Consider the following 115,215-nt stretch of genomic DNA (forward strand, 5'->3'; position numbering starts at 1 on the left):
GTATTTGTGTCAATACTAAGACTTGAGCTCAGGCCCTAGGCACTGTCCCTTAGCTGTTTCACTCAGGGCCCGTGCTCTACCATTTGAGCCACCGCACTACTTCTGGCTTTTTGGTGGCAAATTAAAGACAGTATCACAGGCCTTCCAGCCCTGGATGTCTTCAAACCATGATTCTCAGATCTCAGCCTCCTGAATAGCTAGGATTAGAGGCCTGAACTACTGGCACCTGCCTCCTTAACATTCTTCAAGTATCCAACCCTGATAACTCCTGTGGAGCGAGGCCAGCTGGTTCATCTACCCCAAATCCTGGGAAACACAGAAAGAGGTTGGGATTTGAGACTCCTCCCAGGGACTAACGCAGAGCAGTACATAGTTAAAACCAGCCAGACAGTCATTTCAGAACAGACTGGCACTACAAGCATCTCAGGTAATGCTCAGGTAATGGGTAAGAGAGAAGGGTGGGGGCAGGGCAGGAAGACATTCCCTGCCCCTGCTCTCCCAAGGCATAGGAACACACCAGCCAGATGCTCTCTTCCCTTCTTTTATTTCCTCTAAGACTTGCAGGCTGCAGCTTCAGGGAGGGAACTGGCCCTCCAGCCCCTGGAAGGGGCTTGATCCCTTCCCTGTCCTGACCTCATCTGTGACACAGCCAGCATCTCAGCCCTGTCCTTCTGAGGGGAAGGTTGTCACACGCATGCGCAGGCACACACACTCCTTGCAGCTGGAACCTTGGGCTGGCCTGTTCACTGATCCCATAAGCCCTCAGGAAGCACCAGGAAAAGGCAAGCCTGCCTGTTATGGGTCCCTAAGATGAAGTTCTGGAAAATGGACAGCCTCAAACTCTGGCTTGCTCCAACCCAAACCAAAGGTCCATTCCCGGTAGCATAGAGGCTGTCCTCAGGCACAAGAGTTTTCTTTGGGCTGGGGATATGGCCTAGTGGCAAGAGTGCTTGCCTCATATCCATGAGGCCCTGGGTTCAATTCCCCAGCACCACATATATAGAAAAAAAATGGCCAGAAGTGGCGCTGTGGCTCAAGTGGCAGAGTGCTAGCCTTGAGCAAAAAGAAGCCAGGGACAGTGCTCAGACCCTGAGTCCAAAGCCCAGGACTGGCAAAAAAAAAAAAAAAAAAAAAAAAAAAAAAAAAAAAAAGTTTTCTTTCCCCCCACTTTTTTTGGGGTGGGGGGGCAGGTCCTTACAAAAATAGAACTTCTCTCAGTACTTATAAATGCACGGCCCCTGGCTTGGCTTGCACAGGTAGAAAGTCCTCGGGGGCATTCCCTTTGGTTGCTCCAGCCTTTGTGGCTTGTCATCCAGCTTCCTTAAGCCTCCAGAGTCTACGCAGCCACTTTGGGGACACTAAGTGCCTTCTGTGGGCCTGGCCAGTTGGTGCTGAAGTCTCTCTGGAGCTGGGCGCGGTAATAGAAGAGGTAGGAAGGTAGCAGGAATCCCAGAAGGGAAAGTACCAAGAGGCCCATGTTCACCTTTAGGACAAGGGAAGAGAAACAAAAGTCAAATAGACACTGGCTTGCTCGTACTCTCCTGAGGGACTCTCGGAGTCTGAGACTGCAACACAGGGGAGAAGGCAGCCATAGGGGGCTAAGGCTCCAGCTCTGGGCCACAGCGAGTCAGCAGTGGGCACAATCATGTTCTACCAGCAGCCTGGCAAAATGGTGAGGGGGGGCGGTCTAGCAAATGGCAGCGCCTAGTTGGTGCCCGCACCACATGGCACTGTCTGGCTGGACAGAAGGAAGGTGATGGCATTGTGCATGTCCAACCTGGTCAGGCTGCTTCTGAGATGGGACCTGCAGGTCTGGCAGATGCCAGCTTGGTGGGGGGGGGGGGTCCCATTCAGGCATCCTCTTGAGGCATGAACAAACAACCTAGGATGGATGGACGGCCTGAAGGACAGACCACCTGCAATACCCAAGGGCCACGGCCCTCAGGAGCTCACTCGGTTCACATTCTACTCTGCATGAGTCACTGTGTGACTTTGGGTTATGAATCTGCACGCCGAGCGCCTCTCCCTTGAGGCTACTGTGGCATGCAGAGGGCTTGGCACACACGGACTGCTCAGTGAGCAGGAGCCGTTAATTCATCACAGTTCTTATGGGAGTCTTGTGGTGTGGGTGGCCCCATAGAGTAGAAAGATCCGTGTCAGGGAGGCAGACAACAGCTCAATGCAAGGGAAAAGCCTCGGATAACAATGGCGCTGCCTTGTGCAGGAGCAGGGCCCTGCTTAAACAAGAGGAAACTCCTTTGGGCAGTGCTAGAGAGAGAGAGTGCCTAGATGCAGATGGAGTTGGGAGTTCCTGAACCCAAACCTGAGGATCAGGACAGCACCAGTGCACAGTATACCTAACACATAGACCCCGCTGAACACCCACAGAGGCTCATGCCGGTAGTCCCTGCTACTCAGGAGGCCCGGGGGTTTTCTGATGGGTGGCTATCTTTGGAACCCTCTGATTAGGGAATTCTGAAGTGTCTCCTGGCTGGCATGAGAGGACTTAGGGGTTCTGTTACACACAAGCCCCAACCCCCAACTCTCCTCCCACTATACCCACGAAAGTAGCTCCTGCTCCCCCAATACTGGGCGCAACTCTTACCCAGAAGGGCTCCCCGCGCAATGGCCCCACCATAGCCATGAAGAGGGGCTGCTGGAGCAGAGCAAACACGGCACTGATGAGGGACTGCAGGCCTGTCAGCGTCCCAAAGTGGTTGGATGGGAACCTGTGCAAAAGGGCGGCTCAGATCAGAGACCTGTGTGACACTCCAAGGCCCAGGCCCCCCACCTGCCCATTGCCCAGACATCATTCTGCATGGAACAGATAGGTGCTTAGAGTTCAGATTCAGCATATGCTCTTGGGTCCCTGAACTTGAGACCTGAACTTGGGAGCCAGCAAGCTGGGTTTTGACATACACTATGTGATAATAATTAGTAGCTCAACCTCTCTGGGCCTCACTTCCTCTGCTAGTTAGTGGGGACAACTCCTACCCCCATGAGCTGTGTTCACTTTGTTCTATGTTTATGAAGCTCCTACTATGTGTCAGGCATTGTTCTAGGTGCTGGGATAAAGCAATGAGTGAAACACACACCTCATAGACGAGGCCTCTGGCCAGGCACCTATAATCCTAACTCCTCAGGAGGCTCGTGATTCCAAAGCCAGCCTGAACAGGAAAGTCCATGAGATGTTTATCTCCAATTAACCAGCAAAAAGCTAAAAGTGGAGGTATGGCTCAAGTAGTGGAGTTCCAGACTTGAGTGAAAAAAGCTAAGGAAACAGTGCTTAGGCCCTGAGTGCAAGTCCCAGTACAGAGAGAGAGAGAGAGAGAGAGAGAGAGAGAGAGAGAGAGAGCTGGCATTTGGACAGAACAGGTGGCAGTCAGACAATAAGAGAGATAAATATGTAATGCAGAGCTTAGAGTGAACGAGAAAAGCAAAGCAGGAAGTTCAGGTACCAAGAGGATTACAAGAATAGGCAAGCTGGCCATTGAAGGCCTCACCAAGAAGATGAGAGCCAAGGAAAGACCTAGAGAAGGTGAGAAGGCGAAACTGGTAGTCTTGTAGAATCCAGAAGAATATTCTAGAAAAAAAGAGACCAGCAAGTGTGAAGACCCTGAGCAGAGAACACGCTTGGGTTTCCGGTGCAGAAAGTGGCCTCTGTAGCTAAAGCAAGGGAAGGAGGAGAAAAGGAGAGGAAGGAAATGAACAGAAAGGCCCTGGGGCCAGGTCTTTAGGTCCTCTGGAGCAGTAAAATAAAGTCTTTGGCTTTTACTCAGTGAGAGAAGATGGAAAGCCACTAAGTAATGCGAAGAGCCTGGCAACCCAGCCCAGGTCTAAAACAGACTTGAGGGCAGGGCTGGGAATGAAGTGCAGTGGCAAAGAGCTTGCCTGATATGCATGAGGCTGGGGTTCCAATCCCAGCATTCAAAGAAATAATATTGGGATGGGGGCAGAGGCAGACTTGAGAAGACCTTTTGGTGGCCACTGTAATGACCCCATAGAGAGGCAAAGACAGTGTCAAGCCAGGTTGCAGAGACAAAGGCTGGGAGGAGTGAGAGGTAGGCTGGGAGCAGATGAGGTGAGAGCAGAGAAGGATCCAGGCTACTGTGAGCCAGAGAAGGAAGAGAATCAAGAGCAGGTCCCCTCTGCCAGGACAGCGATGATGTTTAAACCAGGCCAGAGGCTGAGTATCCTTGCCCCAAGCCTGCCTAGAGGAGGCCCTGGACAGTCATTAGCATCTTCTCCGGGCCACTGCAATGGCCTTGATTATCTCTCACCCACGCAAGGGAGTCCCTCAACAGTGCCTGGCAGTGAAAAGTGGGAAAGCGAATGGGGGAAGGGTGGTGCTCAACATGGAGGCACACAGCTGCTAGAAAATCCTTCCTGGGTAGGCAGGCACAGGGAGGAAGGCAGGACAGGCAGTAGAGAGAAGGACCAAGTATCACCAAAGCAAATACTGGGGCTCCCTAGGGTCTCCCCCAAGGGCTGTGGGCTGGCCTGTGGGGCAAGGGAGCTGTTAGAAGAGCTCTAAACAGGGCGTGGACCAGCCACTTCCCACATCCCCACCAGCTCTGAGATGTCAGCACTCCAGCGAGGGTGGGTAGGGATGGTGGAGGTAGGAACAAGGCTCAGGAAGGTTGGCTTAGCTTAAGTGGCTCACACAGCAGCGTAGAGGCCCCCACAGGCTGAATGGAAGAAACCTCGCACCATGGTGTGCAGGACAAAGGTCACCAACTGAAACCAAAGAGAAGGAAGAGATTAAAGAGAGGGTCTCAAGGCAGGAGGGAAAAGTAGGCGGGGCAAAAGAGGAACAAGGCCCTTACTGGACCATCTACATATTCCTATTCCCACCTTGACCCCTCCACCCCCAACCAATCAACTCCAGTTACTTCCTGGAAGAACCTGGAAGTGGAAGAGAACCAGGCTTCTTCCAGAAGGCAGGCCTTGGAAGAGTCCTGGGTTGGGGAAGAGCAGGTACCTGGAGGTGTAAGTTGTTGATGAGGCAGGTGATGCCAAAACCCACGAGCAGTAGGTTGGTCAGGGTGAAGGCGTTGATGGCGTTGGTTAACTTTTGGATCTTGCTGTAGCGTGGTCTGGTTGACTTAGTGGCGGTCCCATCCCTGAGGAGAACAAGCTGTCACTGGCCACTGTCTCCACCTCCCTCCTTCCCAGCCTGGCCCCAACTCCTGCCAATGTGCAGGACAACCATTTCTCCAAGATTCACAGTCATCTGTGGGAGGATCCAGGAACCCGCATGGCAAGGGCCCTAGCACTTCTCACAGGCACACACACACACACACACACACACACACACACACACACACACTGGTTTGAGGAGCAAGGATGCAGAGGTGTGGAGAATAGGGAACCGCCTTCATGAAAGAAGATGCCATTCTGGGAAGGGCATGGCCCTTGATGCCCAGCAAGCTCCTCTTTCTGGCATGATCAACAGCTCTGAGGCCAGCCCAGGAGAGAGGGCAATAGGCTGAGGTGAGGGCAGGCTGCCCATCTATCCTAAACAGATGAGCTGGGCTAATGGACCCTGGCCTTGGGGAGCAGAGGGTAAAGGGAAGACGAGGGGAGGGGGGGAGGCTGGGGCACCACAGGCAGAGAAGGAAACTACTGGGCTGTTCCCAGGATGCCTTTACCTTCTCTACCTCTCCCACCCTTTCAGGACAAAGGGGGATGGTTTGGATTACACACACACACACACACACACACACACACACACGTGTCAAAGCAATCAAAAGACCTGGGTTCAAGACCCAAATGAAACCTTCAGCCAATAATACACTTCTGGTGATCCTTGGCCCCTTTCCTCTATACCAAGCTTACTCGAAGAACTGACAGGCGATGATAAAAGTGATATTTCATTACTCCTAGGGTTAGCTTGCTCTCAGATTAGCAAGCTGCCATTTTGCTAGTGGACCTGTGAGACCAAGTGAGGACCTGGATCCCCAGCTCCACAGACTGGACTGGGAGCCCCTATGCAAGCCCAGATAGTACTTCAGAGGAGGTACCCTGGGCTGATTGCTGGAGCACACCTTTATGAGAGACCCCGAGTGAGAACCACCACACGGAAGTCATCCCCAGCTCTTGTTAACTGCATGGTAAATGTCGGTTGGTGAAAGATGGGGTGATGTGCTACACACCAAAAGATATGTAATAAAGCCAGGCGCTGGCGGCTCACACCTGTAGCCTTAGCTACATAGGAGGCTGAGATCTGAAGATCACAGTTTGAAGCCAGTCTGGGCAGCCCAATCCATGAGACTCTTACCTCCAATTAACCACCAGAAAACTAGAAACGGCGCTGTGGCTCAAGTGGTGAAGCACTAGCCTTGTGCAAAAGAGCTCAGGAACAGTGCCCAGGCCCTGAGTTCAAGCCCCAAGACCAACAAACAAAATAAACAAACAAACCAATTCTTCCTCCCTCTTGCCTTAAGAAGGCTTTAGAGTACATCTTTTTGGACATGGATTCTGGAACCTGCCGTGTGATCTTGGGCAAGTCACTTAACTGGGTAACCCTGAGTCTCAGCCTCCTCATCTACCAAGAGAGGCTAATCATGCATCCACATTAGAGAGCTGCTGTGGGAAGCTGGAGGTGTGGCATGAGTGGTCCAACCTTGAGTGAAAAAACCAACCAACAGCGCAAGACCCTGAGTTCAAGCCCCAGTACTGACACACACAAAAGAAGTTTCCTACTTATGATGGCTCAGCCAACACTCAGTGTCAGCTGTGTATCTCGGCAAACCAGCCATTTCCTCATCTGTAATACAAGGGGATACCCCTACCCTCGAGGTTCTCAGGACAATGAAATGAGACGCTATTTGTACAGTACAGAGAACCTGAAATGGCCTGACCACTTGCTAGCACCATCCACCCCTGCGTGGGTCACCTGGCATCTCCAAGGGCGGCGCCCTCGGCCGGGGCATCCACACAGTCCTTGATCCGCCAGTCCATGATGTAGCCAATGAGGGGGCAGGTGAGAAGACACAACAGCTGCATGGCCCCAAAGATGGAGGAGTAGAACCCAACTGGGCAGGAAGGGAAGTGGGGTCAGGATGCTAGCAGACCAGTGGGCACCGCCACCCACTTCCAGCAGAGGACAGAGAGCTCCAAAATCACCTCCCGGTGACCCACGTTCTGAGATGTGATCAGTGTGACTGGAGTGGGCCCAGCCCCAGAAGGATGGACAGTGACGGGGTAGATATGGGCCAGGGCCCTGCTTCCTTCTCCCTACCTGTGTCTGCCACCTTCTGTCTCATCTCATTGGTCTCTGTGGGCAAAGGAGAAACACAATGAGAGGAGGTCAATCAAGTGGCCAGCCTGGAACCCCCACCCCAGGGTCCCAGAAGAGGCTCACCAGGCTCCTTGCCACCTGTGATGAGATACTCCAACATCTTGTTCATGGCGGCCATATAGAAGATCACCCGCAACTGGGTCATACCCATGGTGAGGAGGCTCCACAGGAAAATAGGGGAGCAGAGGCTCGTGCGGAAGGGGACAGATGCTGGGGAGACAGTGGGGGTGAGGTACTCCTGAATCCCAGACCTTCTTTATCCCTTTTTATTTTTATATTTTTTGTCAGTCGTGGGGCTTAAACACAGGGCCTGGTTCTGAGCACTGTCCCTGAACTCATTGCTACTTTGAGCCACAGCACCACTTCCGGTTTTCTGGTGGTTCATTGGAGATCAGAGTCTCATGGGGTGGGCTCCCTGAGCTGGCTTGGAACTGTGATGCTCAGATCTCAGCCTCCTGAGTAGCCAGGATCACAGGAGTGAGTCACCAGTGCCCAGCTCGACCACATTTTAAAGGTGAGGGAACTAGACCTGAGAAAGACAGAAGTGGCAGGTGGGCCTGATTCGGGCTCCCATGGGATTGGGCTTGACTGGGGCCATTTTATTCTATAAAGAGAGCTTCCATGTCTGTGGCATGAACCTCCCCACTGGGTGTGTATAAGCTCTAGTTTAATTTGGGTAGGTACTGTTAGTTCTAGTTTAAGAGATGAGGAAGGTTTTCCAGGCACCAGTGGCTCATGCCAGAATCCTAGCAACTCTGGAGGCTGAGGATTTGAGGATTATGGTTCAAAGCCAGTCCTGAAAAAGCGGTGACACTCTTCTCTCCAATTAACTACCAAGTAGAGCGGTGGCTCAAGTGGTAGAGTGCTAGCTTTGCACCCAAAAGCCCAAGTACAGTGTCCATGCCCCGAGTTCAAGTCCCAGGACCAGCACAAAGAAGAAAGAAGGGAGAGGGGGAAGAAGAAGGGCAGGGAGAGAAGGAAGAGGGTTTACTAGGCACCAGTGGTTCACGCTGTAATCCTAGCTACTAAGGTGACTGAGATTTGAGGACTGTAGGCTGAAGCCAGCACAGGCAGGAAAGTCTGTAAGACTCTTAACAACAATTAACTCCAATTCGCAAAAGAGCCAGAAGTGGAGCTGTGGCTCAAGTGGTAGAGTACTAACCTTGAGCAAAATAGCTAAGGGACCTCACCCAAGCCCTGAGTTCAAACCCTAGTACTGACATAAGGAAAGAGGCCGGGAAGAGGAAGAGGAGGAAGGTGAGAGCAAAGGCATACTTGGGGAGCAGGACTCAAACTCCATCTATCACTCAAAAGTCTATGAGGCTTTCCCTGATGAAGAAGCTGACCAATCCTGAGATCTGCATGCAGCACCTTGAGAAGTGGCCTAGCAGGTGGATGCAGCTCCACCTGCAGCCAGCAGGGGGCAAGGGTCAACCAGGTGTTGGAAGGCCCAGCCTGCAGGTTCCCTGTACTAGCTTGTGCCTGATGCAACAGGTTTGGAGTTTGCCCTGCAGACCAGGGACCCAGCCCCATGCTGGAAGTTCCTCCCTACCCTTTACCCAAGGAGTCCTGTAGGATATTCCTGAATCTGAACTTCCCAGGGTTCTGTGCACCCTGACGTCTCTATCTGCAAATGGCAGCATTGCCCTAATTGCACATGGGATTATTGTGAGGGCTGAGATGGGTAAGAAGGTACCCAACCTGGGCCCCCAAGACTGACACTTTGACCAGATACTCACTCTCAGGAAGGTTTTCCGAGGTGCTATGAACATCCTGGGATGAGATGAATGTGTCGGCCCCTTCTTCCAGGCTTGGGGCCTTCTGGCTCAGACGTTGACCCACAATGGTCACATGGGCATAGAAGCGGTCACCTGTGACCTTATGGTCCAAGGCCAATCCAATGAGCTTGATCTTCTTCCTGCCAGTAGTCAGGTCAGATCATGTGCCAATGAGCCGGGCAGACACCCAACTCCTACCTTTACGCCCGTCATCCTAGCCTATCCCAGGGTGTGGAAAACCTCTTTACAGGACATTGACACAGTCTATAAGCTCCCCAGGATGTGGTCCAGGGAAGAAGACATGCAGGGGCCCAGTAAATGGAAGGACAGACGAATCGGGTTTTTTTCACTTGATCTGTTACCATTAAAAAGCCAGCATTGCTGGGTACCTGTGGCTCACACCTATATAATCCTAGCTACTCAGGCGGCTGAGATCTGAGGATCATGGTTGGGAGCCAGCCTGTGCAGGAAATTCCCCATGAGACTATTATCTGCAAATAACCACTCAAAAACTGGAAGTGGAGCAGTGGCTCAACATGGTAAAATACTAGCCTTGAGCATAAGAGCTCAGGAACAGCACCTAGGTCCTGAGTTCAAACCCCAGGACTGGCACACACACACACACACAAAAGCCAGCATCAAGAATTCAGACTGGCAGTGTTTTATACCTATAAACCTGGCTACTCAGGAAGTAGAAATCAGGAAGGATGTGGCTTGAGGAACCCCATCTGAATAACAACAAAATAAGCTGGCACCCCATCTGTCACCCCAACTACAAAAAACATAAAGTAGGATTGAAATCCAGATCAGCCTGGAAAAGAAAAGCAAGACCCTATCTGACCTGGGGACTGGGAATGTGGCTTAGTGGTAGAGTGCTTGCCTATCATGCATGAAGCCCTGGGTTCGATTCCTCAGCACCACATATACAGAAAAAGCCAAAAGTGGCGCTGTGGCTCAAGTGGTAGAGCACTAGCCTTGAGCAAAAAGAAGCCAGGGACAGTGCTCAGACCCTGAGTTCAAGCCCCAGGACTGGCAAAAAAAAAAAAGACCCTAACTGACAAATAAAGCAGAAAGGCCTGGAGGCATGGCTCAGGTAGTGGAACACCTGTACAGCAAGCACACAGCCCTGAGTAAGTCTAAAAGTGCCCAAACAAACAGCAAACAAAAATAATTCAGATTCTGTGTCACTCAGATTCAGTGGTAAGACTTGCAGAAAATAACTGTTCTCTGTGCTTTTTTTGGGGGGGAAGGGGCTGTCAGTCCAGGGACTTGAACTCAGGGCCTGGACGCTGTCCCTGAGCTGTTGTGCTCAAGGCTGGTGCTCTACCACTTTGAGACACAGCATGATTTCCGGCTTTTTGGTGGCTCTTCAGAACTCAGAGTCTCACGGACTTTCCTGCTGAGGTGCTAGGATTACAGGCATGAGCCATCAACACTCAGCTCTCTATACATTTTTTTCATGAATCGAGTTAACAACTACACATACAGCTATTTGAAAATTATGCTTGGCATATAGTAGCTGCCCAATAAATGTCAACTGTTTGGCCACCACCCTCTGTGCCTGGTCCAGGTTGAAGAGAAAGGATGTCATTGCCCACAAGAAATGTAGTTTTTAACCTAACTTACCTAACTGTAATCCTGTCTGGACATCACTTTTATAATAACAATACAGTTTTGTCTTAAGAATTGGGATTCATTAGGGTGGTGGGAGGACAGTAGAAACCAGGTCTGCGAAACAAAAAACTTCTTGTCAAATGGTATTTCCACAGGTTTGGGTCAGCGACCTTACATTATGTATCTAAACCCAAACAACTACTAAAAATAAAAAGGTCTAAAATAAAATCCTCTCAGTGGATCACAATAGCTCAACAGCTATGTATGTATAATCATATAAGACAAGGATAATCAAACGCTATTGTTAATATTATATTTAAAGTTCTAGGTGAATTTCCTTTGGCATATGCCACGTGGCTACTGTATATGATTTTGGTACACTGGCTATTATATATATATGTCTACCTGATCTAGGGAAGGGAAAGAAAAACGAGGGTGTAAGATATCACAAGAAATATACACACTGCCCTATTATGTAACTGTACCCCTTTTACACACCTTGTCAACAAAATTTAATTAATAAATAAAATTTTAAAAAAAGATATCACGAGAAATGTACTCACTGCCCTACTATGTAACTGTACCCCTTTTGCACAACACCTTGTCAACAAATTTTTATTAATTAAAAAAAATCGGGGTTCAGGTTGCACCGTGAGTTAGTTAGCCTGCTTGATCCCTTTGCATCCCCCTTTGGGGGCCACATGGCAGCTGATATGATTGCCAGGAGCCTCCTACGTAGAGCACCCTGTCCAAAACTAGAAAGGACAACAATCGCCACCGCGTTCCGACCACCTGTTGCGTGCCAGCTTAGTATTCAGAACCACCTGAGAGCAGGTGGGGGAATCGGGTCCACCGAAGAGAGACGAGAAGGCGGAGCACTGTGATGATGCACAAGCACCAGGACCTATGCCAAAACGGATTCCATTTCCCACCCTCACCACATCCCTTGGCCTCACTCTCAGAAACAGAGGGAGATGCTATTTCCCTCCAACACTCTCCCTCCCACCCCCTGCCCCACCCCACGGCCCCAGCACTCACGTGTAATCCACTTCCTCAGGGGCAGGAAAGGCTTCTGTGGGCCAGTTGAGGGCACAGTTGAGAAAGATAAGGCAGGCCAGGCCAGACCAAGTGAACATGATGACCACAAAAGGCACGCCCGCATCATAGATGAGCTGGAGGGGAGGGGGGAGGGAAGGAGGGCAGAGCCCAGGCCTTAGATGCCATCATGGAAAGAAAAGCCCACCACTCCCCTCCCTCTCCCACCAAGCTATGCTTAAAGCAGCAGCGTGGCGTGGTCCTCACAATGCATGCTGGGTGCCCACTCAAAATGTCTGGTAAATCTCAGCTATTATCTTGAACAGGTAGCACACCTGTAAACTATGATTCCACAAACACTTTCGCAGGTGATTATTTTCACATGCTGTACAAAGGAAAGTTACTGCCCCCTTGCTGATAGGATCCTACAGGAAAGACCAAGTTGAGTCTAAGAAGTCTTATCTCACCTTTCTTAGGCACTCCCAGGAAGGGGTGCAGTGAGGTGTACAAAGCTTTTTAACTCCAGGCCAAATAGGTTCTGGGTCTCAGGGTGAGTGTGTGAGCTTCTCTGATGGGAGAAGCTTAAGAAACAATGGCACTTCTCTGGCCCTCTCCAACATGCTCTGCCTGGGCTATCGGAGTGGGCTGATGCCCGCCCTCCTGACGGGACCGTGCTCAGGACTCCAGTCTGCTGTACCTTGCCCCTCTCCTTGACCTTGGGATCTCAGGGTTCTCTCCTTCTTAGGAATAAGGCAGAACTGTACAAACCCATACCACACACACACACACACCCCAAAGAGTGTGGGGCTCAGATCTCAGCCTATGCAGGCACACTCTCAAAATCCTTTGGGGAAGCTGAACAAAAATGCCCTTGAATCTAAAAAATTAACTGCCCACACTAGAGTCTGATGGGTGATATGTCATGACTCAGTCAACAGAGAGTTTGTTTTGTGTGTGCCAGCACTGGGACTTGAACTCAGGGCCAGGGTATTCTGCCTTATCTTTTTCACTCAAGGCTAGCACTCTACCACTTGAGCCACAGCTCTACTTCTGGATTTTTGCTGGCTAATTGGAGAGAAAAGTCTCCTAGACTTTTCTTTTCTTTTTTTTTTTTGCCAGTTCTAGGGCTTGAATTCAGGGCCTGAGCACTGTCCCTGGCTTCTTTTTGCTCAAGGCTAGCACTCTGACACCTGAGCTACAGCGCCACTTCTAGTTATTTTGTATATATGTGGTGCTAAGGAATAGAACTTAGGGCTTCATGTATACAAAGCAAGCACTCTTGCCACTAGGCCTATTCCCAGCCCTCTCCTAGACTTTTCTGCCTGGGCTGGCTTCGAACCATGGTCCTCACATCTTGGCCTCTTTGAGTAGCTAAGATGAAAGGCATGAGCCACCAGCACTAGGCTAAAAGATCTGCTTTGATATCATCTAATAAAGGAAGAAACAGAGGCCTATAGCTTGCTCTGAGCTCAAACTCAGACCTCCTGCCAAGCTCTTTTCTGCCCATGATCTACCCTGGTACAAACTCAATTTCTGACCTTGGACCAAGTCATCCAGCCTCTTTGAAGGGCAATGTGACCCAAAAGGCTGGATGAGGCCAGAGTCAAGGACCTGTAATGCCTGTGAGAGGGTTTGTTGGGAAATGAAGATTTTCAACAAGTGTGTGAGCTAGTGCTCCATCTGAGATAGTTCTGAAACTTCCCTGAGTGCAGAGTGGCAGGAGAAAAGACTAGAACAGGAAGGCCAGAGGAGAATGCCTAGTCTGGCCCAGAAGAGCAGAAAGGCCTGTATCAGGACTGGGGCAAAGGGGGGAAAGAAGATGCAGTCAGACCCATAAAGCATCTTCCCATGATGCTTCAGGGCTTTCTCTTATAAGGGCAAGAGCGAGGTCACTTGACATAAAACCCATCCCTCTCTGAGCTCCACCCACATCTTGTGTCAAGGAAAAGGATAACCCAGGTCACCCCCGTGGCCCTGTAAGAAGCTCACACCTTGATTCCCGGAAATGTGATGGCAGAAGAGGCGTAGGAACCGATCATGAGGGCCATGAAGGTGGAACGCAAGTTCCCAAACATGTTGGGCAGCTGAGGGAGGAAAGCAGAGCCGGTGAGCGTGAGCAGGACATATCTTCAAAGCTCCCCTTCCCCAGAGCCTGAGAAAGCTTGCAGACACACACACACACACACACACACACACACACACACACGCCAACCTGGCATTTCTCAAAGCAGGTTCCAACAAATGGTAGCCCTAGGAGATACAAGAGAAAAGTTCCATGATAAAACCAATGTGGGAAAGGGCATGCTGACCCCCTCTAACACACTTGCAGGTTGCCAGAAGTGCCTTCAAAGAGAAGCCTTGTTTACTCTAATCCTGGGGCTGCCCATGCTTGTTAGTTACGGAGTCTCTTTGTTGTGTGATACCTCTCAATTCCTCATGAGACAGGGGTTAAGAAACATGACGATGGGTTGACTCGGTTCAGAGATGAGAAAAGTCAAGCTGAGAGGGAAAGAAATGGACTCAAATTCACAGAGCGTGGTGAAGACTTTGCTGTTCTGGCCACCTGGGGCCTTAACCAAGGCTTTGCCCACGGCTGACCCTGTACCACCCAGCGCTGCTCTCAGTGGCTCCAAACACCCAGTCGCCAGTTTCTACTGAGCGAGGACAAATCAAGTGGCAGTGTGGGAGGTAAGGGTGAGACCAAAAGGGCAGAGGCAGGCCAGTTCACCAGAAGTCACATTTCCGAAGTGTAAAACAGGGCCTGAAATCCTATCAGGAATGAATTGATTGTACTCCCCCCTCCCCCCAACTCTCCTGAAGTGGACGCAGAAAAGGAGCCAGGCCAAGTAAGCCTCCACTGGGGCAGAGCTGGCACACTCTTATCTGTGAGGCACACTGCCAAGAACACAGGGAGAGTGCCAGAGCTGGGACACCTGCCCCCTCCCGCAGGAGCCCAAAGGTGCTGTCTCAGCTGGGTACATAGAGACGGCAAGGCCAGCCTGGCTAACTATGGGCTGAGAGCTTGTGAGCAATACCAGGCTCCAACAGCTGGTCTGCAACACTGGAGGACATCCGGCCTGGGGGGTGGGGACAGCAGGCCTGGGGGTGGGGGTGCGCTGAGGTGGGGTGGGGCAGGCTTCAAGCATTTCCATTGGCTAGAGATGCAGGGGAGGAGCCACCCACTGAGCAGGCAGGGTGGCCATCCCCCTCAGCTGGCCTGGGCAGGGTTGAGGTCAAGCCTCTGTCTTCAGCCCCGGGGAGAAGGGATTTATTGACGTGAGCCAAAGCGCATAGTGGGAAGGGGCTGCGGGTGAGTAGGAAAGGATCAGCTTCCTTGAGAGTTGTGAAATGTCCCCAGCTGGAATTAAAGGCGTCTGCTGGGGTGAGGAGAAATTCAGCCAAAAAAACACCCAGTTTGGCTATATTAGAGATAAACAACCAGAAGCAGCCAGAAGAAACCTCCCCCCCCCATTCTCCTAAGCCTTTAACCTTATCCTCACCCACACATGTAAATACACACGCTCAGAGAAACACACACACACAGTTCACACACATGTAATAGGTCGAGCCAGGGGAACATGCCAAGTTTATAGATCAAACTCAGCCAAGGGTTGGCAACTTCACATAGGTCAGCTTCACAGATAGATTCATCTCCCTGTGTCCTCTCACATGGACAGCTCCCTTCCCTCCCCCCCCCCCACCCCCAGACAGACAGACTCAAGCCCTCCAACAGTGTGTAAAAGGCAGGCTTGTCTCCGTCTGATTCCATCCCCCTCACGATCCTATAACCCAGTTTAAACCTCTTCCCAGGACTTAAGACCACTGATGTCATTTATTAGTTTCCTTGCTTAGGGGTGGGTTCTTGGTTCTGTTCTGGGAGCTCCCATTGGGTGAAGACACAGTCGGTGCTGTTTGTGCTCTAGCCCCACACCCATCTTTAGTGCCCATGTGCAGTTCACTCACACACACACATGCATGCTCACTTCTAACCCCACCCCACTCCCATGTGCCCCATTGCCACACTCACAGTGAGCGAAGTGAACGTCAGGCAGATGCCCGCAAACCCATTCAGGGACAGTGCCAGGAATATCAATGGAGACAGAACTGGAACAGAGGAGAGAAAGGCAGGTGACGGGGTGGCCCCTTCCTCCCAACCTCTTGCTGTGGAGCCACCAGGGGCCACTTAGCTCACTTACCATTGGGGTCCCGAGAGGCCAAGGCTATGAGGGTACAGGATGCTGCGAAGCAGGCACTGTGGGGACACGGGGAGGGGGACAGGCCTGACATGTGAGCCTCCTCTCTCCCCCCGCAGCCCCTTCCCAGTCCTTGGCTCACACTGGCAGAGCCACCTCACCTGCCCACCAGCCGAAGGGGCCGGGGGCCAAAGCGGTCCATGAGGATCCCCAGGGGCAGGGTGGTGGCACTGAGCAGGAAGGAGCCGATGGTAAAGCCCAGGTTGAGCATCTCATCCTGCTGGTCACAGCTGGGCCACTGGCACTGCCCTTCCTGGGTACTGTTGGTCGTGTTCTCAGCTGAGAAAGGGGAAAAGAGACTTAGGACAAGAGAGAAAGAGCTGCTGAGCAGAGGAAAGAGCCACCTGGGTCAGGGATCCTGCCTTCAAATCCCAGGCCCCTGGACCTGAACCAACCACAGGCCTCTGGCGGGGGGGGGGACATGGAGTTAGGTTTTACTCTGTTTGATGGAGGGATCAAAAAGGACAATTCATTTGTATCTAACTCTGGGAGATACATACATACATACATACATACATCAAAGTTTTACATAATATATATATATATTCATCTAAGCATTTACTAAGTTCTAATAGTCACTCAAGGTCCAAGCTTTGTAGGTTGTGAACTCCAGTGGGATGCTACCCTCAATTAGAAGGCAAAAACCTGCCAGGCACTGGTGGCTCATGCCTGTAATCCTAGCTGCTCAGGAGCCAAAGATCTGAGGATCGTGGTTCAAAGCCAGCCCAGGTAGGAAAGTCTTATCTACAAAATTAACCACGAAAAGAAGCCAGAAGTGGAGCTGTGGCACAAGTGGTAGGACACTAGCCTTGAGAATAAAAAACAAAAACAAAAACCTCAGGGACAGCGCCCAGACCCTGTGTTCAAGCCCTAGGAACAGCACCAAAAAAAAAAAAGCAAAACTCAGTGAATGGTAACAAAAGTTTACCTTAAAGGCAAGGATAGTTCTCCTTACAAACAACATTCTGCTAAATAATACTAGCTCGTATTTACTGACTATGTAATTATGTTCCAGGCAGTTCTAAATAGTCCCTGTATGAACTCACAACAGTCCTGTGAGACAGCTAACCTAATAAAGTACCCTATCCTTTAGATAATGAAACTGAGGCTCTGCCCTCCAGGACCCTTCAGAAGGTCGGAGAATTCTTCCTCCAGGTACACTGGTAGAACCCAGTACATACTGAGTCACCAGGCAGCTGCCCCTGCCTCCGATTTGTGAGTAGCCAAGGGCAAACAGGATGCACCCGGGAAGGCAGCAGAGCTGGGTCTCCATCCCCAATCCAGCCTTAACTCTGAAACAGAACTTCTTGGCTTTGAGCCTCAAAGCCAAACTATCTGTAAACAGGATCAGGGACTGAAGGCCGAAGCCACAGGCTCCTTGGAAGGCATCACTGGGGACAGCAAACAGAATGCTTCACACATTGTCATGGCCCATGGGAGGGTCTCCTGATACCATTGGCAAAGGAGCAGAAAAGCAGAGACTCTGGAGGCTGCAGATTCCACAGTAAGACAGGAAGCTTGCAGCTCTCCATGGCTGACATTAGATGATAGGACACAAGGGGATGCTGATATAGTTCATGGGTAGGCCACTACTGAGATTGAACTTGGGGCCTTGCACTATCACTTGGCCTTTCCCCTTAGGGCTAGTGCTCTACCATTTGATCACATTTCCACTTACTTCTGGCATTTTTTGCTGGTTAGAGATAAGAATCTCTCAGATTTGTGTGCTTAAGCTGGCTTTGAATAAGAATCCTCAGATCTTCGCCTCCTAAGGAGTTAGGATTATAGGTGTGAGCCATCATTGCCCATCCTGGATGCTGACTTAAATTGCTAAGTGCTACAAAGAAGAGAACAAGCCAGCAGGAGATGCCTTAGTGCCTGTGTGCTGGAAAGGAGAACGGCTCTCACCCCTGACTTCAGATAATCTCAGGAACCCAAAGGGCATGCAGGTGTGCTAGGTAATCAGATCTCTGTGTTAACATCAGAAAGAACATGAAGACCTGTCAGGTGATGAGTTCTGGCCACCCATGGAAGGGACCAGTGCCAGCTGCCCAGGAGGCTGAGGAAAGGGTTGAGGCACCTGGGAGGAAGTGGTTAGGGGGTTAGACCACACAGCTCTTGGGGTTCACATTAGCTCTCTAATTGAGCAATCTTTATGATCACTGTTCATTCCTCCAACTGGGGGACACCCACTTCCTGGACATTTACTATATGCCACCCCTGTGCTAGCACAAATGGTAAAATAAGAAATGGAAGAATAATTTAGACCAGATTTGACTCTACTCATGTTCTGCTTGGCTAAAAGTGTTGCCCCTTGGAATGTTAGAAACTGTAATTTAGGTGCCATTTTAAAATCAAGAGTTAGCACAGAAAAAAAAATCCAGATTTCTAGCTTATTAAAGAGCTGAAAGATCAGCAAGACATGGTGGCTCAAACCTGTAAGCCTAGCTATTTGGAGGAGGGCGGGGTAAATATTGAAGAATGACAATTCAAGGCAAGTTTAGTTTTGAGAGAAAAAAAAAAGCTCATGAGCTTCCATCTCAACCAATGGCTGAGTGAGGTGGTACACACCTGTCGTCCCAATGATGAACAGAAGTGTGACTAGGAAGATCAGAGCCCAGACTGGCCCAAACATAAAGGGAGATCCTACCTCAAGAAAAATAACACAAAAAGAGCTGGCAGACTGGCCCATGTGGTAGAGTGCCTACCTAGAAATTACAAAGCCCTGAGTTCATACCTCAGTACCACCAAAATAATAAAAGGAAGATCTAGCCATTACTAGAACTGAATGGAGGCAGCGCCTCTCATCAGGGCCAGCCTCCTCAACATTACAGTCTCCTCTTTTAGCTCACAAATTTTGCCATCAGCACCTGCCTTTCTTTATTCACTTGTTGCCATCTGCCTAACCTGAGCTGCCAGTGGAATTTATAGCCCCCAAGTTAGACATTGTCCCTGCTCCAAAATTTCTCACAATTTCTTTCCACAACCCTGTAGCTTGCAATGAACACCCACTATGCACCAGGTTTTATTTCTTCTTATTTAAAATCAGTATTGGGACTTGAACTTAGGACCTTGTGCTTTTGATTGGCTTTTCTTGCTCAAGGCTGGCACTCTATCACTTAAGCCACACATCCATTTCTGGCTTTTTGTTGGTTAACTGTAGAGAAGAATCTCTTGCCCAGACTGGCTTCAAACTTCAATCTTCAGACCTCAGCCTCCTGAGAAGCTAGGATTATAAGCATGAACTACCATTGCCCAACTACACCAGGATTTTCTTCTGACGACCTAAGAACTTTTTACAAGTCTCCCCATTACAGCTTACAAGGCTCCCGGGTACAAAGCCACTCAGTCCCCCGGCCTCTTAGAGGTGGACTCACCATAGGGCCTCCCCTGACCACAAAGCCTCTCCTACCTGCACAGGACGGTGTGGTAAGCTTCCTACTGTGTGGTGGACCTGGGTAGGACGTGTACCCCTCTCAGCACACTGCTAATGAGGCGAGGTCAACCAACGCCACAGCTCCTCTGGTTTATCCATCAGCCTCTTATGAGTTTAAGCTCATTCCTGAAGTCTCATTCTGAGTGGATGAAGTCAGATTTCTGAGCCAAGATTTACCCCGTAGATCTGTATCCATGTTGGAGTCTTTGGAACCCAATCTCTCCACTTTCAGACAAGTGAGGCATGATGGAATGGGAGAGAGAGAAAGTATGGAGGAAGCTCATGAGAGTTGGGGCTTGGAGGCCAGGGAAGAGGGAGTTTCCTGCTGAGTGGTATACGCTATAGGCAAGGTGGGTTTAAGTGGTGTATGGAATGGTTTCTGGAGTTTACAGGTATTTGTTATTTAAATGTGTATTAAAAACACACAGGGAAGGGCCAGCTGTGCCACTGCACATCTGTTATCCTAGCTACGGGGCAGGCAGAGATCCAGAGGATCTCAATTTGAGGCCAGCCGGGCAAAAAGTTAGGGAGACTTCCCCGACCCCATTTCAAACAACAAGTGGTACACATCTGTGTGACCCCAGCTATGTGAGATGCAGAAATAAGAGAACCTTGGGCAGGACAAAAATAAAAGGCTGGAAGCTTGGTACCAGTGGCTCACATCTATAATCCTAGCTACTCAGGAGGCTGAGATCTGAGGATCACAGTTTGAAGCCAGTCCAGGCAGAAAAGTCCCTATTAGACTCTTATCTCCAATTAACCACTCAAAAACCTGAAAATGGTACTGTGGCTCAAGTGGTAGAGCACAAAGAGTCTCAGGACTCAAGCCCTCAGTTTAAGCCCCACTGCTAACAAAAAAGGCTAGAGGCATGGTATAAGTGGTAAAGAGCCTGTTTTTGAGAGGCTGAATTTAATTCTAGTATACCTGCCTCCCCCAAAAAAAGGAAGCAAAAGAAAAAACATACAGATGCATATTGTATGAGAAATATAAGAATATGTGTGTGTGTGTGTGTGTGTGTGTGTGTGTGTGTGTGTGTGTGTTTTGTCAGTCATGGGGCTTAAACTCAGGGACTGGGAGCTGTCTTTGAGCTTTTTTATTCAAGGCCTACTTCCAGTTTTCTGGTGGTTAACTGGAGAGTAGAGTCTCACAGACTTTCCTACTCAAGCTGGCTTCTAAACCATGATCCTCAGATCTCAACCTCCTGAGTAGCTAGGATTACAGGCGTGAGCCACGGGCACTTGGCTTTTTGTTTTGTTTTGCCTGTCCTAAGGCTGAAATCAAGGACTCAGTGCTGTCCCTGAGCTTCTTTTGCTTAAAGCTAGTGCTCTACCACTTTGAGCCACAGCTCCACTTTTGGCTTTTTGGATGATTCATTAGAGGTAGGAGTCTCACTGACTTTCCTGCCCAGGCTGGCTTGGAACCAGGATCTTCAGAGATCAGCCTGAGCCATCCAGCTATGAATATCTCTATGTATAACATTAAATCCAAGATCTCAAGGCTATCACACTTTAAAATAATAAACTGGCCACAGGCTTGGAAGAATTGTGAAACCTGGTTAAGTGTTCACTTCTGGTTAGATCCTGACTTCACTGACTGCACTGCTGAAATGCTGAGCCTCCCAGGTCCCCTCTACCCAAGGGGAAGAGTGGGACACACACACACACACACACACACACACACACACACACACGAGCTGGCTCTGAGCACTGTCACATGTGCACCTGGGCAATCTCAAATCAGCCCCATTTCAAGTATCTCCGGCAGTGTTCGTTTCCTGGCCCTGTTGCTTCACTTTCCTGCAACTGACATGGAAATATTTAGGGCTGAGGTCTAGCTGGTGTCTTGGGAACATCTGGGCTCCCCATAAGGACTCAAAACATCTGATGTTGGGGGTTCAGAACATCCAGGCACTCGCATGAGGCCTAGCAGAAGCTCTTAGATCAGAAAGGAAATGGAAGCCAGGTGCCTGTGACTCACGCCTATAATCCCAGCTACTCATGAGGCTGAGATCTCAGGATCACAGTTCAAAGCCAGCCTGGGCAAGAAACTCCATGAGACTCTTATCTTCCATAAGCTTTTCAAAATCTGGAAGTAGAGCTGTTAGCTCAAGTGGTAGAGCACTAGCCTCTAGGAAAAGAGGCTCAGGGCAGCAGCCAGACCCTGAGTTCAACCCCAGGACTGGCACAAAAGAAAAGAAAGAGGGCTGGGGATATGGCCTAGTGGCGAGAGAGCTTGCCTCGTATACATGAGGCCCTGGGTTCGATTCCCCAGCACCACATATACAGAAAACGGCCAGAAGTGGCACTGTGGCTCAAGTGGCAGAGTACTAGCCTTGAGCAAAAAAGAAGCCAAGGACAGGGCTCAGGCCCTGAGTCCAAGGCCCAGGACTGGCCAAAAAAAAAAAAAAGAAAGAAAAGAAAGAAAAAAAAAAAAAAGGAAGGAAGTGGAATCATCACTCCAGTAGTGAGGGCAGAACCCAGGGCCCCACACTTGTCTTATCTCCGATACACCCAGCCCAGCCCTCACTCTGCTCTTTACTAGCTGAGTGACTTTGGCAAATTATCTAGCATCTGAGCTTCAGGTTTCTCTTCTATAAGCTGGGTTATAATAACACCTCTACACATACTTGCAATGAGAACTAAAGATCCAACTAGCAAATAGTCAGCTCTAAATAGAACTAAAGATCTAATTAGCAAATGAACATAACTGATCATTTAGTTACTTGAGTAAATATATATATGTGAGTATTTTGTGTGATCCACTGAATTGCCCCTGCCTAAATTCTGAATAATTGGGCTCCTGGGAGTTGTGGTGCCCCATCAGATAAGGGCCTTTTATCCAAGAGTATAAAGAATCCTTACAATTCAGTAATAAAAAGGCATGGCTTGCGGGCAAGAGTTAGTGGTCAAGTAGAATGTATTCTTGTGTGTAAATCCCTGGGACCAATCTCCAGCACTAAAAGTTAATTAATTCATTAGCAATAATTAGATAAATAACTCAATTTAAAAATAGGCAAAGGATCTGAAGAGTCAGTGCTCAAGCACATACCAATGGCCAATAAACACTGGAAAACACATTCAGCGCCAACTGGCCATTAGGAAAACAGAACAACAACAACAACAACAAAACACAAAGACACTATTTGACATCCACTAGGATAGTTGTCACCACAAAGAGGAGCAGTGACAAACGTTGGCCTGTGGGAGAGGATGGGCAGAAACTGGGAGCTTCATCCACTGCTCACGAGCAATGGAAAACAATGCAGCCATTTTGGAGAAGTCTGGCAGCTCCTCACAATGGTCACATGACCTTCATGGTCCAGCAATACCAAACCTAGAGGTGGACCTAAAGAAAAGGAATCATGTCTACACTAAACCTGTAGGAGACTGTTCACAGAAGCATTATTCGCAACAGCCAAAACATGAAACCGTCTAAATGTCCATCAACTGAATGTAGCAGATCCATACAATGGAGGAGTCATCAGCTAGAAAAAGGAAAGAAGTAGCTAGGCACTGGTGGCTCACACCTGTATTTCTAACCACCCAGGAAGCTGAGATCTAAGGATCTCAGTTTGAAGCCAGCCCAGACAGGAAAGTCTGTGAGACTCTTGTCTCCAATAACCTACTCACAAAAGGCCGGAAGTGGTGCTGGGGTTCAAGTGGCAGAGCATTAGCCTTAAGTGAAGGAAGCTCAAGGACAGTGCCCAGGCCTTGAGTTAAAGCCCCAGGCCCGGCAAAAAAAAAAAAAAAAAAAAGGAAAGAAGTAGTGGGGCACTGGTGGCTCACACCTATAATTCTAACTATTCCTGAGATCTGAGGCTCATGGTTCAAAGCCAGCCTGGGCAAGAAAGTCTGTGAGACTTTTATGTCCAATTAACCAACACAGTCACACACACACACGCACACATGCACACATGCACACACACACACACACACACACAAAGCCAAAGTAGAGTGGTGGTTCAAGTGGTAGAGTGCTAACCTTAAGCAAACAAAAGCTCAGAGACAGCACCCAGGCCTTGAATTCTAGACCCAGGACCAGCAGCCAGCAAAAAAAAAAAAAAAAGGAAAGAAGTGGACTGGGTATAGTGGTCCATACTTGTAATCCCAGATACATGAGGCAGAAATTAGGGGGATCAAGGTTCAATGTCAGCTTGGGCAAAAAGTTAGTGACCCCCTCCACTCAAACCAATCAGGTAAATCGTCTCTTTGATTCAGGTGGCTCATGCCTGTAGTCAATCCCACCAACCACAGGAAGGGTGGGAAGATCAGCAGGGTAGAAAGACTTCAGTTGGCTGGGAATATGGCCTAGTGGTAGAGTGCTCGCCTCATATACATGAAGCCCTGGGTTCGATTCCTCAGCACCACATACACAGAAAAAGCCAGAAGTGGCACTGTGGCTCAAGTTGGTAGAGTGCTAGCCTTGAACAAAAAGAAGCCAGGAACAATGCTCAGGCCCTGAGTCCCAAGCCCCAGCACTGGCAAAAAAAAAAAAAGAAAAATGGAAAAGAAAGAAAGAAAGACTTCAGTTGGAGGCCAGCCCTGACAAAACACTGTAGATCCTGTCTACAAAACAACTAAAGCAAAAATGGCCTGGAGGGCATGGCTTAGAGCAGATTCCAGGCCCTGAGTTCAAATCCCAGTACCATTCCAGCTAAAAAGAAAAAAAAAACAACATATGAATATTTGGTACAATAAGAACAAACCTTGAAATAAAAATTAGGCTTAGTGAAAGAAGCCAGTCACCAAAGACAAGATTCTATTCTGAGGTAATATTCAGAACAGGTAAATCTAATTTCTGCCACAGGCAAAGCTTGACCATGTGGTTGCTTTGTATTTGGGAAGCAGATGCTGCTAACAGGGACAGGAGTACTTTAGAGGGTTAAAAGAAAAAGTTCCAAAATTGATTGTGAGGATGGCAGCATAACTCTGTATATACTAAAACCCATTAAAATGGTGTGCTTTCTTTTTTTGTTTGTAGACCATAGGGCTGGAACTCAGGGCCTGGGCACTGTCCCTGAGCCGATCACTTTGAGCCACAGCACCATGCAAAACCGTGTGCTTTCAATGAATGACTTGCAAGGTATGTGAACAGAGTTGTCTTACATATTTTTAGCCGCAGAGGTAGAAAGGCAAGAGATCCTAGCTACTCAGGAAACTGAGATGGGAGGATCAAGGTCCAAAGCCAGCCCAGGCAGGAAAGACTCCAATTAACTAGCAAAAAGCTAGAAGCAGAGCTGTGTCTCAAGTGGTAGAGCGCCAGCCTTGTGCAAAAAAAGGCAAGAGGTCCTGAGTTCAAGCCCCAGGCCCAGCACAAAAATGAGGACAACAACAACAGATAGATGAGCTCTTAAAAAATGAAGCAGGAGTTCTGGGAATGATAGAAATATTTTAAATACTGACTGTGATGGTGGTGGTTACTGGAGTGTGTAAATTTATCAAACTGCATCAGATGGGTGAAGTCAATCTTGAGCAAAATTGTCCTTAAAAAAAAATACCACTACTTCCAGAGAGAGAAGGTAGGAAGGAGCTACCAGCTGGGCAGTGGCAGCCATCAAAGCCACCAGGTAGAAAAGGGAAAGTCCTCTCCAGTCCCTAGGAGACATTCAGAGAGCCCTGGGGCTTCATGGAGATCTTTAGTGACTCCCACAGGGTCCTTGCAGCCTCCTGCTCAACACACCCACCCTCCCTTCCTTGGCCAGAAGCCAGCTCCTCTACTCCAGCCCCTAGTTCTGTTATTGAAGCCAAAAGGTGCTGACACATTTGCTCTCTCGGTGCCACCTGTTGTTTCTTTAGATAACCCTGTCAGGGGTGGGGCAGCCCCAAGTGGGGCAACTACTGCTCAGAACAGAGATCCCAACCCCACTCTCAAAGAACCATGGTCTTTCTGGGGCCAGGTCCTTTCCCAGCCGGCCTCCCTCTGTACTGGGAGGGAGAAGCCTGTTCAGTGTCATGGGACACAGCCTCTTGCTCCCATCCTACAGACCATGTAACTGATGCACAGCTGTTTTTGCTGTTTTGTTTCATTTTGTCCTGTTGGCACTAGGAGTTGAACTCAGGGCCATGCACTGTCTATACTATACCCCTTGGGCTATGCCTCCAGCCCCTTTTCTGCCTTGATTATTTTCCAAGCAAAGTCTCGCTTTATTCCTAGGCTGGCTGCTCAGTTGATCCTCCTACTTGTGCTTCCCCAAATCACTGGGGATGACAAGTGCATGTCACTGCTCCCAGAGCTGCGATAACAGGTGTGTGCCACTATGTCCCATCCGTTGAGATGGGATTCCAACACGGAGGGAGGAGAACCACATTGCACATCCACCAAGCTCCTTAGCTGGGCTTCTCACGGATACACCTCTTTCCAGAAGATGACCATAGCCACCAAGCTTCAGACATCTGAAGAGGAAAGGAAACCCCTCTACAGACAAACTCTGGCTGCCACTCTTGCTCCCGAGAAATGTAGACAACCCACTCCTGGTTTGAGGCCACTCTTACAAGGCAAAGGTGATTAAAGGAGAAACCACACAGCTACCACAATCCCCATCCTAGAGGAAATCAGGCTGAAGACTTTGGGGAAAAAAGGTGACTAGACTCTTCTTATTCACACAGTGCTTGCTGGGGCTCCATTCCTTTGTTGTCCTTACAATGGCCCTAGTAGGAAATCCCACCAGGGCTTTCCTGTGGCTCAGTGGTAGAGCATAAGCCTAGCATGGTGAGGGGAGGGGGCTGGGCAGGGAGGGAGAGAATAGGAGAAAAGCCTATCCCGCAGCTGGGTACATCTCTGCTTTTTAGTGTACCTACCACTAGTTTTTGTTTGTTTTGTTTTGTTGGCTATAACAGGTATTTATTTTCATACAGTTTTGGAAGCTGAAAAAAAGAAGAAAAACACTCCAAAGTCAAGAGCTCCGCAGGTTTTCTTTTTGTGCTGGTACTAGGACTTGAACTCAGAGACTTGCTGCTGTCCCTTAGCCTTTTTTTTCCACTCAAGATTAATGTTCTACTACTAGAGCCACATCTCTACTTCTGGCTTGTGGTGGTTAATTGGAGAGTAGAGTCTCACAGACTTTCCTGCTTGGGCTGGCTTCAAATTGTGATCCTCAGATCTCAGCCTCCTGAGTAGCTAGGATTACCTGGCTACCTCCCACTTTAGACGGAAGTCTGTCAGAGATTTGAAACTCTGCCCATCAATCTCAGGATCTGGAAACGCGGTAGGCCAACAGTTATTCAGTGACCACTGCACTAGGTAATCCTAACAGAGTGGGCACACCTATTCTACCTATTTTCCTGGTGACATGTGAAGAGGTGATGAACTCTTCTCCAACTCCCAGGAATCTAAATGTGCCTCTATGTTGAGCATCCCCTATCCATCCCCTATCCATCTGACCATGGGTCCTTTTTCCAGTCCTCTCTTTCTCCCCTGTGCCTTCCCACAGGCGCTCTCTCTCTCGCGCTCTCTCTCTCTCTCTCTCTCTCTCTCTCTCTCTCACACACACACACACACACACACACACACGGTACTTCTCAGGCATACCTGGGCACAAGCTGGAATAGAAGCCCTCCTTCTTGAGCATGATCAGCAGGGAGCCCCAGCCCAGGAGGACAGCTGAGAAGAAGAGATTCTCCAGGACAGCGGTGCAGGCCATCCACCAGCGCCTGCCATACGCCTGCTTCAGCGTGGGGGCCATGCTGGCTGAGACGCTGCAGAGGAACAGGGCGCTGAGGGAGGGGCCTCCCATGGGCCCCTGGGAAGTATACTGCATCACGTCGCTTCCTGAGAACCCCTCGGGCCCACCTCTCCACCCAAGCCTCTCAAGGAGGTCCCATTGGGCCCCGGGGGCTTCCTAGTGGCTGGCAGCTGAGCTGGCTCGGCGCGCTCTGGCAGTGCCAGGGGCGCATGGCGCGCTGGGCTCCCGGCCGGGCCACTATCAGAAACAAGGAAAACCCTGTGGGCGGGCAGCCGCTTCCTGGCGCGCGGCCAGGCTCTCCCACCCAGGCTAGGGCGCGCTAGAACCCGCTCTTGGGGAGCCAAACCCCAACTTCCCCGAGTCCCCGAAGATCGACAAAGAGGCAGATCGTTCTCTGAATTCTTCCCACTGGCCCATGTCAGCCTCTGGTTTCAAGAAAGAAGCCCCAGCCTCATCCCCAGACCCGACCCCAGAAGAAGGCACGAGAGAAAAAGAAGTCGAGAAAACTAGTCCCTGCCACCCTTCCCTCCCTTTCCTGTCCTCCAGCTCAGCCCAGCCCTGCTCCCCCTGGCCACACCAGGCGACCCCACTCCCTACAGTCGCTCTAGGGCCAATCCAAGAGCTGCCACGTGGAGAGAGACCCAGGGCGGGCCCCGAGGCGGCCCCCGCGCGCCCCGCACGGCGCCCCGCACTGCGCCGCGAGCCCTGGACACCGCCAGCCCCCTCGGCGCCCCGGAGGGGCTCGGGCTCCGGCTCGGGCAGGAAGTCCGGTGATTGCTGACTTCATAAGGGCAGCGGCGGCGGGCGGGCCGGAGGGAGGGAGGGCAGGCAGGCGAGGGAAAGAGGGAAGTTTTCCTCCCACCCCCCACCCCGAGAATGACACCCGGGCTGCGACTCTGGAAAGTGGAGACACCGCGTAGGACCACGGAGAAAGACTAAGATCCAGGGGAAGGAAGCTCCGATCGCTTCTCCTGGGGAGGGAAGAAGTGGGTCTCAATATCTTGGTCTGTAAATTGGGGCTCCCCCGAAACCGGTTCCGACGCTGACAACTGTCTCCGAAAACTGAGGAGGGGACGGAAGAAGAGATGAGTCGGAGAATAGGGGGGGTGGGGGACGGGAGCGCCCGAGACTGGGGACAAAGTGCCACGCGCGGGCCCCACGGACTCAGGTCACCCGCCCTGCTTGGGGAGCCAGCCTGGTGATCGTCGGCGGATCGCAGTTGGGGGGCCCCCACTCCTCCCCCGACAGTCCCCCTCAGCTCACCTGGGGTCGTAGGGTGGGGGTCGAAGGCGCCTACAGCCGCTGTGGATGCCCCCGGGAGCGCACAGTCGGGCGCCGCGTCCTCACGGCGGGGCGACCGGGGTCCCCGCAGGCCCAGCCCTGAGCCGCACCCACGCGAGGGTCTCCTCCGGGTGCCGCGGAACTTCGGCGGGACACCCCTGTGATCGCTCCTCCTTCGGGACCACCCAACCCTCGGGAGAAGTGTCGGCGCCGGGAACCCCCTCCAGGCGCCCCGGAGCCAAGCCGCAAAGCCAGGCACCAACCGAGGACCAGATCTGTGGAGTGGATAGTTGTATTTACACACGCGGCCGCCCCAAGTTGCGCCCGGGGTGGGGGCGGGGGCTCCCGTCGCTTCCCCTCCCCCTAGGTCGAGTTTCACGCGCACGTGACCCGCCTGCTGGTCCCCAGATACTCTTCTCGGGCACACGCCCCAGCGCCTCAATTTCCACCCTCGACTCCCACCTTCTTCCAGCCCCACCCCCAGGCCCTTATTATCCCCTTCCCAGATCAATGTCAGGCTGCGCCCTGTCCTCCGCATCTTTCGTCAAAACAAAGAATGGTTTAGTTTGAAGCTGACGGTGGACACTGGGGAGTTTTGAACAGCGCTGTTTGGAAAGTCCTGTTTCCTTAGTTGGTCTGAGTGTGTTTAACTTTCACGCTGTGAAGTTGGCTTGGAGACTTTGAAACCCACTAGCCTGGGCTGCTTTGGGCAGCTTAACCTCTCTGAGCTTCCCATCTTCCTGCTCTATAATTTTCGATAACAAAAGAGTATAACCACCTGCCTGTGGGAATTAGGGATTATGATGCAGGCATAATACTGGGTGCCACACTGGGCACCGTAAGTGTGAGTGCTAATTGTTGTCATTATGTCATTATTATTTCACAAGACCTGGTGCTGCTTCCTTTCCTACACCAGGGAAGTGGCTCAGCCTCCCTGAACCTCAGTTTCCTCATCTGTAAAAGAGGGGAGGTGTTGCTCCTTTAACTGTGGTATTCATTACTGACATTGTGGTTGAACACAATGCTAAGAAAGAAAGTGGTCAGGCATGGGCGGGTCACACCTGTAATCTTAACCACTAAGGAAGCTGAGATCTGGAGGATTCAGTTTGAAGCCAGCTAGAGCAGCAAAATTAGCCAGGAAAAAAAAAAACAAAAAAAAAAACTGGGCTGATGGTGTGAATCAAGCGGTTAGAGTCAGCTAGTGCCAGCCCTGAGTTCACACCCAAGTGTTCCTCAAAAAGATAAAAGTGATTGTGATAAAGAGCTCTTAGGGACTACCAACCACCACCCATAAGGCAACAGGGAGACCTCAGACAAGAAGGAACCACCCACCAGTAAGCCAAGAGAGGAGCTAACATTACCAAAAGGTGATGTTAGAACCATACACCAGGTACTTTAAAAAGAAATGTGATTGAGGGGCTGGGGATATGGCCTAGTGGCAAGAGAGCTTGCCTCGTATACATGAGACCCTTGGTTCAATTCCCCAGCACCACATATACAGAAAACGGCCAGAAGTGGCGCTGTGGCTCAAGTGGCAGGGTGCTAGCCTTGAGCAAAAGGAAGCCAGGGACAGTGCTCAGGCCCTGAGTTCAAGGCCCAGGACTGGCCAAAAAAAAAAAAAGAAATGTGATTGAATCTTTAGACCATCAGGGGCTTGTTCAAACATCACAGCTTTTCAAAGAGGAAATGAGGTTTAGAGCCGGAACTGGTCTGAGGCGGTATATGATGTCAAGCCTACCTGGCTTTTAGGTTGTACATTTTCCTACTCAATTAATTAGGCCAGGACCAGAGCAAAAGAGCAGCAGCTGAGCAGTGGCAAAGGTACAGGAAGTTCTCCCTGGCAAAAAGCTCAAGGCAGGCTTTGATGGTTTCACTTCTAAAATGCAATAGTGGGGGCTGGGGATATGGCCTAGTGGCAAGAGTGCTTGCCTCCTATACATGAGACCCTGGGTTCAATTCCCCAGCACCACATATACAGAAAATGGCCAGAAGGGGCGCTGTGGCTCAAGTGGCAGAGTGCTAGCCTTGAGCAAGAAGAAGCCAAGGACAGTGCTCAGGCCCTGAGTCCAAGCCCCAGGACTGGCCAAAAAAAATAAAATAAAATGCAATAGTAAAGGCTGGGGGTGTGGCTCTCTGGTTGAGCTCATCTCTAGCATGTATGGGGGTACTGGGTTGCATCCCCAGTCCAAAAAAAAAAAAAAAAAAAAAAGTTGTTGGCTCCCAGAACTTTCAGGGCAGAGTCAAACTCATTACCTGGGCACAAGAGGCTTCAGAGTAAATGTTCTTACTCCAAAGCACCATGGATCCCTTGAGAATACAATAACATAGTTAATCCATTGTATATAAAAATGTTTGTGTGACGGGGCTGGGAATATGGCCTAGTGGCAAGAGTGCTTGTCTCGTACACATGAAGCCCTGAGTTCGATTCCCCAGCACCACATATATAGAAAATGGCCAGAAGTGGCGCTGTGGCTCAAGTGGCAGAGTGCTAGCCTTGAGCAAAAAGAAGCCAGGGACAGTGCTCAGGCCCTGAGTCCAAGGCCCAGGAATGGCAAAAAAAAAAAAAAAAAAAAATGTTTGTGTGAAGACAACCACATATATTTGTATTTTGTTTTGTTTTTGTTCTAGTACTGGGGCTTGAACTCCAGGATTGTGCTCTAGCTTGGCTTTTCTGCACAAGGCTGGTATTCTACTACTTAAGCCATACCACTTCTTTCCAGTTTTGTGTATATATGTGTGGTTTGAACTCAAAGCCTGGGCACTATCCCCAACCTTGTGTGTGTGTGTGTGTGCATGTGTGTCAGTTCTGGGGCTTGGACTCAGGGCCTGAACACTGTCCCTCACTTCCTTTTGCTCAAGGCTAGCACTCTACTACTTGAGCCGAGCCACAGCACCACTTCCAGCTTTTTCTGTGTATGTGGTGCTGAGGAATCAAACCCAGGGCTTTGTGCATGCTAGGCAAGCACTCTACCACTAAACTACATTCCCAGCCCCTGTCCCCAAGCTTTCTTGCTCCAGGCTAATGCTCTACCACTTGAGCCACACCCCCTCTTCTGGCTTTTTGGGTGCTTAATTGAAGATAAGAGTCTCACAGACCTTCCTGCCTGGGCTGGCTTCAAACCATGATCCTCGGGCTGGGGATATAGCCTAGTGGCAAGAGTGCCTGCCTCATATACATGAGGCCCTAGGTTCGATTCCCCAGCACCACATATACAGAAAACGGCCAGAAGCGGCGCTGTGGCTCAAGTGGCAGAGTGCTAGCCTTGAGCAAAAAGAAGCCAGGGACAGTGCTCAGGCCCTGAGTCCAAGGCCCAGGACTGGCAAAAAATAATAATAATAATAATAAATACAAACCATGATCCTCAGATCTGAGCCTTCTAAGCAGCTAGGATTACAGGTGTGATCCACCAGACCTGGCCACTCCTAGCTTTCTTGCTGGTTAATTGGTGACAGAAGTCTCTCGAATTTGTCTGGGCTATCTTTGAACCTCAATGCTCAGATCTTGTCTCTTAACTTGTATTTCCAGCATGAGCCAGTGGTGCCTGGCTTGCATTGGTTTTTGCAGAACCCATTCCGTGGACCTCTATGGACTTACCCTTCTCCACTCCCATGGCCGCGTTCCCCTTATGATCTGACAACTCACAGGCTTTGCCTGTGTTCACTGCTTGCATCCTCCCAGCACCTGGCAGCTAAGAGGCGCTTGGTGAGCAGATGTGCTATCAGGAGTCCATCCAGCTGTTTTCACACCTGCTCTCTTCCCTGTGAGACACCCTTCATTTCTAATGCATGCCTCCTGCACTGCTTAGCTGTGTCTGGAAGCTGTCTGGCCTCCTAACCTCAACAATGTGCTACCCTCTATTAAGCCCCGACGCTGATCTAGATCACTCTAGTTCTTCCCTCCTCCCCTTCCTTCCCCATTCCACAAGATAGAAAGCTCATGGTAGCTCCTTGTTGGATAAATGGAAAGGGAGTTGCAGAAATGAGGTGGAAAGTCAGATGAGGATCTCTTTGGAAGGCCCTCCATGAGCTCAGTGGATGAGAAACTTCCAGATTTTGTTTGGATTTTCCCTGGATTTTTTTTTCAGCTTTGTTTCTAATGGAGATAGACATGGAAGAACCTGTATGGGACACACAAAGGATATGTTGGAAATGAGACCTTGAGACCATTTGTACTAGTGCCTCACATCTGTTATCCTATCTTTTTAGGAGGCAGAGATTGTGAGGATCTTAGTTTGAAGGCAGCCCAGGCAAAAAGTTCACAAGACCCAGGTATATGGGAGGCTAGACTACAAGGGTCTTGGTTCCAGGCCAGCCCAAGCAAAACGTCACAGGACTGTCTAGTACCTGTGATCACTTACACACACGGCCAGTTAAACCCTTTGGCAATTTTTCAAATAGTTCAAAACAAACTTAACATTATCATCTAGTCCACTCCTAGATACATATGCAAGAAAGTTAATTATCTTATGGCAATATACAAACTTGTACAGGATTATTCAGAGCCATACAGCTCATAATTGCTCCCAAATGCAGTCTTGTTCTTTATCTGCTGAAAAAGGAGAAACAAAATGTAGAATAGCCTGTGGTGTATAGAACATTATTCAGCCGTAAGAACAAATGAGGGACTAACACATGTGACAAGGGTGAATCTTGGAAACATTATGTTTGTTTTTTTTTGTTTGTTTTTTGTTTTTTTTTGGTTGTTTTTTTTTTTTTTTTTTTTTTTTTTTGGCCAGTCCTGGGGCTTGGACTCAGGGCCTGAGCACTGTCCCTGGCTTCTTCTTGCTCAAGGCTAGCACTCTGCCACTTGAGCCACAGCGCCACTTCTGGCCATTTTCTGTATATGTGGTGCTGGGGAATTGAACCCAGGGCCTCATGTATACGAGGCAAGCACACTTGCCACTAGGCCATATCCCCAGCCCCCTTGGAAACATTGTTAAATGAAAGCCACACACAAGAAGCCACCTACGATGGCATTTATAGGAAATGCCCAGAATAGACAAACCCAGAGAGACAGAAAGTGGATTAGTGATTATCCGTAAGGAATGACTGCTAATGGGTATGGGGTTTCTTGGAGCAATAAAAATGTGCAATTAGTGTTGATAGTTGGACACTTTGGTGAATAAACTGTAATACACTAAACTGTATACTTTGAAAGAGTGAATTTTAAACCAGGTGCCAGTGGCTCATGTCTATAATTCTAGCTATACAGGAGGCTGAGATCTGAGGAGCGAGGTTCAAAGACAACTCAGGCAGAAAAATCTGAGAGAACCTTATCTCCAGTTAACCACCCAAGAGCTAGATGTATGTGTGGTTCAAGTAATAGAGCTCCAGCCGTACTGAAAACACCATGAGTGCAAGTCCTGGAGTTCAAGTCCCAGGACTGGGTCTCTTTGATCAAAACTCATCAAAGTGTTATCTGCTTCTCCTGATGGACTCCAAAGCCCACAAAGCCATCAGCTGTACCTACCTCCTTCCTACTTTCCTCCCACCAAGCCTTCTGCTGAGCAAATTCCCATCCATCCTCCACATCTCACTGACCTGTTAATTTCTGAGAGTCAGCACTTTATTTTTCCTCCAGTCATGGGGCTTGCAACCAGGGCTTGAACACTGTCCCTGGCTTCTTTTTGCTCAAGGCTAGCACTCTACCACTTGAGCCACAGTGCCACTTCTAGCTTTTCCTGTTTATGTGGTGCTCGGGAATCGAACCCAGGGCTTCATGCATGCTAGGCAAGCACTCTACCGCTAAGCCACATTTCCAGCCCCAGCACTCCTTCTTTTATATAGCCCCAAAGCTCACCAAACTTATTCTGTAAACCACAACTATAAGAGCACCTCAGCCAGTGCCAGTAACTCACACCTGTAATCCTAGCTACTCGAGAAGCTGAGGTCTGAGGATTGTAGTCGGAAGCTAGCCAGGACAGCAAAGTCCTTGAGATTCTCATCTCCAATTAATCACAGAAAAAGCTGGAAGTGTCACTGTGGCTCAAGAGGTAGAGTGCTAGCCTTGAGCAAAAGGAGCTCAGGGACAGTGCCTAGCCCTGAGCTTAAACCCTAGGACCAGCAAATAAAATGAAGAAACACTTAGTCTTAATACCTGTCTTTCCCACTAGATTTTTTTATCTTCACTCTACTACTAAAACAATGCATGTCAGACTCCTCTCTGGTCAGCCACATTTTCTCTTATGAAAAACCACTAAAAGTCTATGCACATTGGGAAAATGATCCATAGCTTTTATCAGATTCTTAAAGGGTTTAAGACCCAAGAGGCTGAAGAGGTCTTCCCTTCAGAACAGCACTGCCAACCCACACTTGTAGAGGATGCCACTCCCTCCCAAATGTAAGTGCCAAAAGAAGAGAATCTTTTTTTTTCCTGTCCAAGAATGGGACTTGAACTTGCTGACACTTTATGCTTACTGGCAGGAGCCCTACCACCTGAGCCACACCTCTAAACCCAAGAATGGAATCTTTGTATTTTGTTCATCGATGTATCTAAGTGACTAGAATGGTGCTAGGTATTCTAGCTGTAGATGTACAATGACCAATATCACACAACTACCTCAGTTAAATAGACTATATGTGTCATCCTTCATAAGTAACATTTTATCCCTAAACTGTAACCTTTTTTTTCTCCTTAAACTCTGTGGTAGGTCCCTCAGGATATCACTTCATTAAATCTTATAACAACTCTGGGGCAGGCACTGTTTTTCTTATTTCACAGATGAAGAATCTCAGGCTTCCAAAGGTAGCCATTGGGACAGCCAGGCATTAATGGCTCATGCCTGTAATCCTAGCTACTCAGGACACCAAGATCTGAGGACTGCAGTTCAAAGCCAGCCTGGGCAGGAAAGTCCAGGAGACTCTTATCTCCAATTAACCACCAAAAAGCCAGTAGAGATGCTGTTCAAATGGCAGAGCGCCAGCCCTGAGTGGGAAAAGCCAAGTGAGAGTGCAAAGCCCTGGAGTACCAACACACAACAACAACAAAAGTTAGCAATGGTGGTAATTATGATCAAAGAACACAGAGATTGGCAAACTGCAGCAGCTCAAAGCATAGGAGCTGCTCTTAAATCACACTTTCTCCCCTCCTGGCCTCCTTACCATGGTACCCTTTAATTCATCACCTACCACTGTCTACCTGGCTGGCACCAAGAGCAAGCTTCTAAAATGCAGACCCATCTTTGTCACTGAAGGGTTTAAATCCTACAAGTCTGTGGCTACCCTTAGCAGAAAATCATAGCCCAGACTCTTTTGGCACTGTGTTCATGCCTCATCTCCCAGCATCGCCTCCTCACACCCAGCGCTCCAGCCACACACGTTTCCTGCCACTTGAAAACCTTCCCAAGTGCTATTCCCTCCAGCTGGATTCTCTCCTCCCTACTCTACCTCTGCCATCCCTTCTGTCAGTTCCAGTGATTTAGACACTTTTCAATGCTCAGTGCTAAGCCTGAGGAAAGGTACAGTATTTACCTTCCTCATTACTCCCCTCATTTTCAAACTTGACACTGGCAAAGAACAAATGCTACACTGTAGAACTGGCCACAGCACAGACCTGAGCATACAGCGCCACCTGTTGACTCGTTTGTACTGCAGCACCTAGCAAGGAGCCGTACTAACTCCAAGACAGGACAACTTTGAAGTTTTATAGAGGTCCATCTGGTGCCTTCATCACCCATCAAAATTAACAATGAGAAGAGCTAATGTTACTGAGTATTTATTGTATGTCAGTCCCTTTACTAAGCACTTTAGGGAGGTACAATTAGGTGCAATCTGGGGGATAAAAGGCACAGAGAAGTTAAAGTGCCTTTCCAGAAATCACTCAGCTAGAAGACCTGAGTTGACTCAAACACAACAGAAAGGCATAAACCTAAACTTGGAAACCCTGATCTTTCTGCCTCTACTGTCCTTCACTCCATCTCCAATGACAGAGTTCTGTCCCAGACATCACCCACTATGCAAGGCAGTTTTCAGGTATTGCTATTAAGTGTGGTTTGTCAACCAAATTGCCATCTAGAATGACCCACATTCTCAAAGTCATACAGTACCCAAGGGCACTCCTCTGACAGGACTGTGGCTCAGCTCCCTGCTCATGGAGCCAGCAGATACAGCCATCAGCACTGCCTCCCACACACTCCACTTCGTGGGCTCCAGCCTGTAGTCTCCTCCCTGAGCCTTCATGTCCTAATAGGACCTTTAGCTCAGGTTCTTCAGGAAAACTGCAGTCCGATTCAGGCTGAACAGCAGTTATCACTCAGGCCCTTCTCTGAATCACTTTCCATGAAGCCTAGCCCTTCATCTTGCTGTTGCCACCTGGTAAGAGGTTGGTTACTTGCTTCTTAAATCCCACCTTTCCATCCCACTTACAGAATGGAGGCTGCTTGCTTCCATTCGATGTCTTCAACTCTTTTTTTTTCCTAAGTCCTCTCAGTAGCTATGATATCCCTGTTTTATAGGCGAGGAAGATAAAACAGAGAAACACCACGTTTTGGCCAACACAGCAAGTGGGCAGAGTCCAGGGCAAAACCTAAGCTGACCATGCACATTTAAAACACTGCCAGGGGCTCCCTCTACTGGTAGAGGGTGTATCTGATTTCTTTACTTCCAAATGCTATGCACAGCACTTTGCACACTACAGTCAGTGTTGACACACTTGTTTTAATATATATATACAATATACACAGAGTCACATACCAGTGTGACAAATACCCCTTCTTCAATCAGGAGAGAGCTCTACCACACCTGGAGCACCTGGAGCTGCTCCAGAAAGCCTAGGTATGGCAGTCTTCATACATGACACCCACCAGGGGGCACTTTCATCAAATAAGAGGGAAGGGGCAAAGTGCACCCAGGTGGAGGCAGGCTGCGGCCTCAGGCAGGTCCAGAGCTCTGCTGCACCCTCTTCATCAGCTCCTCATCCTGCATAGACAACTCCGTCAGCTTCTTGCCCATCCGCTCGTGGATGTCCAGGTACTTGGAGACACACCGGTCCAGGCACACAGACTCGCCCTTGGACAGCTCTGCTTCCTTGTAGTGGGGGGGCACACACTTCCGGTGGCAGGCACTGGTCATTCTGCAGAGAAACAAGGTCATGTCGTTAGCATCCTGTGGTACCCCAGGAACCTTCAACCACTCCTGCCTTGCTATACTCATTTCAGCTCCCCCAAGAAAGCAGAATAAATCCATGTTCTGTATCTAGACCAGCTAGGAATGTTCTTGAGCTCAGGCACACTGACAAATAGGATCCTTCTGTTGAAACTTAGTGTGCTAGGCATTATGCTAAGAGCTTTCGTGGATTGGTCTCGAACCCTTACAATAACCTGATGGAGTAGGCACAATCACAATACACAGTATAGAGTTAAAGACAGTCTTACTGCAAAGCTTACATTTTCAAATCACTCAAATGTATATGCCCCAAGATAAAAAACCAATGAACGACTCAAGAGAGCTTCCACTGATAAAATTGTACTCTAGTGATACTCACTAGATGCTATGTTGAAAATGAAATATATGACAGATGCTGGTGGCTCACACCTGTAATCCTAGCTACTCAGGAGGCTTAAATCTGAGGATCATGATTCAAAGCCAGCCTGGGCAGGAAAGTCTGAGATTCTGTCTCCAATTAACCACCAAAAAACCAGAAGTGGTGCTGTGGCTCAAAGTGAAAGAGTGCTAGGAGCAAAAAGAGCTGAGGGACAGTGCCCCAGGTCTAGTGTTCAAGCCCCATGACTAACAGAAATAGAAAAAAGGAAATGAACTATACAATTTGTGAGTGGAAATGGAGGGGGCAAAACTGGAAGCAAAAAAAGGGTGACATTGTCCAAAAAGAGATGTATTCATTCATTACCTAACTTATGTAACTGTAACCCCTCTACATATCACCTTTATAATAACAATAAAAATTAAAGCGGGCCAGGAATATGGCCTAGTGGCAAGAGTGTTTGCCTCATATACATGAAGCAAGCCCCAGGTTCGATTTCTCAGCCCCACATATATAGAAAAGGCCAGAAGTGGCGCTGTGGCTCAAGGTGGCAGAGTGCTATCCTTGAACAAAAAGAAGCCAGGGACAGTGCTCAGGCACTGAGTCCATGCCCCAGGACTGGCACCAAAATAAATAAATAAAACATAGCAGATAATTGACCATTTCCTAGGTGTTGGGCTGGATGCGAAGGGCCTTTGTATTTAATATTTATAATGTCTCTGAGAGGTAGATATTATTGGCCTATCTATGTTATTTTACAGCTACTTAGTGCCAGTACTGGGGCTTGAACTCAGGGCACTGTCCCTTAGCTTTTTCACTGCAGGCTGGTACTCTGTCTCTTGAGCAATATGTCCAATTTTTAGGTGGTTAACTGGAGATCAGAATCTCACAGACTTTCTTGCCTGGCTGGCATTAAACCTCAATCCTCAGATCTCAGCCTCCTGAGTAGCTTCAATTACAGTTGTGAGCCACCAATGCCTGGCCAATTTGATTAGCTTGAGGATTACAAAAAACAATGCGCCACTGGGTGCCAGTAGTTCATGCCTGTAGTCCTAGCTACTCAGGAGGCTGAGATCTGAGGATAGCAGTTCAAAACCAGCCTGGGCAAGAAAGTCTATGAGACTCTCACCTTCACTTTACCAAAAAATCTGGAAGTGGAGGTGTGGCTCAAGTGACAGAATGCTAGCCTTGAGCAAAAAAGTAGCTTAGGGACAGAGCCCAGGCATGAGTTCAAGCCCCAGGACTTGTGCCAGGAAAGAAAGAAAAAAAGACATGTTAAACCTAGTCAGGTGTGGTGGTGCAGTTGGGAGGCTGTGACAGGAGAATTATGAACGTAATGCAAAACTAGGGTACACAGCCAAACCCTATGTATCCATCTACCTACCAAAGAACACCCACCCAAGATCTGCCTCCCCACCAAAAAAGAAGTTAACTAATAAATTGACTACTTTTCAAAAGGCAAATAACTCAATTGTTCTTGGAAACCCATCAGGGCCTGGATCGAGGTTCTCTTTTCAGTGGACTCCTTCAGGTCAGTTTCATCTCCAACTAAACCTCCCACAATGTTAAATCAGCACCCACCACGCGGTTGTGGGTGGGGAAGAGCCCAGGCATAGGCCTTCACTGGGGCTAGCACGTTAGAATCGCCCACCTCCGTCTTTGGTAAGGGCTACCAAGGCTAATTTTCCAAGACTGGATATTTCGGAGTGACTCCCGGTTACCTGTTGTACATGTCGGCCATCATCTCCACCTCCAGCTCCGCTGCCAACTGTTGGGCCCTCAGCGGATCCATCTCGGCCCAGCAGGTAGAAGGCAACTTTCAGATCTTCTAGTCCTAGGAGCAGACGTCAACTTCTAAGCCCACCCATTCGGTTCACCTTCTAACCAAAGGATTAGGGGGTGTCGATCAATCACAAGAGCGTGAGATCCAGCAAAGGCGGACGGGCTTCGAAGCGCTCAACCACCCCTCCTGGTTATCTGAAAACGGGCCCCTCAAGCAGCCAAAGACGTAGCCCCAAGGTCATTCAAAACGTCACAGGGGCGGGGCGCTGGAAACCGAGTCTCTGAGCCCCGACGCCCCAATGCCTCTACTAGAGCATTCTCCCAAAATTAAAAACTAAAAATAATAAGAAGAAGAAAAAACCAAGAGGCCGAGGCAGAACGCTCATAGATGCGGGCTGCAACCTCTGGGAGTTCGATCCCGCGCTAAACCGAGGCGCTAGGGATCCGGCCTACCGGCAGAACCTCCGAAACAGTGATTCTATCACCGGGGTCACCTTGTGGCTAGAAACCACGGCTTACTTACCACGGCCAAAGGCGGCTCACGTTTCCACCCCCCCAAAAAAACCCGCCAACTTCGGGGGGAAGGCGGGAGTGGGATGAAAAAGGAAAGGAGGAGGGATAAAAAGTTGCAGACAGCCCAGTTCAGACCACAGCGAAGGCACGTGGGTCACTTCCGGGGAGGAAGTCCCGCCTCTTCCTTAACCCGGAAGGAAATACCAACAGGGCGCTCTGGGAAATCGGTTACCATCGAGAGGGGAAGGCGGCTTCCAAATGCTAGAGGGGGCCTCCCCCCCATCCCCTCACTACCGCGTTACCATGGAGACCTGGCCGGAGGCGCCGGCAGAATGCCTCCGATCTGATTGGCTTTCGGAGCTCTCGGGTTGCCATGGAGACCCGTAGTGTTTACTTGAGGTCGCGAGCGGAGGCCGGAAGCTCCGCGGGCCGGGAGTGGAGAAGGCGTGCGGAGCCATGCCTGCGACCCCCGCCAGGGTTAGGGGAGATGGGCGCGTGGAGAAGACTTATATGGGGTGCCTTCCACTCAGCTTCGGCCCGGCGCTCCGAGCCATAAATGGGAGTGACTTCCAAAATGGGAATAGGAACAATTGCTTCCAAAGTAGGAATGGCTTCGGCCCCCACTGGAGCCGGCCCAGGGCCTGTGGGGGAGGGAGGAGGAGAGTACGGGTGAGCGCTTTGGCCCTCAGGCCGCTCTCAAGAAAGAAAAAAACTTCCAAACTCCTGATATTTTTTAAAAATTTTTTTATTCAACTAAATTTGATTTTTTTTCCTCCACATAAAAGTTTCGCAGCAAACCAAATACACAAGATGTAAACAAATGACAAGAATACACTTCCCGCTGGAGAAGGTAAGCTGGTTATCGGGTTATATGTATACTTTTGTAATTGTTCACACTAGTCCTGATTGGGGAGCAGGAGGAAGGGAAGGTAATGGGAATTGGACTGAGGGCTGGCACCTTTTTTTTTCCCCCACATGCTAAGCCTATATATGCTAAGCCATGCACCTACTGCTACAGTCCTGGTTTTAAACATCAGACCTGGTTTTTACTGCCTGAAGGACTCAACTTTGATTCCTTAAAGGCGGCTGGGAATTAAACTCAGTTATAGCATGCAATAAGGAGACAAAACACAGGAATCTCAAGCTTTATTTTATTTTACTTTTGTGATGTTGGGGATCAAATCCAAGGACTCGCACAAGCACTGTACCACCGAGCTACACCCTCAGCTCTATAAAAATTACATTGTATACACACACACACACACACACACACACACACAAACACATTCAAACAGCCAAGTTAAGGGATCCGCCTGGGTGCCTATCAACAGATAAATGGATAAAGAAAATCTGGTGGCGCAAGCCTATAATCCTAGCTACTCAGGAGGCTGAGATCTGAGGATTGCAGGTCCAAAGGCAGCTGGGCCAGAAAGTCGGTGAGATTCTTTTTTTTTTGGCCAGTCCTGGGCCTTGGACTCAGGGCCTGAGCACTGTCCCTGGCTTCCTTTTGCTCAAGGCTAGCACTCTGCCACTTGAGCCACAGCGCCACTTCTGGCCATTTTCTGTATATGTGGTGCTGGGGAATCGAACCCAGGGCCTCATGTATAAGAGGCAAGCTCTCTTGCCACTAGGCCATATCCCCAGCCCCGGTGAGATTCTTATCTCCAATAAACTAACTACTCAAAAGAGCGCAAGTAGCATTGTGGTTCTAGTGGTAGGGTGGCTGCCAGCCTTGCGCTCAGAGAGGCTCAGCGACAGAGCTCAGTTCAAGCCCCAGGACTGGCAAAAAAATAATAACAAAATAAAATCAGACAACAACTAAAGACCCTTTTAAGCTGAGTCGCTTGTGCCTGTAATCCTAGCTACTCAGAAGGCTGACATCTGAGGATTGCTGTTCATAGCCAGCCCAGGCAAGAAAGTCACTGAGACTTGTATCTCCAATTAACCACCAGAAAACTGCAAATGGTGCTGTGGTAGAGTGCTAGACTTGAGGGAAAAAGCTAAGGGACAGTGCCCAGGCCCTGAATTCAAGCCCCAAAATTGAAAGGAAAAAAAAAAAGCAAAACCTCATGGAATTGTGTATTGTTTTCTATTTTATGTCTGATTCTTTAGTTCAAAGATTTTATCCATAAGGTTATATGTATGCTATTAGTGAGATTTGGTGTTTTGCTTTTTGGGTTGTTTTTTTGTTTTTGTTTTTTGCAGTGCTAGGGATCAAATCCAGGGCATCACACATGCTAAGGTAAATGCTGTACCACTGAGCGATACCTCAGCCTATATTTCTTCTTTTTGATTTTTGTCTAGTGTTTGACTGTATGGCTGTACCACATTCATTATCCAGTCCCCTGTTGGTGGACATTTGGGTGTTTTCTAGTTTTGAGTTGTTACAAATAATGCTACTATAATAATTACTTATGGATTTTTCAAGTAGGAAGGTGCTAGAATTGAACTTAGTGCCTCAAACATGCTACACATGCAGTCTTGATCACTGAACTACAACACCAGATATTTTAGTGAACACATCTTTCCTTGTTTTTTTGCTGTTGAAAAATGTAATCAACATATTAGGAAACATTTAGAAATTTCATGAAAGGAGAGGGATTCTCTTTAAAAAGAATCTGCCTCTTAAATTGGATATTTGCTGGGTATTACAAAAAGTTACTCACTGGGGGCTGGGGATATGGCCAAGTGGCAAGAGTGCTTGCCTCGTATACATGAGGCCCTGGGTTCAATTCCCCAGCACCACATATACAGAAAATGGCCAGAAGTGGCACTGTGGCTCAAGTGGCAGAGTGCTAGCCTTGAGCAAAAATAAGCCGGGGACAGTGCTCAGGCCCTGAGTCCAAGCCCCAGGACTGGCCAAAAAAAAAAAAAAAAAAGTTACTCACTGATTTCAACCTTCTTACAATAAACTATGCACATGGAGAAGAGATTAGTGGTTACCTGGGGTTAGAGTTGATAGAGGAAGACAAGTGTATCATGGGGGAAATCTTTGTGGTAATGGCATGCTATCCTCCTGATTGTGGAGGGGTAACCATAGCTACTGTAACCCTAGCTACTTATGAGGCCCATACTGGGAAAACTGGGTAGAGTCAAGCCCAGGCCAAAAGTTCATACGTCCCCATCTAAAAAGCTGGACATGGTGGGATGTACCTGTTATCCCAGCTGTGTAGGAAGTGTAAACAGGAGGACTACAATCCAAGGCATAAATGTGAAAAACAACTAAAGCAAAAAGAACTGGTTCAACGGGCTGGGAATAGGGCCTAGTGGTGGGATGCTTGCCTCCTATACATGAAGTCCCAGGCTCCATTCCTCAGCACCTCATATGTAGAAAAAGCCAGAAGTGGTTCTGTGGCTCAAGTGGTAGAGTGCTAGCCTTGAGCAGAAAGAAGCCAGGGACAGTGCTCCGGCCCCAAGTTCAAACCCCAGGACTGGCAAAAAACGAAAACAAAAAACAAAACAGGTTCAAGTGGTACAAATGCAGGTAGAAGGCTTTGAGTTCAAACCTCTTTTGTATAAAAGAATGGAAAAATAAATGAAGAAAAACATATGTGTATTTCTATAATCACCCAGATCAAGATATAAAGTACTTTTAACAGCAGCCCTCCACCCCCGTTTCCCTCACTCAACCCAAGGATAATCATTTTAGATGATGTCAGTGTTATCATTATTTATCATGAGATCTTGTCTTTCTCCTATACTTATATAGCTGAGCACTTGAGGTCATACAAGTAGAAATATCCAGTTGTCCTCACTGGATTTTTTCTCGTAACAAAAAGGTGATGAATTGTGGCTTGTGTCTGAAATCCTAATTACTTGGTTATAGGCCAACCCCGGGGGGTAGGGGTGAGGGGGGGAATGTTAGCAAGACATCTCAACAAAAAATCTGAATGGTGATAGGTGTCACTGCCACCCAGCTATATAGGTAGATGAAAGTAGGTGGATTGTAGTCTAGGCTGACTACAGCAAAAAATGCAAAACTATACCTAAAAACAGAAAAGGAAAAAAAAAAGGAAAATGTGAGGCTCTGAGTTCAGTACAGCTTAGCTAGCTTTAGTTTGGGGTGGGGTGGGAGGGGTTTGCTGGATAAAGTCTTATATGTGCTAGGCTAGACAAGTGCTCTAATACCGAGCTCTGTCCCTAGCCTAGGCCTTGGTCTTTTGAAACAGGGTCATGCTATAATGCTAGGCTATCCTCAAACTGTCCTCCTATTGGTGCATCCTGAGTGCTGGCACTTGAGGCGTGTGCCACCATGCCCAGGTAACTCTGGCTTTTGTAGATACTGTGGGACTCCTCACAAGTCACCCAGATTGCTGATCTTAATGTCCCATGCCTTGGCCCCTCTTCCCCACCTTGCGGAGGGAAACTGTGGCTTTGTCACACCCCATGGGCCAGTATTATTCTCCTGTGTGGGACCCCAGCTCCAAAGGAAAGGCAGGGTTGTCACCCAGACTTTCCTCATTGTGGGCACAGAATACAAAGACAGCTGTCTCCCTGGACTGCCTGGATTTAGGCATAGAAATGAACAAATATTCCATTAGCTTGAAGAGATAACTAGCCCTGCCTCTTGTTCCCTGCCCTTGCCCCTCTGCTGCTGAGAATCTGAGCCAAGCCACATCTTGTACCTAGATTGCTGCCCACACTTCCCCAGCTGACTGTCCTCATGATTTCCAATGGCTTCCAGTCCCAGAGCAAAACCCAGAGCCCTCTCTGGAAAGGAAACTTGACATGAAGGCAGTTGTTAACCATTAATTAAGTTCTTTGACCTTAGTCTCTGAACCTGGGTACGCAAAGTGATCTCTTTCAGATCATACCAGGCATGGGTCCTAAATTCCTATCCTATAATTTTACAGGTGCATTAGAGAATTCAACCTTTATCAAGGGCTCCATAGGATCCAGGCAATTTGCAAGGCTCTAAGCGTACAGCCAGGATCTGGGAGATCCCTGGTCCCCAGAGAGGTCTAATAAGAGAGATTAGGAAGAAAATGGAAAAGATGCTGTTAGGTTCTAAGCATTATGAACAATATAGAAGAAACTGAATTGGGGGAGAGAAATTGGAAGTCACAAAAGACCTCTTCCAAAGAATGAAATTTAATCCAAGTCTGGAAAATTGAGAAAGAGCCAGTCTGGCAGAGATGCAAAAGGAAAAGCCAGTCCTGGGTCTGGAAAGAGATCAATGTATTTAAGGAACAGAAGGCCGGGGCTGGGGGGGGGGGTGGGGGGAGGGTGTGTGTGTGATTGAGTGGTAGGGGCTGGAGAAAGTCCACAAGCTTTATAAATGATCCCAGGATCCCCTGCCCACATTCTTCAATGCTACCGTCCTTAAATTGTCAGGCACATTGTGAAAGTAAAGACTTGTTTTGGTTTATCCTGAGCAAAATTTCAGTTTGGCATAAAACATGTGTCCAAAGCCACTTGTGTGCCAATTATTTCCATTCAAAACAGAACCCAGGCGTTACACATTTTCTGCTCTTAAGGCCAACAATCCATTGGCCCACTTGATCTCTGTCCCTCTGCCCCTCCCCCTTCCCCTCTGAGTCCTGAGAGCCCCCCTGTGTTAGCAGCTGCCCCCACTCACCCCCTCCTTAGCCCACCCTTGAGCAGCTGCTTTGTCTGAGGAAACAGTGCAAGGATTGGGTAAAGGAACCTGAGGGGTAAGGGAACATGAGAGGTCTCGCCCGGGCCCTGGATGGGCAGGGGTGGCCAGAGGGCTGTCCACTCTATTCCAAGTAGACAGTGCAGATGCTTTTTAGGGTCCCCTGGGCCCGAGCACCTTGGGGAAGAAGGTGATCACACAACTGATGCTGCTAGGGTCAAGTGTGGAGAGACGCAGTGTGATTGAAAGGTACCACCTGTCAGATCTTCAGGGGGAAACCTGAGCCGCCCAGTCTGGGGAAAAGTGTTGTACCAACAGGGCAGTAAACAATGCTCTTCAGACAGCCCAAGCCTCTGGGAGTGGGGGTAGGGGAGGGTGGAAGTGGGGAGAGGCGGGACGATGAGCTGGGGGCTAGAAGACACTAGGAGCTTAAAGGCAGCCTGGAGCAAGGCAGCTCAGCTAGAGGAAAGCCTGTCCCCAAGCCCACAGGCAGAGGACCCACAGGTAGGAGAAGCCCCACTCCCCTTTCTAAGTGTCCCCTTCATTTGCCACACTCTGCTGCCACCCTCCACGCACCCTGGAGCTTCCAAGGAGAGCCCTCTCATTTTAAGAAATCCCTGCTCCTTCCTATTCTCTCCATCACTTCTGTAAAACTCTTTAGATGTGTGGGCACATGGGCTCATTCCTGAGGAGCTGGGGAACCTTGACTTCCCAGCATAGCCTGCAGGTGGCCACCCCAGAAAAGGACCTCTCAAAGTACAGTAGTAGAGACCTTTGCAGGTCTTTTGGAGCCACTGAGAGTGACCTCTCCAAAGGATGAGGCTCTGGCTGGCATGGGGGACTGTGGAGGCCTCAGAACCACTGGACCCTGCATTGGGTGGCAGAGGGCAAGCATCGCCCACACTTCTTGAGGGCATGAGTGGGGGGGGGGGGCTGGGCTGCTTTCCTCCTGGTCCATTGGACACAATAAGGATGATATGGGAACTTCCTGAGAAAGTGGAGAGCAAGATGGGAAAGAGGGTGGAGACATCTTTTTCCAGAGGGGCTTAGTGTGTGTTTAGGGATGTGTCCACATGCAGGGAGGAACCCCTCCCCACTACTGACGTGTCCCCTCCTTTACACTGGGGCCTTGGAAAGAGCACTGGGCTGAAAACCCAGTGGAAGCAATATCTTTAGAGTTTATTCAGACTAACAAGAGACCCCTGTTGTAGGTATGGTTTAGCCATTTGTCTGTCCCACGATCCTGAGCCCCAAGTTTCTAATCTGTTCATTGGGGCCGATGGCACCTGTGCTGAAAGACCAGCATTCAGAACAGCGCAGGCAAAGCAGGGAACTGCAGTGTGAGCTCTAAACTGCTGTTGAATTGCGAGAACTGAGGGGCGGTGGGTGTTACCCCAGTTTCTCAGCATTCTGAGCTTTTTCCACTCCTTGTTTATTTATGACAAGCCTGGAGGGGGAACGCTGAGGTGATGACAGGGTAGCTGATTGGGGGGGGGGGTGCTGTGTGTGTGCACCCCTGCGCTTCCTCTCCTCTAACCTAAGTGTGATGGTAGATAGAGGGAGAGATGATTAGATCACTCAGCTATGTCTTAGCCAAACACTGCCTTACTTGGAGACATGAGAAGGTCTTGTTTCCATCTTACTGACATTCTGTTCTCTCTACTTTGTCTCACCAGTAAGTGCCCTGGAGAGCAGCAGATCAGGACCTCACCCTGGCACGGGGCTGGGCTCAGCCAACCTGTGCCACCTGAGCTGGGGTGTGCCTTAAACTCCCTCCCAGTACTTCCTGTAGGTTGATTTCCTCGGTCCTCCACCATCCCATAGGAGTGGGACCTGTTTGTATCTCCAGAAATTAAAAACACAGAGGAGGTAGCGTGTCCAAGGTCACACAATTAGTAACAGAGGAAGCTGGGATCCCTCACAGGAAGACTCAGCCATCAATGATGGTCACCCCTTTTCCCGTCCACCTTTCACCCAGGAGAGAACAGGTTGCAGCTCAGGCTGGCCCACCTTCACTACACTCCCATTGATGGTGGTGCTGCACAAGGGTGCAGTACCTGTGCTTCAGGGAACAAATGAGACAGTAAGGCAAGAAGAGAGCAAAAGTAGCCAGGTACTGGGTGGCTCACACCTGGAATCCTAGCTACTGAGGAGACAGAGATCCAAGGATCCTGGTTCAGAGCCAGCTGTGGTGGGAAAATCTGTGAGACTCTTGTCTCCAGTTAACCACCAAAACTCTGGAAGTGGAGAAGTGGCTCACATGATAGAGTGCTAGCTCTGAGTACCCCAGGATCCACACACATACATACATATGTACATACATACATACATACATACAAAACAAAGGTCCATGGCCAAATTGGTTTGGGGAAAAGTGAATTAAGTGAAATTTAAACCAAATTAAGGGCTGGGAATGTGGCCTAGTGGTGGAGTGCTCGCCTCATATACATGAAGCCCTGTTCGATTCCTCAGCACCACATGTATAGAAAAAGCCAGAAGTGGCGCTGTGGCTCAAGTGGCAGAGTGCTAGCCTTGAGCAAAAAGAAGCCAGGGACAGTGCTCAGGCCCTGAGTTCAAGCCCCAGGACTGGCAAAAAAAATAAATAAATAAACCAAATTACATTTTCTTCATGACATGGAATCTGAAATCTATTTGTGTGCTAATGAAGCACTTTGTGTCTCTAAGAAGATGGAAAGCGGGCTTTTTTTTTATAGTTTGCACATCTTTTTTTGGGGCGGGGGGTTGAGGTGATTACTAGGGCTTGAACTCTGGATCTAGGCACTGTCCTTTAGCTTTTTCCACTTTTGGTTGTTAATTGTAGGAAGAGTCTCATGGACTTTCCTGCCTAGGCTAGCTTCAAACTGGGATCCTCAGACCTCAGCCTCCCAAGTAGCTAGGATTATAGGTGTGGGCCACCCATACCAGCCTGCTTCCTAGAAGCCAAGAACACCAAATCCAGGGACCCCAGGACACTGGTCCGTGTGCATAAAAACCTGAGTGGGTGACAGAGCAGAGCTCTGTCCTTCGTCTGCCAGTCTTGCTGCCTCCCATGCCCTGTCCCAGTTACTCAAGTGTCCTGGGTGCCACCACCAAGAACCAGTACTGCCAAGGGCTGGAGGTATTTTTAGCCAATGACAGTAGTGTCCACTTTTCTTACTCTCTGAGTCATGCCTGGAGCCCTATTTGGGGGTTGTTTGCTTTGTAACTAGACTGCCCCCCCCAAAAGAGCAAGGGGATAAAGGAGCTGGCACCATGACCCTATTAGTGCAGATCCTGTATTAAATAGGAAGTAATTAACTAGGAAGTCCCAGATTATACTGCTGTTCCACCCACACCCAGGGGCACCCAGAGAGGCAGCTGGGCAGAAGCAGGGAGAATGTGATTCTGTTCTAGCAAAGCAAACTCTTCCTTGCAACCACTCCCTCCCCCCCCCTTTTTTTCTAGAACCATAGGTTGGCAGAGATTCAGAGACCAGCTAGGGTCCCAAATTTTAGATGTTTTTTTGTTTGTTTATACCACTTTTGTGATTTAACTACATCAGTAATTGAACTCTTAACTTGGTAAATGCCTTCTTTTGAATTTATTCTAAATTCAATTCTTTTTACTTTAGTTGTTGTTTCCAGTGTTGAGGACTGAACTCAAGGCCTTGCACTTACAAAGTAAGTGCTCTTCCACTGAGCTAAATCCCTATCCCCTCAATAATTATTTTTTGCCTTTTCTGGTACTGGGGGTTTAAACCTAGGATGTTACACATGCTAGGCAAGTGCTTTGCCATTGAGCTACATCCCAGCCCCACTCAATAATTGTCTCTAAGACACATGTATATCACTATTGGAAACAGGTGCTCAAAATCACTTACCAGAATAGTAAGTCACTGTTAAAATGCATACAATGGAAACACATTCTGTCTAGATTCTTGCCTGTCTTGGGTTCTAGGGGACAAGCAGCCATCTTTCCATAGGCCTACCAGGATGCTGCGATCCAGCTGTGACCACCGCACTGGCTTAATCAAAAATAGGTAAAAACCGTTGCAAAGGCATTACATGGGGAGCTGGGAAAGCATCCCAGCGGCAGAGTGCCTGCTTAGTATGTGTGAAGCCCTGTGTTCCATCCTAGACATCAAAATAGTAGTAGTGATAGTAATGGTGGTAGTAGGAGTAGTAGGAAAAAAGGCATTGTGTTTTTCAGTGGTCTTTAAAGCCAGTGCTATAACCCTACAGAGGGAGCATTAGACGAACACCATCCAAATCAAATTAACATAGCCCAACCGCCCCAACTTTGGGAAAGTAGCACTTTAACACCCCCCACCCCTCCACCCCCTGTCTAAAGGGTCACCATAGAACCCCAGGTATCCTGACTCCAAGGCTGGAGCTCTCTCAGAGGGTGAGGACCTCGCCCCCTCACCAGGTTCACCTGTCTTCTCTTTCCAGAAATGGATCCGAAGGAAGGGAAGCCCTCTGGGGATGAGACTACTGTCTCCCCAACTGCAGAGGACCCTGAGACACCAGGAAGTAGTGTGTCCACAGAGGAAGAGACCAAAGGCACAGCTGGGATGAAAGCCAAAGAGGGGCCTCCAGAAGGGGCAGAAACGCAGGAAAAAGCACCAGCTGAGGATGGCATCTCAGCAGAATTCCACGGGGAGGCTGATGGGTTACCTGAAGTCAAGGTCGAGGTGGAATCCCAGAAGGAGAATGGTGGGAAAGAAGCCCAATCTGAGCTTGTAAAGGAGGATGATGGAAAGGAAGAGAGCACAGCGGCTTCTCAAGAGATGACTGGCAGGAAAGAGGAGACTGAACCTGAATCCAAGGAGGCTAAGGAAAATGAGCAGGCCGCAGTGGTCTCTCAGAAGCAGAAGGCTGATGAAAACGAGGCCAAGCCCCAATCTATGGAGAAAGCTGATGTGAATGACAGAGACAAGCGTGAACACACGAAGGCTGTTGGGGAGGAGGCCACAGACAAAGGGGCCAAACCCGAATCTCAGAAGCAGGATGACGTGAAAGATGAGGCCAAGGCCGAACCCCCAGAGGCTGATGGGAAAGAGGATACAGAAAGTGATGTAAAGGAGTTGGTGGTGAGTGAGACAGAAAAAGAGATTCTGGAATATTCTGATCCTCGAGAAGCAAGCCCTCCCAGTGTTATTCTCTTGTTGTGTGTTGGTTTTTCCATCCTGTGACAAAATAGCTGAGCAAATCAACTTAAAGGAGAGGTTTATTAGGGCTACAGTTTGGAAGGTTTCAGTCCGTGGCCAGCTGTTGCCAACGCTTTTAGGCCTGTGGCCAGGCAGAATCATCATGGCGGAAGGGCATGTTGGAGGAGAGCTACTCATGGTGAAACAGAGAAATAGGAAGAAGCCAGGGACAAGATTTACCCATCAAAGGCACTTACCAACTAAGGCTCCACCTCCCAATAGCCTGTTTAGCTATGAATTCATCAATGGATTAGTCCATTCGTCCATGGCACTTTCACAGCCAACAATACCATGACCTGGGGACCAACCCTTCCACATACAAGCTTTTATGGGGAACACTTCAAAGCATAACACCTCAGGAAAAAGTCCAGTCTTCTTCCCATTGACATCAAGAGGTGGTGCCACTGGGGATAGAGCACGGCAGCTCCAGGCTGCCTTCCAGAACTTTCTGATGCCCTCATGTGGCCATGAACCCACACAGACCTGTTCATTTCAGGAGCCAGGAGGCCCCACTGAAGAGCAGGAGGAAGATACGGAGAAGGAGTCAGAGGAAGGAGCAGTAGCGACTCCCAGCTCTCCAGAGGAGTGGCCCGAGAGCCCCACCGAGGAGGGCCACAGCCTTAGCCCAGGTGAGTGAGAGCCCAAGAGCCCTTGACCCTGGGCGAGGAAGACAGAAAGGGCACATGACGGATAGCTCCAGCTTCCCTTCTCCCTGTTCCTTTCCTTCAGACGGAGTGGGTCCGGACTCCACAGCTTCCGGAGAGACCAGTCCTTCAGCCAGGTATTGCCATGCTCTGGGGCTCCAGCTCCACCCTGTCCCCACACATCCTACTCCCTCTCCCTTCAGAGTCCACCATCGACTTGGTCTGGGCCTCCCCAGCCCCAGGTCTCAAGATATCCCAGGATTCTTAGCACTCCACCTTCTATCCCAGGGCACAACTCAAGAAACCAAAGCAGTCAGTGAGGGAAGCATGGGGGAATACCTGGTCCATCTCCCACTCCAGCCGGGGTCTTCCTCAGCATCCCTGAATTGTCTCCATAGTGCCTGCTAGGGTCGTCCATACAGTACCATCAGAAAGCCAGAGTTTGGCCAGCAGCGAGCGCAGTGCGACCTCAGCCCATCACTCAGCATGCTCTGATCTGTAGAGTGGTCAGAGGAATTGTATCTAGCTCACAGGGTTACTGGGAGGCTCAACTTGCATAGTGAGTATGCAGCCCTGTAGGGTAGCACCTGGACCACGCCATGTGCTGGATGACCATCACAGTTCAGTCATTACACCAAGCTGAAAGCCACTCCTTGTCCTGTTCTCAGGACACTAGTGTGTGTTCACCGAGCATTCACACACATGTGTAGCAAGCACACCAGGAGCTCTACACCCACATGCTCCAGGCCTTACAGTGGCCTTGCCAGGTACACAGCCTTGTCCACATTTTACAGACAAGGACAGCTGAGGCTTAGAGACATGATGTAGCAGGGTGAGCTTAATCATACAACAAATAAGAGCAAAGCCAGGGTCCCGACTCAGGTCAGCCCTCAAGCGTGCCCTCACCAGACCACATGCTCCCCCAAGTTAAACGGAGCCTCAGCTCCTCGTACCAGGCACAGTGAAAAAAGAAATGCCACAATTGCAGGTGCCCCTGTGGCCTCGCCCAGTTACCCCATCGCCCCCTCCCTGCATCCTGTGAGGGTGATCCCAGCCCCTCTCAACCTTCTGTCTCTGTGTAGTGAGTCTTCACCCGGTGATGTGTCTCAGAGTCCCACAGAGGGCCCTCCGTCTGAGGAGAAGAAGAAGGAGAGAGCACCAGAGCGCAGGGTGTCTGCTCCAGTGCGGCCCCGGGGGCCTCGTGCACAGAACCGCAAAGCCATCATGGACAAGTTTGGCGGGTAGGATACGAGTGAGGAGAGCTGGGCTTTCCCTGGGGTACAGGGAGAGAGGCCAGAGGGCCACTGACTGACATCTGTGGACAGCCCGCTCCCCCGTGGGGTCCTCTGTGGTTCCCAGCTTCTCTAGTCTGACCTGTGTACCCCTCTTCACAGGGCAGCCTCAGGCCCCACTGCCTTGTTCCGGAACACTAAGGCGGCAGGGGCAGCCATTGGCGGGGTCAAGAACATGCTCTTGGAGTGGTGCCGAGCCATGACGAGAAACTACGAGGTGGGCACAGGGCAGGGACACCTAAGTAGTGCAGCGGACCCTTCCCAATGGGCAGATCTCAAAAACAGTGAGGGTGGGAGAGGCAAAGTCCAGGCTCTCTGGCCCAGGTTCACCCAGGCTTCTTCCCTCCCTGCATACCGCAGCACGTGGACATCCAGAACTTCTCCTCCAGCTGGAGCAGCGGCATGGCCTTCTGCGCCCTCATCCACAAGTTCTTCCCTGACGCCTTCGACTACGCAGCACTGGACCCCACAAAGCGCAGGCACAACTTCACCCTGGCCTTCTCCACCGCAGAGTAAGCGAGCCTTTGCCACATGACGGCTGAGCCTGCTGGGCGCCCTGGCTGCCCAAGATGGGGGCTGGGGGCACAGGAATCGGACAGTGGGTTGCAGTTATTATGTATCCAACAAGTAGTGTGTCTTATGGTGTGGTATGTGTGAGAGAGAGTGAGGAGTACTGAGGACTGGACCAGGACCTCGTGCATGGTGAGTAAGTGCTCTACTGGCCCTAGCAAAGATTTTTTTTTTTTAATATGATCACAGGTTCTGTGGGTTCCACTGTAAGTTAAACAGACCAAAAAAAAGAAATTCCTGCTTACTCATGAGTCACACCATAAATGGAGAGATGAGTTATAAGTAGACACATAAAGGTGAGATACAAGGCCAGGTGGTGATATGTACTGTAAAGAAAACTTAGACTGGCACTGGTGGCTCATGCCTATAATCCTAGCTACTCAGGAGGCCAAGATCTGAAAATCAGTGTTTGGAGCCAACTCTGGTAGACAAATTTGAGAGACCAGGAAAAAAACCAGAAGTGGAGACATGGCTCAAGTGGTAAATCACCAGCCATGAGCAGAAAAGCTGAGTAAGAGCTATGTTACCATATGACAATAAATGGTAGTACAGTTGTTAGGACATCACTATTCACTTTGCACCCTGGAGAGAAGTTATTGCCAAGGCTCATACAGCCACATGTCAGGAATGGCATCACAGCAGGAGAAAGGGCAAAACGAGGAAGAGTGAGGCCCAGGGAAGGAACCCAAGCAAAGAGGTAGTATCAGTACTGGATGTGGCAACACACATGTATAATCCAAGCATTTAGAGTCTAAGGCTGAAGGATCTAGACTTCCAACAGAGGGACTCTTGGTGGTAGCCAGCACAGCGACACTGTCACCACAGCCAGCCTGAGCCTGGGGCCTCCAGCTCTACCCACCAGGAGCTCAGAACAAGAACACCAGTGCTCTCCAGCATGGAGAACAGGCAGAGGCTCGGAGCCGCCTGGTGGAGACAGGGCTGAGCCATGAGGAGGCTAGGGCATGTCCTCCTGGGAGTCCAAGCCTGCTTGAGAGCTTGTTCCCAGTCTGTAGGACACAGGCCACTGTCCTGCCGCTGCCTGGCCTCTGGTTCCAGCCAGCTAGAGCCAAAGAAAGGTGAATGACTAACTAGAGGACGCCCCCTAGCTTGGCAGGGGGCATCAGGCAGTAAAGGGAGAGGAGGCAGAGAGGACATGTAGAGGTGGAGGGTAGAGAATCGAGGCTGAGTAGCTCTTCTAGAAGCTTCTCATCATAGGATTTGGTGGGGAGGTTATAAAGAGAAAAGGTTCTCAACCCAGAGCTACCACACCCAGATGTCTAGTTGTGCCTTGTCCTCTGATTCCCATGGAATCCTAGAATGAGAGGGAGGGAATGGCTAAGGCGACAGTCCCAGTGGGTGCCATCAGCCACACTGCCTAGTGACCTTTCTACCACCCGAGCCCCATGGAAGTGAAGACCTTGCCTCTCTGGGCTGCTCTAGGCTCTTGCTCTTCCAGTCCCATTCTTTGAAACCCTCCAGGCTTGGATTCTGGCCCAGCTGTCTCAGCCCCACGAGCAGATTTCCACTGGGCCCCTTGGTCCTCCTACTGCCAACACCCCTGGCTAGCTTTGGCAGCCTGGGACTGCTGAGACCCAGCCTCCCAGCAAGATGCCAGAGGCAATGGATAGGCCCGGGGCTGCACTCACTTTGACCTTAGGCTCCATTCCTCTTCTGCATGTTGAGACTATCCAGAAGAGAATAACTTCATAAAGCCCCTGACACGGGACTAAGGCCCCCCGGGCAGTGAGCTCTGCCTGCTGGGGCTCTGCAAAGCCTGGAGTTATCTAATGGCCTCAGAGGACAGCAGAGAGTTAGAAAAGAAGACTTGCTGACTTCTATGCAACTCCTCAAACACAGCAAGCAGTCCTGCCCCAGGGCCTTTGCTGGCTCCCTGGGTCTGGAATCCTTTCCTCAGATGTACACATAGGATGTTCTGTCTTTAAAGAGGCCTGCAGCACCCAATTAAAAAGTGCCAGTAGGACATTAGAGCTAGCCACCCACTGCCCAACACAGGGACACACCCCATGGCCCTGCCTGTCCCCATAGCGCCTCTGCCTCTCACCATCTGATGCGCCATGTACTTCAGTTGTTTGATCTCTCTCCATCTCCTGCCACAATAATGCTGGTGTTGTGAGCAGCAGGACATGTTGGCTTTTTCCACTGCTGAATTCTCACAGCCAGGGCTGGTCCTGAAACTTAGGACCTAAGTGCTGTCCCTGACCTTTTATGCTCAATGCTAGCACTTTACCACTTGAGCCACAGCTTAACTTACAGATTTTTGGAGATGAGAGTCTCACAGAGTTTCCTACCCTAGCTGGCATCACACCACAACCCTCCGATCTCAGCCTCCTGAGCGGCTAGGATTACAGATGTGAGCCACCATTGGCTAGGCTCCTTTTTTTTCCTACTGCCTAGCAGTAGGTCAGAAGTTCCAGAGGGCAAAGTGTGTGTGTGCATGCGCACAGGAGGGAGAAATTTTATAGAACCAAGACCTGTTCCCATGATTCCTATGATGCCATAGGAGGCCATAAAAATCTGGCTTTGGAGTCATACAGAACTGGACTGAGTCTTAACCCTGCCAGGGCCTTGTTTATCTCATCTGTCCAATGGGATGGTTGGCCGGGTGATCTTCCTGCTCCAACATACAGGACTCCATGGTCTTCACCCATGCTGGGCTGTCCCCATTCACTTCGTTGGCTTCCCCATCCTTCACTTTTGACCCTCTGCTCCCCATCCCACCGCACCCCTCAGGAAACTAGCCGACTGTGCCCAGCTGCTGGAAGTGGATGACATGGTAAGGCTGGCGGTGCCTGACTCCAAGTGTGTCTACACCTACATCCAGGAGCTGTACCGTAGCCTTGTGCAGAAAGGGCTGGTGAAGACCAAGAAGAAGTGAGCTGACAGGCCTGGGGGTGGAGGCGGACAGAGCCTGCAGAGCCGTGGCCCTGGGGCGGGCTTCTGGGGTGCTGCAGGTGCGGGTTTGGGGCGGGGGTAGCACCAGCCTCAGTGGCATTAAAAGTAGTTTTGTAAACTCTGTGTCACCATGCAGTGCTGTCCCCACCTGATCAGTAGATGGTAGCCTACATTTCAACCATGTGCTCACACTCCATCACACTTCCTCTGGTGGGAGGACCCCAGGACGAGGCAGGAGTGAAAAGAGTCTTAGGGGGCCTGAGTGAGGTGCTTCGCCTTTTTTTTTTTTTTTTTTTTTTTTTTTTTTTTTGGTGCTGGGCCTGAGGCTTGAACTTTGGGCCTGGACACTGTCCCTGAGCTTTTTCACTCAAGGTTACTAGCACTGTGTCACTTGAGCCACAGCTCCACTTTTGGGTGGTTAATTGGAGGTAAGAGTCTCATGAATTTTCCTGGCCTGGCAGCTTTGGGCTTCGAACTGACTGAACTGGGATTCTCAGATCTGAGCCTCCTGGGTAACTGATGGGATTACAGGCATGAGTCACCAGTGTCTAATTCTGCCCTACTTTTTGTCTCTGTAAAGCAGTTTTCCAAGGGCTTCCAGTAGCTCCCAGAACATTCTGTCCAGTTCAGTGAACTCCCTCCAAGTCTGGCTGTAGTTTGGCTTGTTTTTCTCATTCTCTTGCCCATCATGGTAAAGCCCTGGGCTGGTTCTAATGTCCTACTAAAGATCCAGCCTAGCTTTATCTGCCACTTTATCTGGTGGTTGATAAAAGCAGTTCATGATAAACAACAAATAGACAACCAAAACCAAGTCAAGCTGTGGAGAACTTTGCCTTGGGCATTCACTCAGTACCTCATCTGTAAAGTGGGGGTGTTACCTGTGGGGGGCCTCACCAAGGGCCATCTGCCCATAGAAGATCTAGCCTTCTGATAGGCCTAGAATGTCCTGAAAGTCAAAGTCATTCATTTTGTTAGCTGGCAGCAGAGTCCCCAGCCCATCATCCACAGAGACTCGGAATTCATCTGTGGCTTTCAAGAGCAGACAAATGCATGAAACCCTGGCCCCAGGACCAGAAGCCAGAGGGCACAGCAGGGCCCCAGGACTGGCACTCTTCTGAGTCAGAGTCTTCTTGCAATCCGTGTGAGAAAGAAAAGGTTTAGCACTGGGTGTGTGCATGCCTGTGAGTTTGCATGGTTTCCATGCATCCTGCCTCCTGTCCACATCCCCCCTCTTCTGTTTCTGGACCCTAGTAGGGGGAGGGAGATTCTGGTTTTTTTCCAAGTTGGCCTAGAAGGTAGCATGGCTGGCCTGTTCCTCTACAAACTAAACTCCTGTGGCTGTGGGAGTGGGCAGGGCACACCTGTGGTCAGGTGACCTAGGGAAGGAGCATTCGCTACACGCTGGCCCCAGTCCACACGGAATGTCATATCCATCCCCCAGGCAGAGGCAGCAGGACAGGTAGGCTCAGGACCAGAATCAGGATGGCCGGTTCTCTCCAAATTGGAGGGTGAACTCCTCAGCCTTCCTCCGGAACAGCTCGGGGTTCTGGGCTAGCAGGTCAGCGAGTTCTATCCGCACAGGCTCCCTCAGATCTGGATTGTTCACCAGCACGTTGAGAGTCTCCAAGACTGGGGACAGAGGACAGAAAGCAGGACATCAGGACAAAGGAAGCAGGGTTGGGGGGCTCCCCATTCCCATCTGCCTGGACCCTCACACTCTTCGGGGAACCTCCAGAGATATTCATACCATTCCTGGGATGACTCTTATGACCAAATCAGGGCCTCGTGCTGAGACCCAGAAGCTCAGCTCCTTATATCAAGAGTTTTGAAACAACTGTCTTCATGCTTCCGAGAAGCTTCTGGTCCTTGAACTTGCTCCACTTGCTTCCTTGGCTAGTAGTGCTCTACTACGTGAGCAGTGTTTCTGGCCTGGCTTTCTTTTGTCCTGGGGCTTGAACTCAGGGTCTGGGCACTGTCCCTGAGCTTTTCTTGCTCAAGGCTAGCACCCTACCACTTGACCCACTTGTGGCTTTTTTTGGTGCTTAATTGGAGATAGTCTCACAGACTTTCCTTCCCCCGACTGGCTTCAATCCACAATCCTCAGATCTCAGCCTCCAGGGTAGCTAGGATTATAGGCTTGAGCCATGGGCACCCAGCCCAGCTTTTTGATGGTTATTTTGGAGATGGTTATTTTGGATACTCATAAACTTTCCTGCCTAGGCTGGCTTTGAACCATAATCCTGAGTAGCCAGGGTTATAGTCATGAGCCATTGGCAGCAGGCAGCTTACAAGTGGGTTTTTCGGGCCTTACCTCCACTTCTACAAGAACCAGTATAGTTTTCTGTGGCATATTAGGATTGTTAATAGCCTTTTCTTTTTTTGGACACAAGGCCTCAGTATAAATCTCAGGCTGACCTTGAACCCATGATACTCCAGGTTAGCCTCCTGAGGGCCAAAGCCAAGCGCTGCCCCTGAACAGCTGTGTAACACTGAGCAACCACTTCATCACCTCTGTGTCCCTGTCTCTTCAACACTGGAGCTGTCCCTCTTCTCCCAGGCTCTTCCCGCTGCAGCCATGCTGCTACCTGCCTGCCTCAGGAAAGCCTGCCTTTTTCTGTCACATCTGTCCAGATACAGGGACAGAGGCAGGAGCAGGCCGCCCATCTGGGAGCTCAGGGAGCATCACTTCTACACACCAGGAGGTTCAATGGAGACTCACATTTAATCTCCTCTCTGTTAGGCTTTTCTAAATGAAAATAAGCCACTAGCCCCACTCCCCTCCAGTAGCCCCAGCAAGTGTCTGTCCCTGCTCTGGGCAAGGCCTGGCTCCACCTTGGCAGATCTTCTTGTAAGGGTTCCAGTTGGCAGCGCTGATGAGAGGCAGGCAAACCTGCCCATTCTCGTCCACGTTGGGGTGGTAGATCTTGGTGGTGAACTTGATCGTGGGGGGCTTCAAAGGATACTCTCTGGGGAAGTCAATGCGCAGACGGAAGGCCCTGAGGTGGTAGGGAGGTTGGTCCTGGTAGGAGAGAGACATGGTTAAGCTCTGTCCTGAGGCACAGCATTGGGTAGCAAGGCAGGGATTAGTGGAAGAGTTAAGAGTTGTTGGACTAGATGAGCTCTTAGGGTCATCTCGGCCCTAACATCTTTCTGAAATTATAGAACAGGAGGACAGACTATCTGGTTTTGTTCTGGTGGGTATATATGAATAATGGAGTATTAGCCTTTAAAAAAGAACGAAATTGGGGCTGGGAATGTGGATTAGCAGTAGAGTGCTTGCCTAGTATGCACGAAGCCCAGGGTTCGATTCCTCAGAACCACATACACAGAAAAAGCCAGAATTGGTGTGTGGCTCAAGTGGTAGAGCGCTAGCCTTGAGCAAAATGAAGCCAGGGACAATGCTCAGGCCCTGAGTCCAAGCCCCAAGGCTGGAAAAAAAAAAAAAAAGGAAGAAAGAAATGAACCAGATCCTGGTGCCTATGGGAGCACATCACTCTACCTATGGTAGCACAGCACTGTGCCTATGCGAGCACATCACCATGCCTGCTTTCTTCACCACCAACCTCCAGTGAAAGGGACTCTAAAACACAGAAATTCTTGCCTAGTTCCCAAGTCTCCCCAAGCCACCATCCCCAGGGACACTCACGGGCAGGAGGAGTGCATGCCACACTAGGACATTGGCGTCATCACTGGACAGGTGTTGCAGATACGGGGGAAGCGCCTCCTGAAGGTCCTCCAGCTCCTGTAGGGGACACAGTAAACGGTGACAGGATGCATGCTGGGGAATGAGAGCAGAGGGCCTCCACAGAGGGTGCACACAGCGAGATGGACTCTTCAGAGTGGATAGAAGTCCACCTTGCAGAGAAGCAAAGAGGCACTGAGGTGAAGGACCCAGAAAGGACAAGGTGGGTACAGGGGTCCCATAGAAGGTTCACAGTGATTACAGGAAAAGGGGTCCATGGGCAAGAGCATTTGAGAAAAGTTAAACTAATCAGCTGTCTTCACCGCAGGACTTCCCAGGGAGGTTTGTGGTATTCATTCATTCACTTCCTTTCTTTATTCATTCAGTGTTAGGGATGGAACCCAGCAAAGTAGGCAAGCTCACTACTCCTGAGCTTCCTCCTTAGCCCTCCCGGGGCCTTCATTATGCTATGGTGCCTCGTGATGCTCCAAGATGTGAGCCCACCACATGCAGTGTGGCTTAAATGTAAATGACCATCAGAGCACCAGTGGCTCATGCCTGCAATCCTAGCGACTCAGGTGAGATCTGAGAATCTCAGTTCAAGAACAATCTGGGCAGCAAAGTCCCTGAGACTCTTTTTAACTAGCCTGCAAAAAGCCAGCAGTGGAGCTGTGACTCAAGTGGTAGAGCACCAGCTTTGAAAAAAAAAAGGGGGGGGGGAAGCACTAAGGAACAGCACTGAGGCCCTGAATTTAAGCCCCAGAATAGACACAAGCAAAAAAAAAAAAAATTCTGCCCCTAAATGCCAAATTAATAAGGTGAAGGAACTTTTATGTAAACAAAGGCAGAAAGTTTCCCAACTCTCTTGGCAGTTGCATTTGGGGAGGGGTCCTTCATCACTGTGGACCACCGGAACTTTCTTCCCCTTCCCCAACATATAAACACTCCACACCGCCTCTGTCTCCCAGCCTGTATTCTAACTCTGCTCACATCGGCAACTCTATGGGCTTCTGCCCCTCACCCATGAACCCAGCTGTTTCCACCACCCTAAGCTAGTGGTGTCTGCTACTAGAAGTCCTGGTTTCAGTATGGTGGTGACTCTGGCAAGAATGAAGCCCAGGGCTGAAAGATGTTTCTTCTTCAAGTTCTGCCAAAACTTTCCCAATGCCTGGGGGTGTAGAAACAGAAGCTGAGATGGAGCTCTTTCCCAAGGCCAAGTCACCTGACCTAGAGAAAGGAAACCGAAAGAGGCTGAGCTCACATCCCAGCTGCACCACGCCTGGACAGCAAAGTTATTCTCTTCTAGCCTCCATTTCCTTACCTGTAAAATAGGAGATACTTATCTCACCGAGTTGCTGTGAGAACTGGAAGAAATAACTCATAAATTGTTTGACACTTTAAAGGTGCCAGAACAATGGTTGCCAGTCTCACCTCTTGCTCACAAGGTGGGAAAGACCTGCCCAGTTTGGCACCAGCCTCCAGATTTCAGTTCTGGGCTGAGCAGCTGGGGACATCTCAGCTCCATCCCACTTCCTTTTCAGGGGCAAATAACAGCATTGTCACACACACACACACACACACACACACACACACACACACACACACACACCCCATTCTGCAGAATCAGGAAACACCAATGGGACTCAAAGCCCAGTGGGGGGAAGAGGGGTGCCAGCTCCACTTCAGGATTTCCCCCTTCCCCAATCTATCTCTGATTCTAACAACTAACACCCACACATTCATTGTCTTCCAAACAACCCGGGTTTACCCAATCTCTGGGGGCAAATGGCCACCTCCATCTTTCCAGATTTTATTTCAAATCCTGTCCTCAGTAGGAATGAAAGCCCAACCAGGACTTCCATTTTTGTTTCTTTATCGCTGCCCCCCACCCCTCCCACCTCCTGGCACAGGGCCACCATAAAGTGAGCATTCATTTCAACATCGACAAGGATGCAAGTCACCTACTCCAGGAAGCCTTCCAGACCTGCCCTACACAGTTTCTAAAACAAAACCAACAAAGAAGATTACTCCCCACCCCCATACACATATCTTAGCCCCCCTTCTTCTGGAAGTGGGGGAGGCTCTCGAAATGTTGGTAACAAATTTTGGGGTGGTCCATAGGCTATTCCAAGATAATGACCCTGTCCTTGGATCTCGGTACATAACCCCCCATCCGATGGAGCTGGCGACACCGAGTCAACACCAGAGAACCAGACTTCCCGCTCCTGTCACCCCAAATTTCGGGCAAAAGTGAAACAAACTAGTTTTGGGGAGACTGGGATCATTCTTGCCCCCAGCATAGCAGAGGGGGACTGCTGACATTCTCACTCTATGCCTTCTCTCTCCCTGCCCGTCCCAAACGCCAGCTCGGGAGCTCCCCCTCCCCAGAGGACAGGGCAGGGGTGCCCAGACAGCTGTGGAAGAGGTACCCCAAGAAAGGAGGTCGCGCAGTACGTGGTTACCTTCGCCACTCGCTTGCAGGCCGACATCACGGACGGAAGGAGGACAGGCACCAGCGACCACCTAAGGCCCCTGCTACCACTCCGGGCCGCGCCCCGTGACCACACCCCTCGCTCCCCTCCCACTCTGCGCAGCGGTACCGACACGCCCACGCTGGGCGCCTGACTCTGGGCCCCGCCCCGTGACCACGCCTCCTCGCGCCCCGCCCACTGCGCTGCACCTGCGCGGAACCCAGCAGCCTGGCGGAGCCGGGGAGGCCTGGACGCGGAGTTTCAGGCCCTGGGGCCTTGCACTCTTTGCCGGGGGGTGGCTGGGCCTTGGAGGGCCGGATCCCTACAGTCCTCTGGAGGGAGGGGGGGCGGGGGCCTCCGTGCCCCGGGCTGGGGTCTGCACGTCCGAGCTCAGTTCCCGCGGGTAGCCCCGCTGGGCGCTCTCCAGTCTCTGTCATTGCCGGGATGCTTGCAGTGCGCGCGCAGCTCCGGGACCCCTCCATCCATCGGAGCGGGCCCTCCTCCAGCCAAATGCCCACACCCCCTGGGCTGGTCCCCAGCCGATGACCCAGCCTACAATCGAGCGTGGTGGGGCGGTGGTGGCCACAGGCTCTCCCTGGACCCAGCGGTCGGGCCTCCTTTGTGCTGTCCAGCGCTGCCTGGTGGAACCGGGTGCCTGGTGCAGGACACACCCCAAGAGGGCGCTGTTGGACCCCATTCATCCAACTTTTGGGGGTTCAGTGAGCCATTGCTAGGAGTAAGCGCCTCCTACATAGCGAGCTGTGTAACCTTTCACCAGCTTCGTTCATTTTACCACCGCTTTTACCATCTGCACCCCTCTATGCAGCCCGGAGCTGCGCCAGGACAGAGATTGCTTCCTCCAGTGCGGCATCGTGGAAAGGATTTCCGTGCAGTGATAAAACGAGGACCCCATCTTTCTCTCCTCCACCCCGTTTCAGCTCAGAAATAAGTGATTTGTTTTGTTTCGACTTTCCTGCCCGGGTTGTCTTTGAACCGCAGTCCTCAGATCTCAACCAACTGAGTAGCTAGGATTACAGAGGTGAGCCACTGGCACCCAGCTTTTTGTTTTGTTTTGTTTTTTTGCCAGTCCTGGGGTTTGAACTCAGGGCTTGAGCACTGTCCCTGGCTTCTTTTTGCTCAAGGCTAGCACTCTACCACTTGAGCCACAGCGCCACTTCTGGCCATTTTCTATATATGTGGTGCTGAGGAATAGAACCTAGGGCTTCATGTATACTAGGCGAGCATTTTACCACTCGACCATATTCCCAGCCCTGGCACCCAGCTTTTTTTGTTTTTGTGCTGATCCTGGGGCTTGAACTCAGGACCTAGGTGGTGCCCCTGAGAATTTTCACTCAAGGCTAATGCTTTACCACTTGAGCCACAACTCCACTTCCAGCTTTTAGGTGATTAATTGGAGAAAAGAGTCTGTAGGACTTTCCTGCATAGACTTGCTTCAAACCATGATCTTCCGCTCTTATCCCCCTGAGTAGCTAAGATTACAGGCGTGAGCCACCTGTCCTTAACTCAAATCAGTATATTTGAGCTCAGAGTTGTGACCCAGTATTTCACAGTGGTTTTTCACCTAAGTGTCTGGGAACCAAATGACTTCTTGGCTCAGTTTAATTAAATTCAGTACACTTTACCACTTTACCTGGACACCCTCTAACCTACCGGTAATGAACAGCCTCTGCAGTCCCTTAACATTGATATTAATGAGCTCATCTGTGGTCAACCATGTCTATTAACAAACATTTCCTACTGAGAGCCAAGCTATGCCTTTAGAGCACACCAGGGTGAGAAAGTGGGGTCCCTGTCCCTCCTCTCTCCACCCCCAAGAGCTCTCAGACTCTTGAAACAGAGGGAGAGAATTCAACCTCTGCATTTGTAATGATGACTTAGCAACTCCCCTGGTTCAATGGGAACACGGAGAAACGTCACTTGATCCTGATGCACAGAGGGTCAGAGGTTTCTGGAAGGCAGAGAATTCCCCAGTGACGTAGCACATGATGCATGAGCTCAAGTGAGAACATGAGAGGATGTTGTTTCAAGAAGAGGGAACAGCATGTCCAAAGGCAAGATGGCCGTGCATGAGGAGGCAGAATGCTTGCTAATGTGGAGTCCAGGTCTTTGCTGGTTTCTCCCTCCCTTCCTTGCATCCCTAAAGTGAATTCACAGTCCTGGATGGGTCCTAACCCTGCAAGCAATGCAGAGGCCCAGATGCCTAGATGCCTGGCCTTCTGGACCTTTCACAGGGAAGACTGTGTCAGAACCAGCCTTGAGGAGACCAGAGTTCTATTTCATATTTGCCTGCATGGGTAATGGACTTGAAAGCGCTCACTCACTTCCTCGGTCTACTGCAGACCCCGGCTCACAGAAGCAGAGAAACTCTGAAAATTATAAATCCAAGATACAAAATCTGGGCATCAGGGGCTCACACCTATATTCCTAGCTACTTAGGAGATTGAAAACAGAAGGATCAAAGTTGAGAACTTGTCTGAACAGAGAAGTTCATGATGAGAGAGACCACCTTCTCAATCCGTGGCTGGGTTCACCCTAAACTATGTGCAAGGTTGAGACTGGGAAGATCATGATGCCAGGGCGGTCTGGGTAGAAAAGTCCACAAGACTAGACTCCTGGGAGGGAAGATGGATGCAGTGTTCAGGAACTGGCGGCTCAGTCACACACCCAGGCAGGAAGTAAGGCCATAATAACCAGTGCAAGCTGGGCACAAGTGGCTCACGCCTATACTCCTAGCTACTCAGAGGCTGAGATCTGAGAATTACAAGTCAGAGCCAGCCTGTGAAGAAAAGTCTGTAAGAGTCTTATCTCCAATTAACTACCAAAAAGCCAGAAGTAGAGCTATATATAGTTCAGATGATAGAGTGCCAGCCTAGAGCAAAAAAGCTCAGGGACATAATGCCCAAGTTCTGAGTTTAAGCTTTGATTTAAAATAAACAGTGCAAGTGGGGCATGGTGGCTCAGGGCTGGAATCCTAGCTATTTGGAAAGCAGGAAATAGGAGATTTCAGGTCTAGGTGAGGCCAGTCATAATAGCTCTTGAGACTCCATCTTGATTCATGGGCATTATCAGGCCCACTGTTACACACAGCTGCAAGAGAAGCACAAAGGCTGTGTGCAGTATCACACACCTGTTACCCCCCATAACACAAGGAAGCACAGGTAAGATCATAGCCCAGGATGGCCTAGGCATAGAGGGAGATCTTACCTCAAAAATAACCAAGGTATGGGCTGGGAATGTGGCTGGGTGGTAGAGTGCTTGCCTAGCATGCAAGAAGCCCTGGGTTCGATTCCCCAGCACCACATATACAGAAAACGGCCAGAAGTGGCGCTGTGGCTCAAGTGGCAGAGTGCTAGCCTTGAGCAAAAATGAAGCCAGGGACAGTGCTCAGGCCCTGAGTCCAAGCCCCAGAACTGGCCAAAAAAAAAAAAGAAACTCAAGGATAGTGCCCAGGCCCTGAGTTCAAAGCCCAGGACTGGCAAAAATAATAATAACCAAAGTAGCTGGGCCCCAGGGACTCAGGCTTGTAATGCTAGCTACTCAGGAGGCTGAGATCTGAGGATCATAATTCAAAGCCATCTCAGGGGAGAAAAGTCCCAAGGACTCTCATCTTCAATTAACTACAAAAGCCAGGGGCTAGGAATATGGCCTAGTGGCAAGAATGCTTGCCTTGTACACATGAAGCCTTGGGTTCGATTCCCCAGCACCACATATATAGAAAATGGCCAGAAGTGACGCTGTGGCTCAAGTGGCAAAGTGCTAGCCTTGAGCAAAAAGAAGCCAGGGACAGTGCTCAGGCCCTGAGTTCAAGGCCCAGGGCTGGCAAAAAAAAAAAAGCCAGAAGTGGACCTGTAGTGACTAATCTCTATTTTTAACAAGGGAGAGGGGTTACTATAGATTTTAGCAGGCAAAATTGGCTCGAGTTTTTGTCATGTTTATATTTTAGCTACATGCATTCTAAAGCTGTGCTCTGACTTTCATGGGCACTTTGTCCTTGATGGGTCCCATCCTCCATTGAAAATTCCTTAACTAGTATTTTATGATTATGATAGCACCAATAAGAATATATCTCTGACTATATACATTCATTTATACTCAGTATATTTATTTTTTCTCTTCTAATTTTGTGTGTCTGTATGTCTATGTGTGTGCTAGTTCTGGGGCTTGAACTCAGTCCCTGAATGTAGTCCCTGAGCTCTTTTGCCCAATGCTAGTACTCTATCACTTGAGTCACAGCTTCACTGGCCTTTTGGTAGTTTATTGGAGGCAAGAATCTCACATATTTTCTTGCTCAGGCTGCCTTTGAATCGTGGTCATCAGATCTCAGTTTCCTGAGTAGATAGGATTACAGTTGTGAGCCACTGGCACTTGGCTCTTCTATTTGTGTGTGTGTGTGTGTGTGTGTGTGTGTGTGTGTGTGTGTGTGTGTGTGTATGTTGGCACTAGGGCTTAGCTACTGTTCTATAGCTTTTTCATTCAAGGCCGGCAGTCTGTCACCTGAGCCACACGTACCTCTCCTTCCAAATTTGGAGTGATTACTTGGAGATAAGAGTCTCACAGACTTTGTCTGCCTTGGGTTGCCTTTGAACTTTGATCCTCAGATCTCAATTGTCCAAGGTCCCTGAAAGTACTCTAGGTTCTGGGCTCTGGACTTGGTTGGCCCAGTTTCATTCTATTTGTGGTGAGGGCTATTGATTTTCCATTTATAGGGAAGATGTCAAGCGCCCTGTCCTTAGCAGAGTATTCCAGTAAACAGAAGGAGTCCATTAAATCGTATGAAAGTAAATGATAGTGTAGGAAAGTAAACTATGTGAAAGTAAATAATAGAGAGGAGCCTGAGGTCTAGAGATCTGACTCCCCAGGGAGCTGGAACTAAAATTCTGCAGCCATGGTGCCCTTCAGGACATTTTATGATGACACACCTCAGCTCTGCCAGCACATTCCCTCAGTGAGATGATCCCTCCTCAGCAGGCTTGGCCCTTCTCCACGGGAATGCGGGAAGTTCCCCAGTTATCCCACAGCCTCTAGACAAATCCAGGGGGCCCTGGGGAGGCTCCTGTGAGGAAACCACTTCGGGGTTTCTTTCAGACATAGTGCTTCCTAAACCATTAGGGAAGGCCAAGCCAAAGAAGAAGAAACTATTTTTAAAAAATCAGCTTGCTATATCTTCTTAGGGGATGAGGGGCAGGAGAGAGGAAGCTTTGAAGTAGAGAAAATTAATGCCCCATGCCTGTGGACAATCCTAGCTACAGAGGAGGCTGAGATCTGAGGATTGCGGTCCAAAGGCAGCAAGGGCACAAAAGTCTCTTGTCTTCTTGAGACTCTTACCTAAAATTAACAAGCAAAGAAAAAAAAAAAGCTGGAAGTGGAGGTGTAGCTCAAGTGGTAGGGCATTAGTCAAAAATCCAAGGGAGAATGTGATGCCCTGAATTCAAGCTCCATTACCTTTTTCTCCACCTCCCTCCCCGCAAAATGTCCTATATATAGTTAGGCTAGGTTGAAAGCACCTAGCCCTCATTCAGCAGCTAGATCTCTGGCTCCATTTGTTTTTTTGTTTGTTTCTTTGTTTTGTTTTGTTTTTGGCCAGTCCGACGGGCCTTGGACTCAGGGCCTGAGCACTGTCCCAGGCTTCTTTTTGCTCAAGGCTAGCACTCTGCCACTTGAGCCACAGCGCCACTTCTGGCCATTTTCTGTATACGTGGTGCTGGGGAATCGAACCCAGGGCTTCATGTATACGAGGCGAGCACTCTTGCCACTAGGCCATATCCCCAGCCCCTCTGGCTCCATTTGTAGTGTGTATTTATTTATTTATTTTTGCAAAATGATTGCTTCTCGGGGCTGGGGATATAGCCTAGTGGCAAGAGTGCCTGCCTCGGATACACGAGGCCCTAGGTTCGATTCCCCAGCACCACATATACAGAAAATGGCCAGAAGCGGCGCTGTGGCTCAAGTGGCAGAGTGCTAGCCTTGAGCGGGAAGAAGCCAGGGACAGTGCTCAGGCCCTGAGTCCAAGGCCCAGGACTGGCAAAAAAAAAAAAAAAAAAAAAAAAAAAAAAAATGATTGCTTCTCATGAATACATAGGTAAAACATAGACAACTCACATGAAGACTTAAATGTTGGCTTTACTAAAGCGAAGGTTTTGTTCATGAGGAAGGATGACTGGATTCTATCGGGGGTGGGGGGATGGCTCAATAAAGAACATACTCTAGCCCTGAAGTATTCATCTGTTCTTGGCTATGGCTGGAATCTGGGAGCAGTCTTGCATTCTTTCTTTCTGCCCCATTTCCCTGTAATAACCTTGTATTATTACAAAATAACTCTTCTTGATTATTCTTATCAGCTACTTAGAGGAGGTAACAGGCACCACCAGTCTCCAGACAGCTGCCGCCAGAAGACACCGTAGGGATGAATGCGGAGAAGAAAGAAATTTCTAGACGGCACAGTTGGACAATTTAATCTGTGTCCTTGATGGTCACTATCTATTGACCTCACTCACTCCATGGCTTAACAAATACCTACTGAATTTTTGCTGTGTGTTGACAAGAAGTTGCACAGGCCAGAAGGGAGTCTACATTTCCCTCAAGGCAGACAAGAATTCTGACCCTGGGGGACACCTCGGTTAGTGCCTCCCCGTGGCCCTCAGCCACGTGTCAGCGGGTGACACGAGTGTATGATTCAACACCTTAGTATATGTTCATTTTATCTGGTGAAACTTGACAAGCTGGTTCTAAATATATAAAAGGGAATGTAAGGCTCAAGAGTTGCAGAAAGTAGCTGGGCCCCAAGTTGCTCACACCTGTCTGTAATCCCAGCTACTCAGGAAGCTGAGATCTGAAGATCAAGGTTCCAGAGCCAGCCTGGACAGAAAAGTCTGTGAAGTTCTTATGTCCAATGAACCAGTAAAGAGCTGTAATGGAGCTGTGGCTCAAGTGGTAGTGTTACCCTTAGACAAAGTAACCAAGGGAGAGCATGAAACTCTAAGTTCAAGTCCCTACACACACACACACACACACACACACACACACACTCACTCACACACACATACAGACACACATTGCAGAATGTGAGCTGAGGATGTAGCTCAGGAGTAAAGTATTTCCCTGGCATGCATAAGATCCTGGCTTCCATCTTTAGGACTTCAAGAAAGTTAAGAAGGAGGAAGAAGAGGAGGAGGAGGAGGAGGAAGAAGAGTTGGAAGAAGAGGAAGAAGGAGAGTAGATACACAGAAGGTCTACCAAATACCAAAACCTATAAATAGATAGAGTTGTAAAGATTTGATACACACACACACACATACACATTCATGAAATTGTCCCCTTTATACCATACCCTCAAAAAGCAGTCACATGAGCCAAGCGCCATGGCTCATGCTTGTAATCCTAGCTACTCAGGAGGCTGAGATCTGAGGATCACAGTTTGACACCAGCCCAGGCAGGGAAGTCTGTGAAACTCTCATCTCCAACTAATCATAGAAAAAGACAGGAAGTGGCACTGTGGCGCAAGTGGTAGAGCACTAGCTTTGAGCTGAAGAGCTCAGCAAGCAGGACCAGAGTTCAAGCCCTACCACTGACAAAACATAAAAAAAAAAATTATGGGCTGGGAATATGGCCTAGTGGCAAGAGTGCCTGCCTCATATACATGAAGCCCAGGGTTCGGTTCCCCAGCACCACATATATAGAAAATGGCCAGAAGCGGCGCTGTGGCTCAAGTGGCAGAGTGCTAGCCTTGAGCAAAAAGAAGCCAGGGACAGTGCTCAGGCCCTGAGTCCAAGGCCCAGGACTGGCAAAAAAAAAAAAAAAAAGATAGAAGTGGTGCTCTGGCTCAAGTGGTAGAGTGCTAGCCTTAAAAAAATCTCAGGGACAGTGCCCAGGCCCAGAGTTAAAGCCCCAGGACCAGCCAGAAAAAAAAAGGGGAGGGGGTATAAAAAACAGTCAAATGGATTGTAACTCAAAACATGAAATACCAAAACCATAAGTAAATAAGATGGCCATATGGGAGAACATATTCTTCATTATAGAAGGAAAAGTTATATATGAATAGATGTAAATTCATACTAACCATCAAGAGAAAGAGCTATGCATTTAACCATGGTTCTGTGAATTATTATTATTATTTTTTTTTTTTTTTTGCCAGTCCTGGGGCTTGGACTCAGGGCCTGAGCACTGTCCCTGGCTTCTTTTTGCTCAAGGCTAGCACTCTGCCACTTGAGCCACAGCGCCACTTTTGGCCTTTTCTATACATGTGGTGCTGAGGAATCAAACCCAGGGCTTCATGTATACAAGGCAAGCACTCTCGCCACTAGGCCATATTCCCAGCCCCCCCGTGAATATTTTTTGTGCACCAAAAATAGTACTAATAGAATAAAAAAGAAGCCACAGGATAGCATATATTTGCAATATATATAACTGATCACAGATTCATAACTGAAAACATACTACTAATAATAAACATTTCTAAATTTAGACATAAAGATCCAATAGAAATATGGGCAAATAGAAGTTAAAGTGAACTAACAGGTATGAAAACCCACTGCTAACCTCAGTGCCTTATGAAGAAAAGCTGTAGTTTATTTGTTGCTCAGGCAAACCCTAAAACTTCTCCACAAAGTTATTTAGGCACCGAGGCTGACCGATCCTGCTTTATCTTCTCCATGCAGCTGTCAGGGTACTAGCAGTTGTGGAAAACAAGAGAGGTTTGTGTGTAAACGATGTCTCAAGCCCAGGCCTAGAAGTAGCTCATTCTGCTTCCACCACCATTCATGTGCTAGAGCTCAGTGGGATGGCTCACACAACTACAAGGGAAGCAATGAACTGGTGCATGTGGTGTCTAGTGGTTTGACCAAGTGGAAAAGGAAAAAGAAACTTTAGGGTTGGGAATATGGCCTAGTGGCAAGAGTGCATGCCTCATATATATGAAGCCCTGGGTTCGATTCCTCAGCACCACATATATAGAAAAGGCCAGAGGTAGCAATGTGGCTCAAGTGGCAGAGTGCTAGCCTTGAGCAAAAAGAAGCCAAGGACAGTGCTCAGGCCCTGAGTTCAAGCTCCTGGACTGGCAAAACAGAAGAAAGAAAGAAAGAAAGAAAGAAAGAAAGAAAGAAAGAAAGAAGAAAGAAAGAAAGAAAGAAAGAAAGAAAGAAAGAAAGAAAGAGAGAGAGAGAGAGGGAGGGAGGGAGGGAGGGAGGGAGGGAGGGAGGGAGGGAGGGAGGGAGGAAGGAAGGAAGGAAGGAAGAGAGAGGCTGGGGATATGGCCTAGTGGCGAGAGAGCTTGCCTCATATACATGAGGCCCTGGGTTCGATTCCCCAGCACCACATATACAGAAAACGGCCAGAAGTGGCGCTGTGGCTCAAGTGGCAGAGTGCTAGCCTTGAGCAAAAAGGAAGCCAGGGACAGTGCTCAGGCCCTGAGTTCAAGGCCCAGGACTGGCCAAAAAAAAAAAAAAAAGAAAGAGAGAGAGAGAGAGAGAGAGAGAGAGAGAGAGAGAGAGAGAGAGAGAGAGAGAGAGAGAGAGGAAGGAAGAAAGAAAGAAAGAACAAAAAAAGAAAGAACAAAAAAGAAAAGAAAGAAAGGAAGGAAGGAAGGAAGGAAGGAAGGAAGATAGAAAGAAAGATTGATTAGTGGGATGATGAATCAGCTTCTGCTGCAAAGTATTTCACAAGAGAAAATAAATTCAAGAGCTGGGAATGTGGCTTATGGTAGAGTACTCGCCTAGCACACATGAAACCCTGGGTTCAATTCCTCATCACCACATAAACAGAAAAAGCCAGAAGTCGTGCTAGGCTCAAGTGGCAGAGTGCTAGCCTCGAGCAAAAGAAACTCAGGACAGTGCCTAGGCCTTAGTTCCAGTCCCACAATACACACACACACACACACACACACACACACACACACACACACACGAGTCCATGAGACTCTTATCTCCAACTAACCACCAAAAAGCTGGAAGTGGAGCTGTGGCTCAAGTGGTAGAACACTCAACTTGCACATAAACGCTAAGGAACAGCATCCAGGCCCCTAAATTCAAGCCCTATTACTGGCATAAAAAAGGAAGGAAGGAAGGGAGGGAGGGAGAGGGAGGGAGGGAGGGAGGGAGGGAGGGAGGGAGGGAGGAGGAAGGAAGGAAGGAAGGAAGGAAGGAAGGAAGGAAGGAAGGAAGGAAGGAAGGAAGGGAAGGTTAGTACTCAGACCTTATCCAACAGTGAGAAATGCACATGCAACCTCCAATGCAGGCAACAGGAGCACTGTGCCCTCATCCCTCCTTAGGTCCTCCTGGCATAGAAATTTTAGATCTGCTCCTACCTGGGGAAAGATACACTCAACCTTACAAATGAACAACCACAATAGGGAGAAAGTCCTGAGTGACCTTGAAAATGCCAGTTTGAATTCCAGCTTCCTCAAGCCCCAGAGGTGCCACAAGAAGCTGACACCCTCTGAAGATCCAGAGTCAGAACTGGCTTTGACCAAAGAGACAAGATACTGAAGGAGATTGATAATCTCAATGACTAGAAAACATTTCCACCTCTCCTATCCAGCCTGAAGCTCTGGTCCACAAAGCACTGGATTCCTGTAGCTGGATTGAGGATGCTCACTCTGCCACCTGCTCAGGTTTGCCCAAGTGTGTACCAGTAATTTGTCAATATAAATAACTCAGGCACCCGTGGCTCATGCCTGCAATCTTAGCTACTCAGGAGGCTAAGATCTGAGGATCATGGTTGGAAGCCAGCCCAGGCAGGAAAGTCCCTGTGAGACTCTTATCTCCAATGAACCACTCAAACACTGTAAGTGGGTCTGGAAATGTGGCTTAGTGGTAGAGTGCTTGCCTAGCATGCATGAAGCCCTGGTTTCTATTTCTCAGTACCACCTACACAGAAAAAGCCAGAAGTGGGGCTGGGGATATGGCCTAGTGGCAAGAGTGCTTGCCTCGTATACATGAGGCCCTGGGTTCAATTCCCCAGCACCACATATACAGAAACACCTTCCTGTGGTTGTACCTACACTATCTCTGTAATCTTATCTGAGTATATTGGAAACCGTTTTTACTGGTATTGGAAGTAGGAAATTCAAAGGGAATACCAAATTTGAGAGACACAGGGTAAAAAAAGAGAAACAACTACAAAAGCAATACTTGCAAAACTGCTTGGTGTAAGTGAACTGAACACCTGGGGGGGGAAGGGAAAGGGGGGGAGGGAGGGGGGTATGAGGGACAAGGTAACAAACAGTACAAGAAATGTATCCAATGCCTAACGTATGAAACTGTAACCTCTCTGTACATCAGTTTGATAATAAAAATTAAAAAAAAAAAAGAAAATGGCCAGAAGTGGCGCTGTGGCTCAAGTGGCAGAGTGCTAGCCTTGAGCAAAAAGAAGCCAGGGACAGTGCTCAGGCCCTGAGCCCTGAGTCCAAGCCCAGGACTGGCAAAAAAAAAAAAAAAAGAAAAAGAAAAAGAAAAAGCCAGAAGTGGTGCTCTGGCTCAAGTAGTAGAATGCTAGCCGTGAGCAAAAACATCTCAGGGACAGTGCCTTGGTCCTGAATTCAAGCCTCCAGGACTGGCCAAAACAACAACAAAAACAAAACAGAAGTGGTGCTGTGGTTCAAGTGGTAGAGCTCTAGCCTTGAGCCCAAAGAGGCTCAGGGACAGCACCCATGCTCTGAGTTCAAGCCCCACAACTAACATATAATGATAATAATAATAATGATGATGATGATTTTACAGGCAACCAGATTTGGCCTATGTCCTAGCTCTGTCATTTACTAACTAGTAGTGATCTTGGATAGATTGAGTAATCTGTGTGTGTGTGTGTGTGTGTGTGTGTGTGTGTGTGTGTGTGTGCCAGTACTTGGGCTTGAACTCAGAGCCTGGGTGCTGTTCCCTTAGCTTTTTTGCTCAAGACTGGTGCTCTACCACTTGAGCCACAGCTCCTCTTCTGGCTTATTTGGTGGTTCACTGGAGATCAGAGTCTTGCACTGTTTCCTGCCTAGGCTGGCTCTGTAAGAAAAAGCAGTCTTTTCTGTCAAACCCAAGTGCTTCTGTCTTGCATATAGTATTGATATTTCCTGGAATTCTTTGCTTTTTCACCTCAATGCTAACTATTATCTGTATTGTGTGTGACCAGACAGCCACGTTAGAAATATGAATCTTGTGTCAAAGTTAAAAGAATAAAATACAATTATCAAGGGGTGCTGCTTGTGACCAGCCAGCCTGTTGGAGCTTTCCACGGACTTCTACAACCTTCTCCAACTGTATCTGCCAGCTACCTCGTTCCCAGTCCTGCCCATGGCCAACTGTAAGAAGGGGGGGAAAAAACTTAAACTTTTGATACGCATTAAATAGCCTCCTTTCTAACCTTGGTAATCAACTGCACTTAGAATGTGAGCCTAGGGCTGGGGATATGGCCTAGTGGTAGAGTGCTTGCCTTGTATACATGAAGCCCTGGGTTCGATTCCCCAGCACCACATATATAGAAAATGGCCAGAAGTGGCACTGTGGCTCAAGTGATAGAGTGCTAACCTTGAGCAAAAAGAAGCCAGTGCTCAGGCCCTGAGTTCAAGCCCCAGGACTGGCAAGAAAAAAAAAAAAACATACCAAGAAACAGAATGTGAGCCTAACTCCTTGACAAGGAGGGGGTAGTTTGGATTGGGATTAAAAACCTAGCAGACTGCTCTGCACAGTGTGCCTGCCTAGCTCTGGGTAGAATAATGGCATTGCACCCTTTTGTGCAAAAGGAAATTGCCTTGATGAAATTTCCTGTATCTATTGTCTATTCATGTCTGACCCAAGAGAGTCATTGTGTGTTTTTACACTTCAAACCTTGATCCTCAGCTCTCAGCCTTCTGAGCATCTACGATTAGATGCATGAGCCAATGGTACCTGGCCTTACATTAATGGGAAAAAAAACTCATTTAAGATAGCATTAAGGTTAGTGCCCACTGCACAAGTGTTGTGAGAAGCTGGACATAAACATCTAGCAGGCACTCAGTGAATGATAGGGTCTTCCACTACCCTGCTTTGGGTTTGGCTCATCCATCTCCCAGAATCCACATCACAGACTTTCTCTGAAGCCACCTAGTGGTAGATCTACTTGGGAAAACTGTACTACTTTTTACTGCTTAAACTAGCAAATCTTGCTGGTGGCTGATCCCTGTAATCCTAGCTACTCAGGAGGCTGAGATCTGAGGATCACAGTTCAAAGCCAGCCCAGACAGGAAGGTCCATGAGACTTTTATCTCCAATTAACCATCACAAAGCTGGAAGTGGAATGGTTGCTCAAGTGGTAGAGCGCTAGATCTTGAGCAAAAAAAAAAAGCTGAAACAGCACCCAGGCCCTGAGTTCAAACCCCAGGACTGGCACACAAGAAAGGAAGGAAGGAAGGAAGGAAGGAAGGAAGGAAGGAAGGAAGGAAGGAAGGAAGGAAGGAAGGAAGGAAGGAAGATCTGATGCTTTCCCAGATGTATACCAAGGAAGGTTAGAGGTCAGTCCTGCAGGAAAATGATTGCAGATTATCAGGGCTTCGTGAGATCATCTGAGAGAACCCCCTTGTGTTGTCAGATTCTGCAAATGAAACACAGAATGTTCCCTTCAATTTGCACTGCAGATATGTAACAGCAAATTATTCTATTCCAAGACTGCGTGGGATAAACTTAGACTAAAATTTGTTGCTGTTGTTTCAAATTTAACTGGGCTTCTTGTATTTGGTCTGGCCACTCTGAGAGTACAGCCAGGTACCAAATATATAAAGTAAACTTGCCAGGGTCCCAGCAAAAAGCTGAGTCCCACAGCCAGGTCGATTATGGCACTCCCAGAACAAACACAAAACACTTCAGCTTTCAGAATTTGTGTTGAAGGCAGTGGTTAGTGTGGGGGTGTTGGTTGTCATGTGGCCTAATGGTAGAGTGCTTGCCTCATGTTTTATTTTGTTACCGTTCTGGGGATTAAATCTAGGGTTCAAGTTTTTCTTGCTTCTTTTGTTGTTGTTGTTGTTGTTGTTGTTGTTGTTGTTGTTGTGTGTGTGTGTGTGTGTGTGTTTGCCAGTCCTAGGGCTTGAATTCAGGGCCTGGGCACTGTCCCTGGCTTCTTTTTATTCAAGGCTAGCCCTCTGCCAACTTGAGCCACAGGGCCACTTCTGGCCTTTTCTATACATGTGGTGCTGAGGAATCGAACCTAGGGCTTTATGTATACAAGGCAAGCACTCGCCACTAGGCTATATTCCCAGCCTGGGCTAAGTTTTATCTTAAGGTAAATGCATAGTAAATTGAGAGCCTCCAATTTTCTTCATAGGCAATAAAAAAATAAAATAAAATAGAAAACCCCACTGGTTCTGTGTCTCCAAGAGAAACGTCACAATACCATCCACCGGAGGGGTGAGGGGACACAGTTTAGCACTTTAGAAGCCTTAGGTCCAAGTCCAAGCGTATCTCCCAGGTGAGGCTGGGTGGCCAGACATTTGACTGCTCTAAGTCTTGCTTTATCAACTGGACACAATGAAGCCTGTTTCCAAAAAGGGACTACTATGCCAGCCAAACCACCAAGACCAGTGATTCGGGAAAAGGGCATTCCCCTTGTTGGAGCACACTTCTGTAATCCTGCTAGTATTACAACAACCCATAAGGACACAGGAGGGAGTGTGGCTTGGTTAGGCCGGAGAGCTACACCCCAAGTCTTCCTTCCCCACTCCATCGCACCCCTCAGCAGGACTGGTGGGGAAAGGGGGGAGGGCTCTGAGCCAAATTCCTAGGCCAGGCGGGGCCAAAGCCTGTCCACTGGGTCCCGGCCACTCCTGATTTACGGGAATTCACACCAGCGACCAATCAATCATCCTTAATTTGTAACTGGGCAGTGTCCTGAGCCAGCCAATAGCTAGGACTTTCCCCCACCCCCACACTCGCTGACCCCGGAGGACTGTCCACTCCGTCCCCCCATCCCCCACACTCGCTGACCCTGTAGGACTGACTGTCCACTCAGTCTGCCCAGAGGTTGCCTGGTGGCCAGAGTTGGGTGCAGGTTTGGTGCTGGGGGGGGGGGGGGCAGGTAGGTACTCTGTGGTCCCTTTGGATCTCTGCACTCTGTACAAGCTTGCTCCACTTGAGGCCCTCGACCTCCTCCCCCTGCCCTCCCCTCCTCCCTTAGAGCTGCTGTGCCCAGTCCCCCCCACCCCCCACACCTCCCCTCCTCAAGAGGCCACCCCTCCCTACTGCTCAGTCCTGATTGTTCGCCTCAGGCAGGACCCCCCACCTCCCCCATGATGGAACAGATGGACAGGGTCGCGGCCAGGAGGGAGAGGATGGGCCAGACTGTGCCGGGAAAAGGGGAAGCGGTTTGGGGAAAACAAAACAGAAGGTGGAGCCAGGGAGAGAAGGGGGTGGGAATTCACTGACAAGGGCTGAGACCGGGGAAAGGAATGGGGGCGGACCCCGAGGTGGGGGGGTGGAAGCCCTCCCCCACCCCCCCAACTCGGGGATCTCCGCTGCCTCTGACACGGGCTGGCTTTGCAGGCCTGGAGTGGCTGACATTACCTCCCCGATGGCCTCCAGGCTAACCCCGCTGACCCTCCTTCTGCTGTGGCTGCTTCTGGCTGGGGTGAGTGGGCCCCTCCGGGGGTAGGCAATTGGACGATTAACCCTTGAGGCTCCAAGGAAGGAGGGGAGATTCTCTTGGGATTTAGCAAGTGTGGGTTTGGGGGGGATTTTTTTTTTTTTTTTTGCCCCGCCTGTACTCACAGGTGTGGAAAACGGAGGGCTTGAGATAGGTTCTGTCTGGTGGGTACACTAGATTTTGTGCCCTCAGGACAGTCATTGCTCCCCGTCTCCGTTTCTAAAAAGGAGAATAACTTGACCGCCTCCCTGCCCACCAGCTAGGCTTGGCAAGAAGATCCCACGGGTCAGAGCTGATAATGGTGGGGGGGGGGGGGGGTGTTACAGGAGACAGCTTCATTGACAGGCTGTTGGGATTGGGATGGGGGTTTGTGAGAAACAGGTGTTGACACATTGGGGGGAGGGTGGAGAGGGGTGGAGGCCAAGGATAAGAAGTAAGCCCAAGAGAAGTGGGGTGGGGGGTGGGGGGCAGGGGAGGGAGCCCTGGTGGCTCATGCCTGTAATCCTATCCTATCCTAGCTGCTCAGGAGATTGAGATCTGAGGATCAAGGTTTGAAGCCAGCCCTGGGAGATGAATCTTAAGAGAATTTTATCTCCAATTAACCAGGAAAAAGCCAGAAGTGCAGGTATGGCTCAAATGGTAGCACACCAGCTTTGAGCAAATAAGCCAGGGAAGAGAGGCCCTGAGTTCAAGCCCCAGTACACACACACACACACACACACACACACACACACACACACACACACTGGTGAGCCCAGGAGAAAGATGAAAGCTTGTGTCCCTGAGTTTGTAGTAGGTGTATTGTATGTGGAAGCTAGCCTCTTCAGTGTCACTAGCAAGTAGTTACCATGCAGTTATAAGCAAGGGGCATGTGAAATCAGAGAACTTTTCCTCCCACTTCTGTGAAACCTTGGACTTTAAATGTTTCAGACCCGGGCTGGGAATATGGCCTAGTGGCAAGAGTAATTGCCTCATATACATGAAGCCCTGGGTTCGATTCCCCAGCACCACATATATACAAAACGGTCAGAAGTGGCACTGTGGCTCAAGTGACAGAGTGCTAGCCTTGAGCAAAGAGAAGCCATGGACAGTGCTCAGGCCCTGAGTCCAAACCCCAGGACTGGCAAAAAAAAAAAAAAAATGTTTCAGACCCAATTTTCCCATCTGCAAAATGGGACTCACTAATGCGGTTTCTCATGGGGGAAACTGACATTTGGGATGGATATTTTGCCCAAGAGGGACCATCCTCCTCTGCTTTGTCAGAGACCTTGTAGCATCTCTGGCCTCCATCTACAGCCTCCCTGTAAGATTTTTGTAATATCTTCCGCCCTCCTTAAGGGTTATATGGCCACCAAAAATGACTCCAGATATTGCTATGTGTTCTTTGGGAGTCAAAATTGTCATTCACAGCCACTGATCTATATTATTTCTTTTTCTCAGTCTCCTCCATATCCTTCCCTTCCTTTCTCTGTCCTTCTTTTGGGAAGGGTAACTATTTTCAATATCCACTATTGGGTTACAACACACATTGTGAAAATCCACACACGTTCAAATGTCTATATTGGCCAACCAAGTGAATCAAGTTAGTTATTTTTTGGGGGGGGGGCTGTTACAGGGGCTTGAACTCAGAGCCTTGCACTTTTTTATTTTCTGGCCAGTCTGGGAGCCTGAATTCAGGGCCTGAGCACTGTTCCTAGCTTCCTTTTGCTCAAGGCTAGCACTCTACCACTTGAACCACAGCGCCACTTTGAGCTTTTTCTGTTTATGTGGTACTGAGGAATCAAACCCAGGGCTTCATGCATGCTAGGCAAGCACTCTACCACTAAGCCATATTCCCAGCCCCAGGCCTTGCACTCTTGCTTGGCTTTTTACTCATCTGAGTCACACCTACACTTCCAGCTCTATACAGGTTATTGGGAGATAAGAGGTGATGGAGGGGGATTTATCTCTCCAAGCTGGGTTCACCCTTGATCCTCAAACCTCAGCCTCTGGGAATAGCTAGGATTACAGGGATGAGCCACCAGCGCCCAGTAAATCAGGTAAATATTTATAAGAAAACAACTTCACAGTGTGGAAATGGTAGATGAGATAGTACTCCAAATTCAGGGCCAACCTAAGCTCCATTGTGAGTTCCAGTCCAAGATCTTGCCTTCAAAAGGGAGAGGGAGGAGGAGGAAGAGAAGGAAGTGGGGGTGGGGAGAACAGACAGACAGAGAGCAGCGGAGACAGAGAGAAAAGAATAACTTCCCACATACTAGAAATTGGACAAAGGTAATCCCTATTCACTTCCCCACCTTCTGCAAAAAATATTCCACCCCCCAGCACTGTGTAGTCTCAAGACCACTCAGTAACCAGATTATCCACCTTGTTTTTCTTGCCTTGCTTTGTGTTTGAGGAGACTGCCACTCAGAAAGGAAAATGAAATCCAGTTTCTTTCTTTTTCTCTGTGTGTGTGTGTGTGTGTGCACATGCGCGTGTGTGCATGCACCACTGTGCCAGTACTGGGGCTTGAACTCAGGACCTTCTACTCTTGCTTAACTTTTTTCCTTCAGACTAGGGCTCTATCACTTGAGCCACAGCTCCACTGAAACCCAGTTTCTTAAACCACAGGACAGAGCCTCCTCAAATCCAAATGCTACCAGCCACAACTCCAAGGATCCAGAGAGCACTCAGGGAGAAAGCGATGGCATCATCTTGGGCAGAGATGTCCCCCAGAGTCTACCCACTCAACATGTCATGCAGTCTTCTACCTGGCCAACAACCAACTCAATAACGGCATCTACAACTGACTCGGCCACTGAAACCACAACGGAGAACACCATGGAACTCACCAACCAGTCCTTTACCCAACATACCCAGCTTCCCACGGACTCCCCTGGCCAGCCCACCACTGCTGAGCCCACCTGCCCAGAGCCTATGGCTCTCTGTTCTGATTGGGAAATGGATTCCGCCAAGGCCACACTGGGGGAGGCTTTAACTGAGTTCTCCCTGAAGCTCTACCATGCCTTCTCAGACACCAAGAATGCTGAGACCAACATGGCCTTTTCCCCATTCAGCATCGCCAGTCTCCTCACACAAGTCCTACTTGGTAAGACTTTGACCTCTATGGGCTGGGAATATGGCCTAGTGGTAGAGTGCTTGCCTCATATACATGAATCTCTGGGTTCAATTCCTAAGCACCACATATATAGAAAAGGGCCAGAGGTGACGCTGTGATTCAATTGGTAGAGTGCTAGCTGTGAGCAAAAAGAAGCCAGGGATAGTGATCAGGCCCTGAGTTCAAGCCCCAGGACTGGAAAAAAAAAAAAAAAAAAAGACTTTGACCTCTGTCTAGGTCATATGTCTCATAATGTCACCAACCCAAACACATTTTACAAATCTATGTCTTTTTGTTTTGCTTTGCTTTGTTGGTCCTGGGGCTTGAACTCAGGGCCTGAGCGCTGTCCCTGAGCTCTATTGATCAAGGCTAGTACTCTATCACTTGAGCCATAGCTCCACTTCTAGCTTTTTGTTGGTGATAAGAATCTCATAGGGGCTGGGAATATGGCCTAGTGGCAAGAGTGCTTGCCTTGTATACATGAAGCCCTGGGTTCGATTCCTCAGCATCACATATGTAGAAAATGGCCAGAAGTGGCGCTGTGGCTCAAGTGGTAGAGTGCTAGAATTGAGCAAAAAGAAGCCAAGGACAGTGCTCAGGCCCTGAGTCCAAGGCCCAGTACTGGCCAAAAAAAAAAAAAAGAATCTCATAGACTTTATTGCCTGGGCGGGCTTTGAACTGCAAGCCTCAGTACTCAACTGTGAGCCACCAGCCTTCGTTCATTTCTTTTTTATTTTCATTTAGAGAATAGCTTTAGTACTTTCTGTAAATTTTTTAAAGCTTATATATATAAAAGCTTATGTATATGGGCTAGGAATATGGCCTAGTGGTAGAGTGCTTCATATACATGAAGTACTGGGTTCAATTCCTCAGCACAAACATATATAGAAAGGCCTGAAGTGGCGTTGTGGCTCAAGTGGTAGAGTGCTAGCCTTGAGCAAAAAGAAGCTAGGGACAGTGTTCTGGCCGAGTTCAAGCCCCAGGACTGGCAAAAAACAAAACAAACAAATTATGTTGGGTGAAGTAAGCCAAGCTCAGTGAGACAAATGATGCATATTTTCTCTCATATGTGGAAGCTAGATCTAAAATATAAAATATACTAGACATGATAAATTATATAGGACTTTAGGCATTTACCCACAGTGATACCAAAGGAGGATACTCTTAGGAGAGGAACACAAAGGCACAATAACTATGTACATCTGATTATATAAAATAATATTTGATGAAATGAACTACAGGAAATGGAAGAAAGAGGAGGTTTTTTTCTATTAAAAAATGAAAATAAAAAAGGCCAGGCGTTGGTGGCTCACACCAGTAATCCTAGCTACATAGGAGGCTGAGATCTGAGGATTGCAATTCAAAGCTAGCCCAGGCAGAAAAGTCTGTGAGACTCTTATCTCCAACTAAGCACCAGAAAACCAGAAGTGGAGCTGTGGCTCAGTGTGGAAAAGTGCTAGCCTTGAGAGAAAAAGCACACAATACAGAATACTTTCAAGCCCCATGACAAAAAACAAAAAAACAAAAAACAAAAACCCTATATATTTAATATAGTGAATTACTCCTGCACAACAAACCAGGAAACCAATGAACATTTCTAGACTGATAGAGCTATTAAATTCTGTATAATGCAAACTTAACATAGTAAACTGGGATGCTATTTCCAAAGTTGACAGCTCAGTTTAAATTTCCAAACATTGAAATTATATGTATTCATATTTATCTATACGAAAAAACAAATAGTAGCAGTGTGCATGCATAAATAGCAACAACAACTTTTCCAGTTTCTACAGTCACCTGAACAAAAGTATAGTCCCACCTAGCACATTCAATTAGCAAATAAAGAAAAAGTAACACACACACACACACAAACTCAGAAAACAGCAATGTTCTTCTCAATCGTCATCTGGAAAGAAAACATTCTAGAGCAACATAATTAAAAAATAGATCTGGGCTGGGAATATGGCCTAGTGGCAAGAGTGCTTGCCTCGTATACATGAGGCCCTGGGTTCAATTCCTCAGCACCACATATACAGAAAATGGCCAGAAGTGGTGCTGTGGCTCAAGTGGCAGAGTGCTAGCCTTGAGCAAAAATGAAGCCAGGGACAGTGCTCAGGCCCTGAGTCCACGGCCTAGGACTGGCCAAAATAAATAAATAAATAAATAAATAAAATAAATAGATCTGAAGCCAGGTGTCAGTGGCTCACGCCTGCAGTCCTGGCTACTCAGAAGGCTGAGATCTGAGGATCGTGGTTCAAAGACAGCCTGGGCAGAAAAGTCCCCATGGGCCTCTTATCTCCAATTCACCACGAGAAAACTGGAAGTGGCACTGTGTGTGGCTCAAAGTGGTAGAGTGCTGGCTTTGAGTAAAAGAGCTCAGGGACAATGCCCAGCCCATGACTGGCAAAAAAAAAAAAAGAAGAAAAACAAGAAAAAGAAAAAAGACCAAAAAATAGTATTATAAAACAGACACAAGACATTTTACACTAATGGATTTAATAGTGGTTTTTGTTGGTGTCTTCCAAGAGAAAACTTGGAGCTCTGATGATCTCTGATTGCCACATGCTGGGAACTGCCTCCACATAAGCCAGACTCTCCACCTTACTCCCAAAGGTGCCTTGCTCCTTCTCCTCCTCTCTGTCTTCTGTTGTAGGGGCTGGGGACAGCACCAAGAGCAACCTGGAGCACGTCCTCTCCTACCCTGAGGACTTTGCCTGTGTGCACCAGGCCCTGAAGGCTTTCACATCCAAAGGTGTCAACTCGGTCTCTCAGATCTTCCACAGCCCGGGTGAGTGTCGGGGAAAGTGGCAGCCTTCCTGAGAAGATTCTCTGAGAAATCAGAGAATCTCTGCGCTTCTCTTGGGAAGAGAGCTGGGTCGGGATGGGAGGTCAGGGCAGCTGAGGGGCTTGGCAGAAGTGACAGGTGGCTCCAGCAACTGGATTGTCCTCTACATGAGACCTGGGCAAGTCCTCTCTACATCCACTCCTTTCAGAATAAAAATATCCTTGCACACAATGTATTAACATTTTCCTTTTCTCGTGAATCTTGGTATTTTTAGGCATATTTTAGATGTACACATAAACCAAGGCCAAAAAAAAATCATGTATCCTTTATTGTGTTCATTTTATGCTTAACCATTGTCCTTAGTTATAGGATTGTTGGCTATTTATATCTGTTTTTCATTTATTTTGTTAGGTTTTGTTTCGTTCCATATATACATCTAATTATGTGAGAATATTACTTCGTAGTGATAAAAAAAATCCTTGCACATTTATTAGCAGAGAGAACTAGATGGCTAGAGAACTAGAAACATTAAAACAAACAAACAAACAAAAACTGGGGGAGTCTGTACCAGCATTGGGAGTTGAACTCAAGACCTGGATGCTGTCCCTTAGCTTTTTCACTCAAGGCTAGGTCTCTACCACTTAAGCCACAGCTATACTTCTGGCTTTTTGGTAGTTTAATTGGAGATCAGAGTCTCATGGACTTTCCCGCTGGAGTTGGCTTTGAACCATGATCCTCAGATCTCAGCCTCCTGAGTTGCAAGGATTGCACAAGTGAGTCACTGGTGCCTGGCTAAAAAGCTTTCTTTAGTGCCCACTAGTAGATTGAGGTGTTTTTTTTTTTTTTTGTTTTTGTTTTTGTTTTTTTGGCCAGTCCCGGCCTTGGACTCAGGGCCTGAGCACAGTCCCTGGCTTCTCTATTGCTCAAGGCTAGCACTCTGCCACTTGAGCCACAGCGCCACTTCTGGCTGTTTTCTATATATGTGGTGCTGAGAAATCGAACCCAGGGCTTCATGTATACGAGGCAAGCACTCTTGCCACTAGGCCATATTCCCAGCCCTAGATTGAGTCTTAAAACTTGCGGGCTGGAGATATGGCCTAGTGGCAAGAGCGCTTGCCTCGTATACACGAAGCCCTTGGTTCGATTCCCCAGCACCACATATACAGAAAATGGCCAGAAGTGGCTCTGTGGCTCAAGTGGCAGAGTGCTAGCCTTGAGCAAGAAGAGGCCAGGGACAGTGCTCAGGCCTTGAGTCCAAGGCCCAGGACTGGCAAAAAAAAAAAAAAAAAAAAACTTGCGTTCTCTGTATGTTTGTGTTAAATGATGAGGTTACCATTTACATGTATCATGCTATTAACTAGAAAATAATAAGGTGCTGTATTCACCAGAGTGTCCAGAGCCACAGGAAGCACCCCCCCCCAAGTTTGTTCTGGGAAGGAATGGAGATATTCAAGGGCCTTATGCCTCCTTCTCTTTACCCACCCCTCAGACCTGGCCATAAGGGACACCTTTGTGAATATCTCTCAGAGCCTCTACGGCAGCAGCCCCAGAGCCCTGGGCAACGACAGTGATGCCAACTTGGAGCTCATCAACACATGGGTGGCTGAGAATACCAACCACAAGATCAGCCAGCTGCTGGAGAGCCTGCCCCCTGACACCCGCCTGGTCCTTCTCAACGCTGTCTACCTGAGTGGTAAGGGAGACCTCAGTCAGGTAGTAGGCTCCTTCTGAGTGCTTCCATTCTCCCTAGCTTCAAGTCCACTCCATCCCAAGTTCAATGCACCTGATCAAGGCCTCCCCATGCACCTGCCCCACCCATTTGCTATCAGGGCTCCTTGCTCATCCTTTCTTTCCTCTCTTACAGCCTCTCTCTCTCTCCCTCCCCCTCTCTCCTTTAGCAAAGTGGAAGAAAGCATTTGATAAAAAGAAAAAGATGGAGTCCTTCCACGTCAAAAACTCTGTGATACAAGTGCCAATGATGAGCAGCAAGAAATACCCACTGGCTCATTTCACTGACTCAACTTTGCAGGCCAAGGTAAGTTTCTGGCTCATCTCCCTCCTATTTTAGAGCTAGCAGAATGTCTCCTTCCTGCTACAGCCCCCTCATTTGGTGGTATACTCTTAGAAATGTACTATTTCTGTTCCTTCCAGGCATATTTCTATTCTTACGTTTTCTCCTTCTCTACTTTCCAGCCTTGGCTTTAAGGCCAGGATTCATCTCTGCTGCATAGAATGGCAAAAAGTGAACCTCCAGTGCCCACTGTGTATAGAACTTAAAGCATTCATAGTGCTTTAAGGAATAAACTCTATTTAGGCTCTGTCAACAGGGACCCCAATGTTCATCCTTCTGAGTTAATTCCTGTTTACAACCTGCTTCTCTGGACCATTTTTTTTCCAGGTTCCCAACAATGGTTTTGTTTTTGATCATTTCTTTGTTGCCTAATTGAATGTTGCATTCCTCTACATTCTTCTTGACCATCTTTCAACTTCAGCAATACTGCCATTTAGTGATAGTCTGATGCCCTGTTAGACCAGGGTTTCTCAGTCTTGACACTGACATTCACTATAGGGGGAGGAGCCCTATATTTTGTAGGATTTACCTTCATATCTTCATCCTTGCACTACTGGATGGAAGCCAGTAGCACTGGCAGCTCCCCCCCGACATAGATAGCAACCAAATGCCTGCTGTTCCTGAAGCAGAACTATGGGTCCTACATTTCTTAAATACTTTTTGACCATCAGTTGAAAACCTTGCTGATGACAAACTGGAAAGATGGGCTAAGATCAGCACACTCTGAGACTGAAACACTGAGGAAATTGGTACTCAATCTCATGAACCATCAGAAGTTTTTAAAGGGAGTTTGGCATGGAGGTTCATGCTTGTTATCCTAGACACTCAGGAGGCTAAGATTGAGCAGAGTGAGATTTAAGGCCAGTCAGGGTAAAGTTCTTGAGAGCTCACCTTAACAGAAAAAGACATGGAGTGCATGCTGATAATCCCAACTATGGTGGGAAATGAAAATAGGAAGATTTCAGTCTAAGCCAGCCCCGGGGGGGGGGGGAAGGCAAAATTCTACCTCACAGAAATAACTAAAGCACAAAGCCCTGGAGACATGGCTTAAGTGGTAGAGCACCTGCCTATAGCTTTTTAAAAAATTTATTATTATTATTATTTTATTTACTTATTTATTTATTTTTTGGCCAGTCCTGGGGCTGAACTCAGGGCCTGAGCACTGTCCCTGGCTTCTTTTTGCTCAAGGCTAGCACTCTGCCACCTTGAGCCACAGAGCCACTTCTGGCCTTTCCTATATATGTGGTGCTGAGGAATCGAACCTAGGGCTTCATGTATACGAGGCAAGCACTCTTGCCACTAGGCCATATTCCCAGCCCCTGCCTGTAGCTTTTTGAAGAGACTGGTCACTCTGATGGCACATACACGTTGTGTATTTTATAACTAACACCTTTGGGTGGAAGAGAATAGGACTAAGAGACCAACTCTCCGAGTATGATTACATAGCTAGTACACGGCACTGAGTGAACAATCAGAAATGTCTGCATCTCCCCAGCACAGTCAGACCATTACTCTTCAGTTTGACCAAGTTAGCATCCCCATTTCAAAGTAAGCCACACAGCTAGGCTAGGTCTGGCTCCTGCTTGATGGACTAGCAGAAGCCAAAGGACAGCCCTAGTACACTGATGGTGGAGACCAGGAGAGGACTGAGGTAAGAAGACTGCAAAAGCACATTTCTTATTCCCTAGGTGGGTCAGCTGCAGCTCTCTCACAACCTGAGCTTTGTCATCATGGTGCCCCAGAACCTGAGACATCATCTGGAAGACATGGAGAAGGCTCTTAGCCCCACTGTGTTCAAGGCCATCATGAAGAAGCTGGAGCTGTCCAAGTTCCAACCCACATACCTGATGATGCCCCGTATCAAAGTGAAGAGCAGTCAAGACATGCTGTCGATCATGGAGAAACTGGGTGAGCCCTGGCAGCTTGAGGAGATCCTAGGTCATCAGAGGAGAGAGGGACCCAAAACGCAGTTAGCATTTCTCTGTAATCCTAAGTTATCTCACAAACCTATGAACTAGGGAGCCAAGGGCTCACACCTGTCATCCTAGCTATGTAAGAGGCTGAGATCTAAGGATCCATGGTTCAAAGTCAGCCCAAGCAGGAAAGTATTTGAGACTCTTTATTTCCAATGAGCCACAAGAAGTTGGAATAGGTCTGTGGCTCAAGTAGTAGAATGCCAGCCAGCCTTGAGCAAAAAAGCTAAGGGACAGCACCTTGACCCTGAGTACTGCCAATACTGGCACACACACATGCACATGGACACATATACACACACACACACACATTCACAAAGACAAAAAAAAGTACAGGTGCTATTATTTCATTGTACCATTGAGGAAACTGAGACACTTGTATGTGACTTACTCAAAATTTACATGACTTACTCTTGAGCTACTTAGAGGCAAACCAGCATACCAGCCTAGAATACCAGCTCTTTTGGCTGCTTCCACTGTGGTTCACTGGCACATACATACTGAGGCAGGTGACCAAGATGGCTGCAGATGTTCCTTCCTCACCCACATTCATGAGAGTCCATCGCCCTGTGGAAAATGTGAGAAGCCATCTGGTTAGGAGGGTCAGAATGCGTCTGTGTTTTGGAGAGACAACAGAGGCTCCATTCTCTAACCTTTGACCTTGTGTCTAGATCTATCACTTCATTTCCTGTTATGAAACTTGACTGCCTGACACATGATCTCATTTCCTAGGATGTGGCATCTGTGTAGGAGAAACAAACTGCTTTTCTCTACACTCCAATTTTAATATTTCTGGGGTTGTTTTTCCCACCCCCAAGCAATTCTCCACAGATTTAATCCAAGCCCAGTTAAGAGTCTCTTCATTAAAGGAAAAGATATTCTGTCACCAAGGAAGTTACAAAGGACTTGGAAGTTGACTGGTAGGAGCCAGGCCCAAAGACTAAATATTACAACAAAAGATGCTAACAAAGATTATAAGGATTTTAGATACTCCTTGTCAGGCATTTTTGCAGTCTGTTTTACTACCTCACAGCTCATGGACTGCGTGATCTCTGATTCTGTCTATCTACAGAGAGAATCAACTCTTATAGTTTAGGGCTTCAGTCCCATTACCCCCATTCACACCAATCTACTATAAAGCAAACATTCCCACAACACTCTCTTAGGGTTCAGTCTTTGCTAGTATGGCTGACCAAACTCAGAGAAACATTCATTTACTAGATTATTATATAATAAGTATAAGATAAACAGATTTAAGAGGTATATGAGGCAAGATGGCAAGATTCTTTTTTTTGGCAGTACTGAGATTTTGAACTCATGGCCTTGTTTGCTACGCAAGTGCTTTACGACTTGAAACACACCCCCAGCCCCTTTTCCCCCCCTTTCATTTATTTTTCCAGAGTCAACTTTGGATTTCTGCCTCCCATATGGCTGACAGTACAGGCCTAAACTATTACACCTGCCCTTATTTTATTTTATTTTTTTAGGATAAGGGCTCAATAAGTTTTATGTGCAGTCTCACCTCAAACTGTAATCCTCCCATCTTCACCTCCCAGATAGCTGGTATTACTGGTGTGCATGCACTACCAAGCTCTGCCTAGGGCAAAACCTTGAAGGCCCCCAGATACAATTCTCTCAGCATGTGCATATGTTCACCAACTGGAAGCCCTTCACAGAGGCATTACCACACAGGCATGACTGGTTGCGGACACACCAGGGCTCCTCTACCCTCCAGAGAAGATGCGAGCACGGCTGAAAGTTCCCAGCTTCTCAGTGTGACTTGGTACTTTTGGAGATCAGACCCCACTCAGGAGCCCACCAAGAATCTCTTCTTAGAAGACAACATATTCGTATCACCAAGGCAGTTTCAAGGATTGGGGTAGCCAGGAACTGGTAGCTCATGCCTATAATCCTAGCTGCTCAGGAGAATGAGATCTGAGGATCACAGTTCAAAGCCAGCCCCAGCAGGAAAGTCTGTGAGACTCTTACCTCCAATTAACCACCAGAACACCAGAAGGGGAGCTGTGGTTCAAAATGGTAGACTACTAGCCTTGAGCCAAAGAGCCTAGGGACTTCCCCCAAGCCCTGATTTCAAGCCCCATGACTGACAGAAGGGGGGAGGAAAGGAGGAGGAAGGGGAGGGCCGAAGAGGTGGGGGGGAGGAGGAGGAGGAGAAGGAGAGGAAGAAGAAGAAGCAGCTGCTCAGAGACAGTACCCAGGCCCTGAGTTCAAATCCCAAGACTGGCACAAAACAAAACAGGATGTGAGTGAAGCATGTTAGGCACCAGGCTCAAAGACCAAATATTACACCTAAAGATACTAATGTTTTAGGCACTCCTTATGAGGAATTTGGGCAGAGACCAATATATATACATCTTATTACTACCCAGCCTTATACCCTGGGTATGATCTCATTCTAGGACACATGACCTATCTCTAATAGATCACTTCTCTTTCAAGGTCCTTAAGACAAGGAAGCAATGATATCATTTTTCAGAGGTATTTGGGAGGTGGGGAGGGTAAGGCTCTCACCTCCTTTTGAGAGTGGTGGTTAGAGCCAAGTGCTGGTGGCTCACACCTGCAATCCTTGCTACTGAGGAGGCTGAGATCTGAGGATCACAGTTCAAAGCCAGCCCAGGCAGCAAGGTCCAGTGACACTCTTACCTCCAATCAACCACCAGAAAACCAGAAGTGGCACTGTGGCTCAAAGTGGTTGAACGCTAGCCTTGAGCAGAAGAGCTCAAGGATAGCATCTAGGCCCTGAGTTCAAGCCTCACAACTGACAAAGTCAATAAATAACCAGCAAGAAGCCAGAAGTGGAGGTGTGACTCAAGTGGTAGAGCCTCAACCTTGAGCAGAAAAGCTAAGCTTAAGCCCCAGGGGGTGTGGATGTATGAGGGAGAACAAGACAGAGATTGAGAGAGAGATGGGGCCCGCTGAGAGAAGAAAAGCAAGAAAGTATAGAAACTCAAGACCAGCCCAGAAAATTGAAGACAAAGGTCTCTTATCGATGGTGAGTTTTGTACAGGTCTCTGACTCTCGTTTCTCTTGGCTTTGGGGCTAGAATTCTTTGACTTTACCTACAACCTCAACCTGTGCGGGCTGACGGAGGACCCGGACCTTCAGGTGTCTGCGATGACGCATCAGACAGTGGTGGAGTTGACGGAGACAGGTGTGGAGGCGGCGGCGGCCACCGCCGTCTCCATGGCCCGCAGCCTGATGGTTTTTGAGGTGCAGCAACCATTCCTCTTCCTGCTCTGGGACCAGGAGCACAAGTTCCCTGTCTTCATGGGACGAGTGTACGACCCTAGGGTCTGAGACCTGCGGGGGCTATAGTCAAGCTGGTTGACAGCCCTGCTATGGCCTGCCCTGTCCCCAGCTGCTTCCCTCTTGAGGCGCTCGTTTAGGGTCTGACAAAGGGGTCTGTTTTACTCAGTAGTCCTCATGGCCCTATGAGGCTTTCCACACCACTTCTTGCAGCTTCAGTTGGTTCAAGTTCACCACACCCTACAAATAAAGACCTGCAGACAATGACTTCTGCATTCACTTGTCTTTGGTAGCTGCCTTGAAATCAGAGGCCCAGCGCTGTTGTGTTTCTTGTATCAGCCAGCTATTGCTGTGTAATAAGTTGTTCTTAACTGAATGGCTTAAAACAGCCCTCTTGCCCAGGCACTGGTGGCTCGCACCTGTAATCCTTGCTACTCAGGAGATTGACATCTGAGGATCTGGGTTCAAAAGCCAGCCCCTGGCAGACAAACTCGAGAGACCATTATCTCCAATTAACCAGTAAAAAGCCCAAATTGGAGCTATGGCTCAAGTGGTAAAGCACTAGCCTTCAGTGAACCAAGCAAGAGCACAAGGCTATGAGTTCAAGCTTTAGTACCAAGACCAAATAAAGAAGAAAAAAAAAGAAGGAGGAGGAGGAGGAAGGAAGGAAGGAAGGAAGGAAGGAAGGAAGGAAGGAAGGAAGGAAGGAAGGAAGGAAGGAAGGAAGGAAGGAAGGAAGGAAACAGCAATTTTTTATTATGTCACCTAAGTCTCAAGATTGCCCAAGTGGCCTTGCTGATCTGGGCCGAGTCTGCTTGTGCCTTCCTGGGCTCATGCAGTCATCTCTCCTAGTTATCCGGCTGGCTGGGGATGGAGGCGGGGGGACAGGTCTTTGATGATCTCAGCTGGCACTCCTTGGCCGTCCTCCATGTCTCCTACATCCTCCCACTAGGCTAGCTTTCCATGGCAGGGCTCCAAGAATGGAGTCAGAAAGGCAAAGCCTCTTTTTCATGTGTCCGTTTGCATCAACTTTACCACGAGCAAATGACATGGCTCAAACCTCATGTGAGGGCCCAATGATGTCCCAAAGTGACAGGGTCATACCACAGTCCGTGTCCCCAGGCCCTCCCTTGCTTACTTGCTGGCAACACTCGTGACTGTAGCAATGGTAAATCTGCACATGACTGGGAATTTACAGAGGCATTTCTGCTAAGAGTTTTGTGGACATTTCGTTCTGGCAGTGACTTTATAGGGCAAACTCGGGTTGTTCAAAGTCTTGTTCAAAATCATACAGAGCTGGGATTTGAAAGCAATCTCTATAACTCCTTTAAAAATTGTTGTCGTTATCAAGGTGATGTTCAGAGGGGTTACAGTTACATAAGTCAAATAAAGAAGACATTTCTTTTTGGACAATGTCACCCCTTCCCTTGCTCTCTCCCAGTTTTCCCCTCTCAAACCCCTCATCCAAGTTGTGTAGTTCATATTCAACATAGTGTCTAGTGAGTACCACTGCTGCTTTGTTCACCCTTTGTCCCTCCATTCCTATGACTCTTCCATAGATATGCATAGCTATGGTCTTCTGTTTTTTCTTTCTTTGTTAAAAATTTTTCACAGTTTTAATGTCCATGATATTCTTTCACTTTCTCAAAAATCTGATAGCTAAAGCACTTTTTTTTAATCCAATGTTTATAAAGAAGGAAGCCAAGATTTGTAAATTAAGTGTCATATTCAAGGTCACTCTTCTAATGTGTGAACATAGTCATGAAGAGCTTAGAATTAAGAGTTCCAGGGACAACGCTTTTGCTTCTGTGTAGAACAGCAGCACTGCTTTCTTTTTTTTTTCTTCTTCTTTTCTATCTTAAAATCTTACCTCTGTTTTTTTCATGTAGGTCCTGGGGCTTGAACTCAGAATGTGGGCACTGTCCCTTAGCTTTTTCACTCAAGGTTGGTGCTCTACCACTTGAGCCACACCTCCATTAATGATGTGTGTGTGTGTGTGTGTGTGTAACTGGAGATAAGAATCTCTTAGATTCATTTGCCTGGGCTGGATATGAATGAAGATCCTCAGATCTCCGCCTCCTGAATAGCTAGCTAAGATTATAGACATGAGCCACCAGCACCTGACCTACCTGTACTACTCAGGAGGCTGAGATCTGAAGATCAAAATTCAAAATCATCCCAGACAGAAAAATCCAGGCGACTCCTGGATTTCCAATTAACCAGGAGAAAAGCCACACTTGCCATGTGGTAGAGTGCCCGCTAGATCAATAAAGCTGAGAGAGTAGGACTCCTTCCATTCAAGCCTTGATGCTGCCCTTAGGAAAAGAAAAAAAAAAGTAGAGAAGACAAAGGAGATGATCAGAGTCACCCCACCTGTCATCCTCCCCATCCCCCCTTCCTCTTGATCCATGTTGCATTTCCCACTTCCTTTATTACATATGGACGTGGAGTATTCTGCCTGTACTTGTCCCTCCTACCTTTTCCATTGTCTATCATCATCCCCAAAGCCTCGCTACCCAGTCGTACCTTGTTCCAGCTTATTTTTTTTTCCCATGAAAATATTTGGTTGTTGTTTATTTACTCAGCACTATACTTGCTACTACTGTGTAGAGTAAGACACTCATAAAGTAACTTCTTGGCATATCATGATAGTTATTTGGGCTTGTCTTACAGTGTTCTTACCATACCTACCTTCCATTACCAAGTTCTTGATTTTGGAGCAGGTTTTTGGCACAAACTCTGTTACTTAATGAACTCTGAGATAACATCAATCTGGGATTCAGGAAACATTTAAAATGATTGTGCTGAATGTTAAAATCACACCATTAATGATATATCATTGTTTTGATGTACATGAACAGCACCTCGGCTCACAAGACATGAGCACTGTAGGCAGCTATCTCTTGTTGGAGCTAATGTGCCGTGTCTGTAGTGATAACTGTGAGTGTACACTGTATGATCCCATCCATCCACCGTGTGTGTGTGTGTGTGTGTGTGTGTGCGCGCGCGCGCGCGCATGCGTGCCTGTCATAGGGCTTGACCTCAGAATCTGGACGCTGTCCCTGAGCTTTTGTTGCTCAAGGGTAGTGTTCAATTACTTGAGTCACAGCTCCATGTCTCACTTTTTAGTGCTTAGTTGGAGTTAAAAGTCTCATGGACTTTCCTGCCTGGGCTGGCTTTGAACCAAGATCCCTAAATCTCAGCCTCCAGAGTGGCTAGGATTATAGGTGTGAGCCACTGGTGCCTGGCTCCATCCAGCAATTTTTAAATTATGCAGACCTTAATGATATATTACATGTATTTATTATATAAAATGTATACAATGTGTGCAGGGCACCTGTAGCTCACACCTGTAACCCTAGCTATTCAGGAGGCTGAGATCTGAGGATATTTGTTCCAAGTCAGCCCAGGCAGGAAAGTTTGTGAGACTCTTGTCTCCAATTAACCACCAGAAAACCAGAAATGGTGCTGTGGCTCAACGTGGTAGAAGGCTAGCCTTGAGCAAAAGAGCTCAGGGACAGCACCCAGGCCCCGAGTTCAAGCCCCACGACTGATTAAAAACAAACAAACAACAACAACAAAAACCTTTGCTCCTCTTCTGAAAAGAAAAACTTTGGCTATTTCCCCGAAGGTGGGAAGGAATCAAGGCTTTTTGTTACTACCTTCAGCTCTGAGCACAGAGTCTGGCACCTGCACAGTTGGCCCTCAGCACATATCACCTAAAACAAAGCAAACTCTCTCTCCACCATCCATCCTCCCTCTGCAAAGAAAAACACATAAACAGGACATTGTGCTGAGCAAAATAAGGGAGTCTCCACAAGACCAGTACTGCAGTGTCACTTCTCTGAGTGTCATCACTGAGATGTGGCTTTCTCCCCAAGGGTTCGTGTGTAGAGGCGTGGTCCTCACTGTGATGTTATTAAAATGTGGTGGAAGTCAAGGACTTGGGGGTTCATGCTTATAATCTTAGCTATTGGGGTGAGATCTGAGGATTGTGATTCAAAACCAGCTAGGACAGGAAGTCTGTGAGACTCTTATCTTCAGTGAACCAGCAAAAATGCCAGAAAATGGATCTGTGATCAGGTGTTAGAGTGGCACTCTTGAGTCACAAAGCTAAAGGATAGTGCCTAGCCCTGAGTTCAAACCCCAGTACCTACACAAAAAGAGGGGGAGGAGAAGAAAGGGAAGGAGAAGGAAAAGGAGGAGGAGGTGGTGGTGGAGAAGAAAGAGGAGGAGGAAGAGCAAGATTGTGGAGATTTAAGGCAAGACACTCAAACTGGATTAGAGTAAGCTAAGCCCATCTCTGAGACTTGTTTTTTCCCCTTTCTTTCCTGAACATTTTATTAGTCAGTAATCTTTTGGTTCCAACAGAATCTGACATAAGAGGGAACTTGGTTTACATAACCAAATCCTGGGCTTTGGCTGTAGGCATAGCTTTATCAGAATCTGCAGCGATGTCTTCTCCATCTCTTGCCTCTGGTTTTCTGAGCCATGTGGTCAATTTAAGCAGATTCCCCCACAGAAGTGGCATAAGTCATCATTGCCTCTGGCGATATTCCTGGCCCTGCTACTTCCCCCAAGGAACATCTCAAGCCCAATTATGGTTGACTTTAACTGGTTATTAAGGCTTGGTCGTCTACAATACTATTACAGATCATTGTTAGGATTTAATTAGTGAAGTCTTAGGATGGTGTCCAGTGATTCTGTTGCATAGTATCCAGATTCTTGTGTAATTCTCTCCTTTTGAGTAACTTATTTTTAACCAATAATACACTGTCAGTGCTGGGGGATTGTCACTTTTGTGATTAAGACTTGCATCAGAATAGCAGCTCTCTTTCTTGTTGGCATGTATGACAGCAATGTTAGAGAGCACAAGGAACTTCAGCTGGGAATTCCTCAGCAAAACAACAACAAAACCCAAGACCATCAGTCCAACAACAGCCCTGGAGGAATTGAATCTTGCCCAAACTGTGAAAATAAACTTGAGAACAGATCCTTTCTCTATGCAACCTCATCCCTGATCACAGCTTCATGAGACGCTATGATCAGAAGACCCAGCTAAGGCTTAGCCAGATTTCTGAGTCACAGAAGCTGTAAGAACAATACATGTATGTGGTTCTAAGCCACTAAGGTTTTGGACTAACTGTTGCATAGACAATTAGTACATTGCAGTTGTGTAACTTGAGTGTGGGGGCACATGAGGACAAGTTCCCTGTGGAATGAAAGGAGAGAATAGGAATTCCATCTCCCCAAAGAAAAAGGAAGGTGTAGCCGCCAGAAGTAGGGGTAGGGTGGTGGTAGTAGAATCTTATCAGGCAAAACCAGTAGCTGTTTGCACATCTGTCTGGGAATATCAGAAGACAGCCACAAATGCATACAGAGCTATGGACCTGATTCATACAGACGCGATAGTATGGAATTGTGCAAGAATGGATGAAATATGCACCAAAAAGAGAATAGTCCAGGCCAGACCTCTTGGGAACAACAACAATTTAAAGGTGGAAGAAGAGAGAAAAGGTTAAGACAGAGGTAGAGGAAGGTTTGTGTCTGGTGTCTGACAAATACAATTTAGCTGGTAAGAGATGTATCTGAGGAGCCCCCAGCCTTTGGTTAGATGTTAGCTGTAATCCAAGCTACTCAGGAGGCTGGGATCTGAGGATCACAGTTTGAAGCCAGCCCAGGAAGGGAAGTCCATTAAGACTCCTTTTTTTCTTTTTTCCAGTCTTGAACTCAGGTCCTGAGCACTGCCCCTGGCTTCTTTTTGCTCAAGGCTAGCACTCTGCCACTTGAGCACAACACCACTTCCGGTCTTTGCTATATATGTGGTGCTGAGGAATTGAACCTAGGGCTTCATGTATACAAGGCAAGTACTCTTGCCACTAGGCCATATTCCCTGCCCCCACCAAGACTCTTCTCTCCAATTAACCACTAAAAGGCTGAGGTGAACTTGGTGGCTCAAGCTGTAGCACCCTACAACATCCTAATGCTGGTGGTTCACACCTGCTATCATAGCCACTCAACAGGCTGATATCTGGAGGACCACAGATCCGGGTCAGTGTGGGCAGGAAAAAAAAAATCTGCCAGACTTCATCTCTAAAACAATCAGCAAAACACCAGGCTGGAGGTGTGACTCAAGTGGTAGAGTACCAGACTTGAGCAAGCAAGCCAAGTGAGATAATAAGGAGATAAGAACATTAGTTATTCTGACCTGATCATTACACATTGTAAACACGTTACTGAACTATCCACACTGTACCACATATGTAGGTACGATCATTAGGTGCTGATTAAAAATAAACAAAACAAAATACATGGGTAAGTTTGCAAAGGAGAAACACAGGGAGTGGACTCTGATCAGAAAAAGGTTTGTGACAGGTTGAGGGTCATCCTGGGCTGTGTCCTTCCATGGTCATCTGATTTCATCTCCGTTGCTTTTCTGAAGTTTTCATATCTTTCTGAGATAACAAGATCTAAACCTGCCCGGGAACTAGATGCATGCCAGGCTTCTGAAAAGAACTGGATAGTAAGTATTCTAGGCTTTTGCTAGCCATATGGTCTCTGTTGCAACCACTCAACTCTGCCATTGTGGTGCAGGCAGAAACAGCCAGGGGCAATACATCAACAAGTGATTACAGCAGGGTTCTGATGAACTTTGTGTTCCCAAAGACAAGCAGAAGCAAGAGCTGGCCTGTGGGCTGTGCTTGGCTGACCCTTGCCCTAGCCTCATGGAGAGGAGGTGGAGACACAGCAACCAGAGCACTTGCTGCAGCAAGGTTAGGATGGAGACCTCAGGGAAAGGGACATTCCTGGGAGAACAGGGTTCTTGCACGCATTTGGACATCTGTTACCACGAGAGTCCTCTTTATGTACCTGCCTGTCCTCATCCACTGGGAGCACCCTGAGACCAGCCAGTCAGTCCATGCAGTCAGTGGCTGACATATAAACATTTGTGAGATAAACAAGGCAGTAAAGAGGAAGGGACACCTTATTGAAGGAGGGGAAATTAAAAGAGACCTCCATGGAGAACTCTAGCAGTGACTCAGGAATCTTATTAGACATCAAGTTACTCCATGGATGTATAAGCAGAGAGGCAACTCTCTCTGTCATGTGCCTAAATTTCGGTGGTGAGCCCATCTGTATAAGACCAAGGAGATGGAGGAGGAGCCAGGGAAGGTGGATGTAGCCAGGTGCATTCTGAAACTCTGTCAAGAGGAGAGAAGAATGTGGAGGTGGGGTAAGGTGGTGAGGAGCCAAGTAGCTCCTGGGTGCATTTCTTTGTGCACCCCTCTAACAGGATGGACCGTATCTACTTGTTCCTGGCTTCCGTTTTGGAATCTTTCCTGAGAAAGGCCAGGGCCAGGCTGGGGTTTAGAATATTGTGAGTGGAAAATGAAGCCCTTGTGCAGCTCATACCTGGACACTGAGGATCCAAAGTCAGAAGACTCAACCAGGAAGGACCAAAAGAGTCCATCCTCTCATGGAGCCCATCCTACTCTGGGGAAAGATGATTGTAGAACCGAGATCAGGGGCCTGAAGACTAAGATAAATGCAGGAGGCAAGAGAAAGTAGAGGTACTGGGCCTGCTCAATAAACACATGGGAGTTATGTCTTGATGAGAGCAAGGGGATGAGCAAGATGTCTTTGGAGTTGAGTAATGTCAATAGGAATGTGCTCAAAACCTCCACAATCTGTCTTAGCCTGCCTGTCCATTCCTCCCTTCACACTTCCCAGTTCCAAGTGAATTTCCAACCAATCCTGAATGTGCCCTGCCATTTTCCCACCTCTCAAGCCTTTAAGCTGTTCCCTTTCCTTGGAATGTTCTTGCCCGCCTTCCTCATATCTGTGTGTGTGTGTGTGTGTGTGTGTGTGTGTGTGTTTGTGTGTGTGTAATACTAGGGCTTGAACTCAAGCTCTCCCTTAGCTTTTTCACTCAAGGCCACTTAAGCCACACCTCCATTTTCAGCTTTTTGCTGATTAATGGGAGAGAAAGACTCTCACCGATTTGCTGCAGCTGTCTGAATTTTGATCCTCAGATCTCAGACTTCTGAATATTTAAGATTCCTGGTGTGAGTCACTATGCCCAGCTTCTTCTTGTGTCTTAATCCTTTTTCTCTATCATGTCTCAGATGCGGCTTCCCTCAGTGAAACTTCTTGGATTCCATCTCCCAATAGGAGCAAGCCTTCCCTCATGTGGCCTCTTCATCTGTCTCTCCCAACAGAAAAGTGACACGGTCATCCCATCTGGTAGTATATAATAAGTACTGGAGATAGAAGCCATTTCCCAGGCAGCTCTTGTCTTCCCCTAACACAAAGCACAGGACTGAGGAAGCCAGCCTGGGCAGGAAAGCCCTTCAGACTCTTACCTCCAGTGGACCACCAAGAAGCTGGAAGTGGAGCTGTGGCTTAAGTGGCAGAGTGCTAGCCTTAGCACAAAAGCTCAGGGACATCCCCAGTCCCACAGCTAAGGAAACTGTCATAAAGGAAAGCCCTTTTGTTCAAGTAACATACATTAATAAGAATGTAAAAAAGTAAGTAACACGAAACAACATGTCAAAGCCAGTTCCTGAACATTGTGGCCACATTTCAGGTGCTCAGTAGCCACATGTGGCCAGCGGCTGGCTATGATTCTGGATGGTTTACACACTCAAGAAATTTCCTCAGGGCAGCACTACTCTGGACTTTTTTTTTTTTTTTTTTTTTTTTTTTTGCAAAGGAAGACATTGAGGCCCAGAGACGTGACACAACCTTGCCAAGCTTGTTATGGGCAGATCTGGGGAGGTACCCCTACTCCCCCCAGCCTGCCTCGATTTCCTGCCTGCCTCCTTCCTCCCTCTGGCGACTCCGGGCTCCCAGGAGCTTGGTGGGGCCCAGGGGCCATGGGCCCAGGCCGAGGGGGAGGGGAGCAGGGCTGGTCGGAGGGGATGTTTGTAACTGAGGCGAGCTCCAGATGCAGCACATTCCTGGTCAGGTCAGGCCTGCCCGGAGGCGCACTCGGGGAATTAGCTCTTCTGGAGAGCTCCAGCTCTTCTTCTTTCAGGAGTTGCCCGGCTTGGTGCCCAACCCAAGAGGCGCGCGCGCGCGCGATGGGGCAGAAGGGTCCCATGCTTGGGCTGAGACTTTAAAAAGGCTGTGAGGATTTAACTGGAAGAACTTTTGACTGGTCAAAGAAGAGTTGGCCTGGCAGGAAATCGCACCCTTCACGTCTTCCGAAGGTCTCCAAGTCCAGCACCGCGGGGCATCTGGAAACCCGGCCAGACCAACCCAGGCGCTGCATTTGGCGGGAATCAGATCTGCCTTCTCACCTGCAGCCTTATTGAAGGGGAGGTAGGTGGGGAGGAAGAGGAGGGAAAAAGTGAGGGAGGGAGGCATCCCGAAGTCTGTGTGTGTGTGTGCGTGCGTGTGTGTGTGTGTGTGTGTGTGTGTGCGTGCGTGTGTGTGGTGGGGGGGAGAGTGAGGGTTGAGAGGCCAGGGGAGGGGGCGCCCAGGAGCGCCCTGACCCGGCGGGCGGGAGGAAGGGAGGGATTGGGGAGGAGGGATGGGGTTGGTGGGAGGGGGGGCGAGAGGGGAGCCGGGCAGCCAATGGGAGGAAGGATCTCCTTTCAAAAGGGTTCGCCCGCAGCCAATGGGAGCGCGGAGGAGCGGATCCTGCTCACTCCATTCAAGAATCCCAAGTATTCAAGATGGACGGCCGGGAGTGTGGAAGGAGAAAAAGGGGGCGCGGGGGAGAAGCGCGAGATCGGCGGAGGTCCGGGGCATCGCGGCCCGCCAGACCCGGAGCCCAGGGTCCCGGACGACGGACAGAGGGGCGCACGCGGGAGGGGGGCGTCGGGAGAGGGATCGGGGAGGGGGGACCCCCTCGAGCCTGGCTGGGGAGAGGGGCTGGCGGAGTGCGGGAGAGGGCGTGAGAGGGAGATCGAGGCCAGGGAGGGGAGCAGAGAGGGAGAGAGAGCGCGCCCGGCAAGAAGGAGGTGGCAGGCAGAGGAACGTGACGAGGAGCCCTGTGTGGGAACCGTGACTCCCCAAAGGGTAACGCCGCCGATTCTCGGTTTTCTTCTCTTGGCGAGGGTGGTCTGGGTGTTTCTCTCGCGCGCTCTCTTTCTCTCTCTCCCTCCCTTTGCATGCTTCACTCACACGGGCATCCCCTCATTTATTTTTTTTTAATTCCCTTTCTGAGCAGTGTGGTCACCCGGGGGGGGTGCCCCCGGCTTGGCCTTTCTCAGGTGGCTTGTCATGAGGCGGCGGGGGGCGTGGTGGGTGGGGGGTGGGCTCCGGGCCTGGCCGGAGGCCGGGAGGCGCGTGCGTGGGTGAGGGGTGTGGAGCCACGCGGGGACCGAGGGGACCCCGGGGCCGGGCTGAGGTGGGGGCCAGTGCGGGGAGTTTTGAACCTCCGGAACTTGAAGGGCGTGAGCCGGTATCTGGGAGTGAGACTGGCTGCGGGGCGGTCCTCGCGGGATGGAGCGGGGTGCGCCCGCGCGCACGCCCGCCCGCCAGTTCTTGTATTGGGGTGAACGATGAGTGTGTGGCTGAGAGTTTGTGTGTGCCTGTGCACGCACGTGTGTGTGTGTGGTCCAGCCTCGAGGTGTGTGTTGGGGGGGGAGCACAGTTGGGCGTGGAGGGGGAGCGCCCCTCACCCCACACTTATCCAGCTGCCTCTCTCTAGTCCCTTTCACCGAACAGGGCATTCAGGACCCTCCTGGTCTCCTCCTCCCGGTCGCCATGGCTGCGGGGAGGGGGGTGGAGACGGTTGGAGCCAGCCCTCCCTCCTGCCCCTGCTGCTGCTCCAGCTCACCCCCCACCTGCCCTTTCTCTCCCTTCCACAGGCTGGGCCCCATCCCCTGCTGCTGGGGGGGGGGGCAGGGGCCGGAAGATGGTGGCCAATGAGGAGGGGGAGAGGGGAGAACTTGAGCCAGGGCCTCCCCTCCCCCCCATTTCCTCCCCGGTCTCTACATGGCTTCTGGAAGGAGCTGGTGGGGAGGGGGGTGATGGCTCCGGGGCCTAAGGTGGGGGAGGGGTCTTGCTGGCTAGTGACTCACTGGGCCCCACTCCTGAGGAATGAGTTGCTGGGTGTGTGTATGGGGGCGGGGGGTGAGGCCAGAGAGAGGCTCAGAGGGTCCCAGTTTCTTCTCCACTCCTGGGAGAGATCTGGGGAACCCCTTGGGGAATCATTGTCCCGAACTTTCTGGGTAGTCGGGTCTTTGCCCTGCTGCCTCCTGTTGGCCTGCTACATTTCCAGCTGGCTTGCCCAACCCCAGGAGCTAAAAGGCCCGGCTGCTGACCTTAGCGGGGGGCCTTGGTTTCCGTCCATTAGAACTGTGCGAAACCGAGCAGCAAGTCCCCATGTTTTTAGAGGACAGGAAAAACCTCAGCCTGGGAAGGCAAGAGAGAACTGCTACTCCTTCCTGAGGGAGGCCAGAGGGAAAAGCCCAGAGCTCCCCAGCGGAATCCTGTCTGCCGTTTCTCAGGCTGGCTGTGGAGGGAAGTGGCGGGAGTCTCCCAGAGGCTGCTCCCTGGCCTGGGAGGCCTGCGAAGATCAGGGCACAGAGGGATTACTCCTCAGTCTCTGCCCCTCAGGGCGGCCTCCAGCGTCTCCAGGCAGACCTGTACCTGGATTCTGGGAACGGTGGTTCTGGCCAGAATGTTGGCATGTGCCACCCTAGAACTTGTGCGTGGCTCTGAGCTTTTAGATGACCAAGTGTCCTTCCAGGATTGGAAGGATAGCCATCTGCCTTTGGATTTCAGTCAGTCTCCATTGTCCTGGGGCAGACGGGAGAACTGGACAATCTTAGTCTGGTTGTTGAGTCAGCAGACTGGATAGAAACCTCAGTTTGTAATCCCACGACCAATGGAAGATTATTTCAGTACATGAGAAGAAATTACTTTTACCATTTTGCTTACTGCCAAATCTGTAAATTGCTTAAAAAATCCCAGATAAGAGATGCCAAATATGGCTTAAGTTGCTTTCACCTCTAGATCTAGAAGCTTCTCCCTTCTGCCTAGGGACCTGTAAGTATACTTCCTCACTGGTCTATCTCCTCTAAGATTATCACCTCAGAACATTATTGGAAGTTACAAGGAAGGCAGATACCAGCGACTCAAGCTTATCAAACTACTCTGGAGGCTGAGATCTGAAGGTTTAAGTTCAAAGCCAGCTGCAGGCAGGAAAGTTCATGAGACTTATTTCCTATTAACCACCGAAAAGCTGGAAGTAGAGCTGTGGCTCAAGTAGTAGGGCACTAGCTTTGAGCAAAAAGAAGCTCAAGGTCAGTGGTCAGGCCCTGAGTTCAACCCTAAGACCAGCATCAAAAGAAAAAAGAAAGGGTCTTGGTGGAAAGGTCCCGCCTAGACAGAATGCTGACAGACATACAAATGTAAAAAGGAAAAAAAAAAATCTCATGGGAGTTGTCCTCAGACTCTTGAGATTTTTATTAGTTACTTCCTTTCCACTTGAGACTCAAGTGTTCCAACTCCCAGTACCCCTTCACCCAGCCTCATTGGACCTTGCTTCATCATTTAAAGAATTGTGGATCTCCTGAGAAGGAGCGAGAAAGAAGAGTGGATTAACCTGACGGAGAGGAGGGTTGTACTGAAGGAGCCTAGGCGGGCTGTGAGCTGAGTGGGCCAGGTCCTGGGAGGAGGGGTGAGGAGGCAGGGCCGGCATGCTTCTGCTGCTGGCCAGAGCTCTTTTCACATTGTGCTACTGTCTACACCTGTCACGAGCAGTGCAATGTTAAAAGGGCATTGGCCAGGTAGTGCTACCCAGCGCCAGCTGCCTCCTCAGCAATCTGGGCACCAGTCAGCTGCTAATAAAAGAGCTCGCGTGTACAGATCCACTTTTGTGTACAGGGACTGTGGTAGGGCATTGCATACATGTGAGCCTTCCTAACTTTTTTTTGTTTTTGTTTTTGGACAGGTGGCCATTCCCATTTGACTGATGAGAATACTGATGGCCAGAAGGTTTAAGCAGATTGGCTGAGGTTTTATCACTTATGTTAAGTGTAACCGGGTCCTAAATCTGATGATACGCCCATCATTTTGGAGGCCTGTCTAGAGAGCGGAGTTCTCTTACTGGAATGAGAGGGAAGGGGGTGGGAGTTGTGGTGCCATCTGCTGGTTATATAAAGGTATCTTTAAAAGCCTCCTGCCTAAGGATAAATGGAATGTCAGGGGATGGGGTTCTCGGGCAGTTTATTATTCTGGAAAGTGGGTGGAGAGGTATGTGGTGGGGGAATCATGAATTCCCAGAAGAGGATTTCCTTGACAAAAGGGGAAATGAGAAGGGCTAGCTCAGAAAGATGGTTGGGGGGGGGGGGGGGTTGGGGATATAGCCTAGTGGCAAGAGTGCCTGCCTCGGATACACGAGGCCCTAGGTTCGATTCCCCAGCACCACATATACAGAAAACGGCCAGAAGTGGCGCTGTGGCTCAAGTGGCAGAGTGCTAGCCTTGAGCGGGAAGAAGCCAGGGACAGTGCTCAGGCCCTGAGTCCAAGGCCCACGACTGGCAAAAAAAAAAAAAAGAAAGATGGTTGGGGGAGGGGGGAACCACAAACACCACCCTCATACCTGCAGCTCCTTCCTGGCTTTTAGAGCATGGAAGATCTCCCCTGCCTTCACCTGCAATCCTCTTGGCCACAGAGAACTTGATAGTGAGCTTTCTTATGAGTAGACCCTATCTGGACACAAGGTTTGGACAGCCAGGTGCTGATGTGTCACATCTGTAATCCTAGCTGCACAGGAGGCTGAGAGCCGAGGATTGCAGTTCAAAGCCATATCAGAAAAGTCTTGACTTGTCGCCAATTAACTGCCAAAAGTCAGAAGTGGAGGTGGGGCTCAAGTGCTAAGGCACCAGCCAGCCTTGACAGAGCACGAGGCTCAGAGAAAAAAAGGGTTTCCTTTACTCCTTTGTCTCCCAGAGTCCAGGTAACCCTCTAAGAACTAGTTTCAGTAAGTGGAGAAGGCATATTTGGGAACTTTTAAGAAGTGGCTAGGGCTGGGAATATGGCCCAGTGGCAAGAGTGCTTGCCTCTTATACATGAAGCCCTGGGTTCGATTCCCCAGCACCACATATATAGGAAAGGCCAGAAGTAGTGCTGTGGCCCAAGTGGTAGAGTGCCAGCCTTGAGCAAAAGCAGCTCAGGGACAGTGCCCAGGCCCTGAGTTCAAGCCCCTGGACTGGCAAAAAAAAAGTGTTTCGGTTTTGTAGGGCAGAAACTACCAGATAGATCAGCCTCAGTCTTCAGAAGATTGCTATATAGTATCCAGGCTTTTGCCCTCCCATTGTCCTTCCTCACCTGTGTGAGGTCCAAATCTCTCTCCTATCTACATAGCCTCTCCTACCTGATGCTGACAATGCTATTTGAGGTGGTACATACTCCAGTCTATTAAACAGTCTTGATGTCTTAAAAGAGCAGGAAATTTCCCTGTCCACTTGGGATGAAATGTAAGCTCTTTCCATTTAAATTTTTTTTGGGGGGGAAGGGGGTTACTAGGGCTTGAACTCAGGGCCTGGGCTCTGTCCCTGAGCCTTTTAGTGCTCAAGGCTAGCGCTCTGCCACTTGAGCCATAGCATCACTTCGGGTTTTTCGGTTTGTGTGGTACTGAGCAACCCAGGGCTTCATGAATACTAGGCAAGCACTCTTAACACTAAGGTACATTCCCAGCCCCCTGCCAGGCCCTCTTATTTGCCTTTTTTGCTCAAGACTTGTGATCAGCCACTTGAGCCACACTTCCATTTCTGGCTTTTTTGGTGGTTAATTGGCAACAAAGGTCATGGACTTTCCTTGCCCAGGCAGGTTTTGAACCATCCTCAGATCTCAGCCTCCTGAATAGCTAGGGTTACACGTGTGATGTGTGAGCCACCAGAAAGAACCTGGCCAAAAGATGTTTATGATGTGTATAGTGCCCTTCATCAATGGTCGGTACCCCTGAGTCAGCAATTTCATGTCGCTGCCTTCCAAATGCCCATTGTGTGTAATATTAACAATGCCACCTTCAACCATTTTCCACTTCCAACTGCCAGAGCAGCACCTTGACTAAAATGAGAATCTTTTCACCCTTAAGTGTATCTCAGCCCAGCAGAACATGGAACCAAGCAGAAAAAGAAAGAATAAAAGCTTAACCCAACTTGAAGGAAACTCTTATTTTTGAGATGAGTCATTTTGAATCCTCAATTCAGGCACAGGTAACACTTGTTCACAAGCATTCTCAAAGCCAGGAGCGATTTTTGGATGCTTTGGCTTGAAAACACTTCAAAAAAGCGCATCCTTTTACACAAAGCGAAACTTGACCACTCAGTGAAACCTGAATTGGTGGGGCCACCCACGAAGCGACTGCTGCCCCCTAGTGGTGTACAAAACACAGGCCCCTGGAGTTGCGGGCAGACTGGGGGACAGTCTTGGGTGCACACAAGGAAAGTCAGAACAGCTCCTCACGGGTGCTTTTCCCACTTTTTATTAAAAATAGAGCCAAACACTTTATGTATCATACAAAAGTTTCATTCGCTGGTGGCAGCCACGGGGGAGGCCCCGGTACCACTAAAGATCCACCCCTCCTCCAGGGGACTGGGTCCCGGGGAGCAGTGCTTGGGCTTTGGAGGAAACCCAAGAAGACTGCTTTCTGGCAACAGCCAGCAAAGGGGTGGGGCTGTTCCAGAGCAGCCTTCCCCACCCCACCCAATGGCAAAGGTTAGATACTCCAAAGTGCTTCTTTAGTGCCTAGGTAAACTAATAAGTAGAGTGAAATGAAACCCCTGTAATTCTTCCTTTCCAGGGCCTGGGATTTGGGTCTTTCCTTCCACTCCACCCCTCCCCACACACCTGAGGGGGAAAATGGTCTCCTCCTCTCTCCCAGATTCTGGGACTCCTTTGCTGATCTATAGTCTGGTTGGTCTCTTGGTGTTTGAGGCCAACTTTTTAATTCAAAGCCTAAGATTTGTCTCTGCTAATCAGTGTCATAACCCAACGTGTGTCATGTTCACTTAAAAAAAAAAGTGAGTCAAAATCTTTTTTTTTTTTCCCCTCTCTTATGGTCCTCTCTGCCTGAATTCACTCCCTGCCATCACTTCTGTCAGGCCTTAGGAACAAGGAACCACCACCCTTTCCTCTGCCCAGTTCTGTGTTTCTCTGACCGCTGCCCACTCCTCCTATGCCTTGAACACCCCTGGGATTATGCCAGACTCCTGTTCCAGTGGGGTCGTGGGAGTAATGTGGTAGAGGCAGGGAAGGTATTGGTTGGAGCCGGGTTTTCCCCCAGGGGTGGGGCAGTACTCATGCTGGTATGGACTGCTTGGCAGGGCCATGGGGTGGGTGGGTGAAGAGGGTGGGGCATGCGGAGGAAGGGCACAGCCTGCCTGAGCCCCTCAGTCCCAGCCGTTGTCCTTCACCATGTGTGACATTTCAATGATGTATTTCCCTTCTTTGTATTTCTGGCTTGTCTCAAAAGCTTGTTCCTGGTGGAGAGTGAAGAAGCAATGCACATAGGACAAAGGATTTCCCCTGCAGATCCCACAACTGGCTCAGGGCCTCCCACAGAGCAACCCAGTTCCCTCTGGATGGAGCAAAGAGCTAACATGCTCAGTGGGGCCTTGGATACCCACTTTCAAAGATGCCCACTTCCCTACCACCCAAGGAAGCACTTACATATTTCCAACCCAGTGTGGTCTTGCAGCTTTCGCAGAAAATGTCAGCTACCGAGTGGAGCCCCGTGAGCAGGAGGCGCTGTTCAGCTGGCCCACAGCCCACGTTGACCCTGTCTCAGGGAACAGGAAGGACGCAGCACCCAGTAGGGTTGCTCTTGTCAGTCTAGCCCCCAAAGAGACCCAAAGGACTCCCATCTAGAGAGAGGGAGAGCCAGGCCTGGTGGCTCACAACTGTAATCCTTACAACTCCTTGGGAACCGGAGGTCTGAGGATTATGGTTTGAAGCCAGACCCAGGCAGACAAATCTAAGAGACTCATGCCCAATTAACCAGCAAAAAAAGTCTGGAAGTGCAGGTGGGACTCAAGTGATAGGGTGCCAGCATTGAGCCAAGAAAAAAGGAACAACCTGTAGACCTACTTGCTTAAGAGGCTGAGATCTAAGGATCACAGCTCCTTGAGACTTAGCTCTCAGTAGCTAACAACAACAAAAAACCCGGCCGGAAATGATGATGTGGCTCAAAGTGTTAAAGTAGTAGCTTTGAGCACAAATGCTCAGGGACAGCACACACAAACTAAGTTAGAGGTAGGTCATAAGTTTGAACTCCAGTACTGGCACAATTAAAAAAAAAAAAAAAAAGAACTAGAAGCTCTTTCCCCAGGCAATCCACCCTTTTATAACTAGTGCCTGGGTCTTTTTTTCTCTCCAGGGCTTTGGTTTTAGTACTGCTCACACAGCCCATAAAACTGCAGGCTGATTTTTTCTGACCCTCTGGGCAAAAGGGGAGACAATGCCAGAGGCCTGAGATGACTCGATGGCCCACTTCCTTTCTCCACAGAGGAAAAATGGTCACAAGCACAAGCACACACACACACACACGCACACACAAAGAAAGAGGTAGACTCACACGGAGTTAAACAGGTAGGCTCGGCCATGGCTCCCTTGGAAAGACTGTGGAGACATAGGACAGACAATGACCACTGGGCAGCCACTGCCTGGACTAAGCCCCGGGCTGAGCTGTGTGTGAGGGGGGAGAAGTGCATTCCTGTCCCCCCCCCCCCAAATGATTGGGCTAGCCTGCTCTGAGAGAAAGGCCAGGAGTGCCAGGTTCCCCTCCTTTGTCATACCTTGGAGATAAGCTCATCGTGTTTGGCCAGATGTGCGCGGCAGTGGACACAGCTGTACGTGCGGTGGCAGCGGGGCAGGTAGCTTCGGAAGGTCTTGGTGGGTAGACAGGCAGGGGCTGGGCCAGGGTCACAGCTGGGCATGACGGGTTGAAGGACGATGCCCTGGCGGGCTGGAGGGGCTGGGGCTGTGCAGCCCCCACAAAGCCGGTCGCAGGTGAAACAGCGGAGCAGGTTGGCTAGAGCCGTGTTTCAGGGCAGGAGAAATGTGGGGGGGCTGCCCGGCCAGGGCCCCCCCAGACGAGAACCAGATAGAAATGGAAGTTACCTAGGAAGACAAGAAAGGGGCATCAAGGAGTTGTGATCTCATGAGGTCACTTGGGGGGGGCGGGGAGGAGGAGGCTGCTCAGGTCATCTCTATCTCTGCCTTCCCCATCACCATCATCACCATCCGCTATCCTCAGCTTCCTCTGGCCCCATCTCCCTGGCCTCTGGAGTCTCTATCTCTGACAAGCATGGCAGCAGTTCTGGGCTTCTTATGCCATGGCCAGGGAATTGCTCTCTCTCTCTCTCTCTCTCTCTCTCTCTCTCTCTCTCTCTCTCCTGGGGAGGTAGTAGCCTCCACCATTTTCCACTGAGAACAGCTCCGCTGGCACAATGGCTGCCGTGGGAGCTGTGCCACCTTCTAGGGCGCTCCTGTGTTCCGCTCTTCTGTGAGGCTCTGCACCCCAAAGCACAGGGAGGCCCCTGGGCCTCGGGGCCTTTTCAAAGTCCCTGCTGCTTTCTTCCTCTTCTTTTTCTTTCTTAAGGTATCCATTTACAATTCAATTCGATCCTGAAGAAATTTCATGGGGGAGAGAGGAAAGAGGCCTGTGGTAGGTATATGCACCTGCTTTAGCTTGCTACTTGGGCTCGATCTTGTCCCCCCAAGAATACACGAGAACTTTATGGAGGGCTCCTTCTGCTCCGGTGACCTCTCCTGTGGATGATCCCCAATCGTGCATCCTGAGCTGCAGTTCGTGGCTTAAGTGGGGGAGCCTTCTGTCTTCTCAGCCTCTGGACCACTTGTTCTGTCTTTTCTCCTCTGCCTCTCTCTCCTCTCCTCTTTCTCTTTCTCCTGACTATTTACTTGCCCCATGAGTGACAGGCACCCAACCCTGAGAGAGAAAATATCTTTTCCTTTGTCAAATCTGCCAACTGGACCAATGGGAACTGAGCAGCACGTCAGAGCAGGCCGACTCCAGCGTTGTATGGAGCTGTGTGGCTGCAATATATTCACATATCCACGGCAAGCAACAGAAACACGCACATCCACAGTAAACAGCAGGGAAAAAAAAGGGGTGGTGGGAGGGGGGAAGCAAACTCCTTCTTTTTAAAGGCTGTGCTTTAGGGCACAAGGTAGGGAAAAAAATGTTTCTCCCTGGAGCTAGGTCAAAACAGCTGTCTGAAAACGACTGCTAGGTTCTGATTAGCAATCTTGAGGAAGATGTTGGTCCCTGCTCTGTCCAATCCAAAGTGGCTGAGGTTCTGGAGGCAGAGGATACGCAGGGAGGGGTCCTCTGGGGGCTCTGATAAGCAGGTGAGGCGCTGCTGTGTCTTTCACGGGGGCGGGGGGGGGGGTGCTCCTGCCCTTGTGGGTGGGGTCACCCAGGGCTCCTCCAAAGATGTCATCCGGGGTCTTCTGGCAATGTTAGACACCCCTCCCCCCCCCCCCAGGCAGAGAAGGCAGTGTGGCTTCCGTTGCCAGGGCAAACAGGCTCCCTCTGTGCCCTGTGGGTTCAAGCGCCCTGGCTGTTCCATTCCTTCCTTGGGCTGCCAGGCAGTCTCTCCAGCAAAACAAAAACAGAAATCCGGCTTCAGTTTCCAGGTCCTCTCCCCCTGGCTGGGTCCCAAGAAGACACCTTGGGCTGAATTCAGGGTGACATTGGGTTCTGGCTGCAAGAAATGGGTCCTCCTCCAGGGGAGGTGCCAGGTGAGCATGTCTACCCACTTCACAGGTCTGCCTTCCACACACACCACCGTGAGAAGCTCCTACTTCCGAGCCCAGGAAAGGAGGGCCAGTTAAGGTCCCCCCCCCCCCCCTTGCTCCTTCCCCAGCTTCCATCTGTCACGCCTCCCTCCCTCTCCCCTGGTTTCTAGTCCAGCCCAGGAGAGGCTGCAAGGAGAAAGAAAACGGCCAGGAAAATCACAGAAGGAAGAGTAGGGGTCATTTCTTTCCCCTTCTCTGATCACAAGGGAAAAGAAAATGGAGCAAATGATTAGGAGGGGGGGGAGATGAATGTGAGCCCCAGTATGAGCTGAGGCTGTCTGTACTAGGGAAGGGGTGAGGAAAGACTGACAGGGGGGACTGACAGCTGACAGCAGAGGCTAGGAGGTAGAGGCTGAAGGCACCAGGTGTGAAGCCCTGGTGCATTTCCGGTGGGGAAAAGCAGGGGTTAGGGGGGTAGGAGGACACCTGCTCACAATACATGTTCTGTTCTACTCTAAGGTTTCACCCCTCCTGGGCTAGCATTTTCAGTATGGTATGGTCCAGATAATTAGCAGCGGCAGCTAGCTCCCAGGGCGGGCTCTGGGGGTCTGTACCAGCCGCAAAACAATCAACACTGGTGCCTGATGCTATAGCCAATGACGCCAGGAAAGAAGTGCGGGAATCATTATCAGAGCTGGGTGAAGGATGGGCGAGCTGAGAGAGAGGCAGAGAGAGAGACCTAGAGAGGAGCAGAGCAGAAGCAGCAGGGAGGGGGAAGGGAGGACAAAGGGTGGATGAATAATGCTTTTTTTTTCTTTTTTTTTTTTTTTTGCGAAGAGGAGAAAGCAACACGCAGAAGGAAGAGGAAATTTGCAAAAGGAAGAAAAAAATTGATTTGGAGAAGGGCTGCCCCCTCACCTTGAAGTCTGCTCCAGAGATCTCCGTCTATCTCTCTCTGTCTCTCTGTCTCTCTGTCTCTCTCTCTCAATCTCTCTGCTCACTCTTCTCTCTTCTCTTTTCAGCTCCTTCAATGGGGAAAGGGGTTGGAGGGTCGTGAGGGGCTGGAGATTGGGGCTGCGAGGCTAGGAGGCTGCTGGAGGGGCCAGAGGGTGCCCCTAGTTCTGTACCTCGGTCTGTGGGTGAATGTGGCCGTGTGTTGTGGAACTGCATCATAACACTGTGAGTCATCTGTCCCCCCCCACCCCCCCTCACCTCCCACGTCAGAGCAGGGCTGGGAGACACAGGAGGCGGGGTGGGAGGAAAGGAGGGGGCAGGCGTCCAGGGACAAGGCTTTGGGGTAGTGCTAAGAGGGAGAGGGTGGGCAGAAGAGTGGGTTCAGGGTGTCAGAGCTGATGAGGAGCAAGAGGAAAAGCAGGATGTGAAGTAGTGGTGTCTTGGTGTTACCAAGGAGAGAGAAAGAACTCTAGGGAAGGACAGGGCTAGGCTGGGATGGAGTACGAATGGCAGGGCTGGAGGAAAGGAGGTAGCAAGATTGGCAGAGTGAGAGCCAGGAAGGGTGTGATTGTGTGTGTGTGTGTGTGTGTGTGTGTGTGTACACACACACACACAATTTAACATAATACATTTCCCCACCACAGCTCCGATACCAGCCTTAATAGAAGGAAAAGAAGGCTATACAAATTGTCACAGATGTACTGGGTACCCTAACTTGCCAGGCTCAGGCTTATACCCCTGAAGAAGCCATTGATTCCACAGGACATCTGGCCTGTAGAAACCTCTTAGCAGTTGCCTTCAAACTGGGCTTTACCATGGAGGCACTTATATAAAGCGCTATGAACACACTCTCTCTCTCTCTCTCTCTCTCTCTCTCTCTTTCTTCTTTCTTCTTTCTTTTGTGCTAGCCCCTAGGCTTGAAGTTAGGGCCTGGATGCTACCTCTTAGCTTTTTTTTCTTTCTTTTTTTTTTTGCTCAAGGCAGGTGCTCTGCCACGGCTCAGGGCAAAAGCTATAGTTTTGCCTTTTTAGTGGGTGATTGCAACTAAAAGTCTCACAAAGCAGCTGGGAGCAGGTGGCTCACGCCTGTAATACCAACTACTCAGGAGGCTGAGATCTGAAGATTGAAGTCACCTGGGCACTATCCCTGAGCAGCTTTTGCTCAAGGCAAGTGCTTTATCACTGGAACCACAACGCACTTGTCACTTCTACCTTTTTTTTTTTTTTTTGCCAGTCCTGGGCCTTGGACTCAGGGCCTGAGCACTGTCCCTGGCTTCTTTTTGCTCAAGGCTAGCACTCTGCCACTTGAGCCACAGCGCCGCTTCTGGCCGTTTTCTGTATATGTGGTGCTGGGGAATCGAACCTAGGGCCTCGTGTATCCGAGGCAGGCACTCTTGCCGCTAGGCTATATCCCCAGCCCCCCTTTTATTTATTTATTTATTTATTTATTATTTATTTATTTATTATTTTTTTTTGGCCAGTCCTGGGCCTTGGACTCAGGGCCTGAGCACTGTCCCTGGCTTCTTCCCGCTCAAGGCTAGCACTCTGCCACTTGAGCCACAGCGCCGCTTCTGGCCGTTTTCTGTATATGTGGTGCTGGGGAATCGAACCTAGGGCCTCGTGTATCCGAGGCAGGCACTCTTGCCACTAGGCTACATCCCCAGCCCCCCCCCCTTTTTTTTTAAGTAGTTTATTGGAGGTAAGAGTCTCAAGGAGTTTCCTGCCTGGGCTGGCTTCCATCTGCGATCCTCAGATCTCAGCCTCCTAAGTAGCTAGGATTACAGGCATGAGCCACCTGTGCTAGGTTAAAATGTGAGCAAAAAGAGGCTCAGGGACAGCACCGAGGCCTTGAGTTCGAGCCCCACAACTGACAAAAAAAATGGTTCAGGGGATGCAGCTAAAATAAGAACACAGGGCTGGGGATATGGCCTAGTGGCAAGAGTGCTTGCCTCGTATACATGAGGCCCTGGGTTCAATTCCCCAGCACCACATATACAGAAAATGGCCCGAAGTGGCGCTGTGACTCAAGAGGCAGAGTGCTAGTCTTGAGCAAAAAGAAGCCAGGGACAGTGCTCAGGCCCTGAGTCCAAGCCCCAGGACTGGCCAAAAAATAAAAATAAAATAAAATAAGAACACATAATTTATATATTTTGAAGATAGTACCAGAAAGAGCTGGGTAAAGAAAGAAGAAAGGCTTGAACACTGGTGGCTCATGCCTGTAATCCATCCTAGATACTCTGAAGATAGTGGTTCAAAACCATCCCTGGCAGAAAAGTTTGTGAGACTCTTACCTCCAACTACCAGCAAAGAACTTAAAGTGGAATTGTGTCTTAAGTGGTAGAGTGCTAGCCTTGAGTGAAAAAGCCAAGTGCAAGTGCTAGGCCCTGAGTTCAAATCCCAGTAGTGGTATACACACACACACACACACACACACACACACACACACGGAAGCTGTGGCCATGTCTGGCTAGCAGGTGAAAAATGAAATATAAGTGGAGAAGAATTTGAAGAGATACTGTTATGGTAAAACACACACACACACACACACACACACACACACACACACACACAAACTAGCTTTTAAGTCAGTGATTTAAAGTTTACTTGAATTCTGGGACTGGGCGCTGTCCCTGAGCTCTTCAGCTCAAGGCTAGTGTTCTACCACTTGAGCCACAGCACCACTTCTGATTTTCTGGTAGTTAATTGGAAACAAGAGTTTCACAGACTTTTCTGCCTAGGCTGGCTTTGAACTGCAATCCTCAGATCTCAGCCTCCTGAGTAGGATTATAGGCATGAGCCACCAGTGCCCAGCTGTGATTTAAAATTTGAAACAGTCAAGGATTCATCTGGAGGGCAGATTGGAGACATATGAGAACAGAGTTATTTGGAGGTAGGGTAAAGATGTCAGGAATACTCGGTGAAAGACAAAGTGAGGAGAGAGAGTAGGCAAGCACAGATACTTGAGCTTGTTTCCTTCTCTGTTTGAGCAACATGGAGAGAGGCCTAAAGGATGAGGAGAGAGTTCTTTCTAAATCCAACTGGAGATGGTTTACACAATATCCAAACAAAAATGACTTCAGGACATTGGGAGAAATTGCCTCAAGGGAGACATGGTAGAGGTGAGGAAACAGAGCAGACCTGGGAAGTAGATTACCTGGAAGCTGGGAAGGATGAGTTCAAGAAGGACATTTGCAAATGTAAGTATGGAAGTGAAAGTCTGAAGC

At 49.1% G+C, this 115,215-nt stretch overlaps 6 protein-coding genes across 17 annotated transcripts; 2 read left to right on the plus strand and 4 right to left on the minus strand.

The window, feature by feature from the left end:
- Positions 1-1,186: 1,186 nt before the first annotated feature.
- On the minus strand, positions 1,187-28,705 carry Slc43a1 (solute carrier family 43 member 1). Of its 5 annotated transcripts, none has more exons than XM_048360170.1 (15): positions 28,365-28,705; positions 26,948-27,114; positions 16,066-16,282; positions 15,927-15,982; positions 15,758-15,834; positions 13,722-13,814; positions 11,734-11,867; positions 9,043-9,221; positions 7,367-7,513; positions 7,244-7,279; positions 6,899-7,037; positions 4,982-5,123; positions 4,664-4,737; positions 2,606-2,729; positions 1,187-1,483 (listed from the first exon to the last, which is right to left on the minus strand). In XM_048360170.1, the coding sequence occupies exons 2-15, from the start codon at positions 27,099-27,101 to the stop codon at positions 1,337-1,339; spliced, it is 1,719 nt and encodes a 572-aa protein (XP_048216127.1). In that variant the 5' UTR covers positions 27,102-27,114; positions 28,365-28,705; the 3' UTR covers positions 1,187-1,336. The 5 variants fall into 5 exon arrangements, with proteins under 5 accessions (XP_048216127.1, XP_048216128.1, XP_048216125.1 ...); XM_048360171.1 differs by lacking the exon at positions 28,365-28,705 and adding an exon at positions 27,699-27,750; XM_048360168.1 differs by lacking the exon at positions 28,365-28,705 and having other exon boundaries at positions 26,948-27,559.
- An 8,312-nt stretch (positions 28,706-37,017) lies between these two features.
- Positions 37,018-40,321, minus strand: Timm10 (translocase of inner mitochondrial membrane 10). Its single transcript, XM_048359889.1, has 3 exons — positions 40,166-40,321; positions 39,582-39,694; positions 37,018-37,452 (listed from the first exon to the last, which is right to left on the minus strand). Exons 2-3 carry the CDS (start codon positions 39,650-39,652, stop codon positions 37,251-37,253), a joined length of 273 nt encoding a protein of 90 aa, XP_048215846.1. The 5' UTR covers positions 39,653-39,694; positions 40,166-40,321; the 3' UTR covers positions 37,018-37,250.
- Positions 40,322-40,812: 491 nt separating this feature from the next.
- Positions 40,813-56,504, plus strand: Smtnl1 (smoothelin like 1). 5 transcript variants are annotated; one of them, XM_048360456.1, is made up of 8 exons: positions 40,813-41,005; positions 50,182-50,822; positions 51,436-51,568; positions 51,669-51,720; positions 52,666-52,824; positions 52,978-53,092; positions 53,236-53,387; positions 56,197-56,504. In XM_048360456.1, exons 2-8 carry the CDS (start codon positions 50,184-50,186, stop codon positions 56,339-56,341), a joined length of 1,395 nt encoding a protein of 464 aa, XP_048216413.1. In that variant the 5' UTR covers positions 40,813-41,005; positions 50,182-50,183; the 3' UTR covers positions 56,342-56,504. The 5 variants fall into 5 exon arrangements, with proteins under 5 accessions (XP_048216413.1, XP_048216418.1, XP_048216414.1 ...); XM_048360461.1 differs by having other exon boundaries at positions 50,182-50,819; XM_048360457.1 differs by lacking the exon at positions 40,813-41,005 and adding an exon at positions 46,197-46,255.
- A 525-nt stretch (positions 56,505-57,029) lies between these two features.
- On the minus strand, positions 57,030-62,590 carry Ube2l6 (ubiquitin conjugating enzyme E2 L6). 2 transcript variants are annotated; one of them, XR_007213003.1, is made up of 5 exons: positions 62,503-62,590; positions 60,005-60,100; positions 59,191-59,377; positions 57,757-57,987; positions 57,451-57,461 (listed from the first exon to the last, which is right to left on the minus strand). XR_007213003.1 is itself a non-coding variant. In XM_048360462.1 (4 exons), exons 1-4 carry the CDS (start codon positions 62,527-62,529, stop codon positions 57,836-57,838), a joined length of 462 nt encoding a protein of 153 aa, XP_048216419.1. In that variant the 5' UTR covers positions 62,530-62,590; the 3' UTR covers positions 57,030-57,835. The 2 variants fall into 2 exon arrangements, 1 of the variants encoding a protein (XP_048216419.1); XM_048360462.1 differs by having other exon boundaries at positions 57,030-57,987.
- A 14,923-nt stretch (positions 62,591-77,513) lies between these two features.
- Serping1 (serpin family G member 1) lies at positions 77,514-91,580 on the plus strand. Of its 2 annotated transcripts, none has more exons than XM_048360636.1 (8): positions 77,514-77,529; positions 78,008-78,105; positions 80,731-81,208; positions 83,871-84,005; positions 85,492-85,695; positions 85,901-86,037; positions 87,762-87,981; positions 91,111-91,580. In XM_048360636.1, exons 2-8 carry the CDS (start codon positions 78,049-78,051, stop codon positions 91,362-91,364), a joined length of 1,485 nt encoding a protein of 494 aa, XP_048216593.1. In that variant the 5' UTR covers positions 77,514-77,529; positions 78,008-78,048; the 3' UTR covers positions 91,365-91,580. The 2 variants fall into 2 exon arrangements, with proteins under 2 accessions (XP_048216593.1, XP_048216594.1); XM_048360637.1 differs by having other exon boundaries at positions 77,516-77,534; positions 78,021-78,105.
- A 15,747-nt stretch (positions 91,581-107,327) lies between these two features.
- On the minus strand, positions 107,328-112,176 carry Ypel4 (yippee like 4). 2 transcript variants are annotated; one of them, XM_048360700.1, is made up of 5 exons: positions 111,957-112,176; positions 109,073-109,257; positions 108,853-108,896; positions 107,949-108,057; positions 107,328-107,758 (listed from the first exon to the last, which is right to left on the minus strand). In XM_048360700.1, exons 2-5 carry the CDS (start codon positions 109,211-109,213, stop codon positions 107,669-107,671), a joined length of 384 nt encoding a protein of 127 aa, XP_048216657.1. In that variant the 5' UTR covers positions 109,214-109,257; positions 111,957-112,176; the 3' UTR covers positions 107,328-107,668. The 2 variants fall into 2 exon arrangements, with proteins under 2 accessions (XP_048216657.1, XP_048216656.1); XM_048360699.1 differs by having other exon boundaries at positions 109,073-109,397.
- Between the last annotated feature and the right edge of the window lie 3,039 nt (positions 112,177-115,215).

The sequence above is a fragment of the Perognathus longimembris genome, chromosome 13, assembly GCF_023159225.1.
Source record: "Perognathus longimembris pacificus isolate PPM17 chromosome 13, ASM2315922v1, whole genome shotgun sequence".
NCBI lineage: Eukaryota > Metazoa > Chordata > Mammalia > Rodentia > Heteromyidae > Perognathus > Perognathus longimembris.

What these genes read in the sequence shown, in the direction of transcription:
- Slc43a1 (XM_048360168.1), bottom strand. Translation starts at nt 27,176, where the DNA reads ATGCAGTATACTTCCCAGGGGCCCATGGGAGGCCCCTCCCTCAGCGCC. An exon ending in GGTGAGGTGGCTCTGCCAGT is followed by an intron (nt 15,983 to 16,065) that starts GTGAGCCAAGGA and finishes GTGTCCCCACAG; the next exon opens with TGCCTGCTTCGCAGCATCCT. An exon ending in GCCGCCCTTGGAGATGCCAG is followed by an intron (nt 5,124 to 6,898) that starts GTGACCCACGCA and finishes TGTTCTCCTCAG; the next exon opens with GGATGGGACCGCCACTAAGT.
- Timm10 (XM_048359889.1), bottom strand. Translation starts at nt 39,652, where the DNA reads ATGGATCCGCTGAGGGCCCAACAGTTGGCAGCGGAGCTGGAGGTGGAG. An exon ending in ATGGCCGACATGTACAACAG is followed by an intron (nt 37,453 to 39,581) that starts GTAACCGGGAGT and finishes GTTTCTCTGCAG; the next exon opens with AATGACCAGTGCCTGCCACC.
- Smtnl1 (XM_048360456.1), top strand. Translation starts at nt 50,184, where the DNA reads ATGGATCCGAAGGAAGGGAAGCCCTCTGGGGATGAGACTACTGTCTCC. An exon ending in GTGATGTAAAGGAGTTGGTG is followed by an intron (nt 50,823 to 51,435) that starts GTGAGTGAGACA and finishes TGTTCATTTCAG; the next exon opens with GAGCCAGGAGGCCCCACTGA. An exon ending in GGGCCACAGCCTTAGCCCAG is followed by an intron (nt 51,569 to 51,668) that starts GTGAGTGAGAGC and finishes CCTTTCCTTCAG; the next exon opens with ACGGAGTGGGTCCGGACTCC.
- Ube2l6 (XM_048360462.1), bottom strand. Translation starts at nt 62,529, where the DNA reads ATGTCGGCCTGCAAGCGAGTGGCGAAG. An exon ending in CCTGCAAGCGAGTGGCGAAG is followed by an intron (nt 60,101 to 62,502) that starts GTAACCACGTAC and finishes TGTCCCCTACAG; the next exon opens with GAGCTGGAGGACCTTCAGGA. An exon ending in TTACAAGAAGATCTGCCAAG is followed by an intron (nt 57,988 to 59,190) that starts GTGGAGCCAGGC and finishes CTCTGTCCCCAG; the next exon opens with TCTTGGAGACTCTCAACGTG.
- Serping1 (XM_048360636.1), top strand. Translation starts at nt 78,049, where the DNA reads ATGGCCTCCAGGCTAACCCCGCTGACCCTCCTTCTGCTGTGGCTGCTT. An exon ending in ACTCAACTTTGCAGGCCAAG is followed by an intron (nt 86,038 to 87,761) that starts GTAAGTTTCTGG and finishes CTTATTCCCTAG; the next exon opens with GTGGGTCAGCTGCAGCTCTC. An exon ending in GTCGATCATGGAGAAACTGG is followed by an intron (nt 87,982 to 91,110) that starts GTGAGCCCTGGC and finishes CTTTGGGGCTAG; the next exon opens with AATTCTTTGACTTTACCTAC.
- Ypel4 (XM_048360700.1), bottom strand. Translation starts at nt 109,213, where the DNA reads ATGCCCAGCTGTGACCCTGGCCCAGCCCCTGCCTGTCTACCCACCAAG. An exon ending in ACGATGAGCTTATCTCCAAG is followed by an intron (nt 108,897 to 109,072) that starts GTATGACAAAGG and finishes ATGTCTCCACAG; the next exon opens with TCTTTCCAAGGGAGCCATGG. An exon ending in GCCTACCTGTTTAACTCCGT is followed by an intron (nt 108,058 to 108,852) that starts GTGAGTCTACCT and finishes TCCCTGAGACAG; the next exon opens with GGTCAACGTGGGCTGTGGGC.